The sequence below is a fragment of the Pyrus communis genome, chromosome 15 (assembly GCF_041283825.1).
Source record: "Pyrus communis isolate YQ-2024b chromosome 15, ASM4128382v1, whole genome shotgun sequence".
Classification (NCBI taxonomy): Eukaryota; Viridiplantae; Streptophyta; class Magnoliopsida; order Rosales; family Rosaceae; genus Pyrus; species Pyrus communis.
In genome coordinates this window covers 27,801,547-27,937,925 of record NC_142579.1, presented here as the reverse complement: position 1 = coordinate 27,937,925, position 136,379 = coordinate 27,801,547, and the positions used below count along the sequence as shown (strand labels likewise).

At 38.4% G+C, this 136,379-nt stretch overlaps 20 protein-coding genes and 1 pseudogene across 39 annotated transcripts; 12 read left to right on the top strand and 9 right to left on the bottom strand.

Annotated features, from left to right (window-relative positions):
* Nucleotides 1-246: 246 nt before the first annotated feature.
* Nucleotides 247-1,970, bottom strand: LOC137736421 (high mobility group B protein 3). The gene is made up of 8 exons (XM_068475693.2): nt 1,777-1,970; nt 1,541-1,596; nt 1,329-1,418; nt 1,152-1,209; nt 995-1,039; nt 813-893; nt 634-726; nt 247-519 (listed from the first exon to the last, which is right to left on the bottom strand). Exons 2-8 carry the CDS (start codon nt 1,582-1,584, stop codon nt 499-501), a joined length of 432 nt encoding a protein of 143 aa, XP_068331794.1. The 5' UTR covers nt 1,585-1,596; nt 1,777-1,970; the 3' UTR covers nt 247-498.
* A 2,624-nt stretch (nt 1,971-4,594) lies between these two features.
* LOC137745213 (protein GET1) lies at nt 4,595-7,762 on the top strand. 10 transcript variants are annotated; one of them, XM_088686747.1, is made up of 9 exons: nt 4,595-4,828; nt 4,976-5,055; nt 5,240-5,316; nt 5,688-5,758; nt 5,868-5,949; nt 6,085-6,134; nt 6,393-6,466; nt 6,780-6,863; nt 7,093-7,762. In XM_088686747.1, exons 1-7 carry the CDS (start codon nt 4,712-4,714, stop codon nt 6,462-6,464), a joined length of 549 nt encoding a protein of 182 aa, XP_088542873.1. In that variant the 5' UTR covers nt 4,595-4,711; the 3' UTR covers nt 6,465-6,466; nt 6,780-6,863; nt 7,093-7,762. The 10 variants fall into 10 exon arrangements, with proteins under 10 accessions (XP_088542873.1, XP_088542866.1, XP_088542871.1 ...); XM_088686740.1 differs by having other exon boundaries at nt 5,868-5,969; nt 6,090-6,134; XM_088686745.1 differs by having other exon boundaries at nt 5,868-5,969; nt 6,090-6,134; nt 7,061-7,762.
* Nucleotides 6,856-9,320, bottom strand: LOC137745205 (protein ACCELERATED CELL DEATH 6). Its single transcript, XM_068485121.2, has 3 exons — nt 8,483-9,320; nt 7,725-8,248; nt 6,856-7,639 (listed from the first exon to the last, which is right to left on the bottom strand). The coding sequence occupies exons 1-3, from the start codon at nt 9,237-9,239 to the stop codon at nt 6,941-6,943; spliced, it is 1,980 nt and encodes a 659-aa protein (XP_068341222.2). The 5' UTR covers nt 9,240-9,320; the 3' UTR covers nt 6,856-6,940.
* A 6,334-nt stretch (nt 9,321-15,654) lies between these two features.
* LOC137728827 (protein ACCELERATED CELL DEATH 6-like) lies at nt 15,655-18,816 on the bottom strand. The gene is made up of 3 exons (XM_068467603.2): nt 17,942-18,816; nt 16,787-17,310; nt 15,655-16,631 (listed from the first exon to the last, which is right to left on the bottom strand). Exons 1-3 carry the CDS (start codon nt 18,657-18,659, stop codon nt 15,879-15,881), a joined length of 1,995 nt encoding a protein of 664 aa, XP_068323704.2. The 5' UTR covers nt 18,660-18,816; the 3' UTR covers nt 15,655-15,878.
* Nucleotides 18,817-24,663: 5,847 nt separating this feature from the next.
* On the bottom strand, nt 24,664-27,449 carry LOC137709732 (protein ACCELERATED CELL DEATH 6-like). The gene is made up of 3 exons (XM_068448750.2): nt 26,558-27,449; nt 25,596-26,137; nt 24,664-25,390 (listed from the first exon to the last, which is right to left on the bottom strand). Exons 1-3 carry the CDS (start codon nt 27,222-27,224, stop codon nt 24,740-24,742), a joined length of 1,860 nt encoding a protein of 619 aa, XP_068304851.2. The 5' UTR covers nt 27,225-27,449; the 3' UTR covers nt 24,664-24,739.
* Nucleotides 27,450-33,746: 6,297 nt separating this feature from the next.
* On the top strand, nt 33,747-35,544 carry LOC137742337 (uncharacterized). 3 transcript variants are annotated; one of them, XM_068482191.2, is made up of 2 exons: nt 33,747-33,894; nt 34,678-35,544. In XM_068482191.2, the coding sequence occupies exon 2, from the start codon at nt 34,890-34,892 to the stop codon at nt 35,367-35,369; it is 480 nt and encodes a 159-aa protein (XP_068338292.1). In that variant the 5' UTR covers nt 33,747-33,894; nt 34,678-34,889; the 3' UTR covers nt 35,370-35,544. The 3 variants fall into 3 exon arrangements, with proteins under 3 accessions (XP_068338292.1, XP_068338284.2, XP_088543043.1); XM_068482183.2 differs by having other exon boundaries at nt 33,753-33,894; nt 34,595-35,544; XM_088686917.1 differs by having other exon boundaries at nt 33,767-33,894; nt 34,509-35,544.
* Nucleotides 35,545-35,892: 348 nt separating this feature from the next.
* LOC137742350 (rab escort protein 1) lies at nt 35,893-40,602 on the top strand. Its single transcript, XM_068482202.2, has 10 exons — nt 35,893-36,158; nt 36,634-37,472; nt 37,851-37,973; nt 38,452-38,551; nt 38,948-38,986; nt 39,104-39,347; nt 39,443-39,527; nt 39,696-39,897; nt 40,020-40,100; nt 40,211-40,602. Exons 2-10 carry the CDS (start codon nt 36,754-36,756, stop codon nt 40,316-40,318), a joined length of 1,701 nt encoding a protein of 566 aa, XP_068338303.2. The 5' UTR covers nt 35,893-36,158; nt 36,634-36,753; the 3' UTR covers nt 40,319-40,602.
* Nucleotides 40,603-41,726: 1,124 nt separating this feature from the next.
* On the top strand, nt 41,727-45,097 carry RKD5 (RWP-RK domain-containing protein). Its single transcript, XM_068458281.2, has 5 exons — nt 41,727-41,980; nt 42,124-42,373; nt 43,440-43,684; nt 44,149-44,363; nt 44,655-45,097. Exons 1-5 carry the CDS (start codon nt 41,911-41,913, stop codon nt 44,865-44,867), a joined length of 993 nt encoding a protein of 330 aa, XP_068314382.1. The 5' UTR covers nt 41,727-41,910; the 3' UTR covers nt 44,868-45,097.
* A 5,109-nt stretch (nt 45,098-50,206) lies between these two features.
* LOC137745869 (putative serine/threonine-protein kinase PIX13) lies at nt 50,207-52,701 on the top strand. 2 transcript variants are annotated; one of them, XM_068485906.2, is made up of 6 exons: nt 50,207-50,362; nt 50,687-51,036; nt 51,242-51,377; nt 51,463-51,605; nt 51,850-51,973; nt 52,092-52,701. In XM_068485906.2, exons 1-6 carry the CDS (start codon nt 50,299-50,301, stop codon nt 52,511-52,513), a joined length of 1,239 nt encoding a protein of 412 aa, XP_068342007.2. In that variant the 5' UTR covers nt 50,207-50,298; the 3' UTR covers nt 52,514-52,701. The 2 variants fall into 2 exon arrangements, with proteins under 2 accessions (XP_068342007.2, XP_088541139.1); XM_088685013.1 differs by lacking the exon at nt 50,207-50,362 and adding an exon at nt 50,388-50,566.
* A 1,640-nt stretch (nt 52,702-54,341) lies between these two features.
* On the top strand, nt 54,342-55,526 carry LOC137745880 (dehydrodolichyl diphosphate synthase CPT3 pseudogene; annotated as a pseudogene).
* A 373-nt stretch (nt 55,527-55,899) lies between these two features.
* Nucleotides 55,900-56,662, top strand: LOC137739189 (dirigent protein 2-like). Its single transcript, XM_068478740.2, has one exon. It carries the CDS (start codon nt 55,958-55,960, stop codon nt 56,507-56,509), a length of 552 nt encoding a protein of 183 aa, XP_068334841.2. The 5' UTR covers nt 55,900-55,957; the 3' UTR covers nt 56,510-56,662.
* On the bottom strand, nt 56,546-62,613 carry LOC137739185 (phosphoinositide phosphatase SAC7). Its single transcript, XM_068478727.2, has 21 exons — nt 62,232-62,613; nt 61,861-62,033; nt 61,667-61,750; nt 61,197-61,324; nt 60,964-61,055; nt 60,776-60,833; nt 60,535-60,591; nt 60,400-60,433; nt 60,146-60,226; nt 59,573-59,679; nt 59,362-59,448; nt 59,196-59,273; nt 58,881-58,951; nt 58,690-58,788; nt 58,385-58,484; nt 58,121-58,229; nt 57,908-57,980; nt 57,594-57,687; nt 57,359-57,451; nt 57,191-57,257; nt 56,546-57,007 (listed from the first exon to the last, which is right to left on the bottom strand). The coding sequence occupies exons 2-21, from the start codon at nt 62,006-62,008 to the stop codon at nt 56,877-56,879; spliced, it is 1,791 nt and encodes a 596-aa protein (XP_068334828.2). The 5' UTR covers nt 62,009-62,033; nt 62,232-62,613; the 3' UTR covers nt 56,546-56,876.
* Nucleotides 62,614-74,541: 11,928 nt separating this feature from the next.
* On the bottom strand, nt 74,542-79,338 carry LOC137735140 (ubiquitin domain-containing protein DSK2a). 4 transcript variants are annotated; one of them, XM_068474529.2, is made up of 8 exons: nt 78,855-79,338; nt 77,271-78,026; nt 76,495-76,727; nt 76,307-76,420; nt 75,985-76,049; nt 75,490-75,518; nt 75,130-75,219; nt 74,542-75,052 (listed from the first exon to the last, which is right to left on the bottom strand). In XM_068474529.2, exons 1-8 carry the CDS (start codon nt 79,096-79,098, stop codon nt 74,904-74,906), a joined length of 1,680 nt encoding a protein of 559 aa, XP_068330630.2. In that variant the 5' UTR covers nt 79,099-79,338; the 3' UTR covers nt 74,542-74,903. The 4 variants fall into 4 exon arrangements, with proteins under 4 accessions (XP_068330630.2, XP_088541987.1, XP_068330639.2 ...); XM_088685861.1 differs by having other exon boundaries at nt 75,490-75,542; nt 76,495-76,724; XM_068474538.2 differs by having other exon boundaries at nt 76,495-76,724.
* A 1,476-nt stretch (nt 79,339-80,814) lies between these two features.
* On the top strand, nt 80,815-86,130 carry LOC137709831 (uncharacterized). 3 transcript variants are annotated; one of them, XM_088686581.1, is made up of 15 exons: nt 80,873-81,041; nt 81,127-81,208; nt 81,328-81,438; nt 81,618-81,715; nt 81,822-81,905; nt 82,058-82,197; nt 82,325-82,397; nt 82,512-82,557; nt 82,665-82,774; nt 82,896-83,003; nt 83,129-83,191; nt 83,738-83,799; nt 84,052-84,364; nt 84,959-85,787; nt 85,893-86,130. In XM_088686581.1, the coding sequence occupies exons 1-14, from the start codon at nt 80,970-80,972 to the stop codon at nt 85,751-85,753; spliced, it is 2,157 nt and encodes a 718-aa protein (XP_088542707.1). In that variant the 5' UTR covers nt 80,873-80,969; the 3' UTR covers nt 85,754-85,787; nt 85,893-86,130. The 3 variants fall into 3 exon arrangements, with proteins under 3 accessions (XP_068304942.2, XP_088542708.1, XP_088542707.1); XM_068448841.2 differs by having other exon boundaries at nt 80,815-81,041; nt 84,959-86,130; XM_088686582.1 differs by having other exon boundaries at nt 80,872-81,041; nt 82,518-82,557; nt 84,959-86,130.
* Nucleotides 86,131-89,029: 2,899 nt separating this feature from the next.
* On the top strand, nt 89,030-94,284 carry LOC148690817 (G2/mitotic-specific cyclin-2-like). 2 transcript variants are annotated; one of them, XM_088686821.1, is made up of 11 exons: nt 89,030-89,303; nt 89,422-89,551; nt 89,664-89,720; nt 89,805-89,847; nt 89,940-90,131; nt 90,236-90,361; nt 90,875-90,964; nt 91,095-91,316; nt 91,425-91,523; nt 91,609-91,787; nt 91,887-94,284. In XM_088686821.1, exons 1-11 carry the CDS (start codon nt 89,249-89,251, stop codon nt 92,032-92,034), a joined length of 1,341 nt encoding a protein of 446 aa, XP_088542947.1. In that variant the 5' UTR covers nt 89,030-89,248; the 3' UTR covers nt 92,035-94,284. The 2 variants fall into 2 exon arrangements, with proteins under 2 accessions (XP_088542947.1, XP_088542946.1); XM_088686820.1 differs by having other exon boundaries at nt 91,095-91,523.
* On the top strand, nt 92,781-94,284 carry LOC137741239 (phosphoserine aminotransferase 1, chloroplastic-like). Its single transcript, XM_068481005.2, has one exon. The coding sequence runs from the start codon at nt 92,781-92,783 to the stop codon at nt 94,080-94,082; it is 1,302 nt and encodes a 433-aa protein (XP_068337106.1). The 3' UTR covers nt 94,083-94,284.
* An 822-nt stretch (nt 94,285-95,106) lies between these two features.
* On the bottom strand, nt 95,107-102,335 carry LOC137737057 (protein GRIP). Its single transcript, XM_068476411.2, has 21 exons — nt 101,147-102,335; nt 100,917-101,032; nt 100,656-100,825; nt 100,447-100,540; nt 99,952-100,038; nt 99,758-99,838; nt 99,210-99,335; nt 98,857-98,965; nt 98,654-98,733; nt 98,138-98,266; nt 97,936-98,036; nt 97,433-97,566; nt 97,194-97,291; nt 96,992-97,111; nt 96,881-96,908; nt 96,677-96,735; nt 96,370-96,441; nt 96,248-96,295; nt 95,917-96,022; nt 95,720-95,778; nt 95,107-95,595 (listed from the first exon to the last, which is right to left on the bottom strand). Exons 1-21 carry the CDS (start codon nt 101,559-101,561, stop codon nt 95,485-95,487), a joined length of 2,343 nt encoding a protein of 780 aa, XP_068332512.2. The 5' UTR covers nt 101,562-102,335; the 3' UTR covers nt 95,107-95,484.
* Nucleotides 102,336-108,351: 6,016 nt separating this feature from the next.
* Nucleotides 108,352-111,667, bottom strand: LOC137708155 (serine acetyltransferase 2). The gene is made up of 9 exons (XM_068447167.2): nt 111,085-111,667; nt 110,287-110,484; nt 110,131-110,190; nt 109,916-110,011; nt 109,793-109,817; nt 109,496-109,590; nt 109,219-109,385; nt 109,027-109,100; nt 108,352-108,849 (listed from the first exon to the last, which is right to left on the bottom strand). The coding sequence occupies exons 1-9, from the start codon at nt 111,355-111,357 to the stop codon at nt 108,815-108,817; spliced, it is 1,023 nt and encodes a 340-aa protein (XP_068303268.2). The 5' UTR covers nt 111,358-111,667; the 3' UTR covers nt 108,352-108,814.
* A 3,176-nt stretch (nt 111,668-114,843) lies between these two features.
* LOC137718222 (isocitrate dehydrogenase [NAD] regulatory subunit 1, mitochondrial) lies at nt 114,844-120,064 on the top strand. 2 transcript variants are annotated; one of them, XM_068457741.2, is made up of 5 exons: nt 114,869-115,562; nt 116,354-116,593; nt 116,920-116,998; nt 117,133-117,425; nt 119,845-120,064. In XM_068457741.2, exons 1-4 carry the CDS (start codon nt 115,038-115,040, stop codon nt 117,405-117,407), a joined length of 1,119 nt encoding a protein of 372 aa, XP_068313842.2. In that variant the 5' UTR covers nt 114,869-115,037; the 3' UTR covers nt 117,408-117,425; nt 119,845-120,064. The 2 variants fall into 2 exon arrangements, with proteins under 2 accessions (XP_068313834.2, XP_068313842.2); XM_068457733.2 differs by lacking the exon at nt 119,845-120,064 and having other exon boundaries at nt 114,844-115,562; nt 117,133-117,644.
* Nucleotides 120,065-122,417: 2,353 nt separating this feature from the next.
* On the top strand, nt 122,418-125,385 carry LOC137748428 (isovalerate--CoA ligase AAE2). The gene is made up of 3 exons (XM_068488586.2): nt 122,418-122,922; nt 123,288-124,774; nt 124,945-125,385. The coding sequence occupies exons 1-2, from the start codon at nt 122,596-122,598 to the stop codon at nt 124,740-124,742; spliced, it is 1,782 nt and encodes a 593-aa protein (XP_068344687.2). The 5' UTR covers nt 122,418-122,595; the 3' UTR covers nt 124,743-124,774; nt 124,945-125,385.
* Nucleotides 124,702-126,951, bottom strand: LOC137748444 (protein STRICTOSIDINE SYNTHASE-LIKE 5-like). Its single transcript, XM_068488597.2, has 4 exons — nt 126,120-126,951; nt 125,701-126,008; nt 125,372-125,504; nt 124,702-125,206 (listed from the first exon to the last, which is right to left on the bottom strand). Exons 1-4 carry the CDS (start codon nt 126,567-126,569, stop codon nt 124,925-124,927), a joined length of 1,173 nt encoding a protein of 390 aa, XP_068344698.2. The 5' UTR covers nt 126,570-126,951; the 3' UTR covers nt 124,702-124,924.
* Between the last annotated feature and the right edge of the window lie 9,428 nt (nt 126,952-136,379).

Sequence of the window (136,379 nt, the reverse complement as noted above, 5' to 3'; positions counted from 1 at the left end):
TTCTCACTCCCAAGTATTTGGAAGCCTGAAACTAATTTAAGCCAGACAGTGGCCACAAAAACTAGAGAACTTTCCTAAACCACAATCAGTGGCTGCCGGTACTCCAAGCTAATCACACGCTCTTACTAGCTCAAAATACAAACAACGTGATAACCATGTTCTAGGTAAGTTCATCTCTAAAGGTCATAACCATTTCAAAATGCTCAAGGCAATTTAATCCGATCATATAATAAAAAGGATATTAACTAGAGCGAAATAGAAGTCATTTGAACATAAAAACGATCATTAAGTACAGAAACGATATGGGGAATCAGGTGGATGAGTCCCGAAACATTAACCCCTTGAGTTTTTCTTTTTCCTTCCCTAATCCTACAAATGTGGCTATCTTATCATCAGACACAGAGCTTTAGTCAGAAAATGCAGGTCATTCAATATCTTCTAACCAACAACCCTAACACAAATTGCTCCTCCTTCATTCCGATACCTGACTTTCCTTCTCTACTCGTCATCATCTTCTTCCTACAATTAACCCAAAACAACACAATTCAATCAGAACAATCAACCCGATTCAATAAACTAATCACGAAACTAAGAGACAGTTGACCAACACAACAAGAGCCAATTAGAACAAACCTCTCCGCTCTCATCATCATCTTCATCCTCGTTTTGCACCTCAGACTTGGACTTATCAGACTCTTCATCATCCGCTCCGTTACCTCCCTCAGCCTAATTTCACAATTAAGCAGCAATTCTCACAACACTACTCGAATCAATTAAACCGAAAACTCAGAAATCAAAACAAGGGCACTCACTATGCGCTTGTTGTAAGCATTCATGGTCTTGGTGTACTCAGCCTTCCTCTTGTCTGCCTTGGCAATGTAGGGAGCTTTCTCCTGAATAATTTATACAATTAAGCAACCAGTCCACGAACAGTTACGGAATATTCAAGCGATTCACAAATTGATAAACAAAATTTATTGGGAGAAATACTCACGGCATCTGAAAGTGATTTCCATTTATCACCACCAGCTTTACCGACCTATTCAAATTTATCGAAAATCAGAATAAATATAATTTTGTAAAATTAAATAAAAAATTATTCAGCAAAACGAAGTTAAAAACACAGATCTGAGAAGATGAAATTCGCTTACAGCGGCAACGGATTTGTTATTAGGATGATCCTTCTTGAATTTCACTCTGAAATCCTCCCTACATAAATTTGAAAGAAAAATTCATACAAATATGATAAAAAATAATTAAATCACAGTAAGAAACGATCGATCTGAAGAAAGAGAGATAGGGAGAGAGAAATAGAGCGTTGACCGTACATGAAAACGAAGAAGGCACTCGCAGGCCTTTTAGGCTTGTTCGGATCCTTTGCAGCCTTCTTGCTAGCGCCAGCGCTTTTGGTCTTCAACCTAACAAAATAAAAAAATAACACAAAAAATCAACATAAATTCAAAATCGACGTTCACATCGAGATCTCCGATCAAATCGAAGTAAATTCACAGAAAAACGGAAAATGAAAACGGAAGCTCACTTCGCATCAGCTTTTTTGGGAGCAGCAGCTCTTGATTTCCCCATGTTCAGCTAAACCTGCACACAAAACCACAAAAAAACCGATGAGAGTCGTTGAGAAACGGCAAAAAATGATTAAAATCGTTCAGAAATGACAAAAAACGACAGGAATCGTTCGGAAGCGGCGAAAAACGACGTGTATCGTTCGGAATCGGCGGAAAACGAAGAGACTCGGTCCGAGTCGGGGGGCGAGCTTACCTTTGGTGAAGGGAGAGGATAAGGCGAGAGAGAGAACAATGAGAGGGATATGCCTCGGGGTCGTTTGCTTTGTTTGGTGCGGTGTGCGAGTGTGTGTAAAATTTGCCCCTCGGGTGTGAAGGGACAGGAAGGGAAGGCCCGTGGCGCAAAAATAAAAATGAAAAAAAAGGCGGAAAATTAAATTTTGATTTATTGGAAGGACTGAAGTCCGGGTTTGGGCGGGATTTCAAAATATTTGTGCCACGTCATGCATCCGCGTCATGGGGGTCGATTGGTTGGGGTGTATTTGTTTGGATCTCGCTTGTGCTTCCTTGTGTTTCTTTGTTCTATTTCCGCAGGCGGTACACTGGAAACCGGTGGGAAAAGGGCGAAATTACTGTTCGTTGGAGGATGTGTGCGTGGGTCATGGTTGGCACGTGCGGATATTATTGGCGAAATTACAAATTTGGGGTTTGGGCGCGTCTAGATGGTTGTTGGGGTTGGGGTAAAATTTGGTGCACGATACTTCTGAACTGCTTTGGGGGTAAATATGTCAATTGGTTTGCTAAAAACAATTTATATATTTTTTTCTTTTGAATTTTGGTTTTAATAAAAGATATTATCTAAACTAAAATGATGGAGGAGTAGGCGAGCTGGTTTGGTATTGATATGCTTTAAATAAAATTGATTTTGCTGTGCTGTGAGAATAAACTCATTTTTGCTGATTCACGTTTTTAGATTTTTTTCACCCAAAACTATGAAAATAAGTTGTTTTTAAGTGTTTACCAAACACATTTTTGAGTTCAGCTTTTTTTATATCTATTTTTTATAAAAGCACCTCAGTACCAAACCAGTACTAAACATTACAATAATGTGGTTTAAATTTACATTTTGTTATAATTGAACATAAGATCTCTTACTTACAAGTGAAGAGAAATAACGATAAACCGTAGTACTAAATAATTTTTTTTAATATATCAAAATTGATATAAAAATGTATTCAATTATAATTTTTAATAATTTTAATAAATAACTCGTTAGAATGATTATATGAAATATGTCAAGTTTACTCTCATATGTGGCACAAATGTGATAATTTCCACAACAAACTACCGATGTTATGGGTATTCTCAGAGCAACTCCACTGTTGCTAAAGCCCCCTAGGGCTATTCACTATTTAATCCATCCCCAGTGAACAGTAACTACACTTAATGAACAGTAACTACCCTTAATGAACAGTAACTGTTTTTTGCATATCCACCCCTACAATGAATAGCCTTGACAATAGGTAATAAAATATTATTATTTTTTTTTAAATAATACAAAATAATTTTATTTGTAATTTTGGATATAATTTTTAATCGGTCTCGTTGTACCACTTTCTATTAAAAAATTAAATATTTAAAACAAAAACAAAAAAAACCACTCACACCCAAATCCTTCCTCCCCTTCGCGTGGAAACTTCCCATCAACCCATGTCCCCTCCCCCCTCCCCAATGCACCCAAACCTTCCTTCACCACCCCCACCGCCACCTCTCTTCCTCCATCTTCACCATCCCACCCAGCTCAGCCTCCATCAACGGTCCCGATCTTCCCCACTCCCTAACCAAACTCACTCTCTCTCTCTCTCTCTCTCTCTCCTAAAAAAACAAATCCTAAATTGTGTGATTTGGGTGCGCGAGTGGAAGGAGGGGGATCGCGAGTGCGTGGGGGCGAAGGCAATGTGGGGTGCGGTAGTAGCTACGACGGAGGAGGGACTGGATCTCTACCATTTGTCTATGGGTGTATCATCAGCCTCGGTGACGAACTCCGGCAAGAGCCGTTGAGTTCGAAGCCTGCTAGGTTTTACATTTTTTTAATTATTTTTTTACATTTTTATTAATAATTTTTATTTTTATTAATTTTATATTGTGGCTGACGTCGCTCTGATGTCAACCTTCTGTCACATTGTCTTCGGCCTCTCGAGCCGGGCCTCTCCCTTGAGCCTTGGGCTCCCTCGCCAGCACACGTTTGACCACCTTCCTCGGGCTATATATTCCTGTTTGAAAGCCAGTCCATCGGGCTATTGCCCACGGTGGAACTGCTCTCATATTCCAACAACTAGAAAACTAAATGATCAAATTTGATACAACTAAAAATACAGCGAACAAAATTGAAATTTCGGCTTGAATACTATGTTTTACTTAATTTTACAAATATTTAGCTATTAGATTTAATTATCATAAATGTTCAAATCTCTTATTTTGAATCTCTGCCACTTATTTTCCTTATTATTTATACGTAGAGTATTAACAGAAAATCAACTACAAGAACTAAAAACTCACGAATTTATCAGATATGGGCAAAATTGGGCTTTTTGCTTGATTGGAACATTGTCGAACAATTTATCCCCAACACGCCCAATTAAATCGGGGTTACCCAATACCCAGCGCCAATGGAGTTTTAGGAGATGTATTTAATTAGGAATTGAAGAGATTTTAATGAATTTATAAATCAATGTATTTTTATAGAGTTTAATTGATTTGTAGAGATTAAATTTTGATTCAATTCCTTTAAAATCTCATGGGGAGATGAGAAATTTGTAAATGCTTAAAATACAGTGCAAAATCTCTCTAATTTCTCAACTTTTTGAAATTATTTAAAATCAAATTCTAATTGAATATACCTGAAATGTTATAAATTTCTTTAAACTTCTTTAAAATTCTAATTGAATATATTAGATTTATAAGGATTTTCATAAACTATCTTAAAATCCTAGTTGAATACGCATTGAATTTGAGAGAGTCATTTAAAATTTTAATTGAATACCTTTAGATTCATTAAAAGAATTAAGATCACTCAAATTCTCTATTGAATGGACTCTTGGACTTGGGTCTCTAGCAACTGACCCGGTAAAAAAATCCGAAACGAAGGTGGTGTTTCGTACGAAGCACCGGAGCAAAGGAAACAATCAGACATGGGAGAGGTAATAGAAACCCTACCGGAGCTCCGGAGCTCGTTAGCAGCTCCGATTGTATTCGTTATCGCCGTCGCTTTCGAATTCTTCTCCAGGTGGCTAGAGCAGTTAAAGAGGGTAATTTGCTCAACGATTTTTCACTTGCATTCAAACAATTTACCCGTAATTTGGTGCGAATTTAAGCTCTTAATCATTTGTTTGATGCTTTAACTGCAATTATTGTGAAATTAAAACTATATTTTGGGTTATTTTTTGTGTTGGCAGGGAGGAGGGAAGAGTGCTACGGCAACCCGATTGCGGGGAGAAATTAAAGACATCTTGAAGGAGGCAAGCTCCTTGTCGCTGTGAGTGATTTTTATTGGTCAATCATAATTTTCCCCAATTTTTCAAATGGAATTTTATTTTTTTGGATTGGCAGAATTGTTTTGATGCTTGCAAGTTGCAGCGATGCATTGTTTTAGCTTTACAGTAGTAGGCGATAGTTTGGATTCTTAGCAGTTGTGTGATCTTCGTTTTGTTTGAATCCAGGCCGTCGACTTTTGCGCAAGCTGTAAAACTTCGGAGGATTGCAGCTGCTAAGGAGAAGGAACTTGCAAATTGTACTAGTTTGCAACTCTATCCTTTCAATTATATTTTTATACTGATAGTATATATAATTACATACCTGCATTCTTGAAACACACATACGTATCTATATGTCGTCGCAGAGGGTATTTATGTGCAACATCCTTGGATCGACGTTGCGTTTGTAAGGTAAAACATACACTTCACAGCTATGATGTTTTTAAAGTTTATGCAGTTGTTCAATGCCATATTATTTCCATGTATTTACAACAACCATTTTTTACAATTAATTTATTTTATTTTCAATCAAAAGATTCTTGTGTGGTTATTATGAGTTGATTGTACGTAATGGGTACTTAGGTAGCCTGACCCACCAGGATGAAAGATTCTAATAGTAGTACCTGCCTTCCAGATCAAGAGTTACATGGCAAGGAGATAAAACTCTCATTCGACGTGTATCTGAGAATTTTGTTCATCTTAAAGGTAGTTCTCGGTGTTTTAGATTTTGAGAGTCTTTATTAGCTTTTTCTGATAGAAAATAAATTATTTCTGAACAAGGTTTCTTAATAGATATATTTGGTTGTCCATTTAGGTCTTAACATATGTTGTGCTGGTTTGCTGGTTTTGGAGGGTTCCTGTTGCGTCCATATCGCAACAACTTGTGCAACCCTTTGGTAACATGTTCTTGTTCCGAGTATACTGCCCGAGTCCCCTCTTCTTTCTGTTTGGCTATTTTTAGATTGAGCATTGAGACGGTAAAATCTATAAAATAATAGAAGTTCTGATTTGTATATCTTGTTGCTGTGCAGGGAAGGTGATACCATGGAGGGCTGGGGGAGTTGTAAACGAAAATGTTATGGTAAATAAAGTTGGGATTACTTTTGATTGTTAATTCTCATATCGTTTAGGTGCCATATTGTGTTCTTGTAAGAAACTAAATGATGTAAACAACGCTAGGTACACTGTTACTTTCGTGTGTTGAACGCTGCTGATGTTTGCATATTACTTACCTTGGGTTAGAAAGAACAGAGATGGTCTTTGATTTGCATGCGATATAAATCATCTTAAATAAAGTTTTGAACATTGCTTCTGATTCTTGTCTTATGTGGTTCTGCAGGTAGGAATTATTCCTTGGTTGATATTATCTACCAGGGTTAGCAAGTTTGTATGTCGACTTGCGAAGTTCTAGAGGTTAGATGATTTCTATGCTGTCAAGTTTTCATACACATGTTAACGTGGTTTTGTTTTGACTATTGCTTCACGATATCTTTAGTCATGAACTTAGGATTGTTACCTGCTCATTTAATTTGTATCAGTGATGTGCATTACTCTTTTGGTTGTCTGTGTAAATTGAGTTTATTGTTTATCTTAAAAAACTAACCTCTTGAAAACCCATTCCTCGAAGTTACTTAATTAAAATCCAGCCAAACAATGTAATGCTTTTTGTGTTTGGTAATCAAATGCCTATGCGATCACCGGCTACCATGCCCATGATGGAATTAAGAGTGGATCCAAGAGAAAATGAAGAAATATGATACTTGGAGCTCAAGACTTCAATGCGAACTCAAACTCACAAACGAGAAGAAAGGTACGACAAATATTATTTATTCTCTAGTACAAGTGACCTGAACGCTCTTAATTAATTGAGCGCTGTGCCAATTTTGTTCATATCGCATTGAAAGTATGACGCGGGTAATCCCATGGTAATATGCATCTCATGTACTTGAATAAAAAAGAACGAGGAAATTTATGCCGGAACATTATTCTTGGCACATCTAATAGTAGTATCTTGACGACCGGAATATTCATGGATTTAGCTAAGGCAAAGAAGAAAAGGCATCCTAGCACACATGTAGCGACAGCAAGTCCTGGCGAACGACCACTCAGTACCACATATGTGCCGGTAATGAATGCAACCACCATTGCCATTAAGGCGAACAAAGTAAAGGATAATGCATTGTGGAAATTTTTCTGCAATTTTCCGCTCAGACTTGTGTAATTCCTGCAAAAAAGGAGCACCATGACAGAACAACTAGACATAGCCATGGCTATTGTATTTGTTATCACAAAAGCTTTGAAAGCTGCATTTCTGGATAGAACTGCGAAGCCCTGGTCTGGTCCTTTTTCGGCTTGGTAACCACCAGGCATGGTGAAACCAGCTGCGAACGTTACAGTTGCTATAAGTGTAGCCACAACCAGATGGGAGTCTCTTCCTTCCTTCACTTCGATGCCAACACCTCTGTTTTTCTCTACTTGGCTGCCGCCTATGTTTTCCTCGACTGTGCTGCTGCCACCATCCTTGTCGCTTGAAATCCGATGACCTGGTATGGCACCAATCTCTTTCAATGTGCTTTGAAGATATATCTGCAACACATAGTTGTAATGTTGTATTGGTAAACAAAGGATCTTAACCACTCATATCACAAGGGGAATGATGTACTTTACATACTTGTTGTTCTGAATAAGGCAAAGCTTGAACGATGTTAAGAGCGTTGAGATTTTCCTTGTTGAATGTCATCTTATCAACCCTAGCATCACGTATGAACCCAGCGTTGTTGTACCAAGCGTAAGCCATTAGATGGAGGGGTGTGTTCCCGTCTTCGTCTTTGCCATTCAAAAGGACGTTGCTGAGCCATGGATCTTGTCTCACAAGTTGCTCTACTTGATGATGACGCTTCTTACTGCAAAAGTGAAGAGCGTTGCGACGGCGCCTGTCCACCAGTTCGCAACAATCAGGGCAACAAGCGATAAGCTCTTTCATTACGTCTGCATGGCCTCCGAGTGCTGCAACGTGAAGAGGTGTAGCCTTGTCATTGTCGCCGATGTAGGCGGCGGATTTATCAGCTGCTAGTAAGGACTTCACAATTGAAGTGTGACCCATGGATGCAGCGTAGTGTAGCGGAGTCCATCCCTTTTCATCTACTTCTTTCGTCAAAGCCTTTTCAGTGTACTTCAACAATTCTTTCGTCATTTCTTGAAGATAAAACCACCAAAAGATACAACTAGATTAAAGAAAAAGCATTTTGTTATTGACTCACCAAATTTTTTGCTTATAATTGAATCCGTTTTATTCTAATTTACTACAAAAAGATCACATATGAAAAAAATTAATAAATTATGAGATCGTTAGGTCATCATACTATATAAAAATAAAGGGTCGGAAACAGTAAAAATATGTCTATCTCCATATTATATATGTACAGGTACCTATGCCATTGATTGTGACTGCAGCATGCAAAGCTGTTCTGCCATTAGGGCCTTTGTAAACGGGATTTTTGCAAGTAATCATCATCTTATAAACTAAATCACAATATCCCCTCTCGACAGCCATGTAAATTGGAGTCTCGCCATCACCATTAGCGGTGTACAGACACTCTGGATCATCTCTTGTAAATATCTCCACCACTGCAAAGTGATTAAATCGAACCGCCTCGTGCAAGGCCGTGTCCTTGCCGTTGTTGGTTGCCCTTATGAGCATCTTCCATGCTTCTTCCGATAACACCCCTTTCTCGAGGTCGTCTTGACGAGCTTTTGCAGCTCGGATCAGAGCTCCAACTATTCCAGCACGCCCGTGTCTCGCGGCAATGTGTAACGCAGTCTCACCACTCTCATTCTGCTGCAACAGCAGTGCTGGACAAGTTTTAAGGATATCCTCCACGATGTTGGTTGACTCGAGTACTTGTTTCTCGGATTCGTTGAACGTTGGGCTGCTTGAGCACGCTATGTAAATATGGAGCACTGTGTTTTTCGTTGCAGTGAGTTTTAGGTCAAGATGCTCCCCGTGTTCCCTTAGGGCATCGACGTTGCCTTGTTTCGCAGCGTTGAAAACATCCAGATCTATGCCCTTTGTAGGTTCCTCCTTGGTCTGATCTGCTAGCTGAGTAGCCTGGCAATCGACACCCGGGGATGCTAATGGTAATGCAGCAGCACTCTCAATCTGACCAGTCGAATTGGAGGTATCCATTCTGATTTTTCTTTACACGTACTTGGACAAACTGAGCCTTTGCAAGTATCCGAAGTTGCTTGCAATCTTTGAGAGGATGGATCATCTCCATCAACATCTTCCGAAGAGCTTTATTAATCAAATCCAGTTTCCAACGTTGACTTTTAGGGATAGCAATTTCGTCGAGGTTCCATTTCGTATATTTAAATATGAATTTTTTTTTTTTTTTTGTGTGTTATATTTACAAGTTGGTAATTTATAAACATAGTTTTATTGTATAAATCAAGATGGCATTTCTTAATTCACGGCCCGTTTGGTGGGCAGGATAATATATGTTATTTCTAATTAAACTAGCATTTGCCTACACATTTTGTGTGTATGAACATATTTTTTTAGAAAATGAGAATGAGAGAGGGAGAGAGAGAACGTGGGGGGGGGGGGGGAGTTGGAGGTTTTTGTTTTTGGGTTTTTTATTTTAATATTGGAGGTATTTTAACATCACCTGTGGGTGAGGTTTCCATAAAAAATAATAAAATTTGGACTTATGAAATTACATTATTGGCCACCATTTTTTTGTGTGATAGAAGACTAAGTAGTATTTTCACCCTCTTTTAGTTAACAAAAAGAGTTTCATTAATTAATAGAGATTGGACTTGTAGCCGAGCCAATGTTTGGTGAGAAAAATTGTAATATCGACTAAATTGGCTACAAATTCCAAATAAGAGAAAATATTATAGGTTATGTAACCCAACTACATACATGGGTTATGTAACTCATTCCTACTAATCCAATCCAATTCTAAAGTTCAATCTCAAGCAGTCCACCAAACAGCTGGCTGATGACTCTGTCAAGTGTGTGAAGTAAGGATCACCAACTCACCACGAAAGGTGAATAAAAGAAGTCGCAAGTGGGAGACTAAAACTATCAATACCAGTTACCACCACACAGCCGTGTAGAAGCATATGCAGCAGCCATATAAGAGAGGAAGAAGTAGACGAGTCTCCTCCCATGTGGTGCGAGAAAAGTCTACCCCGAACAAATCATGTAAAACAAATAAGGTCAGGATCTTTCCGAGAGGAAGCCAACCTCTGACTTCGTCGTATTTATGCGCTAGAGAGTATTGAGAGGTGTAATGTTATTTATATTATGTTTTTGTACCATATTTTTGTACCATCTTAGGTGATATCTGATGTGGACATCTACATCATTTGAATTAATCAGATTTTTAAATTTAGTTCATTATTTAATAAATTAATAATTAAGAAAAAATAGTTAATTAAATGATAATTGTGGTATACGAGAAGTTTTTCTCCTTGATTTCCTTGGGTTTGCAATTTTTTCAAATGATGTAACTGTTCACGTCAGATGTCACCTAAAGTGGTATAGAAATATGGTACAAAACATGGTATAAATATCATTACTCGTATTGAGAGAGAAATATAAGAGTGTCTGGCCCAGTGGCGGAGCCAGCATGGGGTCATTGGTTGTTCATGACCCCAACAACTTTAAAACCTGATATATATTTGCATGTGTATTTTATTTGACCTTGTAAACAGCTATGACAAACTAAATTACAACCGCATTCTCCTACTTGTTCCTCTATTTTTTTCTATCTTGTCTTCCTTTTCTCTCTTATTGTGTCTGACTCTGTTTGCGCATGAAATGCTCGAATGAAATGCGTCAGTTGACAAGCCCTTGTAGTCTTCAACATTACTCTACAGTTTCTTGTAGTCACCCTTGACAAGCCTCTACGTATCATAGTAATTGTTGACATATGTTGGCATAAGCCTTAAGCAGATGTTGGCAAGAATTGACGTATTTTTACTAGGTGCTCAATGAAATAGTACACTGTAGTTTTTTTTTTTTGTTGAAATCATGACTCCATTATTTGAAAATCTTGGCTACAACACTGGTTGGGGGCCTTTATATCAAAACCTTGAATGGAACTTAGAACCAATAAAGCTTATGTCTTTACGTTTTTACTAGGTGCTCAACGAAATGGTCCAGTGCAGTTTTATTTGTCAAAATCATGACTCCATTATTTAAAAATCCTAGTTACGCCACTGGTCTGGCCTAGAACCTTTTCAATAGGTGGAAATACGGGCCCAGTACACTAAACATCATAATATAATTGATTGATTTTTTTTATTTTTTTTTAAGTTTTCAATCAATTGTATTGTTGCACTTGGTGTATTGGGATGTGATTCTGATACGCTGAAAATCTCTCTTTTCCAACACTGGGGGAATGAATTTGATGCTTGGCATAGGCGTCAGCAATGAATTGATACAACAATAGCGTGAAAATACATCAAATTAAACAGTTTTAAACCGTTCGATGGTCCTCCTGGTTCCTGCTTACAACGGTCTCCTTCAATGTTCTAGATTTCCTTCTCAAATAAAAAAAACCCCAAGTTATTCACTTTTCTGATGAGCATTGAAAAACCATCAAGGCCATAAATAAAAAATGAGCAATGCATACACAATAATGAACAAGTGGTCTGCGTACCAAAACTGCGACAGTGTTCTACCGTCACAACTAAGCTAGGATCTAACTTACTCTGCAGGAGTTTATGTTGTCATTAAACGGAACGATTGAGTTGATTGAACGGTTCTTGCGAAGTCACATGATTGCATTCCTTCAAACATGGAAGAGGATCGGAGCCATGTTGAATTTAAGGGTTTCTGCAGCACCCTTGGCAGTGGGTATGCTGTACATTACCTGAAAAGCCGTTGTCTGGCTGTACTGGATGAATTTTCAAGCGAAAAGCGCATGACTTATGATCAACCAAAGCAAAACTATCCATACACGCTACCAATACAGCGAAATAAAATTTTGATTTTGGACATGGAATCCTGAAACGAATAAAAAACTGTGAAGTAAAGGACTGTGTCTAATTTCAAAGTGATTAGTTGAAAATGAACTTTTCAATAAGCTCGATTTGGAGAGAGTCTCAAACTGATGGAGCTGTAAGTCAGTGAAAAACATCAGAAATATGCAACAAAATTTTCTTGAACTCTATTTAATTTATAAGCGAATCAATTTCCATGATTGTATTTACCTCAATGTAGCCTCAGTTTTTAGCATCAAGCAGTTTCCGATGGCGAAATTCAAAACAAAATTACAATCCACAAGAAATTTGAATCCGTTATTTTGGTGGAGGGCTCAGGGAGGACTGAGGAGTGGTGATTTTAGAGCGCGTCCAACTCCTACCACTAGCCACCAACTGCTCGAAGGCTGACGTCGCCCTTGAAACCGCAGTTGGAGGTGAGTCTAAGGCAGCATTGTTTTGATGCTTGCAAGTTGCAGCTACCCATTGTTTTAGCTTTACAGTAGCAGGTGATAGTTTGGATTCTTAGCAGTTGTATGATCTTCGTTTTGTTTGAATCCAGGAAGTCGAAATTTAAGCAAGCTGCGAAACTTCGGAGGATTGCAGCTGCTAAGGAGAAAGAACTTGCAAATTGTACTAGTTTGCAATTCCATCCTTTCAATTATGTTTTTATTCTGATCTCATATACAATTACATGCCTGCATTCTTGAGGCACATGTATATATCTATATATCGTCACAGAGGGTAACTATATGCAATATGCTTGAGATCAAAGTTGTGTTTGTATAGTAACATGTACACTTTACAGCTACGATGTTTTTAAGCGAAGGGTTGAATGGCTAATAAAGTTTATGCAGTTGTTCAATGCCATAGTATTTCCATGTATTTACAATAACCATTTTGTTTTCGACCATTAGTTTAATTTCTTTTCAATTATAAGAATCTTGTTTAGTTGTATGAGTTGGTTGTACGTACTAGTACTTAGGTAAGCCTGAGTCCTGACCCACAAGACCAAAGATTCTAACAGTATTACCTGCCTGCCAGATCAAGAGTTACTTAGTTTTCGAGGGTCATGATTAAGGGCTGCTAGGTTAGCCAAAGGATTGACACACGGCAAGACGTGCAGGGGAATTCAGGTCGTGCGATCGTGCTTCATAAATGCGCTTGATGGATAGGATGTTTGAGACTTTTCATTATCTTGTAGTTATCTTGTAGGGTTTAATTTCACTTCTTCAAGGTCGAAAGTCGGCTAGGGAATTCTAGGCCGAAGACTTCAGAAGCGAGGGGGCAATGTTTGGGCCCAAAATAATATTATTGGGCTGAGCGTAGGTTTGTGTTCGGCCCAAAGCTTTTTTAAATGTACTATGGGCTATCTGGTGGTCTTAAGCTGCTCAGTTAGGGTGGTCGAGTCCTATTGCAAGACGAAGTGATTTGGATAAGAGCGGATGGGTCGAAGTCCTAATACGATAAGGATTCTTGGCCGGAAATGAATACGGCCTAAAAAGAGGGAGAGTTCAAAGTCCTAATAGGAGTATGATTGTTCAAGATAAGGTTGGATCAGAATAATAAGTCCTAGTCCGACTATGGTTTCAACTCGATCTTAAGGAGGATTTGTTGCTATAAATAAATAACAAAGTGCATCATTCAAGGCCTCTCCAATTTAACACACAACTGCCCTGCCCAAACCTCTTAAACATCTTGAGATTTATTATTTTCTTTTTCCGCTGACAGATCTTCAGTTTTTATAAACAGCATTGTGAAGGCAACCGACGAACATCTTCAGTTTGGATAAACAACATTGTCGTCGTAGAATCAGCCGACCGAGGAACACCTTTAGTTTGGATAAATAGCACTGTGTCGAGGCCGACTGGTTACCTATTCAAGTCTCGGTCAAGAAGGGTTTCCGAATCCTTATTGGTAAAGGTTATCTTATTAGCCTTCTCGGCAAAGTAAGGTGTTAGGAGTTACGACATTCGGCATATTGAACGCCGAGTGATTTTATGATTGGATACTCACAAGTGAGTTTCAAAGTTTGGCATTCTGACGGTCGAACCACATTTACCATCAAGACATACATCTCCTTTGAGTACTTGTGTTCATATAATCTGGTGTCGATTCGACGTGCTTATACTCTTACGAATATAATCACTGTGACCAAATCCGGCGCCGACGATTCGTGAACTTCGCAGAACTAGCAGCCTTGTCTTCAGGCTCGAGAACCTGAAGGTCGAGACTTGTTTCTTCCTCGGCCACAATTGCAAGATCAAGAAGTCAGCAGCGCGCTCAACGCAACATCAACAAATTTTACTCCTCGACCGAGCTCGGCCGACGAGTTGGCATGCCCCGCATCAACCGAAGGATGTAGTTAGCTCATTAGTTACTCAGCATGTGCGTCACGTAGGTTTTGTAATTTTTAGGGTCAACAAACCCAAATTTGAAAATGACTGCCAAGTAGAAAAGTAATTGACCTATTATTACAAAATATTTACAACTTTTGCCACAATATTCAAATCAAATCAATAAACATTATTACTCACCTCAATTATAATGAACAAATAATTATCGCACATACTATTACCCCTAACATATATATATATATATATATATATATATATATATCCACACACACACACATATACACACGTTCAAAAGTATATAGTACTACTATAAGTTTTATATATATACTATACGTTGAAATATATATATATATTCACATTACTAACATATATGTAATTAATTTACCCTATATGTAAATGTATGATTAGCAAATAATATATATTTTGTAGGTAAATTAATAATGAATCAAATAAGTTAACTATTTAAGCTCATGAACCACAATGCATACAAGTATCAAAACTACAATTTGATAAACACAAGAACCAAGCTAATCACATGTAAAAAGCAGTCGAAAAGAAGTTATGGAAGACCTCAAAATAATGCATCTTTCCCAATAAAGATTGAAGATGATGAAGCCGCCAATCTTCTATAGCAAACCTTCTCCTCTCCAACAAAGCTTTCAATGCTTAAATCAACCGTAGGTCTTTGATTCACTATAGAGCATATGTTTTGCAAGCACAAAGGTCTACTATATATACACGTTTAATTCACTCGTTTCTCCTATTATATTCCAAGTGGAACGTTGTCAAGAAATCATTATCTAACAATGAGCGCATAAACTAGGATGGAAACTGTGCTTCAATCCTACATCGTCCAGAATAATTCAAAAGCCTCTTTCTTATAAGACTTTTCCATACAAATTTGAATCCAAATAGTCAGCTATAACATACATTCTCATACTCATATTCTAACATTCTCCTACTTAAATATGAGCTATGTTATCTGCACAACTTTCATATACTGCAGATAAAATCCAAAATTGAATGCTTCCACTCGTCTAGGCCAAACTCAACATTCAAAAGATTGAGTATCAGTTAATAGCAATTCTATTAACTGTCATTCTAACACAATGAATGACTTATCAGAATCCATTTAGGAAACGAAATTCTTGTCGAATGCTAATTGACACGATAGGACCGCACTGCAGTTTCAATCCTATTTCCTTAGCAATTCATGTAATCCTCCTACCATGCATAAGTCTTTCTATACCATTTTGAATCATAATAAATGTGAAATCAACTTACTATCATGCTCATATTCGTACAAACTTTTCTATCATTATTAATCTTTATTCATGACTCTATTCAACAGCTGAAATTTGGTTTAATTCTCCATCAAGAAACCCACTAATGAACTAACTGTTGAATAAAGAAAAAAAGTCTCTCCTCGGCAACCTTACAAAACAAATCCCAATTTATATTAAATAGTTGCACTTTTAATTGCATTGAGGTCTTTTGCAGAAAAGCCCCACGCTTATTAATTGCACAACTGGAGACAGAATTGATGCTATTAGTGATGAAGCGACCATCTCCGACACTTTAACGCTAATAGCAAATAACGAGCAAAGTATCAGCACCCAAAAGTCGCGAACCATGTCGTCCAGGAAATGTGGCGCCTTTAGTAATTTTCTTTCAGCAGAAAGAAGAGAATTTGCAAAGACAAAGAAGAAAATGCAACCAAGCACACAAGCTGCAACGGCAAGTCCTGGAGAATGACCACCCAAGACCGCATATATGCCGGTAATGAATGAAACAACCATTGCAACCAAAGCCCACATTGTCAAAGACACTGCCAAGTGAAACGTCCCAAATATCTGGTTCTTGAAATTTTTCCTTGTGTGAATTGAGGAATAAAGGAGCACTAGGACAGAACAACTAGACATGGCCATGGCTATTGTATCAGTTATAACAAATGCTTTGAACGCTGCGTTTCTTGACAGAAAGACGGAACCCTGGTTCGGTCCTTTTTCACTTTGGTATCCACCGGGCATGGTAAAACCTGCTGCGAAGGTTACAGTTGCTATCAATGTAGCCACTACCAGATGAGTTTCCTTTGCTTTCTGTAAACCTTTTCCAATGTCCTTGCTTATTTGATTTTCCTCCACCTTATTGTCGTTATTGCCTTTTGGGTTTTTAATTCTAAGACTTGGTTTAATACCCCTCCGTTGCATTGGTTTTTTCAAATCTTTCTGCAAAGTCAAACGAGTATAATATTATTATCTTCGCAAACAAATCAAAGGATACCCTCAGTGTTCATAATTGTACGAATAAGTGACACTTGTCTAAGAAAAATATTACCCACAGTTGACACAGACAAGCAATTTAATCAGAAGGTGATACGTACCTGCAGTAATGATATCTTGTCCTCGTTAGCTAGAATGATGTCTAAAACGTTTAAATTTTCCTTGTTGAAAGCCATTATATCAACTTTAGCATCATACACACACTCAGTAAATAGCATGTTGTAGGGAGAATGAGCAAGGGGTGTGTTCCCGTCAATATCCGTGGCATTTAACAGGATGTTGCTAAGCCATGCATCTGCTAAAACGTATCCTACTATTTGGTATCCACCGTTCCTTGTGGCATAGTGAAGAGCATTCTGAAATTTGTTGTCGACCAGTTCGCAACAATCAGGGCAATAAGAAATAAGCATTCTCATTACATCTAGATTGCCTTCGGAAGCCGCAAAGTGAAGAGCTGTAGCGCCATCCTTGTCAGCAATGTAAGCAATAGATCTATCATTTGCAAGCAGTTGCTTAGCAATTGAAAGGGGACCAAAACGTGCAGCAAGGTGTAGCGGAGTACATCCTAGTTCGTCTGCTGCTTTGCTCAAAGTCCTATCGGCTCTTATTAGTTCCTCCATCATTCCTTACGCATAAACATAAAACAAAAACGAATATAGATAAAATTAAAAACACGTATATGTATGTAGGATGTGCCCTTCAATTCATATTTTTTTTCAGTTCCTTGTTGCTCGCCCTTGTACGCTCGTGTCCCCTTAACCCCCTTAGGATGTGCCCTTCAATTCAATTTTTTTTTCTTTCAATTAATTTACCTACATATTAATGCACCTAACGAGCAATAAAATACAAGTAAATTAATTTTCAAACACAAACATATGTCAAGAGCAAGAACATGTAAAAAGAGTAGCAACATGTAGCATTGTCTATAAAAAATTAATTATAAAATTTGAAATTTTGATAAAAGAAAAGTGGCAAAAACTAGACTATCATCCCACGGGGTGAGATTATACATACCAATCAATTAGAAAATTTAAACACCATTAATGAAAACTACCAGATTTGTGATAAATTCCACCGAATTTGTTTTAAAATAATGAGGTGCATTTTTAGGACGAAAAGTTTATAGAATATGAGTTTCAAGGGAAAAACTTGATCAACTTGATACCGGAACCAAAGTTTTCCTTAAAAATATGTGGTGGGTTTATGTCATGGAAATAGGAGGAAAAGGAAACAAATAGTTTTGTTTGCACATGTACCTTCATCCTTGCGGATCACTGCAGCGTGCAACGCCGTTCTACCGTTTGGGCCAATGTACGTTGGAACATTGCAATTGCTGAGCATTTTAGAAACCAAAGGAAGATATCCCCTCTCAACAGCTAAATAAAGGGGAGTTTCGCCTAGATCATTAGCAGCGTAGGAAAACTCGGGGTCTTCTTTGGTCAATATCTCCACCACCGAAGGTTGACAAAAACGCACTGCTTCGTGCAACGCTGTATTCTTGTTGTTGTTGGTTTTCCTAATGAGCATCTGCTTCTGCAAGCAGGCTTCTTCTTCTGTTAAGACTCGACCTTGCTCAAGGTCGCCAGGGTGACGAACTTTTGCAGCCTGGTCGATAAGAACTCCAACTATACCTGCTAGCCCGCGTCTTGCCGCAATGTGTAAGGCAGTCTCACCACTCTTATTGTGTAGCAATAGTAGTGCGGGACACATTTGAAGGATATCCTCCACAATCCCGGTTGACTCCACTTCTTCTTGTGCAGATGTTGGGCTGCACGCTATATAAATATGAAGGACAGTGTTATTTGTTGCAGTCAGTTTTAGGTCAAGATGTTCTGCTTGATCCCGGAGGGCCTCAAGGTTGCCTTGTTTTGCAGCATGAAATACATCAAGTTCCATGCCACCTATCAAAACTGTTGCTAAGTGATCAGTACTACTAGCACTCTCGGTCTGATCAGTTGAAGGGGAGGGATCCATTTTTTGATATTTCGTACGTAGACAAGGGGAGCTTTTGGCCTAATACATGTATAATCAGAAATGAACTTGCTGATCTTTGAGCGGATGATGGGAATTTAAATGAAAAGGAACAAAGGATGAGATTTGAGAGGCTGAAGAGTGGGAAAATTTTCATTCTGGAACGCAGGTGGTACATCATATGATTTTATGTAAGTGGTGGAAAATTTTATTTTTTAAGTTATGAAATTTTTAACACACATATTCCACTATTTATACAGTAACACATAGTGTAACATCCCGTGGGCAATCACACTAAAAAATCTCTCTAAGAGTAAAGAGTAAACAAGGAATAAAATATGAGATAATTAATAAAGCAGGAATCCAATGCAATGCCACACGGATTTGGATCCTCTCCTGAGCTAATGAAGAGGATCCTCCTGACCTATCATCATGGACCGTTGAATTTTTATTCAACGGTTATAATTATTATAACTTTAAAGGGATTCTCCTGTTTGTAACCGTTGGATAAAAATCCAACGGTTCACAATAATGGATAAGGAGGATCCTCTTCATTACCTCATGAGAGGATCCAAATCCATGCCACACTTCTGCAAAGAGTCAAAGACTGCAATGGTTGGAGTGACTTTACAGCTTAATCATTGTCCATCGTTATTGGTGCATACCGTTTCAAAAAAATCTTTATTGGTGGATGTCAGTTTTCAAATTAAATGGTACCCATGCTTTATTTTTTATTAAGCTATCATCTAGATTTTAAATGATATGATACAAGTAATTGAACATTTGAATAATTAAACTTCCTAATTATATATATAATGACATTGTGCTGAAGAATTTCTCCTTTGACGGACCCTACAAACAGTGCCTAGGAAGCACTTCCTTCCACGGCAAAGCTCCACCCCTCACTCCCACTGCATGCCATGGCTGCTGCCCCTCCCTACCTGTGTAAACGGCCCTATATTTTCTGCTTATTTCCTCATTTGAGTGGTAGCAATTTATTTGGTTAAGGGTGGGCATGCGCCAGGCTGGGCACAAAGTTAGAGGGACCGGACCGGACCGGACCGTTTGTAAATGAAACGGGGTGAGTCTTGGTTTTTTCTAATCTTCTTTAAACACCCGATTCTTGCCAGACAGTAGAGCCAATTTGCAGAATTTTAAGCATGTGCCCTGTACCATAATCGATTCGGTTATGGATGTTTTTGTTTATTCTGTTTTAAGCTTTGACAATGTTGATCAAGGACAAGGTGTGCTTTGCCTGGCTTTTCCTTCCAAGCTTCTTCTCCGGTGGGTATTTGGAATCTTGGCTTTCCATCCAAGCTTCTTCTCCAGTGGGTATTTGGAATCTTGGCTTTTCCAGTGGGTATTTGGAACCTTGGCTTTCCATCCAAGCTTGTACAGAATTTTATGCCTTTCTGCTCTGGACCAATCTTCTTCTTTAATTCTAGACCGTAGAGCCAATATGCAGAATTGAAGAAGAAGATTGATGTCGTACCCTGTACTATAATCGATTCGGCTCCGGTTCCTGAAGCTATCAGTGAAATACGGGACAATCTCGACCGTAGATGGGTGGAGATGCTCAGTGAGGAACTGCAGCACGATGGTATTGACTAGGGGTGGGCAAACGGGTCTTAGACCAGTGGGTACAAGTGGGTCGAGGCTGGTACGGGGCGGGGCGGGTCCAAATTGCTAAGAAAATGGGCCCTCGGCCCGGACCGTATCTATCGTCCAATATGTGGAGATTTAATCTCCACCTTTGATTAAATCCCACAGTCCACTTGGCGCGGTGTTCGTCGATGCAAGTTCTGGGCTGAACGGAAAAGATGCAGTGGAAGGGAGCAACAAGTGTGGAATACAGGCTTCAAACAGGCACTATGTGATGACGATCTGGGAGGAGGTTCATCAGGACCCTGCAGTAAGCAACAGCAGAGGTTCAAGACAGGCGCGAAATGGTGGTTGGTCAAGGTCTCAGTCGAATTTGGACACACACGGGTTAGGCAGCGGCAGTCTTAAGGTACAAAGGTGCTGCGGAGTAAAGGCGGCGGTTCGGTGTGGGAAATCGCGCTCAAGTTGACCTTGCTAGTGATGGGGATTCGCTGGCGGGTCTTCGGCGAGGATAGGAAAACAGTGAACTGCCTCGACAAGATTCCGATCTTGTGGCTCAAAAACGATAAGAACCACAGGAAATCAAGCTTTGGGTAAATGATGAGGTCGCCGATATTGATCTCGCTCTCGCCGTAGGAGAACGTGGTGGTCCAACATCTCCTGGAACAATCAGAATTCGAGAAAGCTAAAGAAGAAGAGGAAAAGAAAAGAAAAAAAAAAAAAAAAGGAAATGGGCCGGGTTATGTCCAGTTCCTGTATTAGAATTTCTTGTACCCGACCCGATCCGCTCTATTTCTTTTAAGCTCAGGTTCTTTTAAGCCCAGCCCTAGTATTGACGATGTCGGATTGGTGGCAACGGTCGAAGATTTTTGGACCCGCGTTCTGCCCGGGCCATTTTGTGTTTAGAATTTTTAGACTCATCCCGAACCGCATGCTTGGACCTATCCCGACCCGCGGGTCCAAGGTCCGTTTGCCGGCCCCTATATTGGGTTTTGTCCATTTTAGTTTATGAGAAAGAGTTTTGGACTTTAAATCAGATGACCATGAAATCTTCAAATTTTTGTCCAATCTCATCATCCTCATCAACAAAGAAAATGTCCCAACAAATTCCACGTATCAGGTGCAAAGGTGGGAAGACCATGGACATCGTGGTTCTTTTTCATTGGGTAATACAAATCAGTTGTTTCTATGCCTCTACTAAACCCAAAAATTTTTGTACATCTCAAGCACTTTCAAGAAGAGACTTTACCAGAAAATACTATTTGCGCGACTAATTTATTTTCCAACGAACATGTTTATGGGGACAAATTAGTTTATTTAACAAAAATATATGTTGGCCAGGCAAAGTTGGTCAACATTTAGAATTTTGCTGAAGGTTTTGCGCAACGAAAATATTTTGAAGGCCACGATATAATTAGTCGGGCAAAGGTCAACAATGACCTGTCAAAAAATACCACAACCAAACCTTTTGCTTGACGTCTTGCTTATATTTGCCCGACGAAATGGTTCATCGAGCAAAACCCTATTCATTAAAAAGGTTTATGCCTTATTCTTTATCATTCCTCTTTCTTTCTTCTTCCTTCCCCCATGCGGCGTACTCCCTTCTGCAAAAAAAATCTCTCTCTCTCTCTCTCTCATTCTTTTTCTCTCACACTCATACCCATATCTCCCTTATCTCTCACGCTCCCAATTCATTTAAGGTTAGTTTTTTTTCTTTGTTAAATATTCTTTTTGTTTAATTGTGTGACTAATCAATTTTGTTTGTTGTAGGTTTGTGATTGGATTGGAGAAAATTGTAGCAATGATTCTTCAACTTTAACTCAATTGGAGCAATGATCCCTCAACTAAAAATTCATGACTATTGGTCCCTCAACTTATCAAACGTGAAACTATGGTTCTTTTCATTAACTCAGTCAGAATTTCGTCAAAATCAGTCATGTTGGAAGGACAATTGCTACAATTAGGCTAAAGTTGAGGGATCATTGCTCCAATTGGGTTAAAGTTGAGGGACCATTGCTACAATTTTTCTCATTTTGTTTTTTATATTTGCCCCTTGATTTAGCCTCACTTGTATGGCACATGACTCATTTTGATGAGAGTTCTAACGGAGTTGATGAAAATGACCATAGATGCACATTTTGAAGAGTTAAGGGACCAATGGTCATGAATTTTAGTTGAGCAACCATTACTCCAGTTAGGTTAAAGTTGAGGGACCATTGCTACAATTTTCTCTCAAAGGAAATGTATGTGTTTTGTCTCTTAATTTATTTTCTTAGTAAGTTTTAATTTATTTAATTGTGATACATATGTATGTTGAAATTGTGGCTTTTGTGAAATTTTGAGTTTGTGTGTTATTGAAATATATGTATGTGTAATAATCTCAAACTTAGAAATAACTAAAAAATCCCCCAAATTTAAGATCTGACACCATTATCAAAATGGTCATGGGACTAAGCGATATATCTTAGGTTTATTTTTAGCTACACCTCCTGGAATTCGATTTTAATCTCACTTTGCTCCTTGTAATTCAAAAGTCACCACTCTATCCCCTAAAACTCAAAGTTTGCTTCACCTTGCCCCCTAGAACTCAATTTTGATCCCATTTTGTCCCCTGAAACTTGAAATTCGTCTCTATAAAACTCAAATTAGCTACACATTGCATTAGATCTGTTTATTTCTTATGTGGTTTGATTCGGTTGCGCTAGGCTAATCAATTCTTTTTCTTTTCTTTTTTTCATCTTTTCAATTTATTTTAAACTTAATATTCTCTGATTGTTGAATGTTGACGTATAATGGAGATTTGGAGTCAAATTTACTGTACATGTGGTTTCTTATGTGTTTTGATCCGGTTGCGCTAGGCTAATCAATTCTTTTTCTTTTCTTTTTTTCATCTTTTCAATTTATTTTAAACTTAATATTCTCTGATTGTTGAATGTTGACGCATAATAGAGATTTGGAATCAAATTTACTGTACATGTGGCATAGTCTTATTAGGTGTTATGTCCCACATATGTTTTAGAAGGCGACTATAAGTTTTAAGGAGAAGAGAGTCCACAAGTCAAAGTGGTGACTTTTGAGTTACAGAGGGCAAAGTGAGATCAAAATAGAGTTTCAGAGGGTGTAGCTAAAAAAAAAAACCTATATCTTATAAGAGCTCGTACTCAAGATTATTTTAGAAATGGAATTAGAGTTAATTATTTCTTGACCATTAGGACATGAACAACCAAATTACCATTATAAGTATTTTGACCCATGTATTTTTTTTACACCTTAAATACTTGACGCTAATCTATTAAATGTTATCTATGACGTTAATTGTAGGAATATTAGGAATTGAGTTAAAATGAAAGATGCATTGAAATAGCTTATTTAGTCATACAAATGCATGTGCATGATTCATGAAAGATTTCAATTGGTTGTTCATTTCCAAGTTTCTTTCAAATATTAGCCATTTGTATTTGCAAACTTATGTTGAAATATTGAGATAAAGGCACTGCACAACTCTTAATTCCAGAAAAAAATTATAGCTAAAAATTAGAAAAGTATCCAAGTTTAAGCTCGAGTCATCAATTACTATTCACAAGCTGATTTTTGTGGCTGGAGAATGTCCATCTGTTCCACCCTCTTCCTAGCAAGCCTAGGTGATTAGCTTGGAAGACTTTTGTGTACAAAATTTATTAAGGTATATGGAGAAACAATCTGCAATAAATGATAAGGAGTTTTAACGAAAAACTCCTGTTATTGTTCACTTTAACGAAAAATCATATTTTTACTCTAAAAAAGTTAATCATAGTACTATTCACTTACAACACATTTTTGTCATTTCGTTAAAACTCAAAGTTCCGACGGGAACATGTTGGGTGCTGACGAGGTGTTTGATGATAAAATGGCGTAGTGAAGAAGTGCGTCCAGGACGGCGGGCGGGAGGGGGAGTACGGAGGTGGGGGTGAGGGAGGAGGTGGGTTTGGTGACTGGTGGTGCTGATGAGAGTGAGGGTGAATGCGAGGGCGAAGAAGGTGAAGAAGAAGAGGAAAGCTGCTTTTGCTTGGTGTTCATTTCAACACAGAGAGAAAGAGAGAGAGGGAGAGAGAGAGCTGCTTTTGCTTTGTCTTTTTTTAATTATCTTGGTATTATTTTATGAATAAAAAAAAATATTTTATTACCTATTACCAGGGCTATTGAATTGTAACTGTGAAGATGTAAAAGGCAATTACTGTTCGTTAAAGGTAATTACTGTTTACTGGATGAATAGCATAGTGTATTACCTGGCCTTTTCCGATGGAACTGCTCTAATGTGGTTAATGGTTTGAAGATGGTGAGCTAATTAAGAGAGGTGACGGGTTTAGTTCGGTTGGCGCAGTTGTGTTGTCAAGTCAGACGTACGTACAAGTTAACTTAATTTGGATTTGTACATACAAGGCATATATTAGATTAAAAATCAAATCAAGTAAAAACAAGGCAGGTAGAGAATTTTGATTCAACTAAGTTGCGGTGGCAACTGGAAAAAAATGCCGCCGAAAAGCTTTGGTAGATGGACGACCAAGCATGAAAAGAGCTGCGGAAAAGTACCAGAAGCCAAGCACACAAGCAGCGATGGCGAGTCCTGGAGAATGACCTGATACTGCATATGTGCCGGTAATGAATGCAGTCACCGTGAAAATCAAGGCGGTCATGGTAGAAGATAACGCCCAAACAATAGCGTCCGGCCTAGACAAATAAAAGTGCATCAAGACAGAACAAGTGGACATAAACAAGGCCAGAGCATCCATTACAACAAAAGCTTGGTAAGCTGTATGTCTCGTTAGAACTGCACAATCTTGGCTTGGTGGTCCTCTTTCACTTTGGTAACAACCACCGGGAATGACGAAACCTGCTGCGAAGGTTGCAGTTGCAATCAGTGTAGCCATTACTAGATGGGCTTCTTCGACTTGCTTCAATATTACATCTGTGTCTTTGCCACATTCGAATAGATTGAATGTTGAACTTCTGCTACCACCTTCGTTTTCATCGAATTGCTCCATTTCAATTTTTCTAAAAGGATAGACTTTTTGGCATACACTGTCTTCACCGCATACAATTCGATGACAACCTGGTCTAGCCCCATTCCTTCCCAGAATGCCTCCATTGGCACTCTGCAACACAAAGAAGAAAGATGCCTAATTTTCAGTTTGACCACATACATAAGGAAAATCCTTGCGGACAAATAAGATCTCGACATGTTTGCATAAACGTTTCTTTATGTAGTTTTAATGAGATAGTTGGATATATGTGCCGAATTGTGACCAATAGTTAAGGATAAGCGACTCTTACATGTAATTGCAAGTGCAACAACCATACCTTGAGTGTTGGTGGCAGAGTTTCATCAGCCAGAACAATGTCTAAAGCATTTAGGTCTGCCTTGTTGAATGCCATCTTATCAACTCTACCATCATCTACAAAACGATCAGAAGCCCATGGCGGAGAAAGAGCGAGTAGATGGAGCGGTGTGTTCCCATTAGCATCCTTTCCATTTAACAAGGTGTTGCTAACCCATGGATCCTTCAGAACAAAATCCTGTACAATTGGACTTTGACACCACTTAACGGCGTAGTGAAGAACATTCCGGCCTTTGTAGTCGACCAGCTCGCAGCAATCGGGGCAATGCAAAACAAGCTCTCTCATTACACCTTCATGTCCTTCAAAGGCTGCAATGTGGAGGGGTGTCTGCTTGTACTCTTTGTCACCAATGTACGCAGCCGATCTATCGGATTCTAGCAGTTGTTTCGCAATGGAAGGGTGACCGAAGAGTGCAGCGAAGTGAAGAGGTGTCCATCCTTGGCCATCTACCGCTTTGGTGAGAGCCATTTTTGCAGTGTACTTTAGTAATTCTCTCGTCATTTCTAAAGCAAAAAAGAATACAAATAACAAATTAAGATAAATAAAACAGAGGTCTTTTTACATATAACATTACAGTTTAGAGAAAACTGCTTAGGTACTTGAACCGAGAAAACTTATACTGACTTTGCAATGAGAGAACGGGCGTCAGCGCCGACATAATTTCATAGTTAAGAATCAATTAGAGCACAACATGTGAATAAAGTTTTTTCTCGAATTGAGCATGACATGTTAATAAAGCTTTTTTTCGTCCGAATAAAGTTCTTTTCTCGGATTTCGTCCGAATATATATAACTAATAACTAACTAATTGTAATTAGTATCTCACATTGAGTAAAAATGGATCCTAATCGATCTCAAGCTTGAGAAATGAAAAATTAAACCAAAGGTAAATGAAAATAATATGTGAATTAATTATATACGTACCTTCATCGTTGCAGATCACAGCAGCGTGCAAAGCCGTTCTACCGTTGCGGCCTCCATAAGCTAAACATTTACAAGTCCCGAGCATTTCGAAAACCAAATCACGATATCCCCTCTCAGCAGCCAAGTAGAGCGGCGTATCGCCATCTACGTTAGCAGAGTACAAAACATCAGGATCTTCTCTAGTCAACACCTCCACCACACCACGGTGGTTAAACCGCACTGCCTCGTGCAACGCCGTGTCCTTCACTTTGTTGGTTGCCCCCATCAGCTTCCCCACGGGGCCGCAATCTCTTTTCGCATCCTGCTTAAGAAGAATTTGAACCACACGAGTACAGCCGTGCCTCGCCGCAACGTGCAATGCGGTGTCACCGCCGTCGTTGGGCTGGAACAGTAACGGCGGACACATTTCAACAATCTTCTCGACGACATTAGCTGACTTCGTTACCAGTAGTAGTGCTTCTTCGGAGTCAGTTTCAGTCAACGTTGAGCATGCTATGTAAACATGGAGGATTGTGTTCTTGGTTGGAGTCAACATTCGGTCAAGGTGGTCTCTGTGCTTCCGAAGGACGTCGACATCGCCGGCTTTTGCCGCATTGTACACGTCAAGATCCATAAAACTTGAACCAGCTGCTTCTTCCTGGATGGTGATCTGATTTGAAATATCCATTGCTATGATCTGATAGCTAAAGCTTCGCTCTTATAAGTTACCTACTACCACAGGGACTAGATAGGTTGTCCTAAATTTCAAATTATTATTCATATTTTGTTGACTCAATTATTATGTTGCAATTTTAGGGGAATTTTTTTCTTTTTTCTTTATTTATTTATTTTTTTTTGTTAAAAAAATTTAGTGGAAGTTGCTTGGCCCCAAAGGGCCAGGCATTGATGAAGTGAGAGAACTTGGTCTCTTTTTTTATACAATAGCACGTGAGATCTGATTTTTACTTTCCTTTTGCTTTTAATTCTAGGGTTTGCAGGGTACGCTTTTGCAGCTTAATTAGTTAAAAATGGTTATCTTTACACTATATTGAGATCTTGTGATTCTCATTCTCTAATATTGATAGTAGATTTAGAATACTTATATCTAATAGAAAATGTAACATAGAATCGAGTGTAATAATATTTTAGGATTCATATAGTTGATCATACTTAGTACGAAAAAACTTTGTTATTGTTGTCTTTAATATTGATAGTATCCAAAGAAAATAAAAATCTCTGGTCTAGGTAAACATTCTAAAAGGACTAGCGAGATCGATTAATTAACATTGTTTTATTACATAAGATGCATTAACAAATCGTAAGCAAGCTGGCCCTTTTTAATTTGTAGATCTTGACCGGCAGATTCCAAGATTTTTGTTCAAATGTTTTGCATAGGAGTCTGTTGAAAAACGTACTAAAAAATGCTCTTTACGGATTGAAACATGTTGGTCTTTCTGTGATGTTAATATTCAATCTTCAATCTTTTTTTAGTTAATAAAATACTTATAAAAGTACCTAATGAGATCTGGTTGGGCACGTTCACGCAGATTTCAAAATTATGAAAGCAAAAAGGTTACCACTTACATTGTATCCCTTGTGTATAGATTCTGTAACATTTCACAGTTTAACATTAATTCTCGTATCAAGACTATAAAGCATTGTGCAATGAGGTGGCATCCTACTTATGAGAGAGTTCCCTTATCATTTCTCTTTCTCTTATGTTTAAAAGAAAAATATTCTTATGATGAGTGCACAATTAGATTTTCAAATTGCCAGACTTATCGTATTTCAATAACACATGAGAATGATTTATATGAAAGGGTTCATCGTAATGTGGCATTTCGGTCCACTAATGTATTATCATGTGTAAACATTTTCTACATCACAATATATTATTAAACTTGAAATATTATAATAACGATGGACTCGTTATATGTAAGTTATTCTTCTAGCATTTGCTTTTGTTTGATTTCCGATCTATTTTTAGTTCCCTACTTTAATAATATAGAAAGGAACGTTCTATTCTGTATGCTTTTCTCAGTTGAATCATTGCTACCTATCCGCATTATCGGATGTGCCATTTTTGCTTTTATTAATGTAACCACCTTCTTGTATAGTTATGATCCAATCAAAAGTTCAAAGCCAACAATTCTTTTTTATTGGACGTCTAATTTGTCTCATGTACTACATTAATTTAAATTTGGGTTCATAGAGGATAATAATTTGGTTTAGTCCAGATCTGTACGTGTTAGTTACTGCTTAGAAAAGCAAGTGCTAACCGTGAAGAAATTTTTTATTGTGATAGTAACACGAGTAATATATTACATGTTTTTATGTAAGTGGTGAGAAATTTTATTTTTTAAGTTATTAACTTTTTAATACACATATCCCATAATTTGTATAGTGACATATGGTGTACCTTCTCGTATGCCGGTTACACTGAAAAATCTCTACTAACCGTGCTATATATGTATTGGATTATAAAACCAATGTAAATTAAGTAATGTTTTTGTGATCAACCAGATTAAGTAACTAGGGCTAAAGTAATGAAGGTTTATTAATTTCTTTAACGTGAGAATTTGAGTCAAAGACTCACAACAAAAAAGGTGGATGAAGATTTAAGAAAACTTAAAAATATATTTTAAGAAAAAATATAGAATACTTGGAAATCATGAAAACTTAACGCTAATTAAATCAAATTTAATAACGTTCTAGAATTTATATAACCTACTGTATTTATTGAAATAAAACATTGTCTTGTTCTCGTCATCGTGTAGATAAGCTTATGCTTCGGAGCTTAATCACCAAATACCAGTAAAATCAAGCAGTAGATTGAACGGTAATCAACAACAGTATCTATGTTCGGAAAAAACAAAAGACAGTATTTGTGCATCTCTCACCGACACTATTTTCACAGTACCGAATAATTTTGTATATTGGATAATAAAAAAAAAAGCAAAAGTAAATTGTGTTTGGTACAAATTTAAGCACGTGGCCATCGTGAAATGAAAAGTTGGGGGCCAGTTTGCCAAAAGTATTGTGTGGTGGGAGCTCTCTTTACACAATTTTTTTCTCAAGATATTTGCATTTCTTTGGGTCGGAGAAAACATAAATTTCATTGAACGAGGGAAGACTCAATGTATATTACGTCAAACAATCAAATAAAAATTTAGGATAGTCAAGAAACTCATTTAATGTAAAGATTAAAAAAACAAAAAAAGGAATTCTAATCTTCATCCCACAAAAGCAGAACGTAGTTGCTGCCGTCGTCATCGCCGCTACTACCTCACTAGCAACTAGCCACAAGGATAGCTGCCCTGAGAAAATTTATTCCGTGTTGAATTCGATGAAGGCATTGCAACACAAAAATTTCCAACCCACAATAAGAAAACAACTCCAACTAGATTTCACCATCAAAATCGTCGCACCGGAAAAGAACCACCTGATCTAAACCACCTTCATGTACCCTTGCAAAAAGAATAAAAAACACAAGCAATTGAGAAGATGTGGCTAAAAGGGGCATCTCAAACACCTAAACCGCTACACACTTGGCCTCGATATTATGGCACGCCGGTCAAGCGAGGGGTAGTGAGGGGAGGATTTAGATCTGGCGGCCAAATCAAGTTTGCCGATTGTATCGTTAAGCAAAGGTTATGGGAGGCCTTGTGTGTTGGAAATTTTGAATAGAAATTTCATTGTCCCACATTAGCCATTCTTAAAATGTTTTCTCACTTTATAAGGCTTTATCTTTTATAGATAGTGATTAGGGTAATGGACCATTGAAAATGAAATTGAGCTCAACCTTGGGGTTGAGCTTTGGAATGTACTAATTAGTTGATAATTAATTAATAATTAATATATATATATATAATTAATATAATAATTAGGCTCTGAAAATTAAATTCTTTAATTAATTTCGAATTTAATTAAATTATTTTGAGTCTGAAGTCAATGAAAAAACGCAGAGAGCACAACATCCCTCTGAAGAGATGTCTCCCAAGAGTCACATCTCATTCTCATACCTATTGTGAACATGCATAATCCCACTATATATACATCCATTTGCATGGCATTTAGAACACAAAAAATATCAAATTATTCTTCTACATTCCTGAATATTCTTACTGAGAGAACCACACAGAAATTTGTCAGAAGTTAACTTTTCCGGTGCTGGAATACTGAGAGAACCACACAGAAATTTGTCAGAAGTTAACTTTTCCGGTGCTGGAATTCTAACTTGATCGTTGAATCCTGTTGAAGCAGACGTTCGTAGAACAACAAGCATTGAGTAGAGACGAAATTTCTGTTTCAAGGACATTGCGGTACGCAAGCCTTGATCTTCAAGTTGTTTGTTTTATATTTTTGTTTTGTTCATACTCTATTAATTTTTCTATTCACATTTATTATTTATTAGCATACATAATTTTATTACAGATTGTTGACATATCTGCAACATAGTGTATAAGAGCATCTTCACCCATTCCCAATTGCCCTTGCAATTGGATGAAATTGCCTTCATGCCCCAAGAAAGTTGCTTCACCGGTGAAAAAAATGGGAGGGTAGTTGTTGGAAATGCAAGTGCTTTGGCAGCTGCCATGCCAATTATTGCAAGGGCTAGCGTGCGCTCGATTGATGAAGCAGCAGACAAACGTCCCCTATGTGAAGGAGACAGAGCCAAACGACTCAAACATGATGCAACAACAGTCGTTGGGTTTTCAATAGTTTGTTTATCTGGATCGTTGGATTTTCAATGGTTAAAAAAAAAAAAAAAAAAAAAATTCTTGGAGTTGGGCCACGTGGCGCATTGTGGTGTGTTAGATTCTAAAAATTGAATGGCTAGGATTAATCCTACTCTAAAAAATTTTTAGAAAATTTAAAATTTGTTTTAAAAATTATTAAAAACATTTAAAAAACATACAAGGTTTACACTTATAAAATCTTATAAAGTTTGACACACTGCAAATTAAGCATATAAAATTAAACACACCAAAAATAATAGAATAAGATACACTGCAAATTTAACACATGGAGAAAAGACGAAGAAAACATAAAAAATTAAAAAATATATTTGTGAATAGTAATCTCTCTTCCCTTGCCCTCTTCCTTCCAAACAAGTGGACTTGCACAAAGACAATTACTGTTTAGAATGAATAATAAGGATAATTTCATTGCCCTTGCCCTCCAATTATCATTACCTTCTACCAACGGATGGAGATGCTCAAATAAGGGGAGATTATGAAGGAGATAGAAGGTGATGAGTGTTGGGGGCTGAAGGAGGGAAATTGCAGGATGATTAGGTTTTTCGAACACAGAATAAAGACAAACACCAAAAAACTGACAAAGAACACTAGGATAATGCCTAAAGCACGCCGGGAAAACAAGCCATCCATGAAGGCATAGCTTGAGATTCTAGATATGAAAAGGAAAATTCTACAGAAAAAAATGAAAAAAGAAATTACAAAGAAGAAAAGGTTGCCAACCGTGCCCTACCAAAGAAAGGGGTCGGCGGCAAGATGATCCTTTTGTTCTTCGTGAGAGAGAGGAAGCGGCGCTGCTAGAGTTCAGTTAAAGAGTCCTTCTCAAAATTTGCATTTATGCATTTATCAACGTACAACAGAAGAGAAGGAATTGAATTTTAGAGAGACGAATCAGTATTCTAATATTTATATTGTCTCCAATTTAACTACTTGATACTTGAAAATGAGTGAATTTATCCCTATCGTTAGAAATAGGTCTAATAATTTAATAATTAATTCCGTTCCCAACTTATACTCTTATACCTTCATTTATGGTAACCTTCGCCGTCTCTTCTCTAAAAAAAAAAAAAAAATCTCAAGACACTCATCTTTACACCTTCATCGAATTGGACCAGGATTGAGACCACTTTTGCTAACGGCTTTGATTGGTGATGACTTTTGTGACTCCATCGTCAACATTTGGGCGATCGACATCTTCACAACCCTAATATTGGAGGGCTTGTTGGGCGCTCCCCCGGTGATCTTGGTGACGTGGAGAATGTCAAGCTCTGCCTTGAGATAATCTCATTGTGCAAAAATGTGTTTTGACAACTTTTTTAATTAATTGTTAAACACACATTAGCACATAACAAAATTTTTTACAAAATTATGATGGAATGATCACATTGATTTGTGACATCTACTTTCAGGGAATACGTTGATCGATTTTCAATTTTATGAACCATCTTGATGGTGTGAGACAATTTCAAAGATTAATTTGTGATATAAACTCAATTAAGAATAAAGCCATGTACCATATATTGTCATTTGTTGTGCTTCCAATATAGAATTTTTAACACGTAATACAATAATAATATACTCGTACCATAAAAATTGATCTTTAAATTCAAATGCAATTGAGTGTTGATTCAGTCATTGGTGAGGTTTGGTGGAGACTCTTTTCAATTTGGTTTTATTTTAACCTAATCCAGCTTTTTGGCACGTGAGATTATTTTAACGTAAACCCTTCTTTCTCGATGTGCACATGTCTCGATGTGCACATGTCTCGGGCCTCCTCCACTAGACATTATTTACTGCATAAATGTATTAACAGTGCTAACTAAACAAGCTGGCATTTTGTTCTTAATTTAATTAAGTACCATTTGCTAATCCAAACTTTTTCATTGATTTGTAAACTAGTCCTTTGCAGTTTGCAGAGCAGATTCCACGATGTTTGTTCAGTTATTTTGCATCGGAGAACGTTGATATATGTTTTGAAAATGCTCCTTATATTCTCCGTCTTTCTTTTATGTTTTCTTCAAATTTAAAGTAATTTTCAAATTGTATTAATATATACATTTTGTCTCTTTGAACGTTTAATCCTTCATTAAATTAATGAGTTTTTTTGTTAATGTGATGTAAATTAACCTACACATTAACTCATATAAAATCTCACAGTCAAGATTATCCATACAAGATTGTGTTGTTATGAATTATGAGTTAAGTAAGGTGTACAACGGTGTAGCTTGTTTGGGACATTAATTGGGATGTTAAACTTGTTATTCAATTGGAAAATGTTTTAAGTTCGAATACTATCAAAATTATAAAAATTCAAAGAGACATATAAAGCAGGCTGACACAGGACCCATGGGAAAAGTTCAAATGGGCTGGCCTAAAGCCCAAAATACTGGCGAGTCACGGACCCAATTAGGGAGCTGGTCAATGGAGACTCATATATAAATCAAAGCTCGATGATCTCCTAATTGTCCTTTCGAACGATCGCAATTAGGGTTTTCGGGATAATACTCAAATCCCCAAATTTCAGTCTTTCTCCTTTAGAGACTCGAAGCTGCCTTGGAATTCAAATCGCTGCAAGCCTGCTACCATGTACGGATCGAGAGGGTAAGCACAGTTCGATTTTGTATGCATCTGTTTGTTTCTCGCGATGTTGTTTTTTTTTTTTTTTTTTTTTGGCATTTGTAGGTATGAAATCTGTGGTTGCTTTCCTTAGAACATACTTGATGGTTTTGATTACGATTCTGATGATTTTTGGATTAAGGTAATCAATCGAGTAAATAAAGTTGATCAAGAAAATCTTTTTATCTGGTAATATAATTGGGATTTTTTCGAATTCAAGAATTTAGTAGAACACTTAGAGCTTGGCTGGTTATTAACCTATTTGTGTAATTCATCAAACAAGTAGGGCAAATTTGAAATTTGAGTTTGTGATTTTCATGATATGTGACATGCTCAAATAGTTCATAGATTATTAAAATCGTAGAGTATGTATTGCGTGATTGGGAATCCGATTTTATGCTTGTGAAATCTCATATGATTGCTTGCACCTGTTAGCATAGCTGCATAAGGATTGACATCTTGTTTGTAGGAAAAATGGGATATTTTTTTTTTCCTGTAGTTTGCTATGCATCTAGGTTTATTTATGTTTTAATATGTTTGATATGGGGTTGGTGGATATGATTATTATTTATGTTAGAATAACAAATCTAGGGTTTCAGACATTAGGTGTCAGGGAAATGTGTGGGTTGGGTTCGGTTTTATTAACAGGTTGAGTGGGGGATTTTCTCTTTTTTGGGTATTTAAGGGCAATGTTGGGAAGCGGGGGGGTTTCGGACGGGTACGAGGTCGGCTCAAAGAGACCAAGAATGATGGATCCCTACTTCGCAGTGAGCAGCGGCGCAAGTGGCTTTCAACCTTATGGCTATGGTGGGAATTTTCAGCCCCCGGTTTTTCCTGTGGCCCGTCTCAGGGGACTTCCATTCAACTGCACAGATATTGACATTTTCAAGTTCTTTGCTGGATTGGATATTGTTGATGTGTTGTTGGTCAACAAGGGTGGACGGTTTTCAGGCGAGGCCTTTGTTGTTTTTGCTGGACCCATGCAGGTTGAGCTTGCTTTACAGAGAGATCGGCAGAACATGGGCCGTCGGTACGTCGAAGTGTTCAGGTGCAAGAGGCAGGAGTACTACAAGGCTGTTGCAGCAGAGGTAAACTATGAAGGAATTTATGATAATGACTATCAAGCAGCAAGCCCTCCTCCATCTAAATCAAAGAGGTTCAGCGACAAGGAGAAAATGGAGTACACTGAAATATTGAAGATGCGCGGCCTCCCCTTCTCAGCAAAAAGATCTGAAATTGTGGAGTTTTTTGGAGAATTCAAGGTTGTAGAAGATAGGGTGCATATTGCTTGCCGCCCAGACGGAAAAGCTACCGGGGAGGCATATGTGGAGTTTGTTTCTGCAGACGAGGCAAAGAAGGCAATGTGCAAGGACAAGATGACCATTGGGTCGAGGTACGTGGAGCTGTTTCCATCGACACCGGATGAAGCTAGACGGGCGGAATCCAGATCAAGACAGTGATATGGTCGCGGATTGAAGGTTTTAGATCTATATGTGAAATTTCCATTGTGTGGCTTGGGCTAGAACATTTTTCTCTTTAGTTTATATACAAACAATAGTTGTTGGTTAAATTCAAGTCCTTATGTGGACAAAAGGAAGATGAGCTAAATGATATTGGATGAATATTTTGCAAAAATTCCACACGCACATTTTTTACAAGAACGGGTTTCGCTTTGCGAAAATCTCAAAACCCCGTCATAAAATCTATTTTCGTGAACTATTTTTATTAATTTGTGTGTTTTCAAACGCAAAAACTAAATTTTTTATAAAAAAAATGAAACTTTCTTTTACTCAATAAATCGTAAGACGAGACGACAATATATTCCTAATTGCAAATTTTTTCAAAAAATTTCCATCAAATAGGTACATTCCAATTTCCATCAAATTTTTCAAAAAATTTTGAAATAGAAAATAAACGAACTCGGAACAAAAAATTCCGATTCAGATTTGAAATTTTCAATACAACCTTAGTTCTGAGTATGTTATTGTTAAGGGCTGCGCTTATTGGTGTTTTTGTTTTGTAAGTAACAACTAACAAGTAATAGCACACACCACTCACAAATCAATAAAAAATAAGTAATAACGCACGACATGTAGCCCACTCGTGCCCAAATGAGAAACGACATGTCGATGAGAAAGTTATTTCTTCACCCGTACAAACTTTAAACGGAGAGGTTTTCTTCTTCATCTGAATTTGCTGTTCCGCGGGCTCTTTCGCTGCGACTCTTCGTCTTCCTTCCTGATTCCCAGGTAAGTTTTAGCGACCTTCAATCCATCGTCTTCCTGAAACCGATTTTCTTTTATTTTTCCATTTTTCGGTGCGGCTTCTCAACTTCCATTAATCTCATCTCAGCTGCCTTTTTGCTCTGTAATCTGTACTTCTTATCTTCCGATTGGTTTCTGCTAATTTTTCACTTGCATATTTGATTTGATAATTTTTTAAATATAAAGATCGAAGCTTTAGTTTCCGTAGCTATTCAGTTGACTTGCTTTTGATAAACCCATGTTTGTTTCACTGAGAATTTGAGATCCTCTACTCTTTTTGGTTTGAAATGAATTGCTAGTGATTTAATTTCGATATCGAAACGGCCCCAAATGGATAACCTGCTGTAATAATCAATACCCACAACTTATTTTTCTTCGAAAGTTCCGTATCTATGCTTAATTTTGTATAAGTAATGTATTAACATTGAGTTTCTTGTTTGCTTGCTTTGTTTTCTTATAGGCTTGGTTTGGATTATGCGTATTGGCGTGCCGGATTTGTTAGTTTTAAGTAATTTCTAGTCTCTGACCTTGCAAAGGCAGGGTCTTTAACTGATATTTTCAACTATTTCGACCCAGTGCCATGAGTGACTCGTCTTTGTACGATCCAATCGAACTCGAGACCACTACGTTTGATCTTATTGTTGTTGGGACAGGCCTCCCTGCAACAATAATTGCCGCTGCGGCCTCTGCTTCTGGAAAAACTGTCCTCCACCTTGACCGGAACCATTTTTATGGCAGCCAGTTTGCCTCTCTTCAACTTGATGAGCTCACCTCCTTCATAAAATTGCATGCTACCCCGCCCTCTACCATCGTCGGTACCACCTCTACAAGTAGTAGCCTTGATTACACTGCCGTAGATGTCACCCTCCGATCAGTATACTCCAACATTGAGACTGCCAACTATGCCCCAGAAATCCTTGCAAATCAGTTCTCAAAGTTCCTTATTGACCTTGGCGGGCCTAGGGTTTTGTTTTGTGCTGACAAAGCCATTGACCTTATAGTTAAATCAGGCGTGGGCTCGTATTTGAGCTTCAAGAGCATTGATGTGAGCTTCATTTGTGATGAGAGCGGGCGATTATCCAGTGTGCCAGACTCTCGATCAGCAATATTTAAAGACAAGAGCTTGAGTCTTATAGAGAAGAATCAGTTGATGAGGTTCTTCAAGCTTGTTCAGCAGCATTTGGCAGCCTCTGCTGGCGATGATGGAGGGAACGAAAATGCAAAGATTTCAGAGGAGGATTTGGAGAGTCCCTTTGCTGACTTCTTAAAGAGGATGCGGTTGCCACCCAAGATTAAATCGTACAGATTACATTGCCTTTCTCTATCTGTTAGTGACATTACTTTGTTCCCTTGTCTCACTTGCCTTGTTAAGATTACTTTAACTTGCCAAGTTGTTTGGACGTTTCCATTGCTTCAGTGCTATTGAACCATTTATAGGAAACCAATTAGTATTCTTTGCTGCTTGTTACATTATTTTTTGTAATGAAAAAAAAAATTGATTTTGTATTTTATTTATTTTTTTCTGTTGTTTCCCAATAAACTAAGCATGAGTAGTCTTCATAGTGTACTACACCAAGAAAGCAGCTGGCTCTTTGTTATCCTGAAAACTGTTTCTTCACTGCTTCAGATAGTTTTTCGCTTCCTTATTCTGAGAATGTGTCATTTTCTTCCATGCAGGAGTATTCTATATGCCATTTCCCTGGCAGATGATGATCAGGACAACTCGGAAGTCTGTAAAACTGTACTTAAGACAAGAGAAGGGATGGAGCGTTTAGATCTCTACCAAAAATCGGTTGGAAGGTCAGTTGTCTCATTTTGTTTTGTACTTAAACATTTATTCTATGATGTTTTAGTTTCTGTGAAGTACTATTGTAATGATGCTTGACCTGGTACCCATATAGAATTTATCTATATATCAAACATGTTTGATTTGTTTATTATCTAGAGACAATTTGAAGATTGCTAAGAGTAATGTTATTTAGTGATAAAAATTTGAAGAAACCGTACAATGTTTGACAGCCATGGTTTATGGTTATGGAAAATAAGTGCATCTGTGTAGAAGGGGAAACTAGAAGGAAGTATAAATGGGTAGTATCCTGTTGTTTTCATTGAAACTTATATCTAAAAATAGAGGCTGTTGAGGTGTAGTGTTTTTCTTATTTAAACCTAATGATTTCAGTGTGTCCCTTGACTCAAGATTACGAGCCTCAAATTTATACCAATAAGATATTTAAATCTGTATGCTACAAGTAGTTTCTTTATCATTCTTTCTTCTTAGGTTTCCAAATGTACCTGGGGCTTTGCTTTATCCACTTTATGGTCATGGTGAGATATTACAAGGCTTTACCCGTCGTGCTGCTGTTAAAGGTTGCATCCAAGTAAGTTCAAGTTGAAGTATCTGCTCTTTAATTTCGAGGAAAAGTATCCTAAACTGTTATTGGCCTGTCCATACTTCTTCGTATATATCTGCCTTAATTATGGGCTAACATGTGCTCTCGTATTTAACTTTTCTTAATATATTTTTTAATTTCTTGAAAATTTCCGGTTGTCTCTGACTCTGTATTTGGAGGAATTATGTTATTTTTAGAAAGAACATGAAGTTAGCTTGATGTTATAGCTCTATTTTTCAATTTAAAATGGGTTTGAGTTATGTTCATGCGCATTAATTTCTGCTAAAATGAGTCAATCCACAACATTCACTGGAAGTATATACGCACAAACATACATCAATACCGCTGTATTTCTTATCTGTATCTGAAGCATCTTTCATCCAGGTTCTGCGAATGCCAGTGACTGCCCTGCTTATGGACAAGGTATGGAATGAATATACTAACGATTGTTCTTAATACAAAACATATTTACTGAAATAAACTAATTTTTACCAGAATGTTGCAAATAGTTGATGTTTTATCATGGCTTGAACTTTGCAGCAAACTGGGCAATACAAGGGTGTTAGATTAGCTTCAGGCGAGGAAATATGTAGTCATCAGCTGCTTTTGGATCCAACCTTGACAGTCCCATTGCCGCCCGCTTCATCTTCACCAAATCTGGAAGAAACTCTTCAAGTTTTAAGTTTGAAAGGTGATAAAAGAAAGGTGGCCAGGGGAATATGTATTACGACCAGTTCCTTGAAGCCAGATGTATCAAATTGCTTGCTTGTGTATCCTCCTAGATGTAAGAGTTAACTCTGGTTCTGTTATTGTGCTTCTTTGAAATCGAGTACTCGAACTAAAATAGCTTGTCTCAAATCCTCCCTCCTTCCTCCCCAGTTTTATTTTCTGAGCAGGATACTTCAATCCGGGCTATCCAGATAGGTGGCGGTTCGGACAAACTGGCTGTTTGTCCGTCAGGCATGTATGTATGCTAAATCATTGACGATAATAATGCTTCCCTTCTTTCTGCCATCGTTTTATGTATTGCTATCTTACGTATGGATTAGATGTACATGGCAAAAAAGTTTAACTCCACTAACTTGTATGAGGAACCTCATAAATTTGATTTTGTTTACCTTCTCTACTTCAGGTTTGTACTGTACTTCTCTGGTTTATGTGATGATGCTGAACACGGGAAAAGGTTGCTACACGCGGCAATGAATGCACTTCTCACACTTCCTGTTTCTGCAAATCGTGAAAGTGGTTCCGCGGTTCAAAGTGAAGATGCAGATGTAAAACCGACACTACTTTGGAGTACGTTATACATTCAGGAGCTCACAACAGCGCACAATGTACGTATGGACTTAAGTTTTTCCTAGTAATTCTCTATCTTCCACGACGATTGTGCACTTATTTGATGCTTTTTTGTTCTTGGCGTCTTTTCATTCGGAGCTGTGATTTACATTGATTTCAGGGTGAATGTGAAAACATCTTCTTCACTCCCATGCCGGATGGAAATCTTAACTACAATGATCTTGTAGATTCAACTGTTGTGGTACGTCTTCTTTTAACGGACTATTTTTGCTTCAGTCTCTTTATGCTTAATTACTCGTTATCTTTCACACCTAATGTTAACCCTAGTAAAACTCGGTGTTGGTGCTGCAGCTTTTCCAGAAGATGTATCCAGATGAGGTACTCTTTGCGGAGACACCCTCCTCGCCCGTGGAGCCTGATAATCTGGAGGATGATACCGAGCTTAGTCTAGATAGCTAATGCCGGTTTGTCGGACTCAAGTCAGTGTATACTGTACACTAGGGGCACTAAATCATCCCCACAACGCTTTGCCACCTGAATTTACAGATGTGGAAATAGGACTTGTAGCATCTTGTACACTAGAAACAAGAAATTGTGTCCTTTTTGGCTTCCAAGAAACTTGCATATCCCTACGTACATTGTGTCATAGATTTTGTTCCCAAGACATTTTGGCTATCAATTTTGTCGACAACATTGGTATTGGTTTTTCTCTATATTTCGAAAATGAAACAGTATTTTGGAAATTTCTGGCTCCGAAAAACCTTGAGTCAAACTGGTTGTTCATATGGGTATGATTAGACATCGACAAGCATATATGCACGTTATTGTGTATCAATATGTTCATAACTGATGAAGTAACATGATCTTATTAATTGGTCGAATCAGTCGTCTGATCAGACGGTCTGTTATAGGTAGAATCTGCAATTTAGAGAAAAAGAAAGGACATATGTGCAAAATACAACAGAAACACACAACTCCCGGTAGTCCAACCGTCCCGACCATCCAATCTCATGAAAAGATGTGCAACAATGGCAGTTTCTGCTTCAATGGAAATTGCAAACGTATTGAACAAGTAAATTACTTATTTCTTTATTATTTCCAGATCCCTTTTTGGCCACCTTTCACACATGCCCAAAGGTTGTTACTAAGGATTCCGTGACCAAGTTTGATTTTATTTTGACCAAAATGCCCCTGCCACTTTCTGTAAATAATTCGACACCCTACATTCCGTGGCAGAAATTTTTGTGTCATTTCAACGTTAATTTGGTAAGTGCGGGTTTTGGATGGCATAAAGAGGTAATTTGAGGAATGAAATGCACTTTATTGTCAATTTACGGGTCAGAAGAAAACAAAGGTTGGCGTGGCAGCCCACGTGTATTAAGTAGCTAGACGACAAAATTCATAACCTCGGATGCCCCATTTTACGAAAAAATTAAGAAACTAATTTATGTCTTCCAATAATTCGGAACAATTAGTCTCATTTTTTCCTAAATAAAAACAATTTTTACAATGAAGATGATTACAGAAATGTTTAAGTCCATGAAATGTTAGTATAATCTACGTCTTTTTATTAGAGCATTAAGTTTTTCAGCATTTAAGTTACGTTCATAACTATTAGAAAATAATTTTGCTCATCATCTGAAAGGATAATAATACTCATCATGTTATTTATTATCATTAAATAAGTTTAATTTTGAAATTATGTAATTAATAAACATGAATCTCAAATTTTAATTAGCAGAAAAGAAAGATGGAAAAAAAAACCTGAAATTATGAAATAGAAAGAAAAAATAAAATTGGTAATCTATATCTAAAACGAAAAAAGGAAATATCGAAAAAAAGCCAACAAGAAAGAAAAGTAGGAGAAAAAGGAAAAATACTTTGGCTTGGCAGGCTCCAAATTCAGAGCCTGGGTTTTTGCATTCATTTCATTCCATTCCCTCTCTCTCTTCTCACCGTTTTTAGCTGTCACTACCAGCGGCAATGCACTAGTACTCCGTCTCCTACATTTTTCACCCCCACAACACCATGATCTTCTTCTCTCACTTTTCATGGATTCCTGTGACTGTGACCCCCATTTGCTGAGATCTCTCCTGGTCTTCAAGAACACCATCAACCAGGGTGAGTTTATCAAAACCCACCATCCCCATTTTCCAATTGTTTTCCTTTCTCTCCAAATATTGTATCTTTCTGCTCTTCTGCTTGTTGGGTTTTGTTTGTTTTTCATTTTTATGAAAAAAATGGTTTTTTTTTGTGTTTGGCAGAGTTGATCAGGAGCTTGCATGTGTACGGATTGGATGAGGGGAAGAGAAATGAGGTGGAGAGGGAGTTTGTGTTCAGAGAAAATGGGTTGTATGTGGAGCTGTCAGCTGAGCCGGTTCTGAGACTGATGAAATTTCCGGCTTCCCAAGTGCTCCAAGGGCATGTCAATGGCTGCTGGGTCTGCATTTTAGCATTTCATGAAAATTCACCTCCTGATTTTACATGCATTCCCTCTGTTCTTTCAGTCTCCAGGTACCCTTTTCAGTCTAATGAATTTAGTCTTATGTTGTCTCTGTTTTTGATGTTTTTCATGGTGTTGTTCAGTTGTTCTTTTGGTTGGAGTTGGAGTTGTTCGTGTATGTGTTTTAGATTTACTAATTGCAGTATTACCCGATTGCGGATTTGCAACATGTCGTTAGAATGATTAGCTTGATGTTTAGGCCTGTAAATGTAGAGGATATTGGTTGGATCAGAAATTCATGGTGCTAGTCTCCTCATTTTCCCGTTGGAAGAGTTGGTGGTTTGGTGGAATCTCTTTGGTTTTGTGCAGCATTATCTTCCGTTTTCAGGCATTGCCAATCCTAGTTAACTAGGTACTGACAAATGAGTAAAGATGCCGGGTTTATCGGGTTTCAGTGCCCGAGAAATACTTACAGGAGGGGGTGTGTGAAACGCCCCTGTTGTATTTGCCCCTTGCCCCTTTCGTGCTTTACAAGGGTGCTTAGAACGCCCCTTTCAGATTGCGCATCTTGGTCACTAATCAGTTATTATGAGTAGCGTCACGCGCTGTCTTGTTTACCTGCTTTATGTTAGAATTTGTCCAGCTTGGCTTGAAGAGACTGAGCGATAGTTAAGTGGGCTACTTCATTTGTGTTGAAATATGCTCGTAACGTCTATGCTTTTTCAAACTTAATCGGGAGGGTTTACTGTAGAATTTGATGTGCATCCCCTGAAGTATTAGCAGTTCAATATGGAATCATCTATTTAAAATTTACCTAAAAGAGTTTTGGATTTCATCAAGTGACGATCTTCCTCCTTTTCTCTAGTGATTTTGTGTGGCGAAACTGATTCTAACAGAATAACTTATCCGTTATCATAGGATATGAGAACATTTATGGAAAAAGCTTGGTTTTCCATTTTATTACGTTTCCCTATAGAACATTTGATCTTTGCTGAAGATATAACCTTAATTGCTCTGAACCTAATCCCAAACTTCGCTCCAGATTCCTAGCTTTTCTATAGTTTTGATTGTTTCAAACCTCCTTGTTATCTCCAATCTTATTCATAACTCTAACAATATTTTGTCCTAATTGTTCAGAAATCCAAAGTTGAAGACAATTCCAAGATTGTCTAATGATCTTCAGATGATTTTCGAGTTGAGTTGCAAAACAGATGACAAAAAATCATTGCAAAGGTCACGGGAGGAAACGAGCCAAGGGAGTAATGACAGTAACCACAAATCAAGGAGGTGGCCGATACTTGATCTGGATCTGAACTCTCTTCCTAGCCCCGTCACAATGTCTGAATCATCTGAGGATCAAGAAAGTGGAAGAAGTTCACCAGGTTAGATGCATTGCTTTCTATTATTGTTGCCGCACATTGCTTTCTGCTCTTCAATTCATTTTTGTCGCAATCAAGTGTGATGGGGTTACAAGTCTTAGAATCAGTTGTTGCCAGGGTTAAAAAATTCAACTTTCTATGCAGTATGCATCCTTTGGTGTTTTCTTCTATGGCTTTGGAGTGTATGGAACTGAAGCTAGAGTTTCTCTTCACACCAGCTTACTTAAGAATGCTACCACGTAAAAGTTTCATTTATTACCATAACCTAAGACAACTATCAAGTGATGTGTATCTTGTAATTCTGACTACCATTTGTAAATGTATGCGAAAGTAAAATACCGGACTTTTCATAGAAATCGATATTCAATACTTTCCTTTTGGAAAAATCATTTTTCTTCAATGTTTTCCCCATTATACTACTGCATTATTTGAATTTGATATCTCATAGGCTAGGTGCAAGGTTGCAGGTATTACAGAGAAGAAAAGAAGGGCACCAAGTGGACGCATAGCAAGTATCTCTTTGTCAGATCTGGCAAAGTATTTTGATCTACCAATTGTGGAAGCTTCGAGAAATTTGAATGTTGGACTCACAGTACTTAAGAAGAAATGCAGAGAATTTGGTATTCCTCGGTGGCCACATAGGAAGATTAAATCGCTTGACAGTCTCATTCGTGATCTTCAGGTCTGTCTTAATTCCCCTTCCTGATATGTTCACTCCCTTTCCATTTTAGTGAACATTGACATGATTGTACTAAATGGAATATCTCCCAAACTCAAAGATATTGTTACTTTAATAACTTTGTAATGGCTAGAAAATTAGCGCCAATAAGTTCACGTAAAACAGATGAATGAAAACCTGAATATGCAGTAGGCTGTGCACATGTATCGAAGTACTTGCACAGACAGTCACATATGTTGGCACCTATTATATATGTGCAGTTGTTTATATATATATATATATATGATTGTGCAGGAAGAGACGGAGATCCAACAGAAGGAGAACAAAGCCGCAGCCTTGGCGGTTCTAAAGAGGCAAAGAATGCTGGAGAGGGAAAGAGAAAGTATAGAGAGGAGACCCTTCTTGGAGATGAAGACCGAGACCAAAAGATTCCGGCAAGATGTTTTCAAGAGACGGCACAGAGCTAGAGCTCTTAGAAGCCAGGGCCTGTCTACGTCTGCCAATTAAAGCATCTGTACAAAATACTAATAGAGCTTTTGAACTCATTTCAAAATATTAACTTTCAACTTCTGAATTTCTTGCATTGGGGTTCAAGGCTTAAAGCTCTCCCCTTTAGTTTCTGAAATTACTTTTGGTAAACCAATGAATTTTATCTGTAGTTTCTGGTATTGCTTTTGGGTTCGATCACGGTTTATGGCATGTTCACTTACCTGGAATGAGATTGAATATTGGAATTATTCTGATTTTTAATTTCTCATAGCACACAGGTATTGGAATTATTCTGATTCATGACTTGTTATGTGGCTCATATGTTACAAACCGTAATCCAATACCTGAAACATCCTGAATTAGATTGATTCGGAGGGAGTAGTTGATTTCATTCTCTCACCTACTTATGGCTTCCTCGATTTATGACACCCTTCTAGGTGAGCGAACACGTTAGTGAACCGATTTCCATGTCAGGTTTTGGAGCTCATTTCCGAATTCATGACTTTAAACATGCTAGTTATGAATTTCCTTTCATCTTCCAGTGAAACGGATTCATGTATAAATGCGTCCATGTAAACTCTCTCAAGTCTCAGCTTTCCGTCCTCCAAGCATTAAACATTCCTTCATCCCCCCTCGACGATCTTTAAACTCATCTGCACTTTTTTGCTTTGCCCTAAATGTTAGGATGCCAGATGGCATCATCTTGTGGTGACATTGGTTATTTCATCTCCGTGCAATTGTGGAAGACGTAGAGTAGGGTTCTAACATTAAATGTCAAAACAGAAAATGCGGCTTACACGAATTCATACCTGAAAGTGTAAATTGCTGTCCCAGGCCATGGGTAGGTCCACTTCTGCTCAACCGGTCAAGCATGGAGGTTTGGGTCTTTCAGTACTTTAATTAAGTTTGAATCCAACTTTTTAAACTCAAAATCATTTTTCAAGTTTTAGGCATTTAAACTTATTTGGTAAGATTATTTTAAAAAACTCAACTCAAAAAGTAATTTAAAAAGGGGAAAATTAGGTTCACATCTTTCTTTTTGTTACTCCATTGATTAAAATCCTATTCATTTTCAAAATTTGATCAAGGTCCTTGGGTATTAATAACATCATTAATTATTTGAATAATAAAATATTTTTATTTTTAAATATATTCCTTTAGTGTTAAAAATGTTACAATTAGTATATTTATATTTATGGCTAAATTTTTTATCATATATTTTTATTTTTAGTTTGTACCTATTTTTAATTTGCAAATATTTTTTAATTTTTACCAATTTTCTTTTCATTTTTAATTTGTACCCATATATTAGTTTATTTTTGTGCCCATATTTTTTAAAGTTTTATTTGTGTTTGTACCTATGTGTATACCATCACGTGACGTTGTATATTAATCAATGATAGAAAAATTACATATGGTATATTTATGTTTTATGCCTAAACTTTGTATCATATATTTATATTTTTAGTTTGTACCCACTTTTAATTTGCAACATTTTTTTTTAATTTGTAGTATTTTCTTTTTAGTTTTATTTTGTACCCATGTATTAATTTCTTTTAGCGCCTATATTTTTAAAAATTCATTTGTACTCATAATTTTTAATATTTTATCTGTACCCTAATTTGTTTATAATGTACTCATTCTTCTTTATTAATGTACCACTTTGTTATATGTGAAATGTACCAATTTTTTTAACACTATGGATACATTCTTTTGCCATTTATTATTTCTTATTTTTACATAGTTTTTACCCATTTATTCAATCAAAATGTTTGAATTTTTTTATTGTATCTGTTTCTAATAGTATTATAATGAGGGATTTTAAATTTATAAGATTATAAATCTCATAAAATATCAAACAATTAATGTCAAAACTATAAAAATATAAAAATTAATAGCAATATAATGAGGTGTACAAAGTCAAGGGACCTTGATCAAACTTTGAATACTATTAAGGTTTTAATCAAAGAATGTTAAGAATTAGGGACCACATCCAAAGTATCTCTTTAAAAATATAATCTATTCTCTAAAAACACCAAAAGTGAGTTTTTAGAGTTTTTAAAGCTCACTCTTTTATGCCACCCAGTACTATAGTCTGGTGTTATTCCTCTTCACTTGTAAGTGAGACGTCTTAAGTTCGAATTTTGTGGATGGGGAATTCGATACCAAATTAGGTTGCCCATTATGTGGCTTAGCCGAATTCCTCCTTCTCCTTAATGTAAAACATATCGTTGTACTTAAAAAAAAAAAATTCTCACTCCTTCATTTTCCCTCTCATCCCCCCTCACTCTGAACCTATCTCTCTCTCTCTCTCCTCTTCTCTCTCATTCCTCTCTTTTTTTTTTCTTTCTTTCTCCTCCAATCTCTTCTCTTATTTCTCTCTCCTCCGATCATCTCTCTTCTCGATTCTCTCTTACTTTCTTTCCTTTTTTGCGACCCACTCTCTTTAAATTTCTTTGTCTAATTTAAGTTTTAAGATTTAAAAATTTTAAATCTCGTACCAAACAAGTTTTTGAGTTTTCAAGAAAATTGTTTTCAAGAGATGTTCTAAAAAAATATTTTGAGAAATAATGAAATTTTTTTAATAGGATACCAAACAGGTCCTTACCTTTTTCTTGCAGAAACCCCTTTCCTGCAAACTTGCAAAGAGATCATATCATCCCCTTTTGGTCAAAAAATTACATGATGCTTCGGAGTGTAAGACGTTTCATGTCCACAACATTTCTAGTTTTTTAACCATTTTTAGAATTTATTTTTACCACGATTTAATAGCTAAAAAGTACATGGTATCCTATACTAGAAAGCACTATATGTCTATGTTTAGTTTGTGTTTGGGCACAGTTGAGTTTTGGATACAGTTTTGTCTCACTTCTTTTGTTTCCTAATATTGTAGTGTTGTTTGACTTGGTTTGCAGGTTTAGATCTTTTAGGCTTGGCTTTAAAGGAGTTAGGTTTCATGTTCTTCTCTTTTCTTTGTATCTTTCTTGTTTTTGTTTTTAGAGGGGTAAGGTTTTTGTCCACCTTATTTTCCATGTATTTTTTTCTTTCTTTTTAAGGAGGAGTAAGGTTTATTGCCCCTGATTAGGTGTAAATATTTTTTCATTACAATAAAAAAAATTCGTACTGCATTTTCTAAAAGAAATATTTTAAAAAAACTTTGTTGATTTTTGGCATCGGATAATTTTAGAGAGACAAAAAATGTAAACCAAATGTTGTAAATCAAATGATGTGATTGATGATAATTGAATTATTACTTATGTGTTGATTAACGTACTTATTTTTTATTGGTGACATGTTATTTGGTTTGCAAATTTAATTTTTAATTTTAATCTGCCAAGCATTACCCTTTTGGCATATAGGGTTCTGGCAGGGAGTGTGTGCTAGCCAACAAGATCCTCTCCGGATCCTTTTGGTGAGGATCTTAGGGATCTATAAATTGTGTTCGTTCATCGTACATCTTGTGATCAGTTTTTGTCAGGTACTGTTTGTATTTAATTTTAAATAAAAATATTTAAAATGATTTCTGACCGCACGATGTATGATGAACGAATATAATTCACAGATCCCAAGAATCCTCACGGCAAGGATTCGGATTCGTGTGTTAGCTTGTGGTTTTTTCACCTGTCATGCCCCTGTTACCTTAAGGTGTGTAAAACGTGACAATTGCAGTTGTCTAGGTTAATTCTAGCTTTGCTTTGGCTTTAATGGTGACTCGGTTTCACTGACTTGGTAAACTCGAAGGGACACTGATCAACTGCTTTTATGTAATTTGCATTCACAAGGCTTACGAGCACAAATGCTGTCGAGTTCCAAATCAGCACTAAAGCCATGCTTAGATTGTATAAAGTGAGGTCCGCGTGTGTTTGCCAAAAAAAGAGAGGAAAAAGTGAGGTCCGCCTCGGAGTAAGATTTAAAGATTGTTGTGTTGTGACATGAGCCCCCTTTGCAAGTTGAGTGGCCATGTATGCAAAATCACTTCCTTCTTTTGGGTAGAGTATGCAAAGTCTTCTTTTTCTTCTTTAATTTCTTATTTTCGTTTTGACTCCATGATGATAGACGCACAATTACGCAGTAGGGGGCCCTTGACATTTCTCTAGTCAAGGAGATAATACTAAATACTATAGGTTGTTATGAACTTATGATGAATTTGTAGATTTTAGCAGTCAAAGGCTTAGATTTTAATGTACTCAGTCCGATTCTTACAAAGTGAAGAGCCTTATTGACGTAAGGTCGTTTTTTAGCATTTTTCTCATCAATTTAACCATATGTCTATGGTAAGCACACATAATCATTGATGCATGAACGTGTTCTTAATTGTTTGAGTTACAAACCCTTTGTAGTTTTGAAGTTATGTTTTTAGAAGAGAAAAAAAACTTGAATCAACCAATAGAAAAGGAGTCTAAGTGTAAGCCATTTCTTATGCCAAGGAGAACAAAATGAATATATCCAAATAGAATTCAACGCTTTCCAACTGCCTAAATTAGTAAGAGCCATGGCCCATGGGATGGTACATGAGTAATTAATGCAGCCTATAAGCACTTGGAGTCAATGTCAACAAGAATAATAATCCAGTGGTTCTCTCTAAATTTTAGCATAAACGAGCCGTATCAGGGTAGAAGCTTAGATCATCTTAAAGAAGAAGAAAAATTTTAAATTTTAAATTGAAAGCTTATGTGCCACTTTGATCTTTTTTAAAGTTTTGTTCACCACTAAATATATCATTAAACTATTATTTATTTTTTTATAATTGTAATAAATAACTTTAGAACAAAAAACATAAAAACAAAAAATTATTAATCAATTAAAAATAGATTTGAAAACCACCTTTGTTGCCAATTTCTTGTTTTAATAAAGTTTAGCTTTTAATTTATTCTGAAAAATAAAAAGAAAAAAAGCTTAGGACATGGTTGTAGATATTTTATTTTTTGGTCGAATGTAACAAAGTAAATATATAAAAATCCGATGATCAAAATGCCTATGTTGCTGCATGCATATATAAAATTTTGTTGTCACAGAATGTCGATAATATCAGGGCGCTTTATTATCGGTTAAATATTCATTGCTACAGTTGATGCCAAACAAGTAAAGAAAAAAGGTTTGGAACTTTGGATAAGAGAAACGGTTGACTAAATGGAATTAAGGATATAGACAATTACATGCAGTATAAAATGAAATGAATTAATCCATATGGTTTGGAGTTAAATACGAAGATCAACGTTTTAATCCTTTTTTTATGGCCAGAGTAATCCAAAATAAGTTTGGCATGGAAAATTAAAAATGAAGCAACCAAGTGGTTTCATGGCAAGTCCCCAATTGAGCAGAAAGTCCAACTTTCCAACTATTTAAAATTCCAACCAACCACATAAATTCGATCCACTTCCATTCTCCTTTTGTCTTTCCACCTTTGCAGAGTTACACCAATCATTTTTCTAGTTGAGAAAAGTGAATTATGGGGAATTGCTGGACATCTCCTGATGATCCTCACCGCAACAAATACATACCTTCAACTCCAGGTACAGTTTGCTCCAACATTAGACCATATAAAACGAACAAGGGTCATTAAAAATTTCACAAATTATCTCAATTCTTCAAGTAGAAATGCTTGGATCATAATCTTTTAGCATGCTCTTAGATGGGTTGCTTCTTTTTCATTAATTCGATCATCAAAGTTCATATTCAAATGCATGTTAGGTCAGTTGGTCAAGGCAATCACCCTGGTACACCAAGTTCAAATCACCCTCTCGAATATCTAGAATATCATATTGTCAAAAAGGAAAAACAGTCATTGAATTTCATACATGATTTATGCATATTAATCATGTGTTATGTTTTTCTAGGGACATCTGGAAATCACAGCAAGAACATATCCTCAAACACAATCAGCAGTGGAGGAAGAAGTCAATTTTCAGAAGCAACATCGAGCCCCAGAATTGAGGAGTTACATTCACAACAACCCAATGGGCAAATTTTGGAGTCACCAAACTTGAGAGTCTTCACTTTTACAGAGTTGAAGGCAGCCACCAAAAATTTCAAGTCAGATCAAGTGCTTGGTGAGGGAGGATTTGGGAGGGTTTTCAAAGGTTGGGTGGATGGGAAAACACTTCAGCCTTCAAAATATGGTACTGGAATGCTGGTTGCTATCAAGAAATTGAACTCAGGAAGTGTCCAAGGGTATCAAGAGTGGCAGGTATTTTATTTATTTTTATTAAGATTTTTCAACTTTGATTGCATTATTGGGAATTTTTAATTAATTAGGACCATTTGTTTTATAACATACGTAACTCACAGCCCAATTTCTTCTTCTTCTTACATAACTTTTCAGCATAAATCCTTCTTTTTTTTTAAATAATTATGTTTCTTTTTTCTTGATCATATTTGACAATGCAATGCAGTCAGAAGTGAATTTTTTAGGACGGCTTTCGCATCCGAACCTCGTGAAGCTATTAGGTTACTGTTTGGAAGACGAAGAACTACTCCTTGTTTATGAGTTTATGCAGAAAGGAAGTTTGGAGAATCATCTTTTCAGAAGTAAGAAGCCAATGTGAAAACATAGAGCTTAAAACTTAAATTTTTTTGCTTGAATTGTTAACTCTACAACTTTTGCTTCGAGTAGGGAGCGCGGGCAGCGACCTTCTTTCTTGGGACACAAGACTAAAAATAGCTATTGGAGCAGCTCGGGGCCTGGCCTTCTTACACAGTTCAGAAAAACAAATCATCTACAGAGATTTTAAGGCCTCAAATATATTGCTTGATGGGGTTTGTACTTCTATTTTAGCCTTCTCTCTCTCATTTTAGTTATATTGTTGCTTGTACGTGATGTAATATATACTCTATACTAATCCAAATGGCCGCGAGAGAGGAATTCGAAATTGGGTGCATAGGGAGGAGCACATCCACTATCCACTCTTGTTAATGTGGCTACAGCTGCATCTGCATGTACATGATATAATTAAACCATCTTTTTTTTTTTTTTTGTTAATCATCTATTTTATTTCTGCAGAGTTTCAATTCAAAAATCTCGGATTTTGGCTTGGCGAAATTAGGGCCAGCAGGTGGAGAATCACATGTTTCGACTAGGATCATGGGAACATATGGTTATGCTGCTCCAGAATACATTGCAACAGGTAATCAATCTCTAACAAAAATGGAACATTTTTTGGAGTTTAGATATGAAAATTCGCTTTGTTGATTTTCACAAATTAGCTGATACATATTCCTGATATGTATACCCGAAACCAACAGGTCATTTGTACGTGAAGAGCGATGTGTATGGATTCGGCGTTGTGTTGCTTGAAATTCTGACAGGGCACCGAGCACTTGATAGCCAACGTCCCAGAGAAGAACAACAACTTGTAGCATGGGCTAAACCACTTCTCTTACACAAAAGAAAGCTTAAAAACATATTGGATGTGCGGATGGAAGGCCAATATGCCTTCAAGGCAGTAATGCAGGCAGCACTCATAGCTCATAAGTGCCTAGAACCGGACCCTAGAAGCCGGCCCTCCATGAATGAAGTTGTGGAGCAATTGGAACAGATTCAAGCAATCAAGGAAGAACCAAAGCAATCCAAACTTACATCTGTGCAAGCCACTTTTAATTTTGGAGCCAATAAACAGTCGATTCGTCATCGATCATCTCACTCTAGGTTTCATAGCTCTCAATGAGATAAAATGTGATAGCGATACTACAAGGTTTATGTTGATGTTCAAACATCAAATTGAGAATGTTTGAACAATCTCATTCTTTAATTTTGTCAATTTTCATATTTATTTTTATTTAATTGTAGCAATTATATATTGAAATTCCTAAAAATTCGGTTCTTTTAATTAACCTCCATTTGTGCTGGATTAAAGGATTGCTTGTTAAACCATACTATCATCAAAGCAATTTATAATGTGGGCTTAGATGATTTTTTCCAGAGCTCTATTACAATGATCTTGACTCTTAAGCACATCAGTAATCTGCCAAGCTCCATGCGTCGATCAATTACTCGTTACACATAACACTAATCATAATTAACAATTGCATAATATAGAGGAAATTGCAACAATGGTCCCTCAATTAAAAATCTATGACCATTGGTCCCTTAACTCATCAAAACGTGCAATTATAGTCCTTTTCATAAACTCCATTAGAACTTCCATCGAAATAATTCACGTGCGACACACATGAGGCTGAATTAAGGGGCAAATATGAAAAACCAAATGAAAAAAATTGTAGCACTGGTCCCTCAACTTTAATCCAATTGGAGAAATGGTCTCTCAACTTTAACCTAATTGGGGCAATGGTCCCTCAACTTTAACCCAATTGGGGCAATGGTCCCTCAACTTTAACCCAATTGTAGCAATGATCATTCTAACATGAGTTATTTTGACGGAGTTAACGAAAATGACCATAGCTACATGTTTGATGAGTTAAAGGACAACCAATGATCATGGATTTTTAGTTGAGGAATCATTACTTCAATTAGGTTAAAGTTGAGGGATCATTGCTCTACATATATAAAGAAATATTAAGTAGATTGTGAAAATAGTCACATTCAGTTCAAGGGTTTGTTTGTTGTCCTATACAGTCAGCTACCAGATTAGATGGTGAGAGGCAGCTCAAGTTAATTGCATGGTGCATACGACATTAATATATTGAGTTTTTGTTGGAAAATGGCAGATATTGTGACTTTGATAACCGAAAAGGGAGTGTTTATTGAATGAAGTTGGTGATCCTTGCCAACTGATCAGATGCACAACGTTCTTCTATATCGCTGATCTACCTTCGTTTGATTTCTCACTAACCACTCTTATATATATAGGTCTTAATTAACTCTCTTGCTTCTTCAAACTTCATTGGGTCGCCAATGCTTCAACTTTGATCGACACATTCATCAATATATTCAAGTAAGTCCTTCGCACTTTATACGACAGAAAGGGATTTCTACACATTTTTTCTCCTCGTGTATACCCTGTTTACCTTTTGCCTTTGGATTGAATAAGCAAAGGAAAATCGTTACACAATTTTAAAGGAGGGTCTGTAGAAAGAAAAAAATGGTGTATAAAAATAATTTTCGTGTATAATTATATCATATGTGTGAATATATATATATATATATATATATATAATTTTCATATGAACAACTTTTTCTTTTTTATTGTGACATGTCTTCATCAACAATTTGCTTGTGTTGTGTGATTGTGATTTGTCTACATGAACTTTTCTTTTGTTCTGCGTTTGGCTGCTCAGAGAAAAACTGAGCAAAGGAGAAGAAAGTCCAAACTTTGAATTTCTTTTTGGCTTTTTTGTGATCATTTCTTGGAACCCAATATTACTTTTGACTACTGAAACTAAAGTTCAGTACTTATACACACAAAAAAGGTCATTAAAAGCGTACACGTCAAACAGTGATTTGTAAATGACGAGTTCTTTTCCTTTATTTCCATTTGTGGCGAGTGTTTAAGGTTTCATGTTCACCGATGTTTCATTTGTCTTCAGCAGGATCATATGACGGAGGAAAACAGTGCCATTGTTGCAAGCCAAAGCAGTGCTATTGGTGCAGGCCAATCGTTGGGGGCTTTAGGATCTTTTCTGAGGAAATGCTTGTTCAGTCTTGTATCTGTGGGCCCCATTCCTGAACACATAGCCTTCATCATGGATGGGAACAAAAGGTATGCAAAGAGGAGGAACCTGCCTCCTGGGGAAGGCCACAGAGCCGGATTTCTATCTTTCATGTTGGTTCTCCGGTACTGCTACGAGTTGTTGGTAAAGTATGTGATGGTCTCTGCCTTCGGCATTGATAATTTCAAGCGGCCATCCGACGAGGTGCAAATTCTGATGGATTTGTTGCAGGAGAAGATTGAGGGGTTGCTTGAGAGAGAAAGCATTATAAACCAGTATGGCATTCGAGTATACTTTATCGGTAACTTGAAGCTTTTGAATGAGTCTGTGAGGGATGCTGCTGAAAAGGCAACGAAGGCCACTGCCAATAATTCCAAGGCCGTGCTTTTAATCTGTGTGGCTTATTCTTCTCGTGACGAGATTGTGCATGCTGTTCAAGAATCCTGCTACGAGAAAAGGAACGAAATTCAAGCACAGATTAAAAGAACGAGGGGTGGCAATGGCGGTTTGGATGGAGAAGCAGGACTAGACACCAGTGAAGCTTGCAATGAGAGAGTTGAGGGGGAGAAGAAGGAAAATACAATGGTTAAGCATGTCGAAAAAGATGAAGGGGAAGTTTAAGAGAGTGGGAAGCAGTTGCAAAATGTTCCCGTTGTAAAGGCAGTGGATGTTGAGAGGCACATGTACATGGCAGTGGCACCTGATCCAAACATTGTGATGCGAACTTCGGGTGAGACACGCCTAAGCAATTTTCTGCTTTGGCAAACTTCTAACTGCCCGTTGTACTTTCCTGCTGCGCTGTGGCCGGATTTGGGTTTGTGGCACTTGGTTTGGGCAATTCTGAACTTCCAGAGAAACCACTACTATTTGGAGAAGAAAGGGAGGCAGATGTAACGATTATAATGCCACAGAGATTTTATAAATCATGTGATCATTGCTTATAATTCCCCTGCAAGCTTGGATTCTTAACTTGAAATTCGGTAGCAGAACTGTCTGTGACCTATTTACAATCTATGGTAATTGTATTATGTATAACAGTGTAGCCATATTTGGCAAGCGCGTGCTGTTACCAAACCATTCGTGTTATGTGTAACAATCTTTTACTGTGCAGTTCAGAAGAATCGGGACTTAGTAGGAGATTGGACCACGACGATTTTATTATTGTGATCTTTTTTTCAGTCAATGCAACTATATATACAGTTGAAGGCAGCTGTAGCTTTTGAAAATGATGCAGCATCCAAATCAACTTTTTAATCACGGTTGCTGTTTGAAAATTCACAGGAGTGATAAAAGCCACTTATCTGTAGTATCAACCTAATCCCCCTTTGGATGGTCTTGATCAAAACCCCATAGTTTGTGTTTCGTGGATCAGACGGCAGATATTGAGGCAAAAATCAACTACCAAATGCGACTTTAAGCTCTCCCATTGTATAAGACTCCACACTAGAACTAGTCTTTCATGTAAATTCAGTGTTCTTCAAGTTCTTCATGCTCAAACTGTCATGGCTCATGCTCTGCGATTCGATACAGTTCTTCCGGTTCTGCTTTGCACCCTCCTCCTAACCAAAGCCACCTCTACCTCTCATCACCACCATCTTAAGTCCCTCCACTTGTCACTCTTTCAACACGAAACCATAAACAAAACCGGATATATTGTAGTGAATGGGGTGGCTGGAACAGGCATCGGTCAAACCACTACGCCCTTTGGCACCGTGTTTGTTTTCCAGGATCCGATGACTCTCACAGCCAACCGATCTTCAAAAGCAGTTGGGATAGCTCAAGGAACTTCAGTCACATCCAGCTTGGATGGGCTTCAGAGCATTTCAGTAGCCAAGATCACTTTGCGCTTGAAGAACTACTCTGGTTCAGTTTCCATAGTCGGAGGCACGCATAACGTGAAGCCCGCCAATCATCCTGTCGTGGGGGGCACGGGCGATTTCCTGTTTGTTCAAGGCTACGTGACATCGTCCCCTGTTGATCTCAAGGGCCTAACTGTTGTCTACAAGATTGCATTTCACCTTTACTGGCCTCCATATGCAACTCAAGCTTCTTAGTAATTTCATTTTGCATATTTAAGAAAATAAATGTGATTTCCCGAAACATAAATCAAAATTTCAATCCTCTGTAATCGTCATAGCGAAGATACAAAAAATTTCAAGTTACAACTTTTAAACCATGTCTATGAAAAGCTTGAACAAGGTGCAAGCATTTACAGAAAGAAAAAAAAAAAAAAAAAAAATTTGATGATAAGAATATAAGTCGTTACCAACAGAAGCAGGTCACACATGTCGTATTAACTTTTGCGTATAACTGATCAAGATTTCAAAGACTGGGTTACTAATCAAAGAGTCAAATTACCATGAAGCAAGCAGTAAAAGCTTCACAGGAAATTGAATCGGCCACAACATTCTGAATCCAGAATCAAGACCGAGGCTTGTGTAGACGAGGTCTGTTGCAGAAAATACGCCCATTGGCCCTCACGAATGCAGCTAAAGCAATACTTAGACCTGCCCATATAACTGAGAAGAACAAGTGCCGAAGATCGTACCTGACTGCAAAAGAATTGAAGAAAAAAACATCACTTGATTGCAGATTTGCAAAGATGTTGACAATCCGATATTGTTTCTCCCTAGAAAATGAACCAACAATATCCCAGTCCCGTCCCACCCTTTCACCATCTAAGCCATGATTTCTGCAAATCCTATTTAGTCACAACATGTCGTGTTTATATTTACCTTGCCTCAATGACAATGTCGCAAAAAAGAACCCCATCAAAACAAAAAACAACGCCAGTGGGAATGACTGCAGAACAAAATAATGCGAGTTAAGACACTGATAAAGGTCAGGGGTTGGGCAATAAAAAAACAAAGCAAGCTAACTTGAATAGACATCTAACAACTTACAGCAACAGCCTCAAGTCCTCCTTTTTGTGACGATGGTGTCATATCTCTGCTGACCGAGACAATGTAATGTCCTTGCAGGAGGTCAATTGCATCCTTCAGGTATTTCCACCAAAATACAAAAAGAAGTACCCAATACATAAGTAGTTGCAGAAGAGATGATATTGACTTCATACAAAGAGATCCAACACATACGCACAGCGAAAAGGAGAGATGACATAAAAGGAAGCACACCAACCTGTTTTGTTCCGTCGCAAAAGTTATTATAATAATATCGTAGAAGGGCACTGACTCCATCCTTAGCGATCCCTGGCATTGTCCGCTGTCCACATCTAAGATCCAGCCAAATAGACAAAAATTACGACAGCTAAAAACTAAAACATAGTATCTTATTCTTATGTCAGTAGTATACTGCTGTCCCATCATAGATATAGCTGCATGCAAAATATACATCCCAAACCTTCAAAGCTTTTTCCCTACCTTTCCAAGTCAGAATCACATTTTCTAGGGTAAGAATGCATTAGATGGATGAGCAGATCTAGGTATAAGTACCTTACAAAATCCCCCTTCAAAGCAGGAGTTCCGGAATACTGAATGCTTACATCATCCCCATGATTAGCCCACACTGGGAAAAAAGAAAAAAAAAAAAAAAAAAAAGTTAAAATAGAAAGAAATAATATCAGAAGCAACAAACACCCGCAGATATGGTAAGCCCTATATGCTAGAGAGAGGTGGTACAACAAAAGAGAAAAAGGATGTACTCACAGACTCTAAAGCATTCATCTAAATTGTGATGTGAGCTAATAGTTTCTTCAGCAGCAAAAATTCCAAGCCTTCTAAGTTGGCATTCCAACATATTTCGGGCTATCATGCTCTGCAGCAAATAATACTCGTTTAGTGAACAAACAACAGGAAAAAAAGAAGTTTATAACGAGAACCAAAAAGTGATAATAAAATACTAGTCTGGGTTTGCCTGCATAACTATTATTGTCTTAAAAAGTTGAAACAATATACAAATTATTAACGTACCTGGGTAACATTTGTACGATCTAGGCAATCAATGCAATTGGTCCTTACAACTCCTAGTTGCTCCTTCATTTTCTCGCCCTTTTCATTCAATAGAAGATACCTATATTTCAATCATGGTGAGTAAGCAAAAATTACATTTCTGTGTAGGGATGCAAAACAAGTATCTATATTAATCTATTTTCTGCAGAACTTATACTCAATAAGTAAATAAAGACGTCTGAAAGGAACAAATGAATAAGAAGCGACACATACTCAAGTGCATGTCAGGGAATTAAATATTTATGACAGGGTGATGGAAAACATACCCATTTCTGTCGAGGAAATCTACAATTTGCTCATAAAGGATAGAGAGGCGCTCAAAATGGACGTGTCCACAGATATGGTGAAAATCAAAGTGCCAATATCTACAATATTCAGCAGGTCTCAACATAAAACAGATCCATACCAAGGAACAAGAAAAGAAGGGTAAAAAGAATTAGGTGAAAGGAAATTCTACCTCAGATCATCACTAACAATATGCTGCATTGCATTTGCAAATTTCTCACTCAAGCGTCCTTCACCTCCATGCTGACAAGATTAAGTATCATGATTCATGAGACGTAACACCCAAATTGTATGCACGCCCACATATATGAAAGTCAAAGAATGAAAAGTTTAAAAGTGTGCACACCTAAAAATACACCAACTCATGCACAATACACAATCTATACATATACATATATGCATTCATGTGGATAGTACACAAGCATGCCTACTGGATGTGTATTATCGGATAAATTATTCCAAAAAGATTGGGATAAAGAGTTCGCACCGTGTTGACAAGATCAACAGCTAATACAGCCCCATACTTTTTTCTTAAATCCAGAAAATGCCGCTCTGCCACTCGAGGCTGCATAACATGTAGTACAGAAGAAGTCAGATGGAGATAGATTGCAAAAGAAAGAATCTTAGAATTTAAAAACAAACCACCAACTCACAGATTCCTCAAGTCGCACAATTTCGAACTTGGGCTTATACGTTAAGTCAACAATTTGGTCCCAAAGCAACGGAATTGACCCCCTAACCTGCACAAAAAACATTAAAGATGCTGTAAACCATTTAGGACAATTAATCAGGGAAAATAGAAGTAAAACCATGTGATCAAAAAGTCCATATCTTAATTACATATGCATAGCTATACAATTTTACCTGGACAAATGATGAAGTAAACCCATTCAAGTGCATAATCTGCTCAGTTTCGACAAAGTTCGCTACGTACCCTTCAGAATCAGCTCCTCTTCTCCACATCCGCGTGCCTTCCAAGAAAAGAAAATTATTATTGGCTAGAGTAACAAAAACATAAGTCCTATTTCCGATGCATATAGCACCCCTAACTGCATAAGATATTATAACCTCTACATTCCCAAATTTAGCATGAATATAATTCTGCTGGAAATGCATAAACAATTCACATAGATGCACACCACAAATCAGTGGACCTTTTACTTCCTACTGCACTGAACAGATGCAACATCCATTCACCCATCCTATTTCAGCATTACCTATTGAAATGAAGGGTAGTTGGTCCACAACTCAAACTTTTACGATCAAGCAAACATAATTTTTTTTTTTTTTTAAATAGCCAAATCATTAGTTCGCCTCATAGGTGGTACAGTACTAACATCACCATCTATCATTCGTATATCTGCAAGTGTATGCTAACTGTAAATTACAGAGCATGGCAATAAATAAACGACTGAAAAAGCAGAAAGATTTGAATACCATTTCGCCTAGTGCATCTCCTAGCAATCAGAGTAACGTCAATAATATCTTTGCCAATGGCTGCTTGAAAGTGATGAAAGCGTGATGATCAATTAAGGAGAACCTCTCAATGACAAAACAGTTTATAAATCCAACACCAACACACACAAATGAAACTAAACAATACACAAGTACGAAATGTATGCATGTGTGCAGGCATGCAAGCACACATGAGAAACGGCAATAAACTGAAAGGAAGAACGAATTAAGGATATTCCCTTGAACAATAGGAAGTAGGTATGGATCCAGCTGCAATCAAAGACCATATAAATGCTCAGAAGTTAGTAAATGGGAATTAAGTTCATCAGAAAATGGAAAAGATAAAACTAAAAAGTTAGCAAAGACCCAACCTTGTTATCTATCATCCCTTCCATCATATAATTGTTCCAAAGAAATCTAGGCTCTGCCTGTGGAAAAGCATTTGAAGACATGAGATTGAAACCATGAACATAAAAACATAAAACATGGATATTTGAGTTTATCATAACTTTGGGAACAAGCAAATATAGTAAACAATTTTAGTCTTCAATTGTCAAGCCACTTCAAATTAAAATAATAATAAAAGTAAGTTACTGCAAAGTCAGGGAATACCTGTCTCCAAAGTGGAAGCAATTTAGATTCATCGCCCAAATCATGCAATCGCTGCGTGCTGCAATTACATAAATTTTTTATAATTATGAATAGCACAAGTTCGCCTCAAATATTAAATGAAACCTTCTTCTTCTTGTTTCTCATGGGGACTTGGGTAGGGGGACAAATGAATACAGATAACACTTCACCTCAGTGTTAAATTGGTCTCATATGAGAAATAAAGACCAGGAGTCTTCTCTGCTATATTTAGCAGCCCAGAAAACTCAGCCTCCATCTTTTTCTGCCAAAAAGGTACAACAATATAGAATTTACGTCAGTAGCCACTCCTCGATTAAGGAAGAGAGGAAAAGAAAAAAGTCAATAAGCAATCATATAAGGGAGACCAAAGAAGGGGTGAAGGGTAGGGCAACAAAGGATTCACCTGTTCTGCAGGGGAATTCTTCAAAGAATGGTCACAGGAAAAAACCTTCAAGGACGAAACTTTAAAGATGGAATGACCCAAGTAAGAACCGACCTGTTCACGGTCGGTTATAACCATCAAATATGACCCTGAAACATAATGAATTAATAACATCAACAAATTGGAAAAGCTGCCAGTGCCAGAAAGAATTCTATAATTTCTCACATAATTAAACCGTATTAGAGTGTAGTATTATCCTACAACGCTTCTTTTTATGCTAGATTTTGCAATTATACAAGAACTGGTAAATCTACGGCCTAGCATCAGCTTTCACATTATGAAATGCATTAATTTGTGTATGCTGTGAAATGCAATAAGAGTCAGGACATGGATCTCAGATTGGGGCGTATTAAGCATCACAAAATCCAATATTCCTAATCACAAAGATATGAAACGGGAAAATTTTATTGGTTTGAATAAGGCAATGTTACCTGCCAAAAGCTTCAGCATCCCAACCACACCAAAAATAGTTCGAATCTTAGGAACCCTAACAGAGCTGGAATCTGGAAGCTTTTCTGCAAAACCGGAATCCACAAATACGCAAACAGTCAAATGTCAGTAAAATCTGTAGCATTTAACCCAGAACTGAATTCAAGATTGTTACTTTTACGCACAGAAAACCTACCAATGAGCTGCATAGAGCCATCCACCCTACTGATTGCCAAAGAGGAACCCTGAGAGCCATCAGTGGGCTCGATCACATACTGATCCGGAAACTCCCACAGCCTCATTCGTGTGTACAGCTTCTGCCCAGAGTCCGCCTTCTCCATCATATTACTTGGGTAAAAATCCAAATCACTGAAAAATTAACCGATCACAAACAGAACCCAACATTTAAATTTCCATAATTTCAAATCTTTTGTCCAAGAACAGCATTAAAATTCGACACATGGAGAACCCAGTATTTCAAATTTCCTAAAGTTCAAATCTTTATTCAAAAAAGTAAGGAATAACGAATACATGAACAGTGGCCAGCATTGCAATTTGGTAAATTACCTTTTCAAGGATCACCAAGTGAAAGCGGCGAGGTAAAAGTTAAAGAGTAAAAATTGAGATCCAAATCTCTCTCAAAATTCTTGTGAGAAATGGAAGATCAAAGAGCAAAGCTAGAGCTTTTTTGGGGTTGGTCTGAGATTTTGACAAAGTAAAAGAAAGAAGGGTTTGTGAAGGTAAGGCCGTGTTTGCCTGCGTGTCTCATAAGACGCATACACCGGTAACGGATTCTCTCTCTACTCTCTCTTCCAAAGCTTTAACGATATTTTGGGCGGAAACTACCAACTGTTTTTGCCCAAAACAGTGCTGGACAAAGTAACTTTGCCCAAGAAATTAATCAGAATACAACAATATTAATAAAACATGAAACGAAAACGAATGTAGTAGAGATGGTGATTGGGCCGTCCTCTAGTACTTGAGGCCTAGGAGACCAAATCTCTTGCGATTATTTGCATGAGTGCGGCCCCTTTGCGTATGAAAGCGTATTAAGTTTATGATAATAAAATTGAAAATAATTATATTAATATGTGTCGATAGAAAGATTACTTAAAATTTATACATTAAATGAGTGTAGAAAATTTGAACTTGGACTCACAATGTGGTCGTTTCTTGAAGTTGGATTTGAGACCGTTGGATTTGCAACTATTTGCTCAACTTGAACGGTTCTAATGCCAATTATTTTCTTTGTTATATACCATTTTATTTCCCTTTTTCGGGTATTAACTACTTCCTTTGTTAAAAGCACTTATATAATTTTATTTAACGGTTAATACAAGATTCAAACGAAAATCAGCCTAATAACATAACATGCATATATTAACAAAACATGGAAAAACAACGAAAATCAACCCGATAACGTAACATGCATATATTAACAAAACATGGAAAAACAACATAATACATCAACAAGGATTCGAACTTCCCTTTGTAACACATGAACCTTCTTGGTTATCATTTAGGGTTTACTTAAACACACAATATCTGAATCTCGTACTTCCACCTGCCTAAACCCTATCTCCTGCCATTAATCAGCAAACTGCGCGCACTGTCTTACTAAGGGCATATACATTCTGATCTTATGATCCGAATTTGCAAACAACAAAATTACAAGCAGATTATGTGATTCTATATGTATCTAATAAAAACAAATAATCAAAACAAAACAAATAATAAAGGAAATAGAGAAGTAATTAAGAAGCTTATAACATAAATTGAGAGTAATACTCATACTGTTATTCATATGTCCTGCCAATCTACACCGATTAACAGAAGTAGGGATTTAAAGTCACTCATGAAACTACTCAAACATACTAAAATTACAGAGAATAAACTAGAATGAATTGCGCACTTATTAACGTACAACTACAACCCTTTTATACAAACTGCAGTTTTACGTACAATCCATGCCAGATGCGCATAATTGCATACTTCTACTGTAATTGATCTTTTAGGCCTCAGCACCACCACCACCGTCGCCGCCATCCATGTTGTCATCAGTAACATCATCATCATCCGGTGGGGGCATGTTTAGGTCAATTCCACCACGGCCTTCATTGTCCTCCTCCACATCCCTAGCCTCGCGCACATTTGCAGCATTACTTGCTTCCCCTACACAACATAAAAATTGTTAACATAAACCAAGAATATCATCCATGATACAAAGCAAACTTAAAAAGTATTTAATTTAATTTCATTGCGCATGCATTGCGTTTAAATTTCATGCAGTACTACTAGACTTGATAGAGATTTAGGGCCAACTAATTACCTTGTTGCTGTCCTGGGGGTGGGAAGGCGCCCCTATAGGGACGCTCCGGGTGGCTACGCTGATGCCCAAACAATGCTTTCCACGAACTGAAATCCGATCGATTGCACACGGGGCAAGTCGGGGTCATTCCTTCAGGGGCTTTGACCTCGGCTTTACGCTTGCCCAGCTGGCCACCCACGGCCATGCTCCCCTCTGCGGCAAGTCCCCCTCCTAAAGAGATTTCAATCCTGACGGGAGTGAAACTACTCCCACCAATTTGAGAGTTGTTTCCCGCTGCAGCAGAGGACCCTCTTCCTAAAGAAGAGGGAGATCCTCTCCCGCTAGGAGGAGATTTTGATCCCCTGCTAGGAGTCTTCCGGCCACCAGAGGGTGAGGCCCTTCTTGGTGTGGATGTCCCCCTACTAGGAGAGGGAGATCCACGGCCTGGAGATCCTTTGTTGGGCCCGGGAGGAGTCACAGAGGACCCTCCGGTAGCAAACCCTCCTCCAACATTGAATTGGCCAGGGGTAAGATGAGTACGAACAGGAGGAGTTCCAGAGGACCTTAGGAACCCGCCATCCCGTCCTCCCGCATTAACTTGACCAGTGCTTTGAGGAGGAGGAGGAGTAGGAGTCGGAGCATGAGTGCTTGGTGGAGCAGTAGGAGCAGCCCCAGTAACGTTGGAACTAACGTTTTCGTTAAGGGGTTGCTGTCCCTCTGCGGAGGAGCCCTGGTTAGTGGTGGTGGTGGTGTTGGAGTTGGTCATATTGATATTAGCCACTTGGGAGCTATAAAACACTGCGTCCGAACAGCGAAGTGTTCATGATGCCCTGACAGTTTATATAATTAGGGTTTCTTGGCAACCAGATTGGCACTGTTCTGTGCAAAAGGATACACTGCATCTGCAATGCATGCGACTCTTCGTCTGTGAAAATGCTGGGAATCATCACATGCAGAGCGCCATTTGTCCAAAGGGTTGTGCTCTTTCATTATCGACCGTTGATTCGTGTATAAACTCAACGGACGGTGCTCGATGGTTGTCATGCATGAAGGCACCGCCACATTGCAAATCCCCATTGGATGGCATTTCATTGTTTTTAGGGAGCAGGGAAATGAACCGGTTGGTATAAGCGGGAACGAAGCTTGGGTGAGTGAAATGACAATTGTGACCTTGAGGTCTCACGTGTATCATATTAAATTGATATAATTAGGGCAAATATGGTATGACATGCAAAAGGAAACCTGAAAACTTAATCATGTAGCAACTTCCATATTTGTTCATGTGTGAGCCAATGTCTCAGACAATCATACATTGCACCTCTAATTCAAATTTATGAGGGTGGTGAGCATGTAATTGCTTATTTAAAGGAAATACTTAAAGAATAAATTATCTACTTTATTTAGGGACAGTTATTGGGTGGATTGGTCAATTGGACTTTGACCCATTGGTCTACCCAACATGCTCGGGTTGAAGTTGTTCAAACTTATTTTCACTCTAGAAAATGGGCAAATCAGCCCACCCGAACCATTCTTAGGCCGCTGGTTAGGTTGCGCAAGTTTCACGAGGTGGGCTTAATTGGTTCCCTTCTTAAATTTAATGCGAGTATGAGAAACAAATAATCAATACTTCCGTTAAATTAAACTTAAATCATGTGAATTTGATGTTGTTATATCACTACATATTACTAATACATAATTTCACTATCAAATATAAAGTTAATAAACTAATGCTTTTAAAAGTTAATAAATTTTGTGTACAATTCAATCTAACATACATGTATGTTTAAGAATTATTGTCATTTGGGTGAGGTCAGTTTCAATCGGGTTAATAATATTTCAACTTAGCTTATTGTATGAGTGGTCTGGTTTTTACTCGTAAATAAATTATTAATGTTTATAATCCAACTCAACCCAACCCATATACAATAGGTTGGTCAAGTTAGTTGATAAACCCACTAAAATGTCCACTCTTATACTTTACGGGAATAGAGATTCAAATTTAAATGCAAAATGCGAGCCACAATACCCTAATCAACTCGTATAACCCATATTTGCTAGTCAACATTGTAAATTAAGTTTAACCTCTCTATGTACTTATATTTTCTTTGTGGTATGACATTAAATTAAAAATACAAAATATACATTGACCTTTTAAATAATGAGGTGGCTAATTTCAAGTACAACGTACCACTAATCTATTGCATGTCATTTCCTAAAAAAAAAATCACTACTACTCATGTTTGGTTGAATTGGATATTTGGGTTAGGTCAGTAACACCTCGACTACTTAGCTCAATTAGGATTAAGTAAACGTGGGAAGTTGTTGAATTTGTTCTTTGGATTTCCTATAAAAGATATTAATGTTGTTTAGACACAAAATTAGATTCAACGTATCATGACATTGCCTACCAAAAATATATGGTGACCTAATTAGCAATAGAGAATTAGTAAATACGAAAAGGATAATGTTTGTGTTTTTTTATGGATAAACCTGTTTGTCTCTTCATTTATAATTAATGTATTTGGGTTGTACAAACATCATAATTAGAATCGTTCATTCTCTTTATTATCATCTAAAAATCATTTAATTTGAAAAACTTTTAGTCACTCGTATACATAAAACAAATAGACAATTTTAGTAACAAATATCATTATTTCTCATGACGAAGTTATCCTGTTTTTGACCTTTTAAGGCAGGGAGCTCCAATATGTTATTTTATTTTAGAGAAGGCTCAAATTCTTCATGCCAACATAAATAAAAATATTTTAATATTTCATTAATTATTTGAAAATATGACTAAATTTATTACATTTCTAGCTTATAATTTTATTTTTGTTGCAGTCATATTTAGAATATGAATGTGATTGTGTAAATCCTAGTGTATTTAGGGATATCTTTTATATTTCTTTTAGTAGTCTAATTCCTATTAGAGTTGTAATCCTAAAAGGTAAGAATTTTACATATCCTATTACTATGAATAAAGGTACAAAGGGGTGATACAACACAACACCTCACAATTAAATCTCTCTCTTCTCTCTCTCACTACCGTTGGCCTCCCTCTCTCTATTCCCTTAGAATAGCTTAGTTAAATAGGCTTACAACACGTTATCAGCACACTCTTGCCATAAGCTGAGGAACTGACGGATTGTAGGAGGAGATTATCTTCTACAAAAATTCAAAGGCATTTAATTGTTTTATGCCAATCAGGTACGCTTAAAATAAAGGAAGATATTTGAAATGACCTTTAAGCTTGAAAACATTCCCCATGATTGATGAACCCCACTATGTTTATATTTTCCTTCCGATATATATATATATATATATATTGTATATTTTTCATATATTTGTGTGTGTGTGTGTGCGCGCGTGCGTGTGCACGCGCGCGCCTGTGTGTGTGTGTGCGCGCTCGCGTTTCATGCATTATGCAAATATATTGCTATGTGGAATTGTGAGTCAAAGCATATAAATAAATTAGAAGCATGTTAGGGTATTTCAAACCCTAGAGAATTCAAAAATAAAAATAAAAATTAGGAACTATGCTGCACCGCCACATCACCATCGTGACACCACTTGCCTGAAGCCTAGTCGTGTGGCGCAAATCATGACACGATGTCATTTTTGACACCCTTGGACCACATAGCATAAGCCTTTGGGCTTGCTGCGCTGACCTAGACACCTCAGGCCTTCAGCCTGATAAGCTCAATAGGGCTTGAAGTCCCTTAGCCCAACTAAGAAAGCATGTAGCCTTCTTGGCCCGTTGTCCCATGATTTGGCCTGCCTATAATAACTCGTAACCCACTGGGTTATGTCATGCGCCCCGACCCGTTTCTCACAGACTTATCTGCTAGGCTTAGCTCGCCCTGACCTGGACCCAGCTTCGGCTGGGCTTCACCCATGTCCAATTCCTTTGCCCAAACACTAACAGTTGTTGCTGCTGGGCTCCCCAACCTCGGCCCATGGCCTGTAGCCACATATAGGCTGTTTTTGTAACCAAACCCGAAACCTAATATCATATAGGGCTTTACCCTACTCACGACACCCAAGCCCAAACCCTTTTGGGCTATGGTCTTTCGAATCCAATGCTAATTTTTGGCATTTTAAATAATTTTAACTTGAATGTTATTATTATTTTTGCTTCCACGATCGACCCCGTTCAGTCCCAATATATTGAATTAATTAAAAATGACCTGCAGTCCATTAATCTGATAATGAATCCATAATTATTGACCTGAATATCACTTTTGGACATTAACGATTCAATAATTTATTTTTATACTTTGAACCGTTGACATACTTTCGTAGTTCCGAAACTCTCACACTTGAGTTCCTGAAGCAACTTAAATCCACTATACTTAAATCAGCATATTGCATTATGTGTTTCTTGCAGAAACATCTCCTTTATGAACTAATCGTTCATAAAACTAAATTGAACATGTAGTTTCATATTTAGTGTCTTTGAAACTCGAAGTTTTCATTCAAAACTTTCCACATGAAACCTGTAGTTTTCATGCATAAATTAAACCAATACATGTCTATAGAATCCGAATGTTCTACAATATATGTCTATGGATCACCATATGACTAACCATGTTTTTGTACCCTCTGTTTTAGGGATATATCAAACTTAAACAAGCACAATTTCACTGCTCTAGAAGTATCTGGAAAAAAACTATCTGAAGTGGATTCAATACGTGAAGCTTCATCTTACTGCAAAGGGTATTATAGCCATTATCGAGGCACCTACCCAGGACAAATCCGTCGACGAAGCTCAGAAATTTAATGCAATGATCTTCATTCGAAGACACATCTATGATGCACTGCAGACTAAGTACCTCACTGAGAAATATCCACGCACCCTCTGGCTTGTTCTAGCTGATCATTTCGATCACCAAAAAGAAATCTTTTTGTCTGGAGCAAGACACGACTGTCAGCATCTTCGTTGCCAAGATTTTAAGTCCATGAATGAACACAACTTTGAAATTTGTAGAATCTGATCACTACTGAAGTTTTGTAAAATGGAACTAACCGAATCAGATCTTTTGGAGAATACCTATTCGACCTTCCATGCCACAAATATTGTCTTGCAACAACAATATAGGGCACAAAAGTTTACAAAAATTTCGAATTTGATCTTTATTTTACTTCTCGCTGAAAAGGAGAACTAGCTTTTGATAAAGAATCATCAAGCTCGATCGATTGGCTCGAACGCCATGCCTGAAGCGTATGCGACCAATTCTAGCAGCCACAAATGACGCAAGAATCGTCATGGCCGTGGCAATGGGCGGCAAGCTCCACCACGGGCCTAAGGTCCACAAAGTCAAGGCTCACCCAAGGGAGGAAATGTAACCAAGTAGCACCAACCCCTTGCCCCTAAGGCCCTTAACTTCAAGAACAAGATAAAAACTATCGTTCAATCGACTTCCACTGAAATGAACAATGTATTGCCACTATAGATCAAGGGATCATGGATCATGCGTATGCCGAGCTACCCCCGAGGCCATTGCCAAGTATCATTCCCGTCGTGAGTCTAACTTTGCACATGTAGATCATCCCAAAGATGCTACTATATTCATGGAGATATCATATTTTCAAGAGGCATCAGCTCCTATGGACGAATAAATTTTAGACATGTTTTAGGGTGTTTTACCCCTTAGTGACTGAACTCACTAGGAGTGGCCTCCCCCTTATTTTTCTTGGTTTATGGTTTAATTTTGGACAATTTTTCTAAGTATTTGGAATAATTTGTTTGGTTTTGGTTTGTTTTGAACTATAGATTGTTATGTTATGGATATTATTTCACGAATTGATTAATTGAATGAATTGATTTATATTTACACATGTGACCAATTCAATCAATTTATTTCTAGGTATATGTCTAGTGGGGAAGTTAGTTGTCTGGCTGATAGTGCTACCACGCACACCATATTATGTGAGTGACATTATTTTACTAACTTTGTACCTAAGAAAGCACATCTGACAACTCTCTTAGGGCCATACAACTTGATTGAAGGATACGGAAAGGCTCGTATCATGTTGTCCAATGGTACCATTTTAACCATTAAAGAGGCCATTTATTCTCCATGTTCCGGAAGAACGTTGCTGAGTTTTAGAGATATTCGAGATAATCAATATCATATTGAAACCACTGAAGATAATGGTACTGAATTTCTTTGTATCATTTCGTACGAATATGGCCAGAAGCGTATTCACGAGAAGTTGGAAAGTCTCCCGAGTGGGTTGTACATCACAACCATTCACGACATAGAACCCCACCATGTGGTCGGCCCTATGCCTGAGTTTCAGAGCACTTTGTTGCTTTGGCATGAACGTTTGGGATATCTCGAACGTGACATGATGCGTCATATCCTCAAATCATCACATGGGCATCAGTTACTTCCCTACATTGGATTCCCGCCATGCAAAATGTGTTCTTTAGGGAAGTTGAATATTCAACCCTCGATTACAAAGATTATTCACGATCTTCCTAAGTTTCTTCAGATGATTCAAGGGGATACTTATGGACCTATCTAACCAACATGTGGACCATTTAGATACTTTATGGTGTTGGTTGATGCATCGACATGATGGTCACATGTTTACCTGTCGTCCACGCGCAATGCTGCATTTGTGAAACTCCTAGCACAAATTATTAAGCTAAGGGCTCACCATCCTAATTATCCGATCAAGTCAATTCGATTAGATAACGCTAGAGAGTTTACGTCACATACTTTTGACGATTATTTCATGTCAGTAGGGATTGAAGTGGAATATCCTGTACTTCATGTTCACACCCAAAATGGCCTAGCAAAAGCTTTCATAAAGTGCATTCAATTGATAGCTCGTTGAGCAAACCAAACTGTTGGCATCTCCTTAGGGCTATGCAATATTGCACGCAGCTATGCTGGTCTACCTGAGGCCCACCGATACCCAACCTCATTCACCGTTACAGTTGGCTACTAGATACGAGCCTGACGTTTCGCATTTATGTGTGTTTGGGTGCACATTTTATATGCTAATATCACCGCCACTACGTACCAAAATGGGTCTTCAAAGAAAAATAGGAATCTATATCGGTTATGATTCACCATCAATTGTTTGCTATTTAGAACCCTTGACAGGAAATCTCTTTACTGCACATTTTACGGATTGCCACTTTGATGAGAAATTCTTCTCGTCGTTAAGGGGAGATAAACATGATAACGTTCTTGGAGAATGCTGTGAATTGTCGTGGTATGCTCTCACTATGTCTGATTTAGATCCTCGCATTGCTCAGTGTGAAATTGAGATGCGCCGAATTATAGATTTTTAGATCATTGCTTAAAGCATGTCAGATGCTTTTACTAATCTAGCAAAGGTGACAATATCACATATACTTGCTGCAAACGCACCTGCAAGGATAGATGTACCATGTGTATGTCACAATCCCACCTAGGAAGGCTGGACCGTCCCCGAAAGTGGAGAGGCCGTACCTTCCACGCAGCCTGGTACATTGGTGGCTAGCCAATCATCTACTCCGATCCTGAAGCGTGGCAGACCCCTTGGTTCAAAGGATTCACAATGCCAGAAGAGGAAATCGGCACCAACTGGTGACCCTAGTTTGAATTCGACTATCGCTTACTCATCAGTTCCAACGTATGATGTTATTCTAGATTACGGTAATGTCTTAGACGAGACAAACCGGCCTCCTGAGAATCGCAAGATTTTGGTCCACTACGCAGTATTGGATGAGGTTTAGAATCGGAATGGGATGATCGTCGACGATGCATTTGCATACACAGTAGTTACTGACGTTATGCTTAACGATGACATTGAACCACGTTCATTTGATGAATGCCAACGTAGAACGAATTAGTCAAATTGGAAACAAGCAATCTAGGTTGAACTCGATTCGCTTGCGAAATGTAAGGTGTTTGGACCTATTGTTCCTACACCACTACGCGTGAAGCTCGTTGGCTACAAGTGGGTTTTCGTGAGGAAGCATAATGAGAAGAATGAAATAATGTGGTACAAAGCACGCCTCGTAGCGCAAGGTTTCTCTCAGCGCCCTGTGATTGATTACGAGGAGACGTATTCCCCCATAATGGACGTCATACCGTTCCGTTACCTTATCAGTTTGGTAATTTCTGAAAAACTGAATATGCAACTTATGGACGTGATAACCACGTATCTTTATAGGGATCAAGATACGGAAATCTACATGAAGGTTCCAGAAGCACTTCCATTGACTTGCTCAAATAGTTCTAGACCACTGAACACTCTCTCTATTAGATTGAGGAGGTTACTCTACAGATTGAAACAATCCAGGCAGATGTGGTATAACCGTCTGAGTGAATATTTGACAAGTCAGGGTTAAGTGAACAACGAATTATGCACATGTGTATTCATAAAGAAGTCACATTCTAGATTTATGATTGTTGCATTTTATGTCGATAACATAAACCTCATTGGAACTCCCGCAAAGCTTGAGAAAATTGTCGCGTACTTGAAATCGAAATTTGAGATGAAAGATCTTAGGAAAACTCGATATTGTCTTGGCCCGGAGATCGAGCATTATTCAGATAAAATCTTAGTACATCAATCAAACTACACCTAGAAGATGTTGTGACGTTTTAATAAGGATAAAACGAAACCTTCGAGTACACTTATAATCGTTCGGACTCTAGATGCTAAACGAGATCCCTTCTGTCCAAAGGAGGATGAGGAAAAGATTTTGGAACTTGAAGTTCCATACCTAAGTGCAATTGGGACTTTATTGTACTTGGCTCAATGCACTAGACCCGACGTCTCATTCGGTATTAATCTTTTGGCTAGATACAACAATGCACCCACATATAGGCACTGGAATGGTGTTAAAGACATTTTTCGCTACCTTAAAGGTATGATGGATTTGGGTTTGTTCTATACTCGCGAATCTTCAAGTGTTGCCGCCCCCTTTCAGTTCACGGATTGATTCTCGCTTTGTTGGTTACGCAGTTGTTGGATATCTGTTTGACCCACATAGGGCAAGTTCTCAAACGGGTTATGTTTTTACCGTTGGAGACACATCTATATCTTGGAGGTCTACCAAGCAAACGCTAGTTACGACTTCTTCGAACCATGTTGGGATTTTCGCCCTACATGAAGCATCGCGTGAGTGCTTTTGGTTAAGAGCAGTCATGGAACATATTTGAAGCACTAGTGGTCTTACTTCTGTCATTGACTTTCCTACAACGATCTTTGAAGACAATGCAGCATGTATCGAGCAGTTAAAGAATGGATACATCAAGGGAGACAACACCAAGCACGTAGCGCCAAAGTTCTTTTATTCTCATTAGCAACATCATCAGAAAATTGAAGTCAAGCAAATCCGTTCCCAGGACAACTTGGCCGATCTCTTCATCAAGTCATTGCCTAAGTCTACCTTTCAGAAGCTCGTCTAAGGAATCGGTATGCATAAATTATCTGGGTTGAATCACTTGTAGTTCTCTTATTTGGAAATTATGCCTAACTCAGGGGGAGTATCCAAAAGCATACTCACTTGATCTTAATGTACTTTTTTCATATGATTAGGAGCATTTCCCCCACTAGGTTTTTGCTACCTAACAAGGTTTTAACGAGGCATCCATCCTCGGATGATCATACTCCATTGAGTTCACTACTTTCGTCTTGCTTGACGTTTGTTTTAGATATTATGCATACTTCTCACTTTTCTCTTTAGTCTATGGGTTTTCCCCATGCCTTGGGTTTTACCATAGCAAGATTTTGTGAGTTTTACTACCAATGCATACTTTCTTAAATTTGAGACTCGCATTCGTCCGTTGTGCTGTCGACTTCATCAACTATTCTACCTTATCTGCTGAAGATCTGATGCGATGATTTGTTGAGTATTTACACACTTAAGGGGGAGTGTTGCAGTCATATTTAGAATAAGAATGTGATTGTGTAAATCCTAGTGTATCTAGGGATATCTTTTATATTCCTTTTAGTAGTCTAATTCCTATTAGAGTTGTAATCCTAAAAGGGTAAAAATTTTACCTATCATACTACTATAAATAAAGACACAATGAGATGATACAACACAACATCTCACAATTAAATCTCTCTTCTCTCTCTCACTACCGTCGGCCTACCTCTCTCTGTTCCCTTAGAATATCTCAGTTAAATAGGCCTACTACAATTTTATTTTATTGTTGGATCTGGCTTATAGTTTTATAGATGATGATAATACGCTGAAGAAAAAATATAAATAAATTTTAGTGGAAATATTTTTTCTCTACTCTCAAGGGATGGTAGTGTTCACTGTGTTTACTTATTATTGTTGAATGCGTCTAAATTTCGAGATCTGTATAGTCGATAGACACAATCTCAGAATTTAAACTCATACAATAATAACAAGTTCAGTGGTGAGCATTAGCATCTCTTGAAAATGGTGAGCATTACCACTACATAAGATGGCATGCAACAACGCACCCAATTTCAATACTTTTGTCCATTTTCTGCTTGGTCTGAAGAATTGGAAATTTATTGCTAAAAAAATCTGTGGCATCACAATCCCGTGCAAGCATTCAACAAGTTTTGCAAAACTTTCAGTGTCGAAATCTCCCAAACATTCATGAAAAGGGGGAAAATCACAGAAATTTAAACAGTTATGTCTACATGTACTTGAAAAATGTAAGAAATCTCCAAAGTACACAACTCTGCCAAACCATTCATGTGATGAATTTCTTTTTTCTTACGTATGTACACCCGGGCCTGCCAAGCCTCCGAGGAAGGAGACCATAATCCGATGACCATAGATTCGCAACACCACAAACATAGGGCTCGTATTGTCAACATATCGTCTTATTCATACCCGAAATGGGCACTCAAACACATCTTAGGTCTAACATTGACTAATCTCGGCAGTCACCACGTAGACACAACCAGATAAATCGAAAATTTGAAAATTTAACCTATCGTCCCAAATTCCCCAAAAGCCGCTCCACTGCTGCATGTACATTTCCTGCAGTGGCCATCAGAGCCCGTATGTTCTCTTGTCGATCAAAGAAACCCATCTCCTGAAGTTGTGAAAGCTGTGCAGCATAAAGTTCTTCTGGTGGCACTGAAATACACGGGATAGAATTAGTACAAAACAAACAAAAGATATCCTTCTATGAGAAGTGTAAGGTAAGTAATAACCATCAGGCCGATTGGGAACAGCCAGGCTGCCAGTGCCAAGCCCGCCAAACATATTCATCAGCGCGTCTAACCCCACGTTATTTAATAATCCTGTTTCAGCGAAAGCATTAACATGCAACCAGTTACCGCAATGAATATCCTTAAAACAGAATGTGCACATGTTTCTACTCTTTTAGCTTAGGCAAGTGATTGGGTTTTCAAAATGAAGGGCTTGTTACCATAACCTTTTTCACTTTCCGACATGTTTTTCATTCATTGAAAATTAGAAACGATAACCCAATCTGTTCCAAACTTTCACCAAAACCATAGTACCATTAGTTTGAAATAAAGAAAAATAAAAATGGATATCGACTAGGATACCTGTGTTTGCACCAGTCTGACCTGGTTCCCTGCAAGAAAACACGGATGCAGTACTACGCTATGAGAAAAAACCAGTAATTACAGCTGATCAACACAAGCAATGCAAAAACAAAATCCTAACAATTGAACATGCACAATTATTTCTTATTTCCAATAGGAGTTGATTCAATGACCCCGTGCCAATATTTCTAAACTAGTGACTGCATTTAGCAATGTCCAACCAGTGAACCAATGACCATTGCCCACCTTGTTTAACGACGAAACCAAGCCAGGACAGACCAAACGACAGTAGCAATACAACGCTTAGTAAAGGAAGAAATTAAATAGTCTAACTGAACTGGCCAAGAACTCTTGACATACAGTTTCAAACTTCAATCGAGTTATATAATTAATATGTAGTGATCAATATGGAATCCGCAAGCAGCTAAGGGAGAAATATCAATTCAGGCCATATCTATCAGACATATCAAAGAAAAAAATTATGTCACTTCTTACTGGGTTGACTGTTGCTGTTGCCGACCAAGTTGCGACAGAAGTGATTGTTGCAAAGTCAAGAGCATCTGCAAGATAGAAAAGAAAAAAACAAAGCCAATACAGAAGCAAAAATTAAATAGGTACCACTAATCATTAAGACATCCAACCTCACCCTCTTTACTCATGCAGACATTAAGGACACTGTCTACCAGATTATATTCATTAAGAATGACAATGATAAGAATTACCATTTATTCCTATTGACAAGATTTGACTGAATTCGACAACTTAGACAAACAAAAACTTCAAAATTCAAAACCTTAGGCACCCCGAATAAACATACCTGCATAGTCTCAGGAGAAGCCAACTGACGAAGAAATTCTGGGTTTTGCATCATCTCTCTTAAATAAGAATTGGAGTCAAGCATGCTGCGTAACTCGGGGTTGGAACCTAGAATCTGCAGTCAAATAATGTTAAGAAAGAATAAATTTCATCCTCAACCTATTCTATTAATAGAGAATAAAATAATACCTCGTTCATATACTGAGGATTAGAGAGGAGGCTTTGCATAATTTGAGAAACAGCTGGATTTTGCATCAACTGATTCAGTAAATTGCTATCCTGCGGCATGGCACCAAATGCTCCTTCTAACTCTGGGTAGCTAATTCCAGCTAGGCTACTTCTAGCTGTGCCAGACGGTGACTGTAGCATAGCAATCCCGAAAGGATTCGACCATGCGGTGTTAGTTTGACCAACACCAGCTGCTAAATTTGGATCTAGTCAACAACTGATTGGTTATGTATAACAACAAAACGGGAACACAAAATCTTGACCTTAACCAGAGGAAGTAAGGTTAACAAGTTTCATAAAATGTTTCACTGTATTGTGGCTAATATTGCTACAAACCGGCTGCTACTAATGTTATTTTAGAAAAGGCGAAACTAGCTCAACTATAAAAAGAGATGATGCATGCTAAGTAGCTTAAGTGGTAATATCTCTTCCGCTTCATGAAGGATGAGAAAATCCTAATACCTCCTATCTAGTTCACGAGCCCAACTTGCCTTCGATAAAATAGAAGTGCTAGAAAAGGAGAACATTTTATCTTCCCCTTTAAACTTTGTGCCATTGACTGAAAGACAAAATGCCACATCTCTATCCGGACAACATAGAATGAGATAAAAATCGATTATGCCATAAGATTGTGCAACGTCCCAACACCATAAGGGACTCAAAGCAAACAAAAGTTTAAGCTGTACTGCTTGAAAACGAAAATATTGCAGAATAGAAGCAAGTGAGCAGGAGCTTACTGCCTGCAGAGGACCATGGGTTGGGAAGTGGGTTAGTATTTGGAGCAGGAGAACCAGTTGTTGAATCAGAACTAACTGTTGACTGGTTAGTGGACTGAGCAATGGTTTGGTTGCCACCTTCGGCCCCCAAAAGAGCTGCAAATGGGTTTGAACCGTCACTCCCAGCATCTCCAGCCATTGTTGTTGCATTCATAAACGGCTCTTGTACGTTCTCATACATGCGTCTGAGCATGTTAAATCCCTCAGGAGTGGCTTCAATGTTGCTCATGGCTCTGTCAGTGTTGCGCATCATCTCACGCATAAGCTCAGGGTTTCTTGCTGCTTCAAGTGTCTGACGGAGGGTGCTAGGATCATTAAGCACGTGTGCTAGCTCAGGATTTCGATCAATAACTTCACGCATTTGAGGGTTGTTCATAATCAAGTTCCGCATTATGTCTGGGTTATTCATAATATTTTGAATGGCAGGCATGTTCATTATGTCTCTCATCGCATTAGGGTTCTGAGTCATTTGTTGCTGCATTTGGTCAAATTCAGGAAACCCAGCTCCAAATAGACCACCAGCACCACCCATCCCATTGCCATTAAGTCCAAGTCCAAGGGATGGCAAGGTTCCAAAACCAGACCCTCCTAGTGTCCCACTGCCTTCGCTAGATCTAACACCCCTTGCTTGGGTAGAATTTGCAGCTCTGGCATTGGTTGCAACACCCGTGTTTGCTGAAGCACGAACCAAGTGAAGAGTGTGATCTGCCTCCAAACCTATTTAAATAAAAAATATAATTTACATTTGAGCAAGACTTATCTGAATAACAAAACATCTTTAAAGCTGTAAATGAATCCAATAATGCTCCAATATAAATCTTAACCTTCAGTTAACAAAGCATCCAAGCTTAAATCATCATTTTCTACAAGAAACACAAATTCCTTTGCTGGGAATTGTTGAATATCTAAGCAAATAACTTTAGAGCATGCACCCCAAGCAGCACTACCAACGAATAAAACAAGCAGGGTTCCCCCAGTGTTCTTTAAATAAGACACTTGCACCCGGAAACTTCAGGGCAAAGCTTCTTAGTCAAGAGCCTTTGAGGAGCAACCATATTATATGTCTATGAGATAACGAAGCTTTCTACTCCTACTGATGCCTGCCCTATTATTCGATAACGAAATCTCTCTATTCCTAATGACACTTGCCCTCTATCGTTCAAGTTTTATGTCCTGACTTCTCTAATTCTCTCAACCATAATATCGGAGTTAATTACCAAACGAACAAACCTAAAACTACACATTCCAGTCTCTGTACAATCCAAAATTCCAAACAGGATGAAGATTGGACTTCAGCTATACTACTTGCAACTTTTTTCCCAGCAAGCTACATTACCGTGGCTGCAAATTTTTTACCGCCATAAGAGTAATCTGTAAATGCATCTACATTCAAAAGCAAAAACAACGAAAATGGATCCGCAAACACATTGATTCAATCACAACAGTAAAAATCCTTCTCAATTTTTAACCACAAAACAAACACCGTGCAAAAATTAAATAAAATTAAATACGAACAATGTATAGCAATAAGAAATTAGATAGTACCGTAGCTTTGGAGCGTTTGATCGTCCTTCAAGATCCGGCCCTTGTAAATCAGCCGCTGCTGATCGGCCGGAATGTCGCATTTCGGCGAGAGGACTTCCTTGAACGATCCAACGGTGGATTCGAGGCCAATCTGAACCGTGAACTTGGAGCCATTAGAGCACTTGACGTTGACGTTGACCTTGACTCCATGTCCGCCGTCGGATTGGGCAGCGTCGTCCACAGAACCCTCACTTCCTCCTCCCATAGCCGGAGGTGTCCGTACACTCAGGAATTGAGAGCGGAAAAAGTCACTGATGGAAGTAGACGGATCAGAGCGGCAGTGGAAATCTCAGCGGAAGTAGCAGCGGACGAGAATTTGACGTACGGTAGGGGATTGGAGAGTGAGTGAGAGCTGATGAACGAATGCCAATGGGAGAAAGGTAAAGAAAGTAGAATTTGATAACGAAATAAAATAATAATTAATTGGTGGAATCTGAGGTGACGTAGCCCACCTAAGCCAAGGAAGGTATATATAAAACATGAATAATAAAATTAAAATAATCACACGTAGATTTCACAAATAGAAACGACATTTGGTCAATTTAGTCTCGTATTTTTAATTTGATCAATTTGGTCTTTATGTTTATTCTTTTTATGTAATTAAAGATTTTACATGGAATCTTTAAAATTTATAAATTATAATAAATTTGTTTATAAAATTATGTATTTGATTTAAAATATTTAAAAATTAAAAAAATTACTCACCCCCAAACTTCCCGACCATCTTAGATGTTCTCTCCTCTTCCAATTTTCTTCACCTCCTATCTTTTCTATTTCACAACCTTAATAATTTTCAGATTAAAAGTTTTACCTTTTATATGTGTTATTTCTCATTGATTTGCATTTTCCTATAAATTTAAATTTAAATAAAGAGAAGGGGCAATATATGGCTCTCTCAATTGTAGTTTGTTTCTCGATTATACAGTTGGAGGCGAGGGGTTTGGGGTTAATTTTCTTGTGACAACAATGATGGAACTCACATGGTGACATGCAGGATTGAGGTGGATCTAGAAATGAGTTTCTCCAGTTGCCTACGCATGTGGTTAAGGTTGGGGTTTGGGTCAAGGACAAGGCGGATAGCAAGATGCGTTTGTTTATTTGTTTTTCATTTTAAATTTATATTTTATTATTTTAATTGAAAATATTTTTCTATAATAGGTTATAATATTTCATACATTCTCTAACAAAAATTGGATAAAACGTCCTTAATTGGCTAACACAGATAAACATGATATTTAAATTGGTCAAATTGAAAACACAAAGACTAAATTAGCCAAAAGACTATAACACACAGATCATTTTGACAACTTGATAAAATATTATTATCTGATCATTTTGATTTGTGACTTTTGTTTTACAATGATTTTCAAACAAAAGATTTTGAATTTTGTATTACTTTGATTCTCAATTAGGAAGAGTTTGTTTACAAAAATACGTATTTGAGAAAATAACAAGTGTTTTTTTTTATCAATTAAGTTCACATCTCAAATCGTGTACCCTTCTAATTTTTGTCTCTTATAAAATTATTAATTTTTAACAATGTGGGATAGATTGGATCTATGAGTCAAGATTTCATTTACACCTTAAATCATTCGCATCTCTTTTAATTTTTGTCTTTTATAAAATTACTGATTATGTGTTTATCAACAAGAATCACGACCTCGTGTCTTCGTTCAATGTTCGTCCTTTTTTTCTTTTTGTTAATAATGTACGTCTTTTAAAAGTTACTGATTTTCAACCCATGTTTTATAACCCATAGTATTTACCATTTTTTTTTTCTAACCTTAGTTGCTAATATGCGATGGTGTATGTTGGGTGTGACATCCAGGCTTGGAAAAGGAAAAACAAAAACAAAATTAAGACAAGTGAGCATTTTTGTGTCTATAAAATTTAAAACGGGACCCGCTCAAAAACAACAGTAGAAGGTGAGGCGGTGACTGCAAACGGTCACAGGTAGGTGGTCTTATCGCTAGGGGTTTATATGAAAAGCCAAAAAAAATTGCAGGAAAAAAAATTGGTGCTGCTGCTGCAACGCACAAAAAGGTGCCAGAAAGCGCGCCATGATATTCTTCTTCCATGGCGATAATATCTCCGCGAGGCTCCAACAAGTTCTTGCTATCTCGCCTCGGAGCCCTAATCAAGCAACAGGTCTCTCTCTCTCTCTCTGTAACCTTTTATTTTCATTGAGGCATTTCGTCGAACAGTTGGTGACTGTTTTTTTCCTAATACGCAGAGACTCGTCCATGCATTGTCTGAGGGAGGGTTGCAAGCTCAGGTTCATCCTAAAATGGTTCCGGACTGGGTGCCGGACCAAGGTATGTGCATTAAAGTCTATACATATGTGTAATCTGAAAGGAAAGGTTGATTCTTGCCATGGTTATAGCCATTGGAGTTGCGTAAATGATGCATTTTTGTTAATTTACGGAACGGGTAGGTTTCATTGATATGTCCAAGTGGAAAAAGGTCAACGCGAGGGTCCTTGGGATAAAACCCTCCATGATTTCGCAGCCCTCTTGGATTGTCTTGAAACTTCTTCAGGCTGAAGGTAGCATTTTGTTTGACTTTCGCTGACATTGTTGATATGTGTGTGTATGTATATTGGTGTTGTTATGTGTTTGTGTAGCTTCTCTTAAGTGCAATAATCGTCGGTCCAAAATTTTCATCTAAAGAGTTCATTTTGACTTGGCTGAATTGGATGATTTGCATATCTTTTAATGTATGCAGGATTTGAGGCCTACTTAGTGGGTGGATGTGTCAGAGACTTAATCCTCAAAAGAGTACCTAAAGACTTTGATGTGATCACTACAGCTAATCTTAAAGAGGTTCATAATGCTGTGTTTTAAAGTTTTCTTCTCAACTCTGGTAGATTGTGATAAATTGCGTATGTCGGGAAATTCAGACTTCTTTGGTTGTTTAACGCTGTTACAGATCAAGAAGAAATTTCATCGTGCAGATATTGTTGGGCAACGGTTTCCTATATGCAGGGTGCATGTTAAAGGCACTGTCATTGAGGTTGGTTGGTGAACTTTTTAAGTATCGTCTTGCATGGCTATTTTTATTGTTTTAGATGTCATTATCTTATTCAAATAGCATCCAGCTGTTGCAACTTGCATTTAGTATCCTATCTTGATGTTCTTTTGTTCTTGCTCTGATTCCTGAAACAGGTATCGAGTTTTGAAACAGTGGCAAGAGATGCAGGAAAAAATAAAGAGAAAGATAGTTTATCTTGTAGGCCACCTGGCTGTGATAAGAAAGATTTCATCCGTTGGAAAAACAGCATGCATCGGGACTTCACTATTAACAGGTAACTCTTATCTTCGATTTTTCAATCTACCTTGTGCTATGCTAACATTTTAAATACTCTCTATTCATTTCAACTGTGTAAAATTCAATTTTATTTAACAAGGAAAATTGTGAAATTGTGCAAGCAGTTTATTCTTTGATCCTTTTACGAATAAGATCTATGATTATGCCAATGGAATCACGGACTTGAGGCAATTAAAGGTAACTCGTCCCTTTGTTTATGGAAATCTTCACCTTCCTATAAAATATTGTCTTTCAGTATATACCATTTGAAGTTTATTAAGATGAATTATTTGTTGGGTGACATGGACTTAGCTACAGACGCTAGGCTCTGCCAAATTGTCATTTGAAGAGGATTGTGGTAGGTGTTCCCATCTTTTATGAAACTTTTGATACCATCTGGATGCAACAGCTGAGTGAGTGTATCAGATTAACATAACTGGTTAATATGCAAACTCTCTGATGCAGCAAGAATCTTGCGGGGCTTAAGAATTGCTGCTCGTCTGAGCTTGTCATTTTCAAAAGAAACTGAGACTGCAATGCATAAACTTTCTTCATCCATTTTGAGTTTGAGTAAGGTACCTCTGAAAGAACTTTATTTATATAAGATTACATGCTGGCTCGGTTGTTTTCCAATTGTCTTTGGGAGGGATAATGTCCGATACCACTTGTTCAAATTGACATCCTTTGTCCATTCAGTCCAGAATAATGATGGAGATGGACTATATGCTTTCTTATGGAGCTGCTGAGGCGTCACTATGTTTGCTGTGGAGATTTGATCTAATCAGAGTTCTGTTTCCCTTTCATGTACGTGTTTGTTCAGATCTTGACCACCATATTATGAATTAGTCCTTTATCTTAAAGAAAAATATATTACAAATAAATCCATAAGTCATTAGGTGCATATCTGATACAAACTGATACCATTGCAGGCAGCATACTTTGATCAACAGAGTAAAAACTTGAAAGGTATTCAGAGTTCCACGATGTTGATGGTAAGCACTAAAAAAAAGTTCCTTATGTTTTAATTTTTAACCAAAGAGATTTTTAAATCCATAATCCTGGAAACTTAGGAGATTGTGCAAGAAGAAGAATATAGGATTTGTAAAAATCAATGCATTGAAAACTACAGAAGGATCTCTTTGCATCCCAAATCGAGTGTGGTTTGATACAGTAACTTTGCAAGAGTTTGAAGAGGAATCAAATTGCAGAGATACTTCTAAGTTGGATTCTTCAATAATATGATCTAGAAGGGTCTCAGTTTTCTTAAATCCTAAGTTGAAAATATATTTTTTTAATATGTTAATAATGTTATAACTTTTATCACGTCTCCTGAATATAATTTATGGAACAAGAACTGTTGAGAGTTTTCTAATTCTTCTTCCACAACGGTTTTGTGTGTGCTTGTGGTATTTGTTTTTCTATTACTCAAAATGTAGGTCTGCAGTCTATGACTCTTTTTTCTTTCATGTGGAGCCAAATTAATTTATGCCCAACCCTGCAGTTTCGTTGGATTTTGATTTTTCTTTCTTTTTCAACAGAAATTATTCTCGAATATGGATAAAGTGGTTAGCTGTGATCGGCCTGGTCACTGCTCTTTATGGTGAGATAAATTGTTTATTGCTTCTATTAGATTATAATATCCAACACATCGTGGCATTTCATTTATTGATATGAACTTGGTCCTGGGCACTATTTTAAATTTCTTTTTAACCAATTTATATGACAATGAGCCTATGCTAGCTCAGCCCTGTGCCTTACCTCTAATCACATTGGGATTTCAGTTTTTTTATACAATAGTTGGGTTTCTATATGTACTGCAGATGTCACTGCTAATTAATTGTCATTATAACAGGGTCGGACTGTTGGCATTTCATCTGGCACTAGTCAATAACCCACAAGATGCTCTTGTAGTGTTGACTTTTGCTTCCGTACTGTATCATGAAGAATGGGAAGAAGGTGTTAAATTTTCCAGAGAGAATGTTGCATCAATAGTTAACTATGTACCTGAGATCTCAGGCTCGTGTGAATTTAAATCAGAGGAAGAACTTGCAAAACAAGTTTCACAATTAGCTTCTGTTGTGCTAGATTATATTGCTGCTTTAACTGTAACGAAAGATCCCGATGAATCAATGACCAGATATCCTGTTTTTCCATTCTCTGGGTTGGTAAGTACGTCTTATTGATATGCACTTCCTGAGCTGGAACTCAATGTGTCTCTCATGCCACTTATCTGCATTTTCTTCATCCCATCATTAAATGCTGTTGGTATAGAACTTGGTATTAATATTCAACCACATCGCAGAATTTTTATCTAAACTTTTGTTACATTTTACAGTTTTACCATATCATGCCTTGATTTTGTATTACAGGAGTATGTCACAAATCCTTGGGACTATAAACTAAGTACTGGTTTGGTAAACACTTAAAAATAGCTTATTTTCACAGTTTTGGGTGAAAAAAAGCTGAAAACGTGAAGCAGCAAAAATAAGCTTATTCTCACAGCACAACAGAAGCGGTTTTTTTTTCAAAGCACAACAGAAGCGGTTTTTTTTCAAAGCACAGCAATACCAAACCAGCCCTAAGTGTTACCTTTTACAATTTTACCGTATCGTGCCTACTATTTGCTGTTACTGTAAAATGCCATCCCTGGTGTGGTGGTAGCCCTTATAGCAGTTCTGAAATATTTGTTGGTGTGCTTGTATAAAAATTTTCTTTGGTTGGAGTGCTTATATGTTATTTCATATGTGTGATTCTTTCAGGTATTTTTATCAAAGAATATGGCTAAACAAGTTGCTGCAATTGTTGAAGTGCTGGCCAACGACATCGAATATTACAATCAAGGAAGGAAGAATTTTGAGATTGATTGCCACTCACTTGGGAAAGGTCATATGCGTGAGATTAGGTTTGTTTTAGGAAAAGTTATTCTAGAAACCATGGACAGTGGGATTTTGAGAGGGAAGGAAGTTGTTCAGGAGAACGAGGACGACTACCGCCTGCAGCCGGAGAGCGTTGACAAAAATTTCACTAAGGATAGTAAACGTGGCCGTACAACTGATACCCCTGAACTAAAAGAAGATTTGTCCAAGAAACATAAGGTGAAAGAAGCTTTGGATCCAGACATTGCTATCGATAATCAAGAGGTTGTTGAAACAACTCAATTACCCCAGAAGGAGTTGATTTCAGTTCTGGGAAATAAATTGGAGAAGAAAAAACGTCAGTTGCCAGAAGAGGTGATTGGGAAAAAGCGAGAGCTTTCCAAGAATGATAAGAATGATAAGTTCCAGAATAAGCAGAAGAAGAATATTAGGAAGCGTAATTCAAGTCAGGAGGAGACTCTTAATCCGGAAAATATGTTAGAGCAGAGAAGGTATCCTGTAACAAGGAAAGTGATCTGTGAGAAGATTACAGAACTCAGACATGAAACAGATGAGGAGAGAAGCAGTCCACCTCCACTATCTAGTCATTTCAGCAGTGGGGTTGAGGAGATTCGGAAACGCAAACAAGTAGCAGAAAAGCCAATATCTGGTCTCCGTCGACTATCTAGTCTCTTCTAGTGAAATTATTGTCGTAAACTAACAAAAATGGCATGTATGTTTACTGTGCCTTCTTCCCCTCCCCCCCCCCCCCCTCTCTCTCTCTCTCTCTCTCTCTCAGTTTTCATGAATAATTCTTCCTTTGCTTTCTGCACTGCAGGTGTCTCTCTAAAAGGTCCTCAGATACACCCCAGGTTTTGCACATTGTAACATTTTGCTTCCCTGTCCTCCTTTCCCTTTTATTTATCGGTTCTAACAGTTTTGGTTAGCCTTAGGTATGACAAAATTATGCTGGTTAAGGAGCGTTGTGAAATATTTTATATGACAAAATTTGTATATATATTTAATAATTCGTTCGAGGATCGTCCTTTGAATGAGTATGGGTGAACCTTTATCAATTTTGGTTAGCTTTAGGTATTCAACACCTCTTTTTTCTACTTCTACACGGCCGTGTTAATTTTTTGCCATTAGATTGAACGAATTATAGGAAAATCAATAGACAAATAAGAACATGTGTTTGCCTGGGCTTGTCTAAAACTCGTTTCACTTTTGAAATATAACTAACTACAAATGGCTGGATCTCATGTTTGCAAATTGAGTAGCGAAATAAGTGTTCAACTTTGGATATCGACTTGTATAGTTATTTTGCAGTGATTTGACTTTTTCACGTTGTGCCACGCAAGTTAATGATTTTTCTTTTTTTATTTACTAATTTATATCAAGCTAAGCTAAAAACTGTCACATTCCCGTCCGGCGGGACCATTTTCCGGGCCCAACTCCACCATAGCACAATATTGTCCGCTTTGAGCTCCCAGCACACCTTTACAGTTTTGTTTCTGGGAACTCGCACGAGAACTTTCCAATGGGTCACCCATCCTGGGAATGCGTGTAAGATGGGTCACCCATCCTGGGAATGCGTGCAAGATGGGTCACCCATCCTGAGAATGCTCTTACGCGCTACACGCTTAAATTCGGAGTTCCCATGGAATTCGAAGCCAGTGAGCTCCCAAAAGGTCTCATGCTAGGTAGGGATGAGAATATACATATAAGGATCACTCCCCTGGGCGATGTGGGATATCACAATCCACCCGCCTTAAGGGCCCAACGTCCTCGTCGACACACCAAGGTCAGGGTTAGGCTCTGATACCAAATTGTCACATCCCGGCCCAGGCGGGACCATTTCCCGAGCCCAACTCCACCATACCACAATATTGTCTTCTTTGGGCTTACCATTCCCTCACGGTTTTGTTTTTGGGAACTCACGAGCAACTTACCAGTGGGTCACCCATCATGGGATTACTCTAGCCCCCTTCTCGCTGAACTTCAGAGTTCCCATGGAACACGAAGCCAGTGAGCTCCCAAAAGGCCTCGTGCTAGGTAGGGATGAGAATATACATATAAGGATCACTCCCCTGAGCGATGTGGGATATCACAATCCACCCCCCTTAGGGGCCTGACGTCCTCGTCGGCACACCACGGCCAGGGTTAGGCTCTAATACCAAATTGTTATATCCCGGCCCCGACGGGACCACTTCCCGGGCCCAACTCCACCATAGCACGATATTGTTCGCTTTGGGCCCCCAGCACACCCTCACGGTTTTGTTTCTGGGAACTTACACGAGAACTTCCCGATGGGTCACACATCCTGGGAATGCTCTCGCGCGCTACTCGCTTAACTTCGGAGTTCCCATGGAACCCGAAGCCAGTGAGCTCCCAAAAAGCCTCATGCTAGGTAGGGATGAGAATAAACATATAAGGATCACTCCCCTGGGCGATGTGGGATATCACAAAAACTATATCGAGTTTTTTATACAACAAAATATTTACATTAAAGGGTGAAAATAAATTAGAATCGAGTTACAAAATTTGAACTTAAGATCTCTTACTTAATTCTAGTCTATTTATAACGCTTTCGCTATCATGTTATTTTGTTCCCTATTTCCCTATTTTATCTTGCCTTTCATATTAATGGAAAGTATTTAACGTGCCACCAAAAAGCTGATATGATAATTTCTTCATACCTTCTCCAGTAATTCCTTCATTCATTTTAAATTTGGTGTATTGTATTGTATTAAAGGATTGCTCTATTTGAGTAAGACACACTCAACTAATGTCAGTACTGACACACTCTCTAATACAAGTAGATTTCATATACAATAATAGAGCCCCCTTGCATTGGTCTCGTGTGTAAGCAACGATGTTAGTCATGTTCAAACTCCCTTGAAAAAATTTGTTTACCAAAATTAGGCAATCATGTTAATTTTTTAAATAAATGCAATAGAAAATATCGTCAATACTTTCACAAGATTTTATCATAGCCTCTTGCGCTGCAAACCTACCTGCGATTCTTCAAACTCTCCTTCGCTTTGGCGCGAGAGTACATTACCAGCGTAAACAACGATATAACAAAAGAAACACTCTCATTAGCCGCTTAACATCGTAAATTTTATAATAGAAAAGCAATCATGTTACCATCGCAATAAAAAACTTTTGCCCAATAGACATTCTAGCAACGCAAAAGAATTCTAATTTGTGAATAAATACAATACTAATCCCTAAGAAGATTGAAGTCTTTTAGTTTAAAATTTAAACTTAGAAATAGTTTGGTCATCCCAAGAAACACAAATTTTGTTAGATGCTACAATATCCAAAATTTAGTAATCTTCTAAATACGACCATTCTAATTAGGTGACAATTATCGTAATATGTTTTTTTTTTTTAGTACATCGATATTTTTACATTAAGAGGAGGAGGAGTTTGGTTAAGCCACACAATGGGCAATCTAATTTGACATCGAGTTCGCTATCCACGATATTCGAATCTAAAACCTCTCACTTCCAAGTGAAAAGAAATACCATCAGACCGTAGTATTGAATGAACACGTAACCTGTTGTTTAAATATTCCCCCCCCCCTAACCTGTTGTTTAAATACTCCCCCCCCCCCCCCCCCCCCCAAAAAAAAAAAGAAGGCTCCAATGGGGCAGGAGCGCATAGTTTTTTGGAGTCCAACGCCCAATCATTGGATAGAATTCATAAAAAATTTGAAAATGTTCTCACCATGAGACATGAAATTTAGATTAATTTTGAAATGCCATAGGGTCATAGGGTCATAGGGCGATAGGCCGACGCCCACATGCGATTGCCAACCCAGGTGACCGTTGTTATAGGGGCATTACCTAGAAAGTCATCTCAATCCGTATGATCCAACGGTCAGCTTGCACTAGCCGTTCTATTTGAAAAATGTAGAAGGGTATCCTATTGGGACAAATACCCACTGATTTCTGTCCTTTTATAAGTAGCTCTGTCTTTATCTCTAGATTCTCCACTACAACTCACTGTATTTTGCAGAGATTTCAATGCGCCCCCCCCCCCCCCCCCATCTCTCTGTTCTCTCTCTCTCTAGAGGCTCTCTTGGAGGGAAGAAATTTAGGGTGACTGAGAATTCTTAGCCTCTTTGCTCAATTGGGTTTGATTTGATTGATTGATTGTTCCTTAAGGAATCATAAACTTCAAAGAATGGCTGTTTCTAATGAGAACCGTTCTAGTCTGATCAGACCAACAAATATGCGAGGTGAATGAATCACTGAAACGGGGTTATTTTTTTTGAAATCTGGGCATTTAGATTTTGAGATTTTGAGAGTGAATTTTCCAAAGATTCTGACTTTTTTCGGTTTTCGACTAACATAAAGGAGGACTACGTGCCGGAAAGCGTGGACAGCAGCAGATTAGGCAGACCAGGAGGGCTTTTGGAGTCATTAATCAGAGTTTGTTAGGAGCTCCAGCATACCCTTGTGTTGTTAACAAGAGACCCTTTTCGCAGTAATTTTCGTAAACTTTTTGCATTTCGCATTTTTCATCTTTCACAGGCATGATTTCTTGAATTTATTTTTCGTTTATTAATGTTTTTTGTGTGTTTATGTTCTAATCTCAGAACACATGAAGTTTATGAGAAGAAACAGGCAGATCCAGCGCACAGACCAATCACAAGGTTTGAATTTGATCCTTCTATTGCTTTTAAATTTTACTTGAATTGTTGGGTTATGAAATTTGAATTGATTTGCATTTTTTACAGGAAGTCTGCTGCACAAATTAGCACTCAGCAATCTTGTTTCAAGGTACCGCTATCCGTCCCCAGGATTGATTTCCAAGTTTTCTTATCTGTTTTACCTTATTTGATAGATTGGGTTGGTGTAATTTATATCTGCAGGAAGTTAAGATCTCCAAGGTGCCAAACACAACAGCTACAGCCACCAACTCAACTGGTTTTGGAGATTGCACGAGTATATTCGTAGATGACGAATTCAAGTCCCCTGAAGAGCAAGCAGAAGCAATGCCGGAGGATGCAGAGCCCATGTTTTTAGAACAAGCAGAACCAGAGCCGGAGGAAGCAAACGATGCGGTATATCTTTCCTTCTTTCTGTAAAACATGTTTGAGTTTTTTAATTTTTTTTTACTTGTTGGAAGAACCCAATTTGCTGATTTGTTTAAAATTTGATCTTACAGGAGGAGGTTGAAATGGTGGACATTGTGGAAGAGCCGATTGTGGACATTGATGGCGGCGATTTGAAGAATCCGCTTGCAGTTGTAGACTATGTTGAGGATCTCTATGCTTACTATAGGAGAACGGAGGTAAAAATTGATCACTGTTTTATTACTGAACCATTTAGATTTAGGCTTAACAAATTCATTTTCAAATGATCCTTGATATGAAATTCTACAAATTACTCGAGAAACATAACTTGAATTATTCGCGAGAAGGCATGCTGAAGAACTTTTTCACGCGCCCGAAGAACTTGCTATGTGCCTGTACTAATTAGAGTTGCATATCTGGAAGTACAAGTAAATCTTTAGTTGATTTCTTTCTAAGGTCATAACAGAATAGCAATATCTGCATATGGGAAGCATTTATGTCAGGTCCTTAAATTTTTCGTGTAAGAATAATCCGGCATTGCATTTTAATCGACATCAAAACATTTTCTGTAAAATGTTTGTACATTTTTGTCACGAAGGAATTTGATTTGCTTCCCATTTCAGCAAAAAACCACTAATGAAGTTTCCTTTTTCGACGAAAAACAAAAGTAAGAAAAACATCCATTTCATCCCAACTGTGGTAACTAACTTAACCAACACTCATATTTGCAGGGTTTTAGCTGTGTCCCACCTGACTATATGGGGCAACATTGTGACATCAATGAGAAGATGAGGGCTATACTAATTGACTGGCTTATTGAGGTTTACTTTTCTTTCCTAATCGATCAATTTTACGAAAATGGCAAATGGTTTCTCTTGCATTAATCATCAATGCAGTTTGTTTCAATCAACCTTATTAACGAATGACTAATCTGGTTATCCGAATCAACAGGTGCAGGACAAGTTTGAGCTGTTGAAGGAGACATTGTTTCTTACTGTGAATCTCATCGATAGATTTTTGTCCCGGCGTACGGTTGTAAGAAAGAAACTTCAGTTGGTTGGTCTGGTTGCCATGCTTTTAGCATGCAAGTATGAGGAAGTTTCTGCTCCTATTGTTGGGGATTTGATTCTCATATCCGATAAGGCTTACACAAGGCAGGAAGTCCTGGAAATGGTAATTCGTTGTTCTTTCTTTGGTCGAATATCCTTAACGGTTTCGCATACTATGGAAATAAAGTTACTTCTCGGAGCACGAGTTCTAATTTTTCTTCCCTTTGTGCAGGAGAACTTGATGCTCAACACACTGCAGTTTAACATGTCAGTAGCAACGCCGTATGTTTTCATGAGTAGATTCCTCAAGGCTGCTCAATCCGACAACAAGGTCAGTAGTGGTTCATCGAAGATCAATTTTGTTTTCTCGCACCAACGAGATTCTGAGCCCTTTTTCTTTAATGTCCTCAAAACAGATTGAACTGCTATCATTCTTCTTGATTGAGCTCTCTCTTGTGGAGTACCAAATGCTGAAGTTTCCACCATCTTTGTTAGCTGCTGCTGCAGTCTACACTGCTCAGTGCACTCTTTCCGGGTTCAAGCAGTGGAGCAGAACCTGCGAGTGGCACACAAACTACCCAGAAGAACAGCTCTTGTGAGTCCTTTTTGGTTTTTCCCATCCATCTATAAAACAATAACTAAATCATCATTACTTGAAAACTTTACTAATAACTCTTGAATTGCTTGGTAACAGAGAGTGCTCAAGTTTGATGGTGGGATTCCACCAGAAGGCGTCGACGGGGAGACTGACGGGGGTTCACAGGAAGTACAGTACTTCCAAGTTTGGCTACATTGCAACTTCAGAACCAGCAAAGTTTCTGCTGCAGACTCAACAACTATAGCAGGCCCCTTACACACACACTAACAAACATTACATATGATGACTTTGTTAATTGAGGGTTAATTGGCTAACAAACATCACATAATTATTCAGCAACAGTGGTTGCACCTGGGAAAATTGGGTTACTCTAGATTTCTAGGGTTTGCAGCCTCAAATTGTTTGCCTGAGAAAGCAGCCATGGTTTTCTTGGAGCATGGTTTATGTTTGCGCTTTTTAAACAATGATAAATGCCAATTTTTTTCGGTAGAAAACAATTGCTGCCTGCCACTTCTCGAAAGCCATCATGAACTTTGTACTAGTAAAAAATAAAAAATAAAAAAAAGCATATAATGACTGGTTTCCGTTTCTATATAATATAGAGCAAAATACCAATTTTGCTTTGTAGGTTTTAAGCATCACACACACTTCTACGTAGCATAAACTTACCTTAACCTGTGAGCCGCCGCAACTTATATTATTCAGACTTGGAGTGCAAGTCTATTACTTGCAAACGACGTCGTATGACTTAAACGACGTCCTGCTGCTCGTTTCCATGTTTTTCAACATTTTCTTCACCAACCCCCCTGATTTGGGCAGTATCAACTTCTTCCCTGTTTCGAATATTCAATTTTACAAATTTTCCCTAATTTTTAAATTAGATAAATACCCCCAACATGTTTCAGATCTTTGCCACCAAACCCTCTCCCTCTCTCTCTCTCTCTCTCTCTCTCTCTCTCTAGCTTGCTCTGAAGCAGCAACACCGCCACCATGGCAATGGCAACCACACCTCACTCCCTCCTCCTCCAAAACCCAAATACCAATTTTCTCAAAAACCCCAAAACGCCCTTCGCCACCATCCCCATGACCGCCACCCGCCTCACCACCACCACCTCCACCACCCTAAACCCCGCCAAACCCATCTCCGTCAAATGCTCAGCCACCACCACCCACATCCAAGATCGATCGCCTGCCCAGTCCGAATCCCAAGATCGGGTCTTCAACTTTGCTGCGGGACCCGCCGTTCTTCCCGAACACGTCCTCCGGAAGGCCCAATCGGAGCTCTACAACTGGCGTGGATCTGGGATGAGCGTCATGGAAATGAGCCACAGAGGCAAAGAGTTCCTCTCCATAATCCAGAAGGCCGAGTCCGACCTCCGAACCCTCCTGAACATCCCGGACGAATACTCCGTCCTCTTCCTCCAGGGCGGCGCCACCACCCAGTTCGCCGCCATCCCTCTCAATCTCTGCAAACCCGACGAGAAAGTCGATTACTTGGTAACCGGGTCGTGGGGCGATAAGGCTGTCAAGGAGGCGCAGAAGTATTCGAACCCAAAAGTGATCTGGTCTGGGAAATCCGAAAAGTACACAAAGATTCCAGCTTTCGAGGAATTGGAGCAGAGCGCGGACGCCAAGTATTTGCATATATGCGCTAATGAAACAATCCATGGCGTCGAGTTCAAAACCTACCCGAATCCGAAAAACGGCCTCCTGATCGCCGATATGTCCTCCAATTTCTGCTCCAAGCCAGTGGACGTTTCCAAATTTGGGATCATCTACGCCGGGGCGCAGAAGAATGTGGGGCCATCTGGGGTAACCATTGTGATCATCAGGAAGGATCTGATCGGAAATGCTCAGCCGGTCACGCCGGTGATGCTGGACTACAAGATCCAGGACGAGAACAAGTCGTTGTACAACACGCCGCCGTGCTACGGCATTTACATGTGCGGATTGGTGTTCGAGGATTTGCTGGAGCAGGGCGGGTTGGTGGAGATTGAGAAGAAGAACAAGAGGAAAGCTGACATTCTGTACAATGCCATTGATGAGAGCAAGGGGTTTTACCGGTGCCCGGTGGAGAAGTCGGTGAGGTCGCTGATGAACGTGCCGTTTACGCTGGAGAAGGCGGAGTTGGAGGCGGAGTTCGTGAAGGAGGCGGCGAAGGAGAAGATGGTGCAGCTGAAGGGGCATAGGTCGGTGGGAGGGATGAGGGCTTCGATTTACAATGCAATGCCTTTGGCCGGGGTGGAGAAGTTGGTTGCTTTCATGAAGGAGTTCCAGGCAAAGCATGCATGAAACATTGATTTTATCCTGTTTTGAAACATTAATTTCTACTAGATTTGTTAGGATCTTTGTTTTGTTTTTGTTTGCTGTGTTTTTTTTTGGGTCCCGAACTGTTTGTCGTTTGATGTTTATGAAGTTGAAGTCAATTTCCGATGTTTAAATTTTGTTGTCATAAGCTCAGAGTAATGAATAATACAATCCTTCAGTGAGTAAAGTTTGTTAATTGTTTTTACAGTTCGAGCGATGTTCTAAATTAATCTAATATTAGTTACGAGGAAATTGGTTTGAATTTAGAAGAGGAGGAAACGCATTTTAGACAAGAGCGTTTGGTGGTCTTTCCCCTTGTAACCGGTCTTTGTTTTTTTCTTGTTCTCACGTAGCCTTTAATCTCAGTAACACTCTTCATTTTTTATATTGCTATTTGAAGAAAAAATCTAACTGGGAAAATTGGAAAAATCGAACTGGGAAAATTTTAAAAATCTTTGGGCAATATATACACAGAAAGGCATTGCACATGGCTGATCTTAATGTCCTGTCGGTACTCTTCTGGTGGATAAAAAAAAAAAAACTACTGCGAGACCCAATCGTCGAGCATGGACGAAAGTTGGCCTTAACGATCTGATCAGATACTGCTCTAGGAAAAATTATTTTCACACCCCGTTGCTCACCTCATACACACTTTCCTTATTTGTAACCGTTAGATTGAACAACTCAAGTAAAATAACCCGTCAAGATTAACATGGATGTGCAGAAGGTACAAAAGAAAAAAAGTGCTGAAATCACTATCCATAGTTCCATTACCAATTATGTAAGAGCGTGTATTCATACACCAATGGCCGAATCACGGGATAGAGACTGCATATTTACTGTGGACAAGGGGCCATCCTCACCCACCTGCCGAACCAGCAGATGGCGAAATGGATGGTCACAACTCCCAAATCGATCCACAACCATGGAAACAAAAACAAAGAATTGCTCACTTGGCTGCCAAAAAAACAATGACATGCAACAGCTACGTACAAGAGCGCGAAGAGAGTAAAAAGAAACCAGCTGAATGCTGAGGCTACTATCTCACTAGTGTATATCACTCGTAACATCAGATGTTGCGTAAAACCGCAACTTTCCGATATAATCTCCAAAATCATGATTTTGCTTCTGTTACACTCTACAACAAATCAATGGAGAAGAGGGGCTTCCTTCCGGATAGAATAACCAAGCATGGCCAAAAACTGTTCACCCTCTCTCTCGCTATCTCTTTGCGCTGTATATGGTTGTGTCGTACTTTACATTTAATGTTCAGTGTTACAAAAAGAATACAAGATGTGCTATGGCCGCACCTTCACCACCTCTGAATCTGGAGGTAAGCAGTTAGCTGTCACAGCATCCGTGCAAAGAAGTCTCTACAGTTCTACGGCTATGAAAACGAGAATCTTGAGAAAAGAGAGACACCGGATCCTGAAGTATCACTAGCCGGGCTAGGAGGAACATCTGCCGATTGGCGGTAGGCTTGTTGACACTTCTGCAACTACATTCATATATAAAATGCATTAAATTAGAATGCAACTGATAATCTAGTAAAATGATAAAGGAACCCTAGTAATGGTATAAACAACTAACTATACGGCATCAAGTAGGAGATAAGATTTTACCTCGTCCGGACTAAATTGAAGAAGCATAGCAACTACAGGTAATAGAGCCTCCACTTCACCTATTTGAATAATAAAAACATTCAGACTTTCCAACACCACTTGTATGTTCGCGTCTCACTAGATGATTTTTGAATGTAGCAAAAACCAAATTACATCACAAAAAACATGTACTTCGGTTTAGACCTTCGTAAAAATACCTGTTTCAAGAAGCTTTAAGATCACATTTTTCAGGTAGGTCATATCTACTCCTTCCCTCTTCTGCGATCTTTCCATGTTCCGCAACTCATCCTTCAACATGGATTCCTACATATGTGACATTCATCAGATCAATATGTATTAAGAAAAACAAACAAATACTTTCGGTTACACCAGCATTTTCCTTTTGGATATGCTGAATTCATGATAAATCTACTGACTGCCCGCATTCTATAAATTTACTAAAATTACAAAAACAGTTCCCAAACAACTGAAATCAATCAAGCAAAACGAATAGGGGCAAAAATCTGCAAAAACAAGGCTTCTCAGTACCTGTTGGCTGTGCAGACGATTCTCACGCTCCAGCTCCTCAATTTCCTCCTGAGTTGAAGAAAAAAAACATATATCAGAACTACACTACGGAGAAGTAGCAATCAAGATGGGAAATTACACACTTGAAGGGCTAAAATGTGCCGTTGTGACTGTGCTAGCTCTTCCTCTCTTTGCGCTTGCTGCCTTGCCAAAATCTGAAATTCATATTATGCCACACATGATCATTTGAATGCACAGCATGAAAAGGAGATTAACAGCTTACTTGTCTTCAATAGTAATAACTCATAACCATCAAGTTCATTACAACAAAAAATGAATCACATGGACAGTCTAAGTTGATGCTAATAAGGTTCAATGAAATACCCAAGTTCTCCCTTCAGAATGTCCCAAAAAATTTCGCGTTAAAAAATAATCAGAGTATATAATTACCAGAATCTGTTGTTCTGCAGCAGCGGTGCTTATACTTGCAGCATCCTGTTTATGCATGCCTGATTACACAAACGTCAAAAAGTGATTGATGCGTTAAACTCCACTAAGAACCCTCATAAGGTTAGAATGCTATAATTCAAGTAATACACAACTCTTCATCTAATTGGAACAAATTAAAAGAAATTGTACTGCAGATCCACCTACCAGTGTTATAGTTATCATGGCGATCAGCCTGAGGTCATATCGAAATAACATCATCAGAACAGTGAAGTGTAAAGATAAAGTTTGAATGTCAGTCAAGAAAAAAGAACCTACTTGTGATCTTGACTCCAACGATTGATGAAGATTTTTATTATCATCTACAAGTCTAGAAATTTCACTGTCCTTTTCCTCGATCATTCTATCAGCAAGATCACGAAATGAACTGTGCTCCTCCTACAAATGATGAACACAATTAAGATAAAACAAATACTGACATTGTAACAGGAAAAATATATGAAAAATTAACGCAACTTACCTTCAGCTTTTTATACCGTAATTTGAGGTCTTCCAATTCTTTTTTGATATCTTCTCCAGAAGATGATTCATTTTGAGCTCTCAGTGTGTCACATCTTACTGGAAAAAATGACTATTCCATGAATAACTGCTCTCAAACTTGGAACAATACGTATTTCCTAGACCAAGGAATAGGATAAACATAGAAAGGAAAATAAAATATAATAGATATATTTAAGTAGATTGGCGTGGAGATATTACCCCGCCATGTTTCTTCTAAACTATTAAGGTTCGCTTCCCATGCTTCTTTCGCTGATCGGTAATGGGCATTAGCAGATTCAAGCTTTGTTTCTAAGCTCTTGATCTGCTGCATGGCATTGTAAAGAGCAGCATCTCTGTAACAAGTAAGGAACTGAAAGATCAAGATCATTGCTTAACACTTCACAGAAGTTTATTACCTAACTCTGTGCACAATCAAACAATGCTCCATGAAAAGTGGAAGGCTTTAAAGCAACAAACAAGGTTCAAAGTTCAAACCACATGGGAAGCAACAGCCACCATGATTAAAATAATTCTGGTCATGAAAATGGTGAAAAATTGGCTACAAGTTTAAAACACTGAAATGTTGAAATTGGTCACAACAGAGCACACGGTGCTTTATTTATTTACTTTATAATTATATTGCCTTTTTCATTGGTCATATTAGGAAACTTTGAAAACAATCCCAAATTTGGCAAGCTCACTGTAGCAGATTATAACTTTACCTTTCTGCTATTTCTTTATCATGATTCTTCAAAGCTTCCTTAAGATCTTGAAGGGCCTTATTCCTTTCAGCACTCACAAACAATACTTCTTTTTCAGCTTCCTACAGAAAAAAAAAAATGTAATTAACAAATCTCAGATGAGTGCATCAGATCACGATTTTTCTTCATGCTACAAAAATAAAGATTAATTGCAAGAACACACTTTCAGTGCTTCCTCAAGAGCTTTGACTTGTTCCGAGTCTTTAGCTCCAGCCAGTTCTGCATCCTTCTTTTGAAGAAGCACATGAGCACGGCTTTTGTAAGAAGAAAACTCAGTTTCAAGGCGGTTGATCTGCAAGAAATAATAGGTCAAACATATGAGGATAGAAGACAGATCAAGAGATATTTAAATGTAAGCAACTTCATTTTCAACAACATATTACAGCCAAATTTGCAGTAGATGTCGGAAAGGAAGATTCCAAGAATGCATGAGCATTTTCAAGTAACTGCTGTTAGTTCTAAACCAAATGTGTCCCCAAACAATCAATGGTTATACCACTTTTGTAATTAAGTGTTATGTTCTAAAACTGTTATTATTACCAACAATATAGTCACTAAGTTTAACCCCAGTGAAAATAAAGGGAGACGGGGAAGGATAAAAACATAGAATCGCTGCACACTTCCACAGTCATCAAATGTTAGGGGAAGAGGGGTGGATTCCAAAAGAGTAAAATCAAACCTCTTCCTTGAGGGCTGCAAGTTCAGCATCCCTCACATCAAGCTTTCGTGTTTGTGCAGACACCTCTGATTCCAGCTGGCCTGCCCAATAAGAAAAGTATGCAACACTGATATACATACACACACACACACACACACACACACACACACACACACAGATAGCATATCTAAAAAGATGAAATTCAGCAAGGAATAGAGATATACTTCTCATTTTGGCTACTTCAATATCAGCACATATTCGGTTGCTCTCAGAAATTTCTAGCTTTGTTTTCAGCGCTTGGGTGGCAGCTTCCCAGCTCTCCTTTTCTTTCTCCTGATATAATAATAAAAATTCAGAACATAAAAAAATTAGAAGCAGCATATCCCAAAAGTCAGAACCTATAAAGTAACCGAAGGCAAGGCCGATAGTCAACAAAATCAAATAAGGAACACATCATGGTCTGCCAATAAGATTTTTTTTTTCTCACAAAAAAGGAAACAAAATTCTTATCCTGGCAGCCATAATGCAACAACCCATCTGCATAAGTTTTTACTTTTCCTATAAGTTCGAGTTGTACATGTTCTTGTTTCAGGTAAGCAAGCTCTCCTCTAACAGTTTCCAACGTGGCTCTAAGCCTTGCTGCTTCACCCGTCGACGCTGCTTCCATTTCTGCAATCTTAGATTCTTTCTCTGCAACTAGCATCTGGAAAATTACATTAGCTAATTAGTCTGATCCCTTTACAAATTACAGAAACATTCAGTCAAACTATGCAATGGAGTAAAATTATTATCCCAAATTGAAGCAAAGATAAAGGATACAGCAGCCAGTAATCCACTTCTACTTTATTGTTTCTGATGCTAACTTTCCAGCTCCTTGTATAGTAAGTGGGCTTTTAAACCTTTCGATTATAATGATAATAATAAAGGGCTGCAATTGACAGGAGTGGAAGACTCAAGCTTGATTTACCACGTTAATTGTTATTTATTTTAGCCACAATCTAAGGTTCAGCATACTAGTCTGTTCCTAGAAGACTTATGAACAAGAAATAGTTTTCAAAACAAAATTTCACCCCTATCTATATAAGTTGTCAAAGATGGAGTGAACGTTATGATTAAAGCTCTTACCTGCAGTGAAGAAATAGTTTCAGTTGCTTTAGTTCTATCAGATGAAACTTCAGCAAGCTGGGCTTCGTAACTCTCCAAATTCTGAAGAAAACAGATACAAAGGGTATTAAAACACAATTTATTGGTGAACGTAATGAGAGGGACTATATATAAACAAAGAGGGCTGCTAACTAGGCATACAAATGCAAATACACCTTTTGATGTTTAGCAGAGAGTTCAGCTAATGAAGCTTGCCTTTTTTCTTCAGCAGCCTGCAGCATCCCTCGCATGTCTTCCAACATCTGAGATAAATGCAAGACAGCAATAAAATATATATGTTTCGGTTTATTTTTTTAAAATAATCTTACGCAAATGAATAATCCAGATTGAATTTGTAATCACAACCTAGAAGCATTACAAAATAATCAAATAGAACAGCCTGATATATGTTTGTATAAGCATTTGTAGTCGTCAAATAAACTGAAGTTCTAAACCTTGGAGATATTCAGTGAATCAACAGTTGGGTATCACATGGACGTTACCCTAAGGCCTAAGCACATACACAAACATCCACAGACGGAAAACAAACTGATAGTAGGTTATATCTGAATAGGTACACAAGAGGATGAGTGGACTTCTTTGATCAATCGACCGAAAAGTTTTGAAGGCAGAAACTGAAAATCCCAAAAGGATAAGCACAACATTCATACCTGCTCCTTATCTGAAACTGTTTGTTGCAATGTCTCAAGAGCAATCTCCTTTGGTTGCAACTGGTTCCGCAATTCCTCAAGGTTGTCTCGTAGTCTGATTGTCAGTAGCATATTTACAGTTAAGATAATAAACGGTAAAAAAAGAAACAGTTATGATATTCTCAAAAATACACAAATTGGTCAAAGTAGGAAGTTAACTGGAGATTTACTTGTTGTTTGCGCTTCTTAGCTGTTGCCTCTCTGCATCAATTGCTTTCAATGCGTCATTCGCTTGTTGCCTGGTCCTGTCCAGCTCTTGCTGCAACGCCGTCTGCTGAGACAATGCACGCTCAGCCGCTTCATTTACCACACGAAATCGTTCCTCGAGGTCATCTTTTTCCTGAGGAAAAAAAAAAAAAACAAAATAGCTTAATTCAAACGGCAGTTACACAACAAGAAAAAGTTCGATCAAAATAATCGAGATAATTTACCTTTTGAACATCTTGAATGCGCTGCTTAGCTCGTTTGTGAAGCCTGGTGAATTTCGAGTCGAGATCGGAGTACTTCTCTTCCCGCTCTTTTATTTCTTGATCCAACTTTTGTTGAGCTGCACAAAAATAACAGCAAACAATTCTACGTATTCAGACTCCGAAGATTATGAATTTCGCAATCAGTTCCAACAGAATCAAAGAAACGTAGAAATGTAGAGACACAATCTGACCTTCAGTGAGCTTTACAGAGAGCTCTTGAGCCCTGGAATCTGCTTCCCAGTGCGATTCCTGAAGATGCTTCAGAGCCACTTCCGCCGCAGCTCGCGTTTGCTTCTCTTCCAGAAGCTCCACATTCAACGATTCAATCGTTTGACGCAGCTGCTTCACCTCCTCCGATTCGCAGCCTTCCTTCTCGCTCGGCTCCGGCGATTGAGAATTCCGAAATCCTTCGAACTGAGACTTCAGGATTTCGTTCTGCAATTTGAGCTCCATGACCGTCTGGACGAGCTGATCGTGAGTGTCGGCCGAGTCCGGGTCGCCATTCTCCTGCACGAGATCTCCATTGCTGTCGCTTCTGCGCTTCATCGGTTTCGAATCCGAATTCGAATTCTCTTCCATTTGGCCGTCGACCTCCGTCGTCGACATTGTTAAACGCTCCGTTTCAATCTGAGAGAGACAAACGTTTCAGATCCCAACCGAAACAAACAGCGAAGCCGATTAAGCGAAATCGGCGGTGCTTATATCTGAAGCGGTTATTATATGGACCGTTTTGGTGGTCGGAGAATTCGAGATCTCTCGGCGCAGGGCGGAGAGCGGAAGTGGAGATCACCGGTGTTGCTCGGCTGGGGGTGTCTAACGCTAGCCAAGCGAAGCACTCAGAGTCGCAAACAGACACAGCGCGGTACTGGTAACGGTGCCGTTTTTGGACGGATTTGCATCTGCCATAGCCTAAACTCTCACGGTGGACCGGATGACGTGGCCGATGTCATCGTCGTGGGAGACGTAATAATTTAAGCTGGTAAGGATGTTTTAGTAATTAAAAAGATAGCCCAAATCATTCTTGGACCCAAATTTTGGGTGGGAATCGTAACCGAATTTTAGTTGGATGTTTTCACTTTTCATATCAACTATCAAGCCCAAAGCTCCCAAATTTACAGGCCCAAAGACCAAAAATTTTGTTTCTTTGTTTATGTTCTAAACATAGCCAATTTCACATGTGGTGACGCACAAAATAAAATTTTAAGTTCTCCTCCTTGTCTCTCTCAAAAAAAAAAAAAAAAACTCTCCTTTTGAGAGATTTTCTCTCCTTCTAAGAGCTTTTCTCATTGGTTTGTGAGTGTCCTTCGCTTTTTTCTTTTCGCAACCGTTGACCTAGCTATGGCCAGGGTTTGTGACAGTCATTATCTTCTTCTTTCTCTTATTTCCTTTTCTCTTCTTCTCATTCATCTTCAGTTTTCCCCTGCCCAGTGGCAAAACCCCCTGTGCATTTGCTTTCTTTGACTTCAGTCCATTTTCCAACTTCTCTCATTTATTCCTTCCTTCCATTTTCCCCCCTTGTTTCCTTTCGCCTTCCTTCCACCTTTTCCCCCTCTTCCCCCCCCCCCCCCCCCCACGTTCCCTAATCCGGATCAGCTCCATCCTTCTTTGACTCCACAATACGGATCGGCTCCCACTTTTTTTCAATGCAATTTATCACGCTTCTCCTAGAAGGTGAGTAGAGTTTTGGCTCGGGTGTTAACACCACCTCCTTCCTTTGGTTTGCCTTTGTTGGCATTGTTGCTAGTGGGTTTTTTCCCTCTGGCTTCCTTCGATTTGGTTTGCCTTTGTTGGCATTGTTGCTAGTGGGTTTTTTCCCTCTGGCTTCCTTCGATTTGTGGCGGCTACTGTGTGGTGATCTGTGGAGGAGTTTGGGGCTCTATTTTGGGGTCCTACTGTGGCTCATTTTTCATCCAGATTTGGGGCTCTGGTTACTTTGATTTCAACTGGCTACAGGGGATGTTCATTCGGCAAGCGGGTTGTCAGCAGACGTAGAAAGCTGCTAGGGTTTGATTTGGTGTTTTTTCTGTTTAGGGCTCAAAACTATGTTTTGGGCCGTTGGGTTACTATGGAGGTCTATCTTTTGTCTGTGTGTTTATTGTATTTGGACCTTATGTAATATGTCGTGTTATAAATAAAGTAAACCTTTGATAAAATAAAAAATAAAAAAAACATTTAGTGAGGTGGAGCAACAATCACATGTAGCAACTATGATACAATGAACAAAATAAAGTTGTATCCGGTCAGTCATAGGAGGAGTTTCTCAAAACCCTATGGCCTCTAAATAGTTTCTTAATTTTCTGATGTGAGACATTTCTTTCACATACTCATAACATCTTTGGGTGCAACAAAATTGATGTTCACAGGAATTTATGTTAAGGTGTGTGGTGGGTGTAGATAAATAAACTACCTAACTATCTTGTATGGTCTTTTCCACTCAATGAGAGTAGTTAGTTCCCCTAGTGTGATACCATTAGTACCAATGGTGACTAAAAATGTATTGTTCTTTAGAAAACATGGCTCTCAATACGTGTTGGACAAAAAAAGAAGAGGAAAAGACCATAGATTCGTGGTCCATATAAAGGTAGGTAGTAGAAAAGTCAGAAGACTTTGTACAAGGATTCTTATGTGAATAGCCGCATGGCCACGCATAGGGGTGTGCTAGAAAACAATGAATCGAACCAAAATCAAATTTTAAAAAAAAAAAAAAAAAAAAGTCATTTCTCAAGGTACTCTTTATCCATCATAGAAGGTTAGAGATCTCTTGTTTACATGACTTAGTAGCTTAATCCCAACAATACCATCAATGGAATGCCATTAACACATTCAAAGATGCAAGGCCTAACCACTAGACAATTGTGACATCTCAGGTCAAAGGACAACATTGTATTATTGCAACTATGACTTATTACATGACATGTGTGTTTGAAGTCTTGGTTGATCGTTGTTTAGTGTACTCAATTACCTTTTGAGCACCATATGTGTTGTCTTAGAGTCTAACACTTAATAACTTAAGATTGGTCATACTCCCGCTTGAGTTAATATAACATATACTAACCTCAACGGATTGTCAATGCCCAATTGACAATAATATGGCTATGAATGTTTTAGGAATGAACATAAGAGAAAGGTCTCATTGATTTAACTTATTTCAATCATTTTTCTCTTAGGTTGAATACATTTCTTTAATTCTGTTATTTACTAAACACATGTACAATACATAGTAAATAACAATAAGTTCTCCCTCTCATTAAACAAATAAGAGTTTAACATGATAAGTATTCTAAAAGTTATTACATCAAATAAGTGGCTTAGCATACTTCAAGTTCCAACATGTAGCGTTGTAAATAAGATAGGAGGATTGCTTCGTCAGATTCAACACCACGAAATCAAAGCTCAACCCCACCACATTGAAATCCAAATTCAAATTTTCGAAACCCACCATCCAAAACTTTAAAAAGAAAAACCCATTTTAAATAAAAGACAAAATCTTGAGTGGAATCAAATTCCTAGGGGTGGGCACTTGGAACCGAAAATCGAAATCAAAACATGAACCAAATCGAACCACACCAAATGGTTTGATTTTGCATTTTTGAAACAGTTTCGATTTGAAACCGAACAGCAATGTAGGGAAACGGTTTGGTTTCGGTTTTGGCTTTTGAAATCTGCTCTGAAACCGAACCGCACCACAAGTATTAAAAAAACATGAGTGAAGTGTGTCGATTTGTTTAATTATTATTTTGTGTATTTGATTCGGTTAGGCCTTTTCTAAAACTTGTAAACTTTGTCTGTTTGATTTGTTTGGACCATCTCCAACTCTTAGAGTAAAACCTAAAATTTTTAGCCTAACAAATTTAGGTTTTAACCTAGAAACAGTTTTTCTGCTCCAACCTTTTTGGCTTAAAATTTTAGTCCCAAATTATTAAAGAATGAATTTAGGTTTTTTTATTTAAAAAATAACTTTAAAAAAGAAAAATTATGTAGACTATCTTAAATTAATTTTATGAACATTTTAACCAAAAAATATTTAAATTCCAATAACCTAAAAATGTTTGAACAAATATATACGTATTTATAGAGTTTTTGGGTGAATTTTTTGAGTTAAATAATATTTTTTTAATTATTTCAGCCGTTGAATTTAAATTTGGATCGCTAGATTTTTTTTTTTTTTTTAACCATTAGATTTGATTATATTCGATCTCAACTGTTAAGTTTAATAAATATATAAATATAAAACCTTAAAAAAAAGGTTTGAAAGTGGACTGTAGGATTAACCAACGACCCATGCAATTGTGGCCTTAAGATTAGAAAAGAGTTGTTAGGCTCATAATCCCAACAAACAACTGGGGAGACAACCCCACGTGGGTGGGCCACAATTGTTAGCCTACCTAGTGCGTGCTACCCGTGGTGTGTGTTAGGGCTGGCGAGTCCAGTTCAGTCTCTTTGTTCCACTCTCTCAATGGGCTCTACCACTAATATTGGGCTAAATCTTGGGGGGAATTTGAGCTTTTTTTAGGTTCTAACACTTAACCCAATTTTAGAACAAGGGTTGGAGAAAAATGGGGGGAATAGAAAGGAAAATTTAGGACTTACTCTAAGGGTTGGAGTTGGTCTTAGGGCGTGTAATCAAGGGCAGAGGAATGCCATTGGTGTCGTTTAAATTAGGGTGTGCATGCTTTATTTTGAATTTATTTAATATTTTGTGTGTGTGACTTATATAGAGTTATAACTTATGCCCGAAACAGCAATGGCAAAAGCCCATTGGGATGGCAGCCTTCAGGGTGTTGGGGTTAAGTTTTTTTTTTTTTATGTTGTATCTATTGGTTTGTATTGTCTGGCATGTTTCATAATTTCACCATCCAGTTTCTCAAATTTTAATTCATTCATGTCATACTTGTTTGTGTTTATATTTGACATTGGGCTTTGTGATAATGAAGGCCGACTTGGAAAAAGATTGTAAAGTTTATGCTAGAGGGTGTGAAGAATGTCAAAGACATAGACCTCTCCAGCACATACCATCAATACCTTTGAATCCAGTAGTGAAGCCATAGCTTTTCAGAGGGTGGGCAATGGATTTCATCGGGCAAATATACCCAGCTTCCAGCAAAGGGCACATCTTCATAATTGTGGCAACTGAATACTTTACTGAGTGGGTGGAGGCTTTTGCTGTGAAGACTATTAATTGAGTTGCTGTGAAGAAGTTCATTGAGACTAAAATCTTACACAAATATGGGGTGCTTAAAACAATTGTTACAGACAGAGGGCCATCATTCATCTCAAAAGAAGTAGAAGAGTTTGCAGACAAGTTCAAGATAAAGAAAATCCAGTCTAACCCTTATTATCCTTAATCCAATGGTCAAGCATAATCTAGCAATAAGATCTTGGTGAACATCATTAAGAGAATGGTGGCAGATAGCCCAGAAAGATGGCATGAGAAGTTGGGAAATACTCTTTAGGCCTACAGAACCTTAAAGAGAGCAGGAACTGGGACCACCCCTTATGCATTAACATTCGGGCAAGATGTTGTACTCTTTATGGAAATCAATGTAAGTTATGTAAGGCTTCAGAACCAGTTTGAACTCCATAATGATGAATTCATCCAGGCTATGTGTAAAGGGATTGAAGATTTTGATGTAGCCTAAATTGAACCTCTAAACAAGATCTAGGAAGGTAAAAAGGGTTGTTGCCTAAGCCTACAACAAGAAGGTGAAATTGAAAACCTTTAAAGAATGAGAGTTAGTATGGAAAGCAGTTATGCCCTTAGGAGTTCAAGTTAGGGGTTTTGGGAAGTGAAGTCCCACTCGGGAAGGCCCTTTTATCATCAACAAAGTGTTAGACAGAGGGGGTATTACTTGGCAGATTTTGAGAGAAACTTGCAAATAATTCCAGTCAATGCTAAGTTTTTAAAGAAGTATCACCCAACTTTATGGATGTTAGAGATTGCTACATTGATGAAGTTTGAACATTAGGAAGAGTAGTGAAGCCTTTTTATATATTTAAAACAGTTAAGCATTGAAGTGTAAATGAACATATAGAGAAGTGAAGAAAGAAGTGATCTTTCATTTCATTTCATTTCATAATAAGAGCAACTCCAGCGTGTGAAACCTTCCCCCAGGCAATACGCTATGTTATCCACCTTGTGAATAGTAACTGCCCTAATGAACAGTAATCGCCTTTTGCATCTCCATCGTTGCACTTCAATAGCCCTGGCAATAGGCAATAAAATATTAGTATTTTTTTATTTATAAAATAATACAAAATAATTTTAATTGTAATTTCGGATAAGATTTTTAATTGTTCTCGTTGCGTCACGTGTCATTATCCGAAGTATTATTAAATAATACAAAATAATTTTATTTGTAATTTTAGATAAGATTTTTAATCGTGGTGTAAGGTAGATGATAATGAGAAGGTATTTATAGAAAAGTAAAAACAATTTTTTAAAAAAAAATTCAGATTTTTTTTGGATTTTTTACAATTTTTTTTTAATTTTTATTCAACTAATTAATCTCTGCCGTTGGATATAAAAAAATTGAATTCCAACACTCCAGATTGTGCCATGTGTCACAATGGTAACTTTTCTTAATTTTAAAACTATTTTTTCTTTTATTTATTTATTAATAAAGCCTATTTAATATCGACCGTTGATCTCAGATCGAACGATTGATATTAAATAAGCATTTTTTTATTTTTATTACTGTTGAGATCGAACGATCCAAGTTAAAGAGCCGTTCAGATCGAATGCACCACGTGCGAGTGAGGCGCACTCGCCTGACAGGAAAAAAATTAAAAAAGGGACTGACGCTAGCCTGACGTCAGCCCTGCGTTAGGTCCACCTCGGGCTCGCGGGCTGGCGATTCCTCACGGGCCTGTTGCTCGGGCCTGCCCAATCCCTCAGGCTCCCAATGCTAGAGGCTTGCAGCCGGGCTATCCAGCCCTATTTGGTCCACTGTCCCCCGAGCAGTCCACAACGGTGGACTTGGAAGTTACAAAAGACCCTAGCTTAATAGTTTTACATCCCTAGCTAAAGCAATTATTCTAGAATGATAGATTTGCATGATAGTGAAAATTATGCCCATCTTTTCTAGGGCGATGTTGCTATTAGCTAGCTAAGCTTCAGAATCCTCCACTTGTTGGTTGACCCTCTTTACTTCTTCAAACCTCTGATAAAGCTTGCTCGAGAGAGTCATATGCTCAGCCTTCAGAGCAAAGATAGAACTAAACAAGAAGCTCAAATTCTCAAACAAGGAGACGCTAAAGAAGACCTTGTCCGATGGCGTAAAACTGGTTGGCAAATGATACAACGATCCCAAGTGGTACAAGAAGGCTAAATATACAGACAAACTCACCGCTTTGGACGAGTCTCTTAGTCGAAAAAAAAGTATTCCAAGTAAAGAGATTATAGCAGCAAAAATGACGTTACCTATTTAGTACATATGGAAAGATCACATTGTTCACCCGCCAACAGGGAAAAATAACATGACGGACTCGAAACTCCTATCAATTTCTATTCTTCTGTTGCATCCAATACATTAAGGCAGTACATTTTGACTACAATAAGAAAAATAACGAGGGTCGATCCCCAACTAGCTTCAACTTCTCCTCATCCGATTAGGGGTTTCATTCTTTCTGGATCATGGGTACTTCGAAAGAATCTTGCTGCTGATTCTCCCAATTTGTTATGGTAGTAAAACGAAGAAAATCAGGCGCTTAGATTAAAATCTCCAGTACTTAAAACCGCTCATACAAGAACCTCAGCATCAGCATAGGCAGCAGAACAATGAACATGGTTTGGTTAATGAAATTGTATACTTCAAGCTGACACAATAAGTCAGTTTCTCTCTGAAGACCACAAACTGCCTTCACGCTACATTTTCGAAAAAATCTTTGGTAGCATCTGCAGATTAATAACAAGAAATTTTGCACGTGAGACATGATGATGAATATGTGATTTCCCTCTTAACTTTCTCGCCTTAATCTCAGTATCCTAATTCTAAATAAAATGTATACAACAAACGCAAGACATAAACTGACTGTGAACAATTATTAATTGCATCCCAACGATATGACATACCATGCTTCATTGTTAACGAAGGATCTATTTCGTCTACATATCCAATGACCTTTGCTGGTATTCCCGCCACCATGCTTGAGTACGAGAGAAAGAAATGTCACTTTCATATGATTGTAAATAGAGTAGATATTACATCTTCAGGAGACATTAGTTACATTAATGTACTGAAAAAAGACCGAAATTACTTTCTACCTGTGTGGAGGGACATCTTTCAGCACAAGGGAACCAGCAGCTATCATTGCTCCTCGACCTATTTTGATATTCCCAAGTACAGTTACACTGGCTCCAATTAGTGCACCGTCACCTACTTTTGGATGTCGATCACCAATTCCCTTCCCAGTTCCCCCCAAAGTCACACCCTGATGATAAAAGGAGAAAACATAGTTCTTCGTTATCAACAAGTACTTTTTCAGCACAACACAAAGGAACCAATAAATTGAAACAGAAACGAATTATGCAATTGACATACGTGCATCAGTGATACTTTGTTTCCTACAACAGCAGTTTCGCCAATAACCACACCAGTACCATGATCCAACAGTATTCCCTCTCCAATTTTTGCAGCTTTAGACAAACCATCAAAGAGAATGTTAGTTTTACATCATAGCCAGAGCTCCTCCACTCTCCTATCGACTCAAACTCCTCAGAAAACAACCGTTTTTCAGCAAAGAAAACCACGTTCTCTACTTAAATCTATAATTACTCCGTGTTCTTGTCAAACTTAGTATCATGATGTCATCAGATTGCAGAGCGGAAATAAGTATACCTGGGTGAATGTCCACTCCAAAGACCTAGAATAAAGTGGTTTTAAGATTAGTAGGAGAACAGAAAGCCACAAACCTAAACAGCTAGTAATGCTCTCAACAAGGATACCAAAAAAGGAAAGTACCTCGCTAATTCGGCTTTGTAACGCCAAGGCCAATACTTTTCGTCCTTGATTCCACAATGAATGAGCTACTCGATGTACTTGCAAAGAATGGTAGCCCTGCAAAAGTAGAGGAGGAAAAAGATGATCACGAAATTAGAGTATATACTTGATTATAACATTCCCTTTCGTTTTCTTCGACTACATAATTAGTTAACAACAGGAAAAGAGCATAACACCTTAAGATACAATAGGGCCGAACAATACGACAAGCAGGCCGGATCACGGTCTTTAAATGCCTGAGGAAACAAATTTCCAATTTAAAAGAGCCTCCATAAATTATCAAAGCATATACAAAGTCAACCGTAATATTTTCAACACGAATTTGAGGTTACCTGCACATCCAAGCGAACGGATCGCTGAATATCTCTATCATGCAGCATCACATCATAAAATATATCCATCAGTTGAGTTGCCAAAAGTGTCGGGTTTTGCAGTCTGTTGGCGAGAACAAACCCCAACGCGTGCTCTAAGCAATCATGTGCCAAGATGCTGGCATACAAGAAGCTACTCAAAATTGGCTCCTTTTCCGCCTGCAGTGTTTAAAATCCGAAAAAAAAAAAAAAAAAATCGCTAAAAACCCACCAAAAAAACTAAAAACGAAAACAAAAAAATTGATGGGATTTTCATTAATAACTTAAAGCTTCAATCTTTCCTGTTTGGGACTTCTTCTATAAAAGCTAAACGCGATTTCTACAAGAAGACAATCAAAAACGCTTTTGGATGCGTTTGGAAGAAAAAGTTACAAGTGTTTTGAGTCATAGAAGCGCTTTCTGAAAAAGCACATAGCATATGCTCATTCAGAAATCGCACTCAATCAGAAAACACTTAACAGTGGCTTTTTTAAGGAAGCACGTGAATTGCAATGCGTTTTCAATGAAAGCACTTATGAGCTTAAGCGCTTATAACAGGTGATTTCCTGCTTGCCACAGAAATGCTTTCTGCAAAAGCACCTGACATATGCTTATTCAGAAAACACTTCTACTTGCTTTTTCGGGAAGCACTTGAATTTCAACTTTTGTTTTTATGAGCAAAAGTGCTTCCAAAAACAAACTAATTTTCACGTTTCAACCATTTAAATAAAAAACAAAAAATTCTGGTGAAGAAATTGCATTGTAAAGAATTTGTAATACCTCCAACTTGGCCTCTTCCCGGACGGCATCCCAGATCGGGTCGCCCGAGACGGAAGCAAGTCCAACCGGGTCGGACTCGGGTTTCGGAATCCCCAATGCGTAGACCGGAAAAACCTTCTCTAACCTGTACGCGGTGGACTCGGACCGGAAAAACCCGGGTTGGTCGTCGTCGTCGTCATCGTCGTCGTCGCGGCGGTCGTCTTCCGGTAGAGAGAGGCGGTCGGAGAGCATTTTGGGGAGGGCAACCCAGCTCTCATCGCTCACGCAAGCCATGAGAGAGAATGAAAGAAAGGAAGAGGGAGCTTTTAGGAAGGGATCGAATGCGAACCCCTCATGGAAAAACAGAGTGGGTAGAGAGAGAAAGTGAGGAGAGAGAGAGTAAAGGCGGTGTTTTGTGTATGTGGCGGAGTGTTGTGGCGTGGTGGGAAGTAGTGGGGATGAAACTGCTGCGCATCGATGTTTTTTTATAATCTTTTGGATTATTTTGGCGTGAAATTGTCGTGGACGGGAAGCAAAAGGGAAGGGCGGAAGAAGAAGAAGATAGACACGCGGAGGGTGCAAGCGGTTTTGATGAATTTTGTGAACGGATGGCTCATATGACGTGTCCGTAGGTTTTATAGATAAAATTTTGTAAACTAAATAATATAAAAGTTGATTATTAGATTATTAATTAAGTATTGATAAATGTGTTCATTCGTATTTGTGATATATTTTTTAATTTACAAATTTTATCTATAAATTTAGTCTCTCTAATATTAGCCTAGGTCCTTTTGCTTTCTAACCAATTAATAGAAATTTTTGTAAAAGTTATATCTATGAAGTATTCAATAACTTATGAAATCATTTAGTTAGTGAATTGTACATATGGTCGCAATGAGTAAAAGTATTTCAAATTGTTTGTTTGTTTATACATTTGATTAACTGATGTTTAAATGAATATTTGAAAAGGTGATATTTATAGGATGATTAATTCTTATCATAAGTACAAAGTACTTTGGATTGGTCACGAAGCTTATTCAGACATTATCTATACTAAGGGAAGAGATGGTGGGCTTAGTCTCACAATAAGCTCACAATAATGTGGTTCAAATTCATTTTTGGCGAAAATCGAATCTAAGATCTCTAACTTATGAATAAAAAACAAATATTACTATACCGTAATACTAAATGATTCTTTATACTTAATTTTGAATCCTCTGTTCGTAAAAGTAATTTAAAGTATACACGGTCTTTGTAAAATAAATAAAAGTCAACCTCCAGAGAGACAATTTGATTCATATCATGATCCATATGTATTACTCTTTATAAAATATTTCTTTAGGTGTTTTAAAGTGACATTAGTTTATGGCATTTTGAAAGTTTCAATGGTTAGTTCTTTGTTTACTACTGATTTTTTAAACAATAATAATTTTTTAAGAGTCAAATTATGAAGATTAAATTTCGTAAACGAAATGCAAAATTAAATGACATAGAAGTTGATGATTAGATTATGACTTAAGCGTTGATAAACGTGCTCATTCTTATTGGTGATACATCATTTAGTTTGCAATTTTTGTCTATAGATTTAGTCTTCCTATCATTACTCTTTTTTAACCATATATATAAGCGATATTTTATTTTAATTAAAATGAACTGCGGTAACATTTAAACTTAGTACAGTGAGAAAAATATATATTCTAGATAGTGTGACCACGCTCCATATAATCCTTTATATATGCTCGTTTAAGCAAATGATGTCATTTTTATGCGTGAGCATACCATTATAAATTAAGTTGATGCATCTTTCATTGCGTTTGAAATGATTCATCCATAGGAGGATTAGATTTTCCTAATAAACAAATTACCAAGATAATTGAGGAACTATACAACTCATGAACATTCATATAGGCCATCTTTAATGATTATATTTCATCATTTACTCATCTAACTCTTGAGTAAGTACATGAACCAAGATTTGATTAACCACTCAATTATATCATGATTAATTAAATGACACAATTTTGAATTCAGTTAACAAAGACGGCTATCGTACTTTATTTGGGGAAAGGGGAACGACAAAAGGAAATGTACATCGATATCACTTTGTTAATGTTCTTTCCATATGCAGGATTTCTAAAATATAGTCACTCTAATTTGACAAATAGTATTTCAACCTAAAATCATGATGCATTTTGTTGATAAAGTCACTCTAATTTGACAAATAGTACTTCAACCCAAATTCACGATGCATTTTGTTCAAGTTGCGTTTAAACTCCGAATCTCAATGATAATTGTCCACAACCTGTGTTTCAATCCGAATTCACGATGCATTTTCTTGATAAAGTCACTCTAATTTGACAAATAGTATTTCAACGCAAATTCATGTTGCATTTTGTTCAAGTTACGTCTAAAACCAAATCTCAAAGATCATTGTCCACATCCTATCTTATGTATTAATGGTCAAAAGTTCTTGCTGAAAATTAATAGGTTACAATTCAAAGACAAAGTAGTGATTTGACATCTCCAATTGCAAACATGTTTCAAGTTTTTTTAATCACAAGAGTAGCATACTTACTTTTCCCCGTTCCACATAGGTGATTTGTGCAATTTGGAACTGACAATTAATTTATAAATTCAAATAAGATGTAAAATGATTAGCTTGGTAGTGATGAGACTCTCTTGTATCACCAATTTACTATGTAAGAATTGTATATGACACAAATATAGTACACTTTTTGAGCAGTCAAAATATTTATTAGATGTAATGTCGAATTAATTAAATCTTGGTTTGCATATAAAATTCTCTTAGCTTTTTAGTCAAAATAATCCATGAGATAAATACAACTCTTCACTTTGGTATTTAACATTGAAAATCGATAAATAGTCCATGGATTTGTCTACAGTAAATCATTTTGATCATTTTGTGAAAAATCTGTCAATATACTCTTTAAGTAGAGAGGTTAGTTTGATATATATATTAAAAAAAAAAAAAAAAAAGTAGTCACGTGATCGTTAACATGACAATTTAATAAGAATATTGACAAATATTTCCCATAAAGACTAAAATAATTTACTGTGGATAAATTCGTGATCCACTTTTATTGATTTTCAATGTAAAAAACTAAAGTGAAGAGCTTTGTAAATTTTGAAGAACATTTTGACTATAAAAGCCATCCTCTTTGGTGAAACTTTATCGATTTGTTATTATTACAAGGGAATGAATAGGGACATGGACATCCTTCAATTGTATATGGCCATGTACACGGCCAGAGACATTCCCCTCTACTGTTCTCTTTTGTGCTTCCCATCATTGTTCTGCAATCATTGATCTGCAATCATTGATCTGAATCGAGATTTTTTATTAAAAATATACATGTAGCTGATGCGCATTCGAATCACGCACAGAAAGTTGTCAGCATGTGTACCATACTAATAATATATTTGTAACTCAAATAGTTAAAAAAATTAAACAACGATGCTAATCTCGATTCATATAGAATTATACCGAGTTTACTAACCTTATTTTTAAGAGATATCGGCCACACTTATGTTCCAAAAAATCACTGACACTAAAGAAGCGATCAGTAAAAACGTTGTTCAGATTACATTCAATACGAATCTCCGCAAAAGTGGCGCCTATTCCCGCGCCCATCCTCTGCCCCTGCTTTCCCTCCTCGTGGGCCTCTGCACACCGTCCACCCGCCGGCTCCGGGCCCACCATTCATACAGACCTGGACGGTCCTCACTCCTCTCCCCCACCATCTCTCCCCCCTTTCCATTGTTGTCATCATTTCACAAATATTTTCATTTTTCAAGAGAAAATAATTTTTAATTAAAAGGTAATTATTTATCATTCTGTCTCTGTCTGTCGCTCTCCTCTCTGTGTCGGCGTCCCTTTTCCGCAAATGCCTTCCAAAATTGCATAAACACATCACCATCAAATCACCACACCCGGACCCCACAAATTCGCGGCCATGGCCCGAAGATCCGTGCAACTCCTCCGCTACCTGCTCCCGAAACCAACCGCCCCGACCCTCGCTCCCACCGCCACCCCGTCCCGATCCGTGACCTACATGCCCCGCCCCGGAGACGGCGCCCCTCGTGCGGTAACCCTAATCCCCGGCGACGGCATCGGTCCTCTCGTCACCAATGCCGTCGAGCAGGTCATGGACGCGATGCACGCGCCAATATACTTCGAAACCTTCGAGGTCCACGGCGACATGCCGAAGGTCCCAGGTGAGGTGATCGAGTCGATCAAGAAGAACAAGGTGTGCTTGAAGGGCGGGCTGGCGACGCCCATGGGCGGCGGCGTGAGCTCGCTCAATCTGCAGCTGAGGCGGGAGCTCGATCTCTACGCATCCCTCGTCAACTGCTTCAATCTGCCGGGGCTGGTGATGAAGCATGAGAATGTCGATATTGTCGTGATCAGGGAGAATACTGAGGGCGAGTACTCTGGGCTCGAGCATGAGGTCATTCCTGGCGTCGTTGAAAGCCTTAAGGTATCATCAAATCACTGGGATTTTTGGAATTTTCAATTTTTAATTTAATTATATTTGGGGTTTTGTTGTTATTTGATTTATTGATTGAATTTTGTCGTTTTTAGTTCATTAACTATGTTTAACACCAATTGAGAATGTAATAATGATTAATATATTACATTATACTTTCGAGAGAGATTTTTTAGTGTGTCCGAAACACGTAGTGGTACATCATGTATCACTATGCAAGTGGTGAGATAATTGTGTTAAAAATTAACAAGTTAAAAAATAAAAATTCCCCCCATTTATATAATTACACATAATGTATCTGGCGCAGGATGAAAAGTTTTCTTCTCTTGTGACTGATTGTTGGGATTGCACGAATCTGTGTGGTCCCACTTTGTGGAACCATTGGAAAGACTATTGCTTGAGAGTGAGACTAATCTAGTTGAGAGATTGTTATCCATCTCCGAGGTATATCTTTATGTGAGTGTCTCACTCATTACGTGACACTGAAGATTTTCTCACGTTATAGTGTCATATATAGGACCTCCTCTCACAATGTATGGTGGAGTGACGTGTGTTTTTGTGAGACGGGGGTTCAATGTGAGAATAAGCAAAAATTTGTTGTATTCATTGAAGTGCATTTCTCGTATTTTTCAATTGCAAGTGAAATAGTCCCATATTTTGATTTGCTGCTGGTTGAGTGGTTGTATGTTGATGGATTTGTGGTTTATAGCAATTTTGATGGATTTTCTTGTTATCTGCATAGTTTGGGTTATATTCGTCACTTATGCTTACTCTTTTGCTAGGTGATCACAAAGTTCTGTTCGGAGCGCATTGCTAGATATGCTTTTGAGTACGCTTACCTAAACAACAGAAAGAAGGTGACCGCTGTGCACAAAGCAAACATTATGAAGCTTGCAGATGGTCTCTTCTTGGAGTCCTGCCGTGAGGTGGCCACAAACTATCCTAGCATCGCATACAATGAAGTCATTGTCGATAACTGCTGCATGCAGCTTGTTTCGAAGCCTGAGCAATTTGATGTCATGGTATGCCATTTACAATTCATTGAAATGTTCGTCCATTTTATTTTATGCTGCATAGTTTTGCTATTATTCACTGGAGAGTAGGGCCTTCTGTTAGTGGGTCATTTTTCAGCTGGCAAGGATGCTTCTGAAATGAGGCACCTGTTATTGTTTAGAAGATTTGATGTTATATCAGAGACAAAAACTGTGGATTATGCATTTACTGCATTCTTTCTGTTGAGAAGTGCCTGATTGTAATGGAACATTTTTTCGTGTTAGAATAAAAAGGAAGAGGAGGGAAGAGGCGAAATTGTTTTCCGTTGTGAAGCATGCTGATTTCGGTTTTGCAGGTGACACCAAACCTTTATGGTAATCTAGTTGCAAATACAGCAGCTGGTATTGCTGCTGGCACCGGTGTCATGCCAGGAGGTGAGGTCTTCTTTTTAAATTGCTGTCCCAATGTCCTTGAGAAAAATGTAGGAAAATGACATCCTACTCCATGCTTTCAACAGTATGTTACTCGCTGCAAATTAACAATGATGGCTCTGATGTTTTGGTTGCAGGCAATGTTGGGGCAGATCATGCTATTTTCGAGCAAGGTGCTTCAGCAGGAAACGTGGGAAATCAGAAAATATTGGAGCTAAAGAAAGCAAACCCAGTGGCCCTGCTTCTCTCATCCGCCATGATGTTGAGACATCTGCAATTCCCTTCCTTTGCTGATCGACTAGAAACTGCGGTGGCACGAGTAATATTGGAGGGTAAACGCAGGACAAAGGACCTTGGAGGACAGAGCACCACCCAAGAGGTTGTTGACGCGGTCATTGCTGCCTTAGATTGACAGAGAAGTGAAGAGCAGGTATTCATTCTTCAGCCGCTGTTCATTGCCCCATAGCATTTTTTCGATTTGGCATGGGAAGCGTTTCCCTGCCAGAAAATTTGAAACGTTTTTAACATAATTCTTTGATTACCACCTCTAAATTTTTCACAATCTTTGTTTCATAATAAATTTCAAAGATGAATAACTCTGATTCTGGTGTTTTAATACAAAGTTCCAACCTATCGTGTTTATGCTCAATCCGTCTGTGTCCAGACTTGTAAATCCATCCTTGCGAATACAGTTGCAGTTCTCAGATAACTAACTATATGTGAACTTCCACCATACACACACAGCTTCAAGGTATGAAAAGGCAACAGTAGATACATATTACTGTTCTGTTGATGACACTCAGACTGTTATCGTTGTTGGATACACTGGCGTGCCAGTGGTGACACTGCTTGGACTCGCTTCGGTCTTCTTGTGATTCGAATTCATCTCTCGCCTCGCCGCTTTTAGTCATTTCTTCTGATTCATCGCTATCTTCTTCTTTAGTGATTCTTTGCCGAGCATTGCTTGGTGAATGGCAAGTGAGAGCTTAACATGAATTTGAAAGTGAGCTGAGCTCCCCAGAGGGCAAAAAAGTAAATAAATAAAAGAAAAGAAGGGCGACAATGGGCTCTTCTTGTTGGGTTCCCTGAGTTCGGGTACCCAAAAATACTCTGAATTGGGCACAAATATGGACCATTTTATGGTACCATATGAATTTTCTCAAAAAAAAAAAAACCAGACCTCCCCCATTGATCAACTCCCTCCCGGAGACCTGCACCGTCCACCCCAGAGCGGTGGTCTGTACTTGAATCAGGACCATAAAGGGACCGGTGTCTGATAAGGTGGCTGGTCGGTGGAATCACAGACCGGATATATTTAATCAACGGTTAATCTCTGTTTACTATCCTAAAGTTTCGTGGTTTTCAACATTACGAAGTTTTTTTCATTCCTCAAGTCTTAAATTTGGGACATTTTCATACCTTCGTTCGTCAAATTGTTAAGTCTGCAGTTAACTGATGACGTGGCATTCATGTGGACAATGATTGGGCGCCACGTGTCATCCACTTTGAAATTAAAAATAAAATAATTTATTTATTAAAAAAAAAAAAAAAACCCTTCTTCCCCAAATCCCACCTGTGCCCCCTCTCCCACCCACCCTTTCGTCTTCCCCAAATCCCACCCGTGCCCACCCTCCCATCACCCACCCCTTGTCCCACCCTCCAACACTCTTTCTCTCACACCACTCTTACCTCAACCCCCGATCCCCTCCCTCCCTTTCTCTCAACTGCACACCCACTCCGCACACCCACCTTCAATTCCCTCTCCCTGTACATTCCACCAAAACCTTCAACACCTTCAGCCTGTGATGCTTCACACACAAGTGCAACCCACCCTCGCCTCCCTGAGTCAAAATCCGAGTCGCCGCCGGTTTGACTCGGCCACAACCGTAACTCGCTCCTTGATCACAGCCAGATGCAGGGGAGTGAACCCGTTACGATCCAACACCAAACCCAATTCTGGGTTGACCCGCACCGGATTTTTCACCATCGGTTTTCAATTTTTGAATTTGATGATGTTGAATTTCGTAGGTTTCTCATTTTTGATGGTTTGGGATGTGGTTTTTTTTTTTTTTTATTAGTTTTGTGATGGTGAGAAGAGAGTGGAAGTGTAGGAGTCGAAGAGGGAAGGGAAGCACTAGGTGCGGATGAGGGAGGAGGAAGAGGGTGGATGTGCAGAGTCGAAGAGGGAGGGAGAGCACTAGGTGCGGATGAGGGAGGAGGAAGAGGGTGGATGTGCAGAGTCGAAGAGGGAGGGAGAGCACTGGGTGCGGACAAAGAGAATGGAGGGTGGGATTTGGGGAAGATGAAGGGGTGGGTGGGTGGGGGGTGGGCACGGCTGGGATTTGGGGAACAAGGGTTTTTTTTGTTTTTAATAAATAAATTATTTTATTTTATTTTATAAATAATTTATTTTTAATTTTCACGTGGATGACACGTGGCGCCCAGTCATTGTTCACATGGGCGCCACATCATTAGTTAATGACAGACTTAACAGTTTGACTAACGAAAGTATAAAACTGTCCCAAATTTAAGACTTAAGGTATGACTCTAGGATGAAAAAAACTTCATGTATCAAATGTTGAAAACCACGAAACTTTAAGGTTGTAAATAGAGATTAACCCTTTAATCAATTAACTAACTAACTAATTAATTACTTTCTTAATTAATTTTATTTTTGTTTTAGTCTAGTGAAAGTTTTTGAGTTCGATTCTCGTTAAAGACGAATTTGAAATATATTATTATGGCTCGCTCATTATGAGGCTTAGTCAATTCTCTTACTTTCTTAGTATAGATAACATTGCTTGTTAAAAAAAAAATTGTTCAAGGGGGATTATGCAACTATTTTTTAGGAAAATCAAAGTCATTTGCCAGCCTGTCTCTGTGAGTTCAATGAAGGAGGTGGAGAAGCGAGACAACCTGTTCGGTGGAATCACAAACCGAAGACCTGCACCGTACTCCTCAAAGAAAAAGAGGAAGAGAGAGAATATATGGAGTGTTGCTGGTGGAATCACTGAGCGACGATGTAGGTGGGTAGTCAGCATGGAAGGGGGTAGTCAGAGAGTTTTTTGACTGGACAATGCTGGGTAGACTAAATTTGTAGATAAGGTTTTGTAAACTAAATGACATAAAAGTTAATGATTGAATTATTACTTAAACACTAATAAACGTGCTCTTTATATTAGTGACACATTATTTAGTTTATAAATTTTATCTAGAAATTTAGTTTTCTTAGCGTTACTTTTTTTTGTTTTTTTTCTCTTTGAACGATTATGTAAGGGTTATATTAGGAATTTTGTTGGCCTATTTATTAATGCCTATCATAAATGCAGAATGTGGCAAGTTTTTTTATAGTACAGGAACGTGGCAAGTTTTTAATTTCAATTTTCAATTATGGAAATAGACGTATTAGTTAAGATTATATTTGTTGGGAATTCCAGGTCAACTGACGTGCTACTCATCTCTTTTTAAACATTGGATGAGAATTTTTTTCGGATTTTCTTTGTAAATGTTGTAAATGTCTTAGAAATTCTATACTTTATTCGTTTATTGTATATTATATGTTTAGTTTTCGTTAAGTATTATTATTTTTAATATAAAATAAAATAATTTAAAATAATTTCTAATCGTATAATATACAATAAATATATAAAATGTGAAGATCTTAGTATTCTCAAAAAGAAAATCTAAATGAGATCCACATTCTTAAGTATTTGATCAGCTAAGAGCACTTCCAGCGTGGGAGCCCTCCCCCCTGGCTATTCACTATTTAATCCACCTCATGAATGGTAATTACCATTAATAAACAGTAATCACCTTTTGTATCTCCACCGTTGCACTTGAATAACCCCGGTAATTGGTAATAAAATATTAGTATTTTATTTATTTATAAAATAATTTTATTTGCAATCCAATCCCAATTGGCAGCTCCTCTCTCGTCCCTCCCTCCCTCTATCTCATTCACTTTCCCAAATCCAATCCCAATTCGTTTTCTCAAGAATACAAAGAGGAGATTTTCTCTGCAAATTTGTGTGAGCTTTGAGAGGATGAAGGCTATGGAGGAAGTTGTGGAGGAAAAAGAAGTTAAGCCTTTGACCGCCGAGCAATTGGAGCTGTACTAGTCGCAGTCCGAGTCCGAGTCCAAATTCGACGACAGCGTAGACGAAGAAGAGGAGGACGCCGACGAGGACGACGACAAGGATGAGGGCGAAGAGGACGACGATGACGAAGAAGAGGACGACGACGACGATGTTCAGGAGGTCGTACAGTCGTCTGGTGGCCCTCTGATTCACTCAGTAGGCGTATGACGTCAGCCCACGTCAGACAACCCTCGGGCGCTCGGGCTGGCAGGAATCCACCGGCCTGGAGCTCGGGCCTGCTCGGGCTCGCTCGCCAGCCAACGCTGGACTTCCTCCCTCTGGCAATCAGGCCCTGTTCCGCAGCCTGTCCCTCGAGCAGTTGCTCCCGCTGGAGCTGCTCTTAAAGTACATTTAAAATCTAGATGGGATCCAAATTGCTCTGCTAAAGTGCATTTAAAATCTAGATGCGATCCACATTCTTAAATATTTGCTCTACTAAAGTACATTTAAACTGAAACTGAAAGGGTAGGTTTTAAGAAGCAAAAAATAAAAGAGGCAGATTGTCTGCACTCTTGTTATCGTGTCATTTCTATCATTTTTTTATTTATATGATCACGGTTAAATTATGTTAATATTTTATATTATTTTTATTTTTTATTATATTTATTAAAAAATTAATATAATTTAACCGTGATCACATAAATAAAAGAAAATAGAAAAGTTACTATAACAGAAGGCAGACAATCTGCCTTCAAAAATAAAATGTTTTTTTTTTGAACACGTGACTTGTATACATTAGACGAGGGACCATGTATCAGGATTATGCATCGGTACTTCTATTCATTAGACAAGCGATGACGTTATTAGGATTATGGATCGATTGCAAGAAAGATATATATATTTTTTAAGACGGTACGATAATAAAAAATCAATAAATTTTTTTTTTAGCTGACACTTTTTAATTGGAGTGAACTTTATCATCAAGAAACACCCTCTTTATCACTGTAATAGAGGACTATTTCTATTTTTTTTTTTAATTTTAATGTGTTTAATGTTAGAAAGATAAAATTTACAAACTAAATGATTTATTATTAATAGAAATGAACACGTTAACACTCTAAGATCTTTTTTCAAACCTGCTCACAGTTCGAGTCAAGAGATAAATAAATAAACACATCCCATTGCACTGATCGGGAGCGTTCGTAATGACTGAGGGGGTTGAAGACCAAGAAATGGGTTATTTATAGCAATAAACTAATTATCGACTTCTACATTTTTAAATTTTTAAAATTTTATTTATAAATTTAATCTGGCTAGTATTATTCTAGCTAAAACATTTGCTAGATAGATAAGCATGATTGTTACATCATTCATCCTTCCAAGAGACTTCCATGAGTTGTTACATCATTCATCCTCACATCGGGACTTCCGTGAGCAACCAACTCATGATAACATTGGACCACGAAACCTCATAGAACCAGTCACTCACTGCCTGATTCCCTCGTTACCTCCGTCGTCACGACCATGAACCACTTTGTCAAGAATTCATGGACTCGCTTGGCTTCCACTATCCGTCGCCGTCACTTGACTGTTAGTCTGCCGTTATGCTCTCATTTTTCCGGGAACAATTCCGCGCCGGAGTCATGGAGTTCGATGGAGGGGCTAGTCCGGTGCCCGGCAAACGACGTGCCTTTGTCTCCGGTAGGATTCCTGGAGCGAGCTGCCAAGGCCTACACTCACCGGACCTCGCTGATCTACGGCTCGCTGAAATTCACCTGGGGTCAAACCCATCACCGCTGCCTCAGATTAGCTTCCGGTCTCACCCAGCTGGGAATTTCCCCCGGTGATGTGGTCAGTTCTTTTATTTATTTATTCATGTTTTCTTTGTCTTTCATATTGAATAAGTCAACCCGTCGCAAACTCATACTGAAACCTGTGATTCAATTTGATCGGAAGCGCCTGTTTGAGAACAATTTCGTTTTTGGTTTTTATTTTTCGTTATCGAGATAAATGGAGAGCATATGGAAAGAAGAGGGATGAAGAAGGGTAGATGAGAAAACTATAAACTAAAACCGAAATGGTTATCAGACAGCTCGAAAACTTCTAGTTTGATCATTTACCTTCTACTCTTTCGTTACTATGTCAAAACATGATCTGTCAATTGATATAGCAGATGAAACCTGTATGCATGTTTGACTAGTTGATTCATTGACCAGGTTGCAACTTTGGCTCCCAATGTCCCAGCTATGTATGAGCTGCATTTTGCAGTTCCAATGGCCGGTGCAGTTCTCTGCACACTAAACTCACGCCTCGATTCGGCTATGATTTCTGTCCTGCTGAGTCATTCCAAGGCCAAAGTCGTCTTTGTGGATTACCAGTTACTTGGAATTGCCCATGGAGCACTTGATCTTCTTGCCCGAAAAACGGACACAAAACCACCTATTCTGGTTTTAATTGCCGATTCTGAGGGGTCTTCGGACTCGTCTTCCGAAGAATGTTCTTCGAGCACCTATGAATATGAAAGTCTTCTGGAAAAGGGACATGTTGGATTTGAGATAAGAAGGCCAAAGAGTGAATGGGATCCTATCAGTGTGAATTATACGTCCGGCACAACATCAAGGCCAAAAGGGGTTGTTTATAGTCACCGGGGTGCCTATCTCAACTCCCTTGCTACGGTTCTGCTTCATGGAATAAACTCAATGCCGGTTTATATGTGGACCGTGCCTATGTTTCACTGCAATGGGTGGTGCCTCATTTGGGGGATGGCTGCTCAGGGTGGCACTAATATATGCCTCAGAAAAGTCAATCCGAAAGACATATTTGACAACATAGCTCTATACAGTGTGACAAACATGGGAGGGGCACCAACTGTCTTGAACATGATTGTGAATTCACCAGTCAGTGACCGAAGGCCACTGCCTCACAAGGTGGAAATAATGACTGGCGGTTCACCGCCCCCTCCACAGATCCTTTTCAAGATGGAAGAATTGGGTTTCGGAGTGCATCACTTGTACGGTTTAACAGAAACTTATGGTCCCGGGACTTACTGCTCGTGGAAACCCGAGTGGGATTCTCTGCCTTTGGACGAAAGATCAAAGTTTAAAGCTCGACAAGGAGTGCAACATCTTGGTTTAGAAGAGGTTGACGTAAAAGATCCCGTCACTATGGAGAGTGTACCAGCTGATGGTAAAACAATGGGTGAAATTATGTTCAGGGGAAACACAGTTATGAGTGGTTATCTTAAGGACTTGAAAGCAACAGAGGAATCTTTCAGCGGTGGATGGTTTCGAAGCGGAGATCTAGCTGTGAAACATCCTGATAACTACATAGAAATGAAGGACCGGTTGAAGGACATAATCATATCCGGGGGAGAAAACATAAGCACGGTTGAGGTGGAAACAGTTTTGTTTAGCCATCCGGCAGTTCTTGAGGCTGCAGTTGTTGCACGGCCAGATGACCATTGGGGGCAGACTCCTTGTGCATTTGTGAAACTGAAGGATGGATTTGATCACATAAACGCTCCAGAACTGATCAAATTTTCCCGTGATCATTTGCCTCATTACATGGCTCCTCGGACAGTCATTTTCGATGACATACCGAAAACTGCAACCGGAAAGATACAAAAGTATGTTCTGAGAGAAAAAGCAAAGGCATTGGGCAGCCTCTCTTGAACAACTAAAGTTGTAACAAGTATCACTGGAAGGTATGTTTTCGGCGCTTTACATATAAGCAAGGCAAAATTACATAAACCAAACACTACTACTGCATCTATCGTCTATGCTTAAGTTTCTCTAGAGAAGCTACAATACCATTCCATACATGTTCAAGATTATATCAAGGGACTAGAATTAGCTCATGTAGTGGCATGTGCAGGATGTCGATTCAGATCAAGGCGAATAATGTAGGGATAGACGATGGAACCGCAGTAGAGGTACTTTCCAATCTTGATCCCACTTGAAATGAGAAACAACTCAGGATCATAGTAGTGAGCAGTTGGCTCCCCATCCAAATTCACAGCAAATACGCCAGCATTCTTGTGCAAACGTGGCCTGCCTCCTGCATATCGCTTCACAATGGCTAGGACTTTCCGAATAAAAGGATATCGAAGTACTAGATCCCAGTACGGTGTAACGTCCTGCCAATTTGTCATTGAAAAATGGCATGAATAAGATGCATCCAAGAATGTGTAGTCTAAATTTACAGACCAATATTTGTCTAGCAAGAGAACGTTACTTGAACAATACTCTATTCCATTACTGACAATTGATGTGATATTTCAAAAGAGATAATGAAATCTTACCGTGATCAATGCAATCCAGTAGTGGCCTTCTCCATCATATCTGATATTATCAGGCAAGCCCGGCAAACGGTCGATAAAATTTTCTGCACTCCCTTTTTTACTGCCTTGCAGGTAATATTTTCTACACCTTCTCCTGCAGTATTAACCATGTAGTATAGTTTAAAACTTTGTCATCCAAACTTAAAACAAAGTGATTTTCGCACTTCCTTTTTCACCCCGAGCACTTTTCGCTATTTCTTTTAGCTCTATGATTGAATATACAAAAAGGCATAACACATTTGAGAATGAGAATCGCTACTCGAGAAGACACCACGAGTATAGAAACATACATGACAGTTTCGCAGAAGACGACGAAGTTTTGATCCGGAGAGACTGCAACTCCGTTAACAAAGTAGAGGTTGCGGACGAGCACTTTGGTCTCTTTGGTCGTCGGATTGTAGCTCAGAAGTCTACCGTAAGGTCTGCCCCCTAAAAGGTCGGATTGTACCTCATGCAAGCTGTGTTTGTACGAAGCATCTGTGAAGTAAAGCATGCCGTCTTGTGCTACATCCACGCAATTAGGTATCTTGAATTTTATGCCCTCGGCCTCATCTGTCAGCAGTTCCACTGTTCCATCCTCTCTTATCTTCAGTAGCCCCTAATCAAAACCCCAAAAAGAAGCAAAAGTAAGTTTGCTGATGAAAATGATTTACTCTCATTTTGTCCTCTCTAACCACAAAAATGTACTGTGGATTAGGATCAGACTGACCTTTTCCGTGTCAGCTACGTAAACCTCGTTGTCAGCGCCGTGAGCAAGTCCAAGCGGTCTCCCGCCGGTGAAAACCCAGTTCTCCACTACCGAGTCAGCAGCCGACTCCTTCACCGTGACTCGCTTAACCCACCCGTCAGCACAGCCGGTGTAAATGAGACCCGACTTCGGATCATGAGCCACGTCTTCCGGTGCCACTAAAGCCCCGGCACCCACAAACTCTGACCCTTTGAGCATGTGAGAATTACGTTTGGGAGCAGACGCGACTCGCTGGTTCAACTCGTGAAGAGGCAGGGGAGCTGGGTGGAGCGTGTCGAGTTGGTAAATTAGTAGGGCTATTGTTACTGGAGCCAGTACTGAGAAAATGAGAAAAGTTGAGGGCCATGGTGTTTTTCTTGTGGGACTGGGATGAGTGTCGTCAGAGGCTTGGGTCGGGGAAGGGGAGTGCATCGTTTAGTGACTCAGTGAGCTATGGGAACTCGGTCTAGAAAATATTAGGTTTAGGTCGGATCAATATGTTTCAGTCTTTCAGAGGAGAGAGAGCTTGCTTTCTTCAGTACTTAGATGAACTTTGTCTCGACACGTATTCAATCTTTCGATTTATCGAATGTCATAAATTTGAATAACTGAGGCTGCGGACCGGGAGACAAATTCAACGGTCAAATATGAGTTGATTGTGATATTTCAGACTATCATCAACTTATTTTGTGGTGAGAAGTGGGGGATTGGGGTGGGGTCACCGGAGAAGTAAAGAATAAGGGTGGGTCGCCGGAGAAGTGATGGAATAGAGATGGATTCTGCACATAGGCAAGGACGGGAAGAAGATTGTGTGGTTATGGAGATGGCAAGTGACAGGTGTACTAATATCATTGGACCACATAAAGAGGGGAGTAAATTGGAAACTCACTAAGGAGTACCCAAGCATTAAAATGCACAACGTTGCACGTCTACACATATAAATTCTTATGCGATGATGCGGATCGGTAGAGTTACTGATCACGCAACACTTAATTTTCAAAACTGGCTTGGTAAGGTTTTCAACTCATTGACGGTTGAAAATTCCACATTAGCTTCTTCAATTGTATTTTCTTCTTTATATCTTTATAAAATGGAAGAACGTGGTGCTATTTTACGAGTGCCAAGTAAACCTTCATTTTTTATTGGCAATTGAGAAAGGAAAGGGATCTTCTTTGGATCTCTTCCATCAAATTCACTAAGTTTCAGAATCTAGACCGTTGAAATTTGATCTAACGACTACAAACAGGAGGTCCTTTTAAAATATATAATAATTGTAGCTGTTTGATTAAATTTCAACAGCCCGAATCCCCGTACTTAATGGATTTGGTGGAAGGGATCCGGAGAGGATCCATTTCCATTGAGAAAGCCAATTATGCCTTTTGAGTTTGAATAAGTGAAGTCTTTTTTAGAGAGGTTCTTGTGTGAGGTCATCGAATTTTGTGAGTTTTCTTGTATAGTTGAATTATTTAGTACTTTCACTAATAGTTGTCAATTACCATTCATATTATAAACTAGAGCAAATTGTAGCAACGGTCCATTAACTTTAACTCAATTGGAGTACTGGTCCCTCAATTAAAAATCCATTACCATTGGTCCCTCAACTTATCAAAACGTGCATTTATAGTCCCTCAACTAAAAGTCCATTATCATTGGTCCCTTAACTTTAATTCAACTGAAGAAATGGTCCCTCAACTTTAACCCAATTGGAGCAATAGTCCCTCAACTTTAACCCAATTGTAGCAATGATCCTTCCAACATAACTCATTTTGACAAAATTCTAACGAAGTTGACGAAAATGATCATAGCTACACATTTTGATGAGTTGAGGAATCCCAATTGTAACAATGGTCCGTCTAACATAACTTATTTTGACAAAATTCTAACAAAGTTGACGAAAATGACCATAGCTACACATTTTGACGAGTTAAGGGACCAATGGTAATGGATTTTTAGTTAAGGGATCATTGGTCCAATTTGATTAAAGTTGAGAGACCATTACTACAATTTTCTTTATAAACTAATTAAGTACATAAAGTAACTAGTGGGTCTAATACCAAACAAAATAGACTGGGTACATATTTTGTTGAAATGGTACCATGCCATGATCTTTAGGGTTAATTTGTATGAAAAATTTGGTTTTGAAAATCTAAAACTTGAAGAGCAAAACTACATAGAGGAGGTATAGAGAGAGCAATTCTTGTTATCTTTCATTCATCAAAACTCTAGCATATAGAGGGCTCGAAGAAGTCCTAATTTTCAGGATCAATCTCGGCCATCTAGAGCCTCAGGAGCTGGGATCCTTCCACTTGGGAAATGATCCAACAACACAATACAATCAAGGAGATAAGAACAAATACAATTGTAAAATTTTCCTAAAAAAGAAACTAAGTTAGCCATTGGACATTCAAACATAACGGCTACTACTAAATTAGCAAACTTGCTTTCTTCTTTGATTTCTTCAAGTTCATCTACAGGATTGTCATATTGTCACGCCTCGGACCCGAATCGGTAATAAAAACTCAAATCCGAATTCGAAACGAAGTTAAAAGCTCAACAAATAAAGGAAAATTGGAACGGGTTGAAAAATAAATTCTTTTTATAAAAATAATTCATGATTCGTAAACAAATCAAGAATTCTTTACAACCTACAATAAATAGATGAATAAACTTTCTATTCTCCAATCTAATCTGATCTCATCCTGCCTACCCTCTTGAATGTCAAGTTCGTAAACCTGCATAACAATAGAGGGATGAGCTTCAACAGCTCAATAGGGACATAACCTTATCACAGTAAATTGACAATATCAAATTAAGTATCATGAAATTGTATAGCCAAATATCCAATCATAAATGATAACAACGCATGTATGCAATCCAACCTCTTCAGCTACACCCGTTAATTTATATAATAAAACACGCGGATCTGCATGTCCCATACCATGCATTTTACCACTGCAATCGTGGTTCGAATGTTCTATTATAGAAACTAACCCCCATACGATATCCCACGTTCATAAACCTCTTTTGCTAGTCATCTTATCTAATTCATTGATCTTTAGCCTAAATCACCTACATCGACAATTTATCTCACCGATATCCTATTCTAATGTGCACACTGAACTCGCCTAGAACTGGTTTCACAATAAATAGATTCAACTACACAAAATATCCTTTCCAACTACCTTCATTTCCCGAATTCCAATCTCAACACTGAAATTCCAACCACATCTCACAACATGAGTGATGCACAGATAATGTCATTTCATCTTTCACATGTATCACAATATATTCTCAACGAATAGCATTCCAACAATAATTCCATAACCAATAACAAGTAACACTTAATTGAAGCAATTAGCCAACTAATATCCAACCACATTAATCAACCAAAAAGATCAATAATATTGTAATACTTCACGAAATTTAATAAAATCAATTTCCGTAAAGGTTTGCGTTATTTCCCTTACCTGAATTCTAAAACTAAAACAAAAATCCACGTCACTACCATAATAGCTAAGCTCCACATACTTATTCACGTCACTACCGAAATAGTTAAGCTCCATGTACTTAAGCAAGTTCTTGATCACTCCTAAATCATCATGTATTTCTTCCACCCTATTTCTTTTCTAATCTCTCTCCATAATAAACATCTCTATATATATATATAGTAAGTGAACGAGCTCCAGAGCATTATGCATGCTAGCCCATGTTGGAAAACAAATGGAGTTGATCTCCTATTTATAGGAATATAGGTCGGCTACAAATCATAATCGCCAAGTACAAAATACAATAAAATATATAAAGAGGATTGATTGATCTGATTGGCAAGCAAGAGGTGTCATCGAGTAGATGGAGTTAGACGGCGAATGGGGTATAGTGAGGCGTTTCATGTTTCACCCAGTGGGAGAGCTGGGGGCCTCAGTATGTGGTGGAATGAGTCTGTAGAAGTAACGATTGGATTTGCGTCCAAACATATTATTGATGCTACTGTCAATTATGTGGATTCGAATCGACAGGCTCGGGTTACTTGGGTGTACGGTACTGCGTACAGGATTGAAAAAGTGGAGTTTTGGCGATGGATGAGAGAATGGTTTAAACCAACAAACACTCCGTGGCTGTGCGGAGGAGATTTCAATGAGATTCTCTAGGACCACGAGAAATCTGGAGGAGCAAATCCGAACTACAACAGACCTCGGTACCTGGAGGAATTCTTAAATGTCACAGAGCTTATGGACCTAGACTATAATGGACCCTGTTTTACTTGGAGAGGAATGAGAAATGGGCATCTTGTTGAGGAGCGGCTGGACAGGGGTTTGGCTAATAGACAATGGCAAGACTATTGGCCAGATACAATGGTTATTCATGAAACTGTGATTGGGTCGGACCACTGCCCCCTAATTATTCGAACCCAACCTTGGGCTCAGAAAACGAAGAAGCTCTTCCGCTTTGAAGCTTTTTGGGCTAAAGAAGAAAGGTGCAAGGAAATTGTGGAGTGCTGTTGGAGGCAAGAAGGCCATGGGGACGAAATTATGAGATGGCAGAGAAAGTTGAATGAGTGCCGAGTAAGATTAACGAGGTGGAGCCAGCAGGCATTTCATTCGAGAGGGCGGGAACTAATTGGTCTTATCACCAGGCTGGGAGTTCTTCAACATAACTGGCGCCAAAATTGGGAGGAAATTAAGATGGTTTCGGGGCACATTGACAGATTGGGGGAGATTGAGGAGCAATTTTGGCAACAGCGATCGCGTGTGAAGTGGCTTAAGGAGGGTGATGCGAATACGGCCTTTTTCCATCAATCTACGCTTCAACGGAGAAGGAGAAACAAGGTAGTAAAAATTAAAGATGGGAATGGAGTTTGGATTGACAAGCAGTGCGAGGTTCAGAAGCATATTGAAGAACAATTTAAAGAGCTTTTCTCCACCTCAGGCCCCAGAGAGTGGGGAAGTATGTTGGATTGTCTTCATCATAAGGTAAGTGATGAGATGAATGATGGCTTAATTAAACCGGTTACTTTGGAGGAAGTCCAAACGGCCGCTTTACAAATGGGTGGTTTGAAAGCTCCGGGTCCTGATGGGTTCCAGGGGATTTTCTACCATTCATTCTGGAACTACCTTATGGATGATGTAAATGGAATTGTGCAGGATTTTATGCAGGGGGTTTCGAATCCGCAGCGTCTTAACTCGACACACATTGTGTTGGTGCCGAAGATTACAAATCCGGACTCGGTCGGACATTTCAGGCCTATTAGTCTGTGCAACTATTCCTACAAGATTGTTTCTAAAATCCTCGCCAACCGCCTCAAGCCTATCCTTTCGGAGATTATTTCTACTACGCAAGGCGCTTTCGTGAAGGGGAGACAAATCCAAGATAATATTGGGATTGCTCACGAGATGTTCCACTTTCTGAAACTCCGAAAGGCTAGAAGCAAGTTTGAGATGTGAGTTAAGCTTGATATGCATAAGGCCTACGACAGGGTGGAATGGGATTTCCTTGAGGCAGTTATGGAAAAGTTGGGCTTCAGTTTACAATGGAGGAACCTGGTTATGGGATGTGTAAAAACTGTGGAGTTAGCTATACTCCTGAATGGGCAACCAGGGAAGCCTTTCATCCCATCTAGGGGAATCCGACAGGGAGACCCTTTGTCTCCGTACCTTTTTATTCTTGTTGGTGAGGTCTTGGCTAGACTTATTCAACAGGCGGTGGAGAGGAGGCGGCTGACGGGAATCCAGCTGAACTATGGGTGTCTGACTATTTCTCACCTGTTTTTTGCGGATGACACTCTGATTTTTATGCGTGCTGATCAACAAAATTGTGTTTGTCTGCTAAGAATCTTAGATGATTATTGCCGTGCTTCTGGCCAACAGGTGAATTATCAGAAGTCATGTATTTTCTTTGGAGCCAATGTGCCTAGAAGCTTGTCAGTGGAACTTGGGCATCTCGTTGGCATGCCTCTGGCGGAGGACCCGGGAAAGTACCTTGGTCTCCCGTCTATCTGGGGTAGATCAAAAAAGCAGGGGCTTGCTTTCGTGAAGGAACGAATTTTGGAGAAAGTTCAGGGCTGGAAGCAATGCACCCTATCACAAGCAGGAAAAGAAGTTATGATTAAGGCTGTAATTCAAGCAATCCCTGCCTATTCCATGCATCTGTTTAAGTTTCCTAAGACTCGGTGTTCGGATTTTGACGCAATAATTGCTGAGTTCTGGTGGGGAAAGAGGGGGGGGGGAGAAGAGCATTCACTGGTTGTCTAGGGGTTTGTTGGGGTTCCCGAAAATGGAAGGAGGTATGGGGTTTCGGAACTTTCAAGAGTTTAATGATGCGTTGCTTGCTAAGCAGTGTTGGCGTTTGATTCATGAACCAAACTCGCTTTGGGCGCAGCTTCTTAAGGCCCGTTATTTCCCTCACTGTTCTTTCCTGGATGCTACCTTGGGGGGAAGAGCTTCTTGGGGCTGGTCCAGCCTTCTGGTTGGGCGTGAAATTCTTCTGAGTGGTGCCCACTGGCAGATAATGAATGGGAAAAGTATCAGATTATGGCAGGATAAGTGGATGCCGACTATATCTGCTGGGAAACCTACGGTCTTAGGAGATGTGAGGGTGTCTCAGAATTTGCGGGTGAGTACAATGATTAATGCGGTGTCCGGTACTTGGAATATTGAGGCTATTAAGCCATTTATATCACTGGTGGACTGCGAGGCCATTTTGGATACTCCCATTGGAGATCGGCATCAGGAGGATAGGTTAATCTGGCCGGCTACCAGAAATGGGGTGTACTCTGTGAGATCTGGATACCATTAGATGCATGCTAGCTCGGGACCCTTGGTTGGCAGAGCTTCCTCGTCTTCATCTATAATCCCAAATAAGGTTTGGAGATGTATGTGGCAGTTGAAGACTCCTCCGAAGATCCGGAATTTTATGTGGTGGGCTTTGAATCGGGCGTTGGCGACGATGGAGAATTTGTTCAAACGCCGATGTTCTCCATCTCCGTGTTGTCCAATTTGCTTGGATCAGGACGAATCTGTGGAACATATGCTCCTTCTATGCCCATGGGTTGAGCCAATTTCGTTTGGTGGCCCGTTGAGCTACCGGGTGAATAGGGCTAGTATTTCGACTCTTCCTGCTTGGGTGATATCTTTCTTCGGGTCTAACCTGGGTTCTAAGGAAGAGATTGCAAGAATTCTGATGTATATGGCTGTCACTTGCTGGCATATATGGAAAACTCGGTGTAGCTTTGTTTTTGATCACTTGGGTATTGATCCTAATCGTGTCATCATGGCTACTCTGACTTCGGTGCAGGGGTTTTTGGAGGCTACTGGGGCATCTGTGTGTCGCCCTCAGCGAGCACGCTCCCACCCGTGTCCTCCTGCCTGCTAGGGTCCTCCGTGCAGTCCATTTATGAAGGTGAATGTGGATGCGAGCTGGGAGGCTCATTCAAAAGGTGGGTTTGCTGGAGTGATAATCAGGGATCACGAGGGGAAGTTTGTGGCTGCTAAACGGGGCCGGATTGGGGCGCCTAGTGTGGCTGCTGCCGAGGCAGCGGCGATCTTGTTGGGGTGCGAATTGGCTTTTGAGCTGGAGCTGGATTGCATTATTGTGGAGTCCGATTCAAGGGAGAATATCCACTGCTTGACTCAGGATATTTCACGGGGCAGCTGGGAGGCTTTCCCCGATATTTCAAAGGCCTTGCGTATTGGGGGAAACTTTCAGGACTGTCGCTGGTCTTGGACTCCGAGATCGGCCAATTTGGCGGCGCACGCGTTGGCGTCGAGACGTAATCCGGAGATGTGCGATGTAGTTTGGGTAAATATCCCTCCATATTCGTTGGTTCATGTTCTGAATAAGGATGGGTTACCTTGTCCCCATTAATCTTTGTTTGGCTTGGGAGGGGGTGGCCATGCCTCTGGGCTGGGTCAGATTTGTGTTTCCTCCTCCCTTGCTCGGGGCTGTGGTTGCCTCTTTGGCTTGCTCTTGTTGAGCTTTTGTTGTTCTGTGGCTTCGGCCTTAGTGCTGTTGGGTGCTGTTCAATATATCGTTTCCTTCCAAAAAAAAAAAAAAATAATTAGGTAAGTAACTAATATAACATTAAAAAGGCTCTAGGTCAAAACAGACTGCTAACGATAACATTAATACAAAGCCTAAAAATATTGGATCTCACACATATGCACGTTGATTTTTAGCCTGTGAGAAGCTTAATTCTCAATAGCCTCTCCTAAGTTGCTCATTGGTTTCGCTCCAAGCTTAAACCTTAAATAGTTAAATCTCTCTCTCTCGGTAATGCCTTGGTAAAAATGTTTGCAACCTGTTCTTTACTTTTGCAAATCTTCACATCAATTACTCCTTCTAGCAATGCTTGCTTCCTTTACAAAATGGTACTTCCTATTTATATGCCTTGTTTTCTGGTGGAAGATAGGGTTCTTCATTATGGAGATTGCTGACATGTTATCACAAAACAAAGGGGTTGCATTAGTTTGCATTTCCCCAAAATCATCCAGCACAAATCTTAACCAAATAGATTGAGTTGTGGCCTTTGCTGCTGAGACATACTTAGCTTCTGTAGTTGATAAAGCAATTGTATTTTGCTTCACGAAAGTCCAAGAGAAAACACCACTTCCAAAACTAAATGCTTAGTCAGAGTACTTCTGCTATCATATTCACTTCCTGCCCAGTTTGCATCACATAATCCAACTAATATTGCTTATTTGTCTTTTACATAATGCCATAGCTTAGTGTGCCTTACACATATCTCAAGACCCTCATTGCAACTCCAAAATATTACTTTGTAGGACTGTTCATGAATCTAGACAACATACTTGAAGCATACATCAAATCTGGCCTAGTTGTTATCAAACACAGTAAGCTTCCTATAATTTTCTTGTACATGCTTTCATCAGCCAATTCACTTCCATCCACTTTTTTGAGTTTATCACCAGTAAGTAGAGGGATAGATACATGTTTGCAATATTAAAGGCCAAATTTCACAAGTAAGGACTTACTTGCTTTGGTGAATAAATACACCATTTTTTGTTTGCAATATTCCCATTCCAGTTAGAGGTGAAGTCAGCCTTCTTGAATGGTACCATGTTGAAATGGTACCAAACCATGACCTTTAGGGTTAATTTGTATGAAAACCTTGGTTTTGGAAATCTAAAACTCGAAGAGCAAAACTTCACAGAAGAGGTAAAGAGAAAGAGATGGGGGGGAGAGAGAGAGAGAGTAATTCTTGTTATCTTTCATTCATCAAAACCCTAACATATATAGGGCTCAAAAAGGTCCTATTTTTCAGGGATCAATCTAAGCCATCTAGAGCCTCAGGAACTAGGATCATTCCACTTAGGAAATGATCCAACAACACAGTGCAATCAAGGAGATAAGAACAAATTCAGCTGCTAAACTTTCCTAAAAAGAAACTAAGTTAGCCGTTGGACATTCAAACATAACGACTACTACTAACTTAGGAAACTTGCTTTCTTCTTCGATTTGTTCAAGTTCATGTGCAGGATTGTCATCTGCAGGTTGATTTCTAGCCTACGAAAAGCTTAATTCTCAACATATTTAACTCATACAGCAAAAAAGTAGCCCATTCTTCTAACTCAAAACTCATGGTCTTTACCCTTGAATCTTGATAAAGAAAATGATAAACCATAAGTTTGTTGTTTGCTGTGACTCCTTCATTAAAGATGATGCTGCTACAAATTGTGATTTCTTTTCAACTCTTCAGCTGATATACTCTTGTATTATCTCCTATACTTGGGGATTTATATAGAATAGTTATTTGTAATTAGTTCTTCTTGTAACTCTTTGATGTAATTCATCTCTATAAATACAAACATACAAACTCTCTCAGAATTAACTGAGTTGAGCATCAATAACTATTTTAGCCTTTATAATTTTGTGTGTGATTATTTCTCCTTTATGGTATCATAGAGCTAAAATGTCTCATGACAGACACCAATTTTTTTTTTTTTTTTTTTCCAATGGCCTCGTCAGCATCTTCTTCCTCCTCAGACTCCTCTTCTTCTGCCCTACCCACTTCCGCTATTCCCAATGTCTTTAATTTTTTGATGATCAAGCTTGATCGTACAGACTACCCTCTTTTAAATGCACAAATCCTACCCTACTTTGTAGCATGAACCTCGTCTCCTTCGTTGATGGCACCAATAAGTGTCCCTCGGCTTTTCTCAAGGATATTGCAGGAAATCTCACCATCGCTGTCAACCTAGCCTTCGAAGTCTGGATACAGCAGGATGC

Excerpts from the sequence above, each read along its gene's own strand:
- LOC137736421 (XM_068475693.2), bottom strand. The coding sequence starts at position 1,584 with ATGGGGAAATCAAGAGCTGCTGCTCCCAAAAAAGCTGATGCGAA. Across the intron at positions 1,419-1,540 it reads CCCAAAAAAGCTGATGCGAA|GTTGAAGACCAAAAGCGCTG; the intron begins GTGAGCTTCCGT and ends TTATTTTGTTAG. Across the intron at positions 727-812 it reads ATGCTTACAACAAGCGCATA|GCTGAGGGAGGTAACGGAGC; the intron begins GTGAGTGCCCTT and ends TTGTGAAATTAG.
- LOC137745213 (XM_088686740.1), top strand. The coding sequence starts at position 4,712 with ATGGGAGAGGTAATAGAAACCCTACCGGAGCTCCGGAGCTCGTTAGCA. Across the intron at positions 5,970-6,089 it reads GTAACATGTTCTTGTTCCGA|GTGATACCATGGAGGGCTGG; the intron begins GTATACTGCCCG and ends TGTGCAGGGAAG. Across the intron at positions 6,135-6,392 it reads TTGTAAACGAAAATGTTATG|GTAGGAATTATTCCTTGGTT; the intron begins GTAAATAAAGTT and ends GTGGTTCTGCAG.
- LOC137745205 (XM_068485121.2), bottom strand. The coding sequence starts at position 9,239 with ATGGATACCTCCAATTCGACTGGTCAGATTGAGAGTGCTGCTGCATTA. Across the intron at positions 8,249-8,482 it reads AGTCACAATCAATGGCATAG|AAATGACGAAAGAATTGTTG; the intron begins GTACCTGTACAT and ends TTTATCTTCAAG. Across the intron at positions 7,640-7,724 it reads TGCCTTATTCAGAACAACAA|ATATATCTTCAAAGCACATT; the intron begins GTATGTAAAGTA and ends TATGTGTTGCAG.
- LOC137728827 (XM_068467603.2), bottom strand. The coding sequence starts at position 18,659 with ATGGATCCCTCCCCTTCAACTGATCAGACCGAGAGTGCTAGTAGTACT. Across the intron at positions 17,311-17,941 it reads AGTGATCCGCAAGGATGAAG|GAATGATGGAGGAACTAATA; the intron begins GTACATGTGCAA and ends TTTATGCGTAAG. Across the intron at positions 16,632-16,786 it reads ACAAGATATCATTACTGCAG|AAAGATTTGAAAAAACCAAT; the intron begins GTACGTATCACC and ends TTGACTTTGCAG.
- LOC137709732 (XM_068448750.2), bottom strand. The coding sequence starts at position 27,224 with ATGGATATTTCAAATCAGATCACCATCCAGGAAGAAGCAGCTGGTTCA. Across the intron at positions 26,138-26,557 it reads TGTGATCTGCAACGATGAAG|AAATGACGAGAGAATTACTA; the intron begins GTACGTATATAA and ends TTTTTGCTTTAG. Across the intron at positions 25,391-25,595 it reads CTCTGCCACCAACACTCAAG|AGTGCCAATGGAGGCATTCT; the intron begins GTATGGTTGTTG and ends TTTGTGTTGCAG.
- LOC137742350 (XM_068482202.2), top strand. The coding sequence starts at position 36,754 with ATGAGTGACTCGTCTTTGTACGATCCAATCGAACTCGAGACCACTACG. Across the intron at positions 37,473-37,850 it reads TTGCCACCCAAGATTAAATC|GAGTATTCTATATGCCATTT; the intron begins GTACAGATTACA and ends TCTTCCATGCAG. Across the intron at positions 38,987-39,103 it reads CTGCCCTGCTTATGGACAAG|CAAACTGGGCAATACAAGGG; the intron begins GTATGGAATGAA and ends TGAACTTTGCAG.
- RKD5 (XM_068458281.2), top strand. The coding sequence starts at position 41,911 with ATGGATTCCTGTGACTGTGACCCCCATTTGCTGAGATCTCTCCTGGTC. Across the intron at positions 42,374-43,439 it reads TCTGTTCTTTCAGTCTCCAG|AAATCCAAAGTTGAAGACAA; the intron begins GTACCCTTTTCA and ends CTAATTGTTCAG. Across the intron at positions 43,685-44,148 it reads AAGTGGAAGAAGTTCACCAG|GTATTACAGAGAAGAAAAGA; the intron begins GTTAGATGCATT and ends GCAAGGTTGCAG.
- LOC137745869 (XM_088685013.1), top strand. The coding sequence starts at position 50,482 with ATGGGTTGCTTCTTTTTCATTAATTCGATCATCAAAGTTCATATTCAA. Across the intron at positions 51,378-51,462 it reads GGAGAATCATCTTTTCAGAA|GGAGCGCGGGCAGCGACCTT; the intron begins GTAAGAAGCCAA and ends TGCTTCGAGTAG. Across the intron at positions 51,606-51,849 it reads CAAATATATTGCTTGATGGG|AGTTTCAATTCAAAAATCTC; the intron begins GTTTGTACTTCT and ends TTATTTCTGCAG.
- LOC137739189 (XM_068478740.2), top strand. The coding sequence starts at position 55,958 with ATGGCTCATGCTCTGCGATTCGATACAGTTCTTCCGGTTCTGCTTTGC.
- LOC137739185 (XM_068478727.2), bottom strand. The coding sequence starts at position 62,008 with ATGATGGAGAAGGCGGACTCTGGGCAGAAGCTGTACACACGAATGAGG. Across the intron at positions 58,952-59,195 it reads CTGTTGATCTTGTCAACACG|CATGGAGGTGAAGGACGCTT; the intron begins GTGCGAACTCTT and ends TAATCTTGTCAG. Across the intron at positions 57,008-57,190 it reads GACATTGTCATTGAGGCAAG|TCAGGTACGATCTTCGGCAC; the intron begins GTAAATATAAAC and ends ATTCTTTTGCAG.
- LOC137735140 (XM_088685860.1), bottom strand. The coding sequence starts at position 79,098 with ATGGGAGGAGGAAGTGAGGGTTCTGTGGACGACGCTGCCCAATCCGAC. Across the intron at positions 76,050-76,306 it reads CTTCTCCTGAGACTATGCAG|ATGCTCTTGACTTTGCAACA; the intron begins GTATGTTTATTC and ends TCTATCTTGCAG. Across the intron at positions 75,543-75,984 it reads CAACAGCAACAGTCAACCCA|TACTGCATCCGTGTTTTCTT; the intron begins GTAAGAAGTGAC and ends CTCATAGCGTAG.
- LOC137709831 (XM_068448841.2), top strand. The coding sequence starts at position 80,970 with ATGGCGATAATATCTCCGCGAGGCTCCAACAAGTTCTTGCTATCTCGC. Across the intron at positions 81,209-81,327 it reads GGACTGGGTGCCGGACCAAG|GTTTCATTGATATGTCCAAG; the intron begins GTATGTGCATTA and ends CGGAACGGGTAG. Across the intron at positions 84,365-84,958 it reads TTTTTCCATTCTCTGGGTTG|GTATTTTTATCAAAGAATAT; the intron begins GTAAGTACGTCT and ends TGATTCTTTCAG.
- LOC148690817 (XM_088686820.1), top strand. The coding sequence starts at position 89,249 with ATGGCTGTTTCTAATGAGAACCGTTCTAGTCTGATCAGACCAACAAAT. Across the intron at positions 89,304-89,421 it reads CAGACCAACAAATATGCGAG|GAGGACTACGTGCCGGAAAG; the intron begins GTGAATGAATCA and ends ACTAACATAAAG. Across the intron at positions 89,721-89,804 it reads GCGCACAGACCAATCACAAG|GAAGTCTGCTGCACAAATTA; the intron begins GTTTGAATTTGA and ends CATTTTTTACAG.
- LOC137741239 (XM_068481005.2), top strand. The coding sequence starts at position 92,781 with ATGGCAATGGCAACCACACCTCACTCCCTCCTCCTCCAAAACCCAAAT.
- LOC137737057 (XM_068476411.2), bottom strand. The coding sequence starts at position 101,561 with ATGTCGACGACGGAGGTCGACGGCCAAATGGAAGAGAATTCGAATTCG. Across the intron at positions 100,039-100,446 it reads CAGTTTCAGATAAGGAGCAG|ATGTTGGAAGACATGCGAGG; the intron begins GTATGAATGTTG and ends CATTTATCTCAG. Across the intron at positions 99,336-99,757 it reads AAACTATTTCTTCACTGCAG|ATGCTAGTTGCAGAGAAAGA; the intron begins GTAAGAGCTTTA and ends GTAATTTTCCAG.
- LOC137708155 (XM_068447167.2), bottom strand. The coding sequence starts at position 111,357 with ATGGCTTGCGTGAGCGATGAGAGCTGGGTTGCCCTCCCCAAAATGCTC. Across the intron at positions 110,485-111,084 it reads GGGAAGAGGCCAAGTTGGAG|GCGGAAAAGGAGCCAATTTT; the intron begins GTATTACAAATT and ends TAAACACTGCAG. Across the intron at positions 109,101-109,218 it reads AAAGATGTCCCTCCACACAG|CATGGTGGCGGGAATACCAG; the intron begins GTAGAAAGTAAT and ends CTCGTACTCAAG.
- LOC137718222 (XM_068457741.2), top strand. The coding sequence starts at position 115,038 with ATGGCCCGAAGATCCGTGCAACTCCTCCGCTACCTGCTCCCGAAACCA. Across the intron at positions 115,563-116,353 it reads GCGTCGTTGAAAGCCTTAAG|GTGATCACAAAGTTCTGTTC; the intron begins GTATCATCAAAT and ends CTCTTTTGCTAG. Across the intron at positions 116,594-116,919 it reads CTGAGCAATTTGATGTCATG|GTGACACCAAACCTTTATGG; the intron begins GTATGCCATTTA and ends TCGGTTTTGCAG.
- LOC137748428 (XM_068488586.2), top strand. The coding sequence starts at position 122,596 with ATGAACCACTTTGTCAAGAATTCATGGACTCGCTTGGCTTCCACTATC. Across the intron at positions 122,923-123,287 it reads GAATTTCCCCCGGTGATGTG|GTTGCAACTTTGGCTCCCAA; the intron begins GTCAGTTCTTTT and ends TTCATTGACCAG.
- LOC137748444 (XM_068488597.2), bottom strand. The coding sequence starts at position 126,569 with ATGCACTCCCCTTCCCCGACCCAAGCCTCTGACGACACTCATCCCAGT. Across the intron at positions 126,009-126,119 it reads ACGTAGCTGACACGGAAAAG|GGGCTACTGAAGATAAGAGA; the intron begins GTCAGTCTGATC and ends GGTTTTGATTAG. Across the intron at positions 125,505-125,700 it reads GTCTTCTGCGAAACTGTCAT|GAGAAGGTGTAGAAAATATT; the intron begins GTATGTTTCTAT and ends TTAATACTGCAG.